The sequence below is a fragment of the Hirundo rustica genome, chromosome 1 (genome assembly GCF_015227805.2).
Source record: "Hirundo rustica isolate bHirRus1 chromosome 1, bHirRus1.pri.v3, whole genome shotgun sequence".
Classification (NCBI taxonomy): Eukaryota; Metazoa; Chordata; class Aves; order Passeriformes; family Hirundinidae; genus Hirundo; species Hirundo rustica.
In genome coordinates, this window is record NC_053450.1 from 83,035,206 (window position 1) to 83,175,576 (window position 140,371).

Here is a 140,371-nt window from a genome sequence, read left to right on the forward strand (position 1 = left end):
TGACAAATCCTTTGGGGCCAGGAAATCTGCAAATGAATGTGTGTATGTGTGCACTACTGAAAAATACACAGTGATTTTGATGTATTAATTATTTTTCATTACTTTTTTAGTGCTTTTTCTCCCATTGTACTAGGTACTGTGAAAGCTGAGGTAGAAAAGACAGTTATTTCTCCAGAGGTTATTAAAATACAAAGTATGTTCATGTCAGACTCACAAGCAAGTTATTACTGCACAGTGAGTAGCCTACATCAGCTGAGGCATAGTACCTGTTCATAGAGGCACTCTTAGCCAGGAACAAATGGAAGATAATTCTTTTTAGCCCAGTCCACAGTGAAAAGGGATTGACAAAATCAAATTACATGGTGTTCTCTGCCATCTGAGAGTACATACAGACAGTCACTGTGGCTCAGGCAGGGAGAAGGAACTGGTTAAACCATGGTAAATTACACAGAAACTCTGAGCCCTTAGAGGAGAGAGAATTGATGGATACAGACAGGGGACTGGTAAGAATGTTAGCTTCATATAAATAAATAATAGGTTTCATAGCCAAAGTGGGGCTTTGTGACAATAAATGCAATCATGTAGAAGAGTTCTGCAGGTTACACAATAAATTAAAGGATATTTTTTACAGAAAATTAAGTATTTATTGAAAAATGTTTATATGTATCTTGTAAAATATTCCCAAAGCATCCAAAACTTTGACCAATATGGGAAAGTGCATTACCTTCTAATTTTGTTACAATAACATTGCATGTGAAAAAAGGTAGCATCTCCAGATTCTGACTAGTGCCTATGACTAGCAACTCCTACAACAGCGACATCAGATTATCAATGATAACCTCTTGTATCAGTTCCAGCGAAGCTACCAAGATTCTGACTGCAGCTGGATGATGTACAGTGAAATTTGGTTATGAACTGATTCCATTGTATAATGATTATTCAGCTAGAGGGATAGAATCTGATTTTTCATTTGCTGCCATCTTATGAGTGCAGATGTGTGCTGGGTCCTCATTTATCCTAACGATGTAAGCTTTCATTTTTAAAGACCACACTGCTTGAGGGTAGTTGATCTCCATGGTGTTGTGCATGGAAGAAGTCTCCATCCTTTCAGGCCTTTTCTATAGCAGGCTGAAACGCTGGCTGCTTGTAGGAATGCTGATTAGTGCAATTATAACTTCATGTACCTGTTGAGGCAATGAAACTCCCCAGGCATTAGCTGCTATTTACCCATCTTATTTGTTACGCTGACATTTTTATGCTCCTGTCAGGAATGATCAATCAGACATATTGGGAATGCAAAAGGTGAAGGATGCTGTTATATTATTTTTAACAGCAGAGTTTCTTGGTTGCTTTCCAGGAGTGAGGGGTGAACCCTGAAATACAAAGGTTTGGTTCAGCTGAACCTATTTAAACTATCTGTGTGTGAAACCTACCTGCCATCCTTCAACTTTCACAACACAATTCTGTAATTACTGACTCTGCAAGCAACATAACAACAGCTGTTCTTGTGATATTTTAATACCACTGGAATTATGAGAGCTAAGAAATTTAGAGGTATATGACAGTTTTGAAAATATCTGTTTCAGTATGAGTTTAATCCAAAATGAAATTGATTTTGCCATCCCCAGGCAAAAATGGCATGGACAAAACACTGAAGGAAAAACTGGTGAGGGCCCATGATAATCAGGTTTATTCAACTCAGAAGTAAAGCTATTACTTAAAGAATATCTGTGTTTCTCTGAAAGAGTTTGGTTTACATGTACCCAGAGAAGCAGAGTAATAGCTACCATGATAACTGACTGGAAAATCAAATTTCCAGAATAGTTTTGAAAATAAATTTTCATCTTCAACCTAGACAAGAAGACCAAAGTTCCAGTTTGCTCAGAGGAACTGTACTATTAATGAATAAATACAACTACTTCAAGGATAAACCAAAAAAGTTATTACTATTTTCTAATTACCAACATTCTTTGACTTCCACCACTGAAATGGGGCAAGAGAGACACTCGAGAAACCATGAAACCGCAAGAATTTGCAGTATATCAGGTTCCCTACTTGGGAAGGAGCTGAGAGGTTCAGACAGCAAACTAAGAAAAACCAGGCAGATTTTATGTTTCTACAAAATCAGCAAGCTCTGATTCCCATTTTGCTTCTTTGTTCTTTTGTATCTCACAGTGCAAATCTTTTTTTGCCCTAAAATATCTATGGAATCGACAGAAATGGAGTACTTCCTCATGTGGCTTATGAAGGAACCAATCAAACCATCTGCAGCATTTCTTCATCCCTTCTAGAAGGGGCTAAACCATAGTAACAAACTCAAATTAGAGCAAGATTCATTGGAATAATCTCCTTCTACAGTTTTGGGGGCCTCACTGGAAGAAGGACATCGAAAAAAAACCAAAACTATTCGGAGACTGAGAACAAATATGGGGCATTGCTGGGCTGCATGCAATCACTGGGATCCATTGGGCAAACCATTACTCTTCCAGTGGCCAAGCAGGCCAGGAGGAATTTACAGAAGATGGGAAAGTGATTCATGCTACCCTGTCTCCTAGGTACTTGCAACAGACTAGGACAAGAAGACACCAGGGCTGTTTCAGTGTTATGAGAAGCACATCTTGATCGAAGAATGGTAAAATGTAACATTATCTTAGCCCTTACAATTGCCTGACTAATCTTTTATCACTGCAAATATGTCTACAGGACTAGACTTAAAGACTTGAAAAATGTGGCATTCAAGCTTGAGAAAGCAAGGCTCCCCACCCCTAGGGAAAAAAAGAAATGCAGAAAAGAGTGAAGAGAAATTCTCTTAGACTGAGGTTTCCCCTTTATAAATTCAGAGAAAGGTCCCTCTTTATTTTTGGAAGAGGCTGGGCAAGCTCTGAAGTGTGGAGTTACAAAGTGAGACATTCAGATTGTTTTACAGATACTGCAGCTTGTAATGAACCAGAAGTGGCTGGCTAGTCTTCACATCCTACATAGACATCTTCTGTTGTTTGGAAATAGTATTTCACCTAAATAGCTTAAATTTCACCTAAATATCACCTTAAATTCCTAGCTCACACTGTATTTCATTTTTGTGCTGGTGACTGAGATTCCTGGACATTTTGGTCACAGTTGGATGGGTTTGGGCATTCCACAGAGACTGCAGAGGCAGACGTTGCCCCTTGAGATCTTGGCTAATTCTTGTCAGTCCACAGGCAGGAATGCTTGCTTAAGAGAAGAACCACAGACAAGACAGGCATTGAGACAGTATGTTTTACTTTAGTACTCATTCTGATTTCCAAAAGCGAGATTGGTTCAAGAGCTGCAAGCAGTGTTTGTGTCCTTTCTGGTCTTGGAGTCTTAGACTCGTGAACATTCAGTTCTTCTTCGAACCTTCTTATATTCTCCACCTCATGGCAGGGAAGTGGTTTTCAGCCAATCTTGATCAATTTTCACAATCCTAGCTGAGCCTTTTACTCAGCTAATGCAGGTATACAGGGCTCTTCGTTGGCTAATGATATGATCTAATCTGCTAATTCTACTATCATTATAGCTGTCAGTAGAAGAGTGCTGAGGAAGAAAAGCACCATCCTGACAGTATCTCTCAAAAATGAAAGAAGTTTTCTTCACACAGTTATAGACTTCAAATCATGAAACACAAATTCATATAACTGATTGGAAGATAAATATCTTACGCACATGTTACGGGGAAGAGTTCCCACACTAACTTTTCCTTTTTAACAAAAATACAGAAGTCCTTCTTGGATATTATTAAATCCACTCTGGCTGAGAAAATAAAAATAAAAATTGAAATAAAATAAAATAAAATAATAAAAAAAAGATAAAAGCAACCTTATTAAAGCTAATCAGAATATGATGCATCTAGGAATGAATAATGCCCAAGGAGACCTCAGGGTTAGAGTGGGCAGTGAATTGACATTGCAATATGGCAGGGAACAAGAAAGCCTGCAAATGTGGTCTGTCATAAAGAGAGATAGACTGTGTCCAGAAAGCTCCCGTGGAAATGCTCTGCAAATATTCACTGAGTTCCTGACCTGTCATTGCTGGAAAAAAAAAAAAAAAAAAAAAAAGAGAAAATAATGAGGGAACTAGGGGAAGTTCAAAGAAGAACAACCAGGATGATCTACAGGCTGGAAAAACTCGGCTGTGGAGGGACTAAAATGGCCAGATAATGGCAGTGGTACCTAAGTGGCTTTTCAGAGAGATTTGCATGATTTCACAAATATATGCAAAGCAGAATCCAGCTTCTTTACCTTGTTTTGCCTTTTGCAGTATCATAGAGGGTCCTTAAAAGAAGTATTTTTGCCAACACAGTGGCTGTGGGAAATAGCTTGAAGGCCTTCTTAAGGAGTCTGTTGTCCAAAAAAATCAGATTCGTTACCTGGTGTGCAACAAGCCAATAATTACACTCTCAAGAGAGACATTGATTATTTATTTCACAGTTGCACAAGCCTGGATGCTTGGTGGTATTCCACAAATCAAGCACATCAGCTATCAAATTTTTACAATTTGTACATTTCAGCAAACAAAGGAATTAGTGTTCATTGGCAGCAGGAACAGAACTGGATGGGATGGGTAGTGGTTTAGCCTCAGTGGCTTATGCAGGAGGCTTCAACCTGAGACCATGGGAGGTAGGATACTGAAAGAATGGAAGTTAGTATGCTAATAGAATCATTCCATAATAGGCCATGTTTCTGGTTCTGTTTCTCAGCTGGTTCGGGACTTGTCACATATAAGGTCATGCTCCTGTTCCACGTTCAGGATTGGACCCCTGCCCTCAATACCCTTATATATTGTTAAGTTTGCCGCATCCCTTCATCTTTGGATGTTGCCCCTCAGATGGTGCGGTTTCCGTGGTTTGTTATTTTACCATCATTAAAGTGCTCTATTTTTTAGGCAACTCCATTGTTCCCACCCATCTGTTTTTGCCACGCTCACCCAGCCGTAAGAGATTCAGGGTTGCAGTGAGCTGGACTGCAACAACTGGCAACAAGTTACATAGTTCACTATTAGTTAGTATCCTGTCTTTTACTGGTTAATGATTCTCTTGCTTCTCATGCTGACTAACCTTTATGCTCCATCTTTCTCTTGAGTTGTTGGGTTCTTGGGTAGATGGTCCGTGAGTCGGCAGTCATGATCTCTCCCTGCCAAAATTACCTTTTTCCCAGTTGGAGTTGATTTCAGCACAATTGCTGAGTTAGTTTCTTCCTTACCTTGGGAGTTCTGCCAGTTGTCCTTGTGGCCTGCAAATTCTGCATTCTTTGCATCCACTATCAATGGAACATCGTTCTTCCCAAGCTCTGGTAACCTCCCCCTAGGTCTGAGATCACTGAAGCATGTCAGGCCCTAACCCTTAACTAGGCAATTCTACCAAAAAGTAATTTGTTTTTCTAACACCTGGACATCACTTAGACGGTACTTTTTAGCTGTGTTTCATGGATGAAATCTCTCTTCTTGTTGACTAGCCTTGAGAGTACACAAAGATCAAACATTAACGAACATCCTTCCTTATGAAATGTTTACATATTCCCCATTTTACAATAAGCCCAGCACCAGCTTCATCTATGCTGTGGACATAGTGCTGCAGCACTGTAGAAATTACAGCACAAAGCAGCAAGATTGCTACCTGAATTCCTAGTGCCCAGGGTATTTAAATTATACTAAAAGCCTTGAAATAGTCCAGAAACAGGACACAAAGATGGCTTAGAGCCAGCACAGACCCATCCTTAAGACATACGGCATGCAGAAATTGTGGAAGATGGGTAGGAATAAGGGAAGAAAAAAGGAAGAGAAAAAGAAAGAAAAACAACATGACTTTAGATTTGCTAGGAGAGAAAAAAAATCATAAAGGTCAAACCTAAGGCTGTGGGGATGCGAGAGGCAAATGGCAGAAAGCTTCACTTCTTGCAACATTTGCTATGAATCTTAAAGGGACGCCATGCAGCTGAATTGGAGTGGACTCTTGTCAGATAATAATAAGCTGGCTGGCAATTTCCATCTTGTAATTTAATATATAGATTAAGAAACTGTAAAGCCTTATTTCAAGCTGTATTTGGGAGGGGGGGGGGGGTAGGGAGAGAGGCTGTACAAAATGCATGTGTGCAGAGGGGCTTCACGAGTCCCACAGCAAAAGCTGAGATTTCAGTCCGTTCTGCATTGAGATTTGTCATAACCTCTTGAGTGGGGAGCCCTCTGGGAAGAGAGGGACCGAGCAAAGGCAGGCACCTGGAAAATCCCTCTCCACTGCTTTCCATTCACCTAGAAACCGCCACATGCGACCACGAAGTGTCATCTCCATTAATAATTCACCGAGATATCTTGATTCACCAAGTCCATGAACTTCCTGGGAAGTGTGGGAAAAGACCAGCGGGGCATCTCAGATGTCGAGAGAAGGACTTAAGACCAGCTCGGAGGATGAGAAGCCGCACAGCACAAACACACAGTTCACAACAGAGGAGCGTGCCTCTGCCTCCTCTTTAACCCGCCTCCCCCGATTTTATTCAGCTTTAGCTATCGCTACCAAACGATTGGGAAGAAACTGGCTGCTCTCCACCTCAAGCACGGAGCTGCGCTCGGGGGGAAAGGGGGGCTCCCTGGCACAACCCTCCCCCTCTGCCCTCCCACCGCATTCAGTTGCAAATCCCTGCCCGCTCGGAGGAATCGGCTCCGCGCCCGCTCCTCGCCCCCCGGCCCCAGTGCGGCAGCTCCGGCGGCCCCGGCAGCCGCAGCGCCGGCGCCAGGGGTGCGGGTGCGCGTATGTGCGGGTGTGTGTGCGCGCCTGCCAGGGAGCCAAGCCGAGAGGGAGGAGTTTGGCTGCTTTTTTTTTTTTTTTTTCCCCTCCCCCTCCCCCCCCCTTTTTTTTTTTTTTATTAATCAGGAGCAGTGAATGGAAACCAATCAGATAGAGAGCCCCCTCGGCTCGGGCTGCCTGCATGCCGGAGTTAAAAAGTGCTGCTGGCCGAGCGGGAGCCCTAGTGCGAGGCGGGGAAGCTGAGCGGCGGGAGAAGGGGCCGGGGAGCTGCGCTGCCGCGCCGCCGACCCGGGCGAGGCTCGGCCGCGTCGTCCCTGCGTGCCGGTAAGGAGATGCGGCTCTGCACCTCTGGAGAGGCAAGTTGTAGCTCTCACCAGCCAGTCGCCTTCTGCTTGCCTTTTTTTTTTTTTTTTTTTTTTTTTTTTCTTCCCCTCTTTTCTTATTCTTTCTGCCTTGCTCATTGGGAATGCTAATTAAGGGGGGGGGGGGTGGGGATGGGGGGGCGGCGGACGGAGGAGAGGGACAGCACTTATTTTGCGAAGTTGGCACCTGTCTTGCGCCGGGGTGACCCCCTCGGGGCTCCGCGCCCTGCCCGACGCTCAGGGGCGTGTGGGGACCACGTTTGCTCGCGTTATAAGAGAGGCGAAGGGATGCGGCGTTTTCCTGGGGATTGCCATCTTCGGGCGAGGAGAGGTGATGAGAGCAGGAGAAGGGTCATGTGTACTGGGAAGAGAATAACAGTAGTATTTAGTAATAAAAACAGCAAAAATATGAATAACTAGAAGATAATAATTTTTAAAGTCTGTCTCGGTTTCTTGGTACTGCCGAGTTGCTGTGAAATGAATACAGGGCAAAACCCTTCGGATCACGAGCGAAATCCGAGGCAAAGTACAGAACTGAATGTAGAGCACAGTTGAAATGAGGCGCTCCCTCAGTGAAAAGAAGGGGGCAGAGCGAGCAGATCTGGGGACGTTACAGGAATTGACAAATGTGAAGTCTTTCATTTGATAAAAGAACGGGTTGGGGAGTGCTGGAGGAGGTGGAAATAAGAGGGTAGGCGTATAGGCATTTTTACAGGAAAGAAGTTAGGTAATTGCAGAAAGCAAGCCCTGAATTTGGTGGTGTAGTAAATGTTTCTTAGGAGCTGGTAACATACTTTCTGTGTCAGCTAGGTTGAACTATTTACGTATTCGTATGTATGTATGTAACACCTACTTACATGCACACACAGGGAAAACAGTTTGCATACTACATCTGTGTATTCTTATGCAAAAGGTTGAGTCAAGAGATAAGCAATAGCTGTAGAGGTCAGTGGCTGTGGAGAGGAGTCCTGTCACTGCTGCAATAAAATCCATATTTTACGGAGAGTTAAATGCAGTACTTTTTAAGTGCAAGCGGATGGTCACCTAAGTAACTCCTGATGACATTCAAGGTTCGAGAAGTTTAACGACTGAAATTACTCCCAGCACGATGGCACAGCTACTACTTTTATACAAATTGAGAAGATAGGGCACCTTTTCCCTTTTACCTGTGTGTGGTGTGGGATTTTAAAGTTCTGTTAGCAGTGCATGAAAGATTGAGTAGCACAAATTACTTACAGAGTGTAAGCTCAGTCCTTTCTCCAAATGTACTGTTCTTCTAGCACAGCTGGAGTAGAGAATAGATTTTTTGTCTATTCAAGAATCTCTGAGGATGGAATGTACATCCTACATGTGTACCTCATGAGTTACATGCATGAACATTTGTGCAAGGAGAACATTACAATCAAGAGCAAGGTTATTTCCATTCCCTTTTGTCACAGGACCGTGTGTAGTAGCGTTCTGGAAATGACATAATTCCAAGGGAATAAAATTGCTTGATCGTGCAGACCTCTTTGGCTTTAATCAAAATAGACATAGCTCTCCCAGTCAAGATAAAGGCTTATCTCCTGTATTTGCTGGGCTGAAGTATCTATTATGCAGACAGTTCTTTACAAAAGTACTTGCATGTTACTTAAAACATTCCATAAAATTGATTAACATCTGTTCCTGAACAATATAATGCTATGGGTAATGGCACATCCCGATTCATTTATTTTTTTCTAATTCCAGTTTAAAGGCAATAAGTTTGCATGTCACAGGAGAGTCGGTAGGGCTTGGAGGCTTGTGATCAAGATCAAGTAGATTCCTTTATCATGGATATATACAGTTTTAAAGGCCTGGCAGCAATGACACAATTGGATAGCTCCTTTAAAGAGCCCAAGCATGCTAATAGAGACTGCAAGGCTGAATCTCTTTTTCCTCTCATCTCAGATGTTATCTGACACAACACCAGTAAATATATAATATCATATGCTTCTGGCTTTTAGTTGCACCATAATATTTCTGGACATATTTCTAGTGGTTTGCAGTTGAATTTTGAGATCGGGGAGGGAAGAAGAAAACAGCCAGTCTTTTTAGAATAATGTAATCAGAGCAGCAATACTTTCCCCCCCCCCACCCACCCAGGGAAAATGGCATTGATTCAGTCCTGTTGTAGCTCTCTGCAATTATCCTTTGCAGCCATTTAAGTAACTGGGGTCCCTGTAGGGACTTATTAGTCCCTCTAGGTATTTTAGTTTTCACACCAGTTCACAGCTCTTTCGTATCTCCATGCCAGCACTCTAAAGATTACATTTATAGGCACGGTTATCATTTTCTAACCAAGTTGTTCAGCTAGAAATGTGCATCTTAACTTATGACTCTTCTCTCCCTCCCTTTCTCCCTCCCTTCTTCCTCTGCACAGCTCTTCCATGCAAACAGTAACCTGCCGCTCAAGGCAGCCTTCCCTTTCATAAAGTTTGCATTTTGCCATCTGCTGTTTCAATAATATTTAGTTGAGAGACTTCCTTCAAAGCAAAACATACACATGTTAAAAAATGTGGGGTTTTTTTTCCCCCCTGCTTTCAGTAGAAGATCTCAAAACTGATCTGAACTTGATAGAAGTTATGAATGTGCCTGTGCTCTCACCAGCTGAGATCCTTCCCTCAATGAGCAACACTCTTCTCAAGGGTACACTGAGTTCCTCTGGGCAGGAGCCTCCCTCCAGACCACTGTCCCCTCAAGTGTGCTACATCCTTTTTGCTCTGACTGAAGAAGTTTTCAGCATGCTGATATGCTGCTTATTAATAGAATCCTGCAATATTTTGGGGTTTGGAAGGAACCACTGTTGGGTTTTCTGGTGGGTGCCTGTGTGCTGGTCAAGCAACATTTATCTGTTGTTAAATTAAATGGTGGTCTCTGTCTCATGCTTAACTGAGCTTTTCAGTGTGTCACCTGCCCTTTGTTGACTACTTTTAAACTGTGTTACCCTTTTAGTGCAATCTTGCAGCATTATGGCTCAAGATGTGCAGGATATTACTTATGTATCTCCTTGGAAATGGTGGCTAATTACTAAACTGAAAGGTAGCTGAAATCTATAAAAAAAGAGTGGATAGAATGTATTTGAAGCAGCAGGCCCCACTGTGATGGTGCCTCATCTTACATAATGGTTACAATTCCTCTAGTGGCTCTGCTGCAATTATACCAGAATGAAGTAGAATTGGTTTTCAGTATCTTTTGATTATCATAAGCATGTGGGAAAGGCTTTGCCTTGGAAGCTGGGTGTTAGGGAGACTTCTTCATTAACCCCTTGAAGACCTAGTTAGCTGCAGTAGCTGTTCCTGTGTCTTCAAAGGCTTTGCATCATTTGGAGTTTACTTATTTTCTCCTTTTACTTTTTCCTATATAATTTCTTAGAAACAGGGCTCAAAAACTAAGCTGTGGTTATCCTGACTGCCCTGGTGGGACCAAATTCAGGATCTTTTCAATGTAAATCTTTAAAGTGAGCCCCCCATCCTGTGCACAAAGTGAAAAGTTCTGTGGCACACAGAGCAAATCTCTTCTGCTGACTCTATGCAGGATTCAGTTTGCAGTATAAACACCATTCACAAGTTTAAATGTGTTCTGGTTGAGATAAAAATCCAGCAGCAGCTGGTTTGCTCATGCTGCATGCTTAGTCATGGCAGACCTTTCCAAGGGGTCTGAAAAAACTATGCTGTGTGAGGAGAAAGGTATGGCTTCTTGCCTTGTTTCATTTGGGATGGGGAGAGACGAGATTGTAGCATGAACATTCAGTATTAAATGCAGCTTTTAGTTGTCTTTGTTGCTTAACAAAAGGTACAGGGCCGATTATTAGTCCTTGTTTTAAAAACACACTTGAACAATGCATAATTAATACAAAACATGAGCAGAAAAAGTCCTCCTTTCTGCGTTGTGCTGTGAGTGATGCCGCAGTGGAATTAGGTGGGGAAGGTGTTGGATAAAAACATTTTTAAAGTTTGAGTGTGAGTACTTATTTTCCAGTTGGGCTTTCTATGCTGTAAATCTCAGCCTAAGGGTCATTTTTTGGTTCTTCCCCAATGACTGGCTGGTATGTGTTGGGAGTCCATCCAGGCGCATGTTCCTAAGCTTCTCTAGGGCACTGCTGTGTGTCCTAATCCTGATCACTCATCAGCTACTTTCGACCCCATTTCAGGCAGGCTTATCCCTCTTTGTACCCAAGACCATCTCCTTATTCCAGGTGCGGCTGGTTGCCACCATTGTCTTCTACCTTATTCATTTTCCTAGTAGTGCATTTGGCACTGAAAGACCCAAACAAAGACTGCAAATATTTGAGTTTATGCTTTTGTTTGTTAGTTGGGAAGAGCATTCCCAGAAGAAAATAGGATAAGTGAATTTCAGGAGTGTTTATAGAGTGGTGTGAATTAATGTTACTTGTTGGTACATCCAGTCTCGTGGAGTTTCCTGCTCCCTTGAGTATTTTTCTCTCTCAAAACAAACCAGAAAGGATAGTTTCCTCCACAGCTGCAACCCTCTGATCAGCAGTGAGGATCAGTGCTGATGGAGAAGGGTGAGGGGAGCCTGTAAGCCCTGTCAGGATGGAAAAGGCTCAACTGGCATGGTGTCCTTCCTGAGTTAGTATGTTGGACCTCCAAAAAGAATCTTTAAGCAAAGTTGTGATTGCTTAACTGTGATGGTGCCAGAGCATTTGATAGCACCATGCTGAAACATCCAAGATAGAGTGATACTGCATAATCTTTCTTCACACCCAGCCACAAGACACCCTCTCCATACCCTCCTCTGCACCAGGCGCATAGACAAAAAGTGCATATACATTTCCATCTGGTCTCATTCAAGAACACTGCCAGCCTTGCAATGTTTTAAGCAACCTGTTCAATAATGGCTTTATTCTGGCACTGTGGGCAAATATTTTATGGGTTAATTAGCCTCTCTTGTCAGGATATGCATATATATTTATATATATATATAAAGTCAGAAAATGCTTAATTCTAGCCGGAATCTGACTATTAGATTTCATTTGTGACATAAATACCCATCGTAACCCCTCAGCTCTTCCCCAGTGACACACCACAATGCACAGAAGGGAGCACTTTATGAATGAGATCCGTCCTGTACTAGCTGAGTACCATAATTCCCCTCAGCCAAACTAATTTCATTATCGTGCTGTAATGTTTACAGCTGCCTCTGAGATAATAGGTAGTGTATCTTTCCTGCATTCCCACTTCTTCATCTAATCGCCAAGCCAGAGCAGGAGGACCTAGGAGAAGGGTCAGCAGGAATTGAAAATTAGCACAAAAATTAAACACTAGTCAAGTTTCCCCGGGTACTGCAGGTGCTTGCCTGTCTGGTGGAAAGCAGAGCTGCCTATTCCCTCATTACAATTGGTACAAAGGCTGCTTAATCAACACGATCATTAACATGTAGCTCTGCTTTGTTGTGAGGGAAACACCAAACTCAAAGAGAATTCTTGCCTCTGATGGTAACTCCACTTAGCACTGAAGGTCATGGTGATCCAGGCTTATATGAGAGGCCATGGAGTGGTGGGAGAACTCCTTGTGCCTGTGGACCCCAGCTGGGGTGCTAACACTGTGACATTGGGGCCAGCCTTCATACTGACCGTCTCACTGCAGGGAAAACCCCCTCTCTTAGAAAGATGTGTCCTCCACCCTCATCCTCTTAGATCCAATACCATAGCAAAAATAATTAAAAATGTGGTTGCTTTTAGTTTTACCCTGAGGACTCAGGTGAAATCTGTTTCCTCACTGAATTGATTCGCTTTGAATGCCTGGTGGTTTGTAACTTTAGGGTGTCTTTAGTCTGGCAATTATTTGACAAAAGTATCTTCACGGACAAAAAGAAAAATATATAGCTCACAGTAGTCTGCAAACCCCCACTCCCCCCAAACCCACAGTTGCTCTGTAGACATTTGGGAGTCTCACTTCAAGTAACGGACAAGGTGTAGCTCATTGACATGAGGCCTTCACTCAAAAGCTGTTCAAGAATTCCACAATTCCACATCTTCACCACATGACCCCACTGTGAGGCTGGCCTGTTTAATTGGCCATGTTTTACAGCAGGGGGAGCGAATCTCACTCACGGAGGTGAGTGACTTGCCCAAGGTCACAGGAGGAGATCATGACACAGCAGGGATGCTGAACCAGGCTTTTACAGCAAGTACAGCTTGCAGTCAACCCTTCTGCCTCTCTCCTGCTTTCTTTAGTTGCTGTAGCTGATCAAAGAATGGATGGGGGGGGGGGGAAAAATCAGATTTGGGTCTCTTTTTTTTATCCAAAAGAAAGCCAATTATTTTTCTCAAGGACTCCTTGCATCTGCTTTGACACTCTCTCCCCAAAGGATTTTCTGGATGTTTTTTGCTTGTTTGTTCAGCCATCTTTTCTGTGAAGGGGAAGGGAGAAGCTGGGTAGCTCCAGAGCTGTCTGAGACAAGACTGAGTATCTTATTCCCAGGAGAAAGTAATCTGAGCTGTCCCCAGGCAAGGTGGCAATGACCTTACTCTCTTCATTGGCTGAGTTCGACTGGCCATGGAGTTTCTTTACCATTCCCTGCCTCATACATTCCCACCTACTTATGCCTGCGGGAGAGAAGGGGATAAAAAAAAAATTCAATAAAAAAGGCTGCCTATTCTGCATGCTGCTCCCTATGGTTTGGGGCAGCCAGAGGTCATACCACACTATCTCTTGTTCATGTCCATGCCTGCATGAATTCATTTCAAAGCCCCCCTGCTTTGTAAACATCTAAGGAGTAGTATTCCTAGCACATAGATATGAAGGTGAGTCAAAGGGAAGTTACTTGAATAAGGACATGGTGTATACCAATACCCCTGACATGGGTATTGATCTTAGTGTAAATAAAGTAGAGGGAGAAGTAGAAAAAGACTTATAAAAAAGACACATTAAATTTACAAGTTATGTGGCCAGTTTAGATTGAAATAGTACCAGGTCCTGAGCTCTGTGCCACCTACTATGACCTAATGCTTTTGGAGGTGGCCTGACAAGCTGATCAAGCTCTACAAGAATTCAAGAGGACCTATTTCCTCACTTTCATAGTGTGAGAAGTGCCCTGGCAGATCACAGAGCAGGTAGAATTTCTTTCAGGGAGCAAATTTCTTTTGTGAAATTGGTGCTCAATTTAGCTGTCAGGGCTGGAAGGGAAAAAGATGCAGAAGCAACTCTTAAGTCCACCAGCCACATCCCTTTAAGCAATTCATACTGTGCCAACCAGTTTTATAAACCCCTCTATTTCATCTAAACTCCATTTAAGTCTAAATAATATGAATGCTCTGCTATGGTATTTCCCTTCTCACTGCTAATAATTACCAAGTTATTTCTGCTACAAACAAAGCATGTTCTTCTCTCTGGCTTACCATACCTAGTCCCAAAGCAGTTTGCTTTTAGAAGTACCAATAAACTGCACTGAAGTCCACAAGACTGTTTGAATACTTAGGTGTCATTCTGGATCAAGGATCAAAGATGTCAGGATTTCTAATGAAGTGTTTACAATTTCAGTTATTTTCACGGTGACCGCCAAATCTGTATCCCTAAATAACAGACTATGCAAAATGGGGATGAAAGAAAACCTGTGTAAGGAATAACCATGATTTCCCATTGATGCCCCTTCAACAGTATAGCCCTGGATCATCTGTACAGCATGGAGAAGGATTCTCTGCTGTCTGTCAGCTCCCATCAGCAGTTGCAGATGGGGTAGAGAGGACTGGACTGAGATTTTCACTTCCTGGCTCTTTCTGCTGACATGTAATAGGAACATCCTTACTTTGTGCAAGTGTCACTGCGTGTTGCATCTCTAAAACCAGTTCTTAGCTCTTCCTCCTGGTGCCTGTGTCTTCAGGTCATCTGCACTTAAGAGGAAGCAGAGCATAAGTATCTGAAGAAAAAATCTGGCCCAGTGTATCATATTTATTAATATTTACAGCCATCAGCACAATTCTGCAGACAATGTAATCGCAAGCAGCTTTGAAATTCGGTGCTTTTCAGAGCAGTGTTTCCCATCAGAAACAGAAGTGTTCACTCTGATTTATATGAAAGATTTCTGTTCCTCTTGGGAAAAAACAAAACAAAACAAAAAAAACCAAAAAAAACCCAAAAAAAAAAAAAAAAAAAAACAAAAAAAAAAACCACAAATACAGGCTCCCACTTTTCTCAGCACATAATTTATATTGATATTAAATGAAATGTATTACCATACTGTAACATGTAAGGGTCTCTCTTGCAGGATTTCTGAAGCAGCTCCTCATTAATCCACTGTAATTCATTTGTCAGATATCTCAAAGCCACTTGATATCGGAGTTACTTTAAAGTATGACAGAGTTTTCCTTAGCAGCAGGTTGTAATTTCAACCAGGCTGGTAAATGTGAGGTCAGAGGCTGGTTGCTGCAAATCTAGAAGGATAAAATAGGCTGCACATCCTTTTTCCCTGTTGCAATAACATCCTGAGTCCTGGATGAGCAAAAGTAAATACTGGAATTATTCAGGAAAAACAAGTTTCATCCTCTTGGAATGGTCAGTTAATATTTTGTGTTTTGTGTTTATTACAGAAGTATTTATATTTGTCAATCTGGAATTAAAACCAGCCTTCATGTGATGCAGACACCTCAGGCTCAGATTTAGTTTCGAGCCCTGACCCGAGCAAGTATCTGTTACATCCTGGAAGCTGTGGGTCACTACAGATAGAGCTGCTGGAGCCCTGGTGGTGCCTGGGGGTGTTACAGTGTTAACAACAGGCATCCTGACATGAGCAGGCAGGCATCCCAGCACTAGGAGCAGCCATAAAACTTACTTCCAAAGGCTGAACTGAGCAAAGCAAGTGCAGAGACTTGCCCATATGAGCAACTGCAGCTTCAGTAAGTATTTGACTGGGGCCAGCTTGGTGCAGTCCAAAACACCAGAAGTTTTGGATTAGAGTCCCAGAGTTAGTGTGCTTTGCTGGTGGTGATAGAAAGTACTGGATTATGGCAGTGGCAGCAGTTTCCAGCTCTGGGAATGGTGGGGTCAGCATAAGCTGGAGATACTCAGCCAGATGGTGTTCAAGTCCTATTCTTCACTTCCTTCAAAGGTGACATGGTGAAATGTTTGGTACTTTTTTTATATGATGGTAGTGCAGGACTTATACTTATCACAGCTTTATTTCCAGGATATGTTGCATAAAGTTTAATGAGGACATGCTTTCAGGTACCACCCAACTTTCCATATTCTCCTTCCCTTACAAATTTCTCTTCTTCCATGGGAATGTTTCATACTCATCTGTTGTTTTATAAGATAATAATTCTTTGCTCAGCTCTGTGCATATCCAAATCATTCAAAGAATGCTTTAGGTTAGAAAAGACTGTTAAGACCACCAAGTCCAAGAGTTAACCCAGCACTGTCAAGTCCATCACTAAAACATGTCTCCAAGTGCCATGTTGCCTCAGGAATGACAAGGCACACCAGGAAGCCAAAGGTTCAGAAGACTTGGGTGTGTTGGAAGTAGGTGTTTGTCCTCACATGGTGGGGAAAAACTATGTCCCTGTAACACAAGGCTGGATGATCTCACTTTTGGAATTGTTGTTTTACCATTGACTCCAAGCTGCCCAAAACAAAGCAGAGAGACTAAGCAGAATTCATCAGCAAACTGGGATAGGATGACTTATCACAGATTATTCTGTGTTGGAAGGGATCCATAAGGATCCTCAAGTCCAGCCCTTTAGTGAATGGCCCATACAGGGATTGAACCCTCAACCTTGGCATTATTAACACCATGCTCCAACCAGATAATTGAACTGAGCCATTAGAAATAAGTTGCTAATGTAAGCAAGATTAACTTGATGTGCTGCCTGAAATGAGATGTTAGAGACGATAGGGAAGAGAGAAAACTTTTCATTTAGATGGAAACAGGACTGATTAATTAAGCAGTAACGAACAGGGAACCTTGCCTTGAATTGATATGAGGCTTGCAGTGGTAATTTAACACAAAATACAGCTCCCAATTTGTTATTAAATTAAAATGGCTTTTAAATTTTGTTTACTTTTTTTTTTTTTTTTTTTACTTTCCTGCTTCTGTGTGGCAAAATGATTATTCTGGCTAGTTAGAGTAGTTAGAGAAACCAATCAGAGCAGCAGAAAATGTAGGTTGAAATAGGAAAGATTGCTCTGTTGTGCAATTAAGAAATATACACTAATATCCATGACATCATGAATAAGCACTTCAAAGTAGTAAGCATGCTCTGTATTGCATATTAAATGAAACAATTAGTATGCTAACAAGCTGCTCTGGACATACACTAAAAAGACATGACACTTCAGGAAATGACTGTTCCTTACTTTTTACTCCAAAGATCTGCTCACCTGACTGATAAATTGTATTAAGAAATTACGAGGAAGAAACAGTCTTCCTTTGCATCATTTCCCCTTTTTTTTTTTTTTTCAATTTTCAAAGCAGTTTTAATTTCAGAGACTTTATAGTTACTCCATACAGAGGAACGTTTTCTACTCCAATCAAATTACACGGTGGAAGTGTGAGATATTGTGTGCGATAGACAAATCCTATGGAAGAAGAGGGAAAACAACCTTGCAGCGACATTGCTTTTTTTAGTCTCAAACAAAATACACTCTTGACAGGAATGATTCCTTGTAATTTATCGTAGGATAGCTCAACAGTAGCAATTTGTCATGCGTAGTTATGTAATTTGATGGGTTCATTTCTTAAATGAATTATGGATTATGGATTACCTCGGTATATCAACAACAGAGCTGTATCTTTTATGTAAATATTCCCTCAACTTTTCCTTCCTCTTCCAATCCATTTTCCGTCATACAGAGATGACTTTTTTCCATCTAATCTTTCAACTAATAAGGTGTTTAATAATTTACCAACCTAAAAAATGAGCATATTTCAAAGGAGTTAGTATCAATGGTAGTGTAAGAGCCTCGGGCTACAAAAAAGTGGATGAGGTTACCAAAGTTTTAGAGTCAGGATCCCAACTGTCTTTCTGCTTCAGGCAGCTATTTTATTAAAGTTGGTATTAAACAACACTGCCTAAGGTCTGATTAACAATTTATGACTTCCTAAGAAGGATGAACAGAAGCCTATCATTTTTATATTTAAATCTTGATTTGCATCTGAGAAAAAACATACCCAGGTTTATATTTTCATTATTTAATGTTTTTATTATTATTATTGCTGCCTCTGAAATGTTACTTATGTGAATATTGCAGGCACCAATTTGTTGTGCTGATCTGTTGGACCTCAACCCCTCACATGTGTCAGAGGAGCAACTTGCTTCTTGCAACCTGTGATGGGCTTGATCCTGCAAAGTGATGGCTTTTGTCTCATGCTGGGATCAGTTGCACTTCACTGTCCCTGAAGTCCATTGGGACAGAGGGTGATCTGCCATTGGCAGTCAGACTGAGATCTACGAGACCAGGAGCTGAATGTTGTCCAGCTGACGTTACTTTGGGGAGGAAAATCCAGATGTACAGGACCTAGGCTCGCCTGACATACCTTCCTAGAGGAGGATTTTCCTGTTTGACATTTACTTTGTACTACCAGTAGTAACTCCGTCCCAGTGTCTCAGTTTTTTATAAGTCTCCCAGTCCTACTTATGCCTCTTACAGAGGCAGCCCAGAAAGAAGTAAGCTACCAGGTGGGAAAGGGATGAGGAGTAGGTACCTAAATCTGCTGGCCAAAATTTGCTCACTCTCTTGTACAAGGAATCAGGCCAAAGACATGCAGCTTAGTGGAACAGAGTGTAATTTATTCTACTTCTGTCTAAGATAACTTTGATCTTTTGTTCGTTTTTTTGTTTTAATGTTCAAATAGAAAATAATAACAATGGCCTGTTCTGTTACCTCTTTTCAAACTGTCTTAATTCACCCATTGACTGTCTTTTCCATCCTCAGATGCTTTAGAAAATTGTGTGGCTTTTTTTTTTTTTTTTTCTTCCCTGTTCCATTTCTGATACTCTTCAGTGAATTTAACACTCATTTCACTAAGGGCTGGATGTGGTGGTCACAACATGTGGGAAAAGATTGTCAGCTAGGGGCTTTGAGTTCTACTGGCTCACAGCAAGGGAGATGTTATTTTGGTTTTCCTGAGCTTCTCTATTCAGTAAGACACTAAAAGGTTCTGCAGAAATGGCGATATTTATGGATCTTCATTACTTTATTTGAACTCTCAGCATGTCTATGGTTTTCTTGGGGGGGGGGGGGGGAGGGTCTTAAGGGCTTTTAAATTTTAAAATACTAGAGCCATAATCTGAAAACTACTGGATCTTCAGAACAAAAACAAGCATTACCACATTCACAGAAAGATTTCTCATTTTCCTGGCTTTTCAGGATGTGCAAAACCGAATTTAAGTTTTAGGACTGCATTCATATTTCAATAATCTGCTGTTAGAAAGACTCCAAGAACTGCAGTCAGAGTATTTTCTTGTGATGCTTGCCTTCAGCCTGTGCTTGTGGGTCATTATTGACAGAGGGATTTAAACAAATGCTCAAAAGATTTTGCTGAATCAGGCAGGGAGCAGTACCTGTGAGGAATAAGCCCCTTAGATGCTGGATTAGCAACACTCAAGGTTTCTAGCTTATTCTTCTGTTCTGACTAAAATTTTATCAAGTCATATTCTCAGTCAAAAGAGGAAGATGAATATTATTCCATGGACTTCCAAGGAGCTGTAATGATAAATATGAGCTGAAAAACCAGACCAAGGAAGCAGAAGAAAATGCATGAATAAATTATCAACAGTGGACATGCCTAAGAACTCAGAGCAGTCAGCTCTCCCCACTTTCTCTTCTCTCTCTCCTATTATAAAATCCTCAGCCACGTAGCCAGGGAGCAGGGGCAATATCATGGGACTTCAGTGGCCAGAGACACAGAAATCAGCAGTGTGAGTGGATAGCTCATACTTAATTTGTGTAGTGAATTAGTTATCAAAATTATTCTACAGCAAAACATATTTATTTGTATGACATTAATCTCCAAGGGTCCTAATTGTGGGAAGCAGTGCTCTAACCTAATAGAGTCCCAGATGACAAATAAGTTCAGAGAAATCAGTCTTAGCTGCAGGATTATTTGACCAAAATATGGCTAACTCCACAGGAAATTATATTAGAAAAGAGTGGTTAAAGGGAGTTCTACCCTATAACAGATGTGTAAGTTAAGCATGTCAGCTACGCTTTTGTCCAATTAAAGCATACGTATTAAAAAAGATAGCTGAATACCTGTGTATTGTGATTCATTCTGTAGCCATTGGAATGGTTTTAAAGTCTTCTGTGCACAGAATTTGCAGGTGAGGTCAGCGTGATATTTCACTCACAAAAATGGCTTCCTGGTTCCCTTCAATGAAACAGAAAGAAAACAGGTCTGACCATAACACACAAGAATGTCTTATGTGTGGGAACATCATGGTATCAGGCCTAACACAGAATATCCCTGTTCTTTAAAGAAAATAACAGAAAGAAATAAGAAATAAAAAGTGAGGTACAAATGATTTGCTGGGAGTCACAAGAGACCCTACTCTGCGATTTCAGTTGTCTTCAGGATAAATTGTGCTCTGAGAACAACACATCTTTCCCCTGTATTTGCGGGTAGGCCTGTTGCCAGGAAAATGACCTCTTCTTTGAGCTTTGATTTTCATTTTATTCCTATTCTGTGACTACCCTGTCGGAACTACATAAGCTGTTCAACCTTGGTCAATAGCTATTTTGTGGTTATTCCAGTTTGCATTCTGCAGCCAGGTTAACAAAGTTTGGAGGGAAAGGTTGTCTGTGTCATCAGAGTTTGTAGATATGGATACGGTGTATCTTGTCAAAAAAACTGCTAGATGAAAACAGTCTGTCAGCACCTGCTTTGCAAACATCTTTCAACATCTGCTTTTCGATGCTCATTACCAGTTGATTTCCACCACACAACGGTGCTATAAAGTGTTCTCATGTGGACATCCTTTCCAGCAGAACACGTGGATATCAGCTTCCAGTGGAGTGTCAGCTAGCCTGACTCCAAACATAAAGCCAAGTACCTTCCTGTTTTGAAAGTTTCGCAAATGGTCTCATCTTGACATAACTGCATGAGGGAAATATATAAAGTTGTGATCTCTTAACATCTGCTCCTGCTTTATTTTCTGAGTCTCTTCAGAAGGAGCAGACACCCAACCCTGCATTCCTACACCCAGCTTTAAATGGGTTACTGGTATTCTGCACTTGAGTCTTTCTGCAGCTTCAACCTAGCTCTGAAATGTGTCCCTCCAGGTTAGCTTGCATAAGCATAAAGCCCCAAATTAGCATTGCAAGTAACCATTGCCCTCAAAACAGAGTAGTTTTTCTGTGCTCAGTGCATATTTGCCATCTGCTAATGCATTTAAAAAAAAAAAAAAAAAAGAAAAAGATAAAAAAAAAAAAAATAATAAAAAAAATATAAAAAAAAAAAAACTCGGCCAAGTCCTTAATTTGGAGTAAATCCATGTCTAACTCTAGTAGCTTTAAGGAACTGTCATTGCCTCTACCAGATAATGAATGCCCTCTGCGACAGCAAAGCAGAGGATGCTTTGGAGCATTTGGGCTATGCATTGTTTCTGCCTGCCTGAAAGGATGCCAAAAAGACGGAATGCGTTTTCACAGAGGCAGCCTTCTGGTTGTTGTCCACTGCGCAGAACGGGGTGTGTTACCTATACACTGCAAGTCTTCTGTACTGCTTGGCTCTAGGCACAGCTCACATACCTATGTGATATAAATACTCAGCTTTGCTTTCTCAGCTCTAACCCTTCCCATGCAAAGTCAGAAGCGTGGACACTGTGCCAAAAATAGGATGCTGAGTCTTAGCTCCTTGCAGAAATGATCTCTTTAAAAGCCACAAACAAAGAGGGAAAACCCTCTGGAACCATCTCTCACCATAAAGGATATTTTGGTTGTCTAGTGGATTTTTTTCTTCTATCAGGACAAAAAATCCCCAAACACAATTAAAATATTAAAATTATAACACCAGTTCTGGTAGACACAGGAATGAGCATTTTACCCAGAGTCCTGCTCGGGACAAGTAGTGAGTGATTGTCTGGCTTGTGCTACACCATTACTATTCAGGCCACCGGCACTGGAAAAAAATGCACAATGTCAACACAAGAAATGTAGAAGGGTAAGAATTTGTAGAGAATATGATTGTATTTTACAAATATCTATCTGATTTTATCTAAAATTCTGTCTATTTTCAAAAAGAAAAGGATAGACTCCTAGAATTTTTTTTTTCCCCCCACAGTATGATGGATTGATATGGGGGAGCAATATTTTTGGACAGAATAAAATACTCTCCAAAAGTTTTTAAATAATGCTACCTGGACAAGGTAGTTCATTAAGAGTGTTTTAAAAGGCCTCATGAGAAATTCTGCATCTTTATTTCGCAGCTCGCCCTCACGTGCCTGTCTCTTTCAATAAAGTATTACTTTGCCATTGAGAGTACCTGGCTTGCTGGCTGGTGTCACGCATCTTTCAGCATGTTGATACCAATGTAGTTGTTATTCTTCAGGGGATTGGCAAGCAAACAGGTATTTGAAAGCCCTCTACCTTCAAGGCCCCTACTCAAACCCCATCTAGAGCAGATGCCAGCAGTCAAAAGCACCATTACTACCACCTAATGGGTCTTCACAGGACTGTGCAAGCAAAACAAGTGTTTTATTCCCTTTCATACAGAAAAAAAAAAAAAAAAAAATAGTGGTGGGTTGTACTAATAGCATCATCTGTTGAGAACTTCAGTGGCACTGGTGCATGAGCCAGAAGGAGAAGTGGTGTGGAGGATGGCACTGCCAAGTGATCTCTACGCTCCTTGGTGAGGTGGACTGAATAAACTCTCATTGCTGCTGCTTGTCTATTGTCTGTTCTGTGGACAAATAAACCTTCAGCCTCTGGAGCTGACAATGTCTATGCTGCAGAAAGATTGTACCAATAAAGAGATTTAACGGGGGGGAAAAAAAAAAAAAAACATTCTAAGGCAGCTGATTTATCATGGGAAAATGTCCTTACTTTTGGGCCCCTGAGTTTCTCAAAGAGCCTGTAGTCTGTGTTTTCTCATATCTGCAGAGAACTACAGGGGAGTCTCTAATCTCAGGGTGGAATTCACTTGTCTCATATTCTAGTCATGCAGTGAAAGACCTGCAGTATATAAATATATACCTGATGCATTTAGGCTACATTTGTAAATTGTAGAGCTTTGACTTGTGGTACCTCCACTGATGGGGGAGGAACAGGAAAGGAGCACAAAAGATACACTTTTGCAACCACCCATTAGAGACCACTTTTTAAAGAAAGAATTTGGATAACTCGAGGTTTGAGTGTCAGTGCCTTTCCTTTCCTGAGTGATCTCAAGCTGAGTTAATTTTTTTTTTTTTTTTTTTTTACTTAAAGTGCATTTTATCACTGCCTTTTAAGGTCTTTTTACCCCAGAGCAGATCACTTGAAAATTTACAATGGAAAATTATTTCATGAAGCTGGTGATGACTCACTGGAATAGGTATTTGCAGACCTGGACACTTGGACACTGGAGTTTGAAGACTGAGTGTGCAAGCTTTTTAGATATGCACCCTAACAAAAGCACAGGCATACTTAAAAAAAAAAAAAAAAAAAAAAAAAAAAAAAAAAAAAAAAAAAAGAGAGAGAGATTATATGGAGTATAATTGTAAGTTGAACTGATTTTTGCCCTCATGCAAATTGATGTATATGCATCTCGAATGCATGTATCTATTCATCCCATACAGACATCTTTTTCTTCCCCTTAAATCCAAGTCAGGTCTAAAACTCAGCCTTAAGTTTCAGTTAATCAGACAAGCACATCAGTATTCTTCCAAGGAAAAAGCAAAGCCAAACCCAATGAAATTTATAACAGGACATGATCCTGTTTTCTGTCATTTAGATTGTCTGGCCAAATGACAGGACCTACAATCACTCTTAGTTAAACTGAATTATTGGTACTCCCTCTCCACTGGAGATCCTGGTGACATTTTCAGTGGACTTCTATGAGTTTGCAAGGTTGAGATTTTGACTCACAGAGTTTGAGGAAATTGTCAGCTTATGTGACTAGAATTAATATATTTTAGGGTTTTGGTGGTATTTGTGTTTTCTGAAAATCTGTTGTGTACGTCACTCCTTGTTGTCTACTCTTAGTATTGATTTCCTTAAAGCTCTGACCTCTTAAGTTAAGGATGTTATTGTATATGGATTTTACTAAAAAAGTTAAATCTGTAGCTCTTGCATGTAAAGAAAGCCTTGAACACATGAAGTCTACCTAAGGAAAAAATATAAAAGAACAATCTCAAGTTATTTTTAAGTCAGGCCAGCTTACAATTAATTTGGAGACTTGGGGTTGGCAATACAGTAAACTTAACTGTAAACATTTATAACTTCCTTGTTATTACATTACCAGCAAACTTATCTCTTAGCTTTCTGGAATAAGGCATATTTCAGGACTCAACTTTTCCATTCCTGCGGTCTCACTAGTTTACCCACGTGCAGCCTGGCCAAAGACACGGGGATGCCTTGGTCACAAGTAGCTAAATAATACAGAAATGTATTAAGTAAGAGTGGATGATAATCACTTAACACTTGCATGTGCCTCTGTGTCCAACTGCTTCACAAGCAGGAACTAATTACAATACATTCAGTAGTAATGGTATGTTCAAAGAGATGTTAAACTGTGCTCTTCTTGAAATAAACTGCTGTGCTGGGAAAGAAAATTGCGAGATTACAAGATAGAAGGCAGCATCTTTAGGGTAATCCCTCCATAACCTCATGCACCCAGGTCTCTCCCGTGAGATGGCACACATCCACATTTGCCCACTAACACCCACTTGGGAGAGGTTTGTACCTTGCCTGCATTGCCTTTTCTTCAGCTTTTATAGTGCAAAGGGGCTGCAGGGCCACAGGAACTTCTGCCTTTGTCTATTTGTGATAGGACACGGAAAAAAGTTGAGAAAACATTTTTAATTACCACGGCTTTAAAGAAAGCTGACTAACAGCTAAAGCATTTGCAGTTACATATTGCAGAGCAAGACAAAAAAAAAAAAAAAAAAATCTCTTTGCTGCTCTGCTGTACTGTTGTAGCAGAGTCATCCTGTGTTTTCTCCTTGAAGTATGTGATGTCACCAAAAATTGATTACTTGGGCAAAAAGAAATAGGATTGCAGGGAAAAAAGAGATTTGTTACATTAGCCTGATTATGGCTTCAGGTAATAGATAACCTTATGCTTTATCTTGTGGGAAAAAAGATAGCTTTTTTAAACAAAAAAATTCCCATTTTCAATGAGGTGTCTTGAAACAAAGTAAGAACATATATATATATATATATATATATATATTTATTATTATTATTATTTTATTTTTTTCCTTTTGCATTTGCTTACTTATAAAAAAACCTTCAAGGGACAATTCACATTTCAATATAATCTTTTTTTACCTTCAGCCAATAACCCTTTCCAGGAATTAAGTCCACTGCTTGGGAGAGGTGGTGACTGATACTTTCTAAGAGGTAACTAAATTGTGCCTGTTGTGCTTTCTCAGAACTGAACTCCAGACTCTGTGCAGCTCACCTGGAGCTGCTCCTTGCAGGTGCCAGGTCATGGTGATGCTATTGCTATGGCCCCCCAGGGACCAAAGTCTTTTTGGGTAAGAGGGACCCTACAAAGTTTTAGGCATTTAATGAACTTTGGGAATGAAGAGGAGTTTCTGTTGTCTTGGCCATGCTCCCAAACAACATGTTTATGGCATTTCTGAGCTTGCCCAAGCACACTTCACTGGAGGCAATTTTGCCTTCCCTTGTAAGCGATGGTGTGGACATGAGGTTCACTGTCCATGGATGCTTCAGGCACAGATGTTCTTAAAAAGTATACAGCCACTAAAGAGCAGCGGGGGATATCTTAGTTACTGGAAATGTTGAGAGTTATGGAAGAACACCCACCCCCAACTTTAGTTTCTTGACATTAAAAATTGATCTTGAAATACCAGCCCAGTAAAATCCATTGATCATTCCTTCTAATGCAAGAGATAAGGCATTCCTGAACCTCCTCAGTGTTTATAATACAGATTTAATGAAGGTGGATGTTGCAAGTTTCATGGGTGGTAACATCTTGGGTTGTATTCTTTCTGCTTCTTGTGATTAAAGCAGCATTAGATGGCAGTTTCCCTGGGCTAAGATGCTGAATGTCTTTTTTCTCCTCTCAGCTTTCTAAAAATTAAGTGTAATTTAACTCCTGTGAATGATAGCCTGCAGATAACAACCTAGCCAAATTTCCAACTGGAGTTCATTTAAAGAGGTCATTATTCCTTTTAATTAAATAAAAAATAGGAAGTTGGTCCTTTCTTATTTGCAAAGAGTATGAATACTTTTCTCATTGATCTGTGTTAGGTAAATCCTATAATTTACGTGAATTCTAAAAGCCATTTTTAAAGGTGTTAATAGCACAATTTTTTTCCCCAAGTAACATACATGCTGAAACCTTACCCTTTTTATTTCTGGTTTGTTTTTTTTTTTAACCTTCCTAAACCAGTATCTACTTGACCTAAGCTTTCATGGTTATCAAAGTACTAAGAACATGGAAGTTATTAGATTATTGACACAGCTAGCATAGCTCATGATCTATTTAACTAGAAGTTAATTTTCTAAAATGATGATTTAAGAAAACAATAGCAAACAGAAGGTGTTTACACTCAGATGAGGGTAATAAATTAAAAAGAAAAAAAAAAACAAAAAAAAAACAGGGTCAAAAGCAAACAAACAAAAAAATCCCCAGCTACCCAAATAGTCTGTGGAAAATGGAAATTAGTAAAAAAAGATCTCTGATCAAAAAAACATCTGCATGCTAATCCTGGTATTTTCAAGTGGAACAACAGAGTAAGAGGAAAAAACGCACACATTTAAAAAGAAATGTGAGAAGCAAACAAAAATATAATGATGAAAGAAAAAATAAGACCAAGTCAGAAAAAAATCAGAGAAAGAAACAGATTGAATCTGCGTGTTCTTTCACAATAGAGCTTCTGCTGGTGTGACTGCATATTCAGCAGTCTGAATATTATAATTAAAGAATGTCAGCTCAAGCAAAATGTTTTAAAACCTTCCTGTTAATAAGCAGATAAACTGCTTAAAAATACTGATTGCATTAGGAAAAAAGGGAAGTGTTTGGGTTTTATGTTTCCATTCCTTTCATCTGCTAGAATACATTTAAATAGCAGATGTCTCTCCCAGGCAGTGTTTGATAGCGGTAGTGTGGATTTTGATGCCGAGGTGATAAGACCATCTTTGTGGAGGGGCTCAGCGCTGCACTGCAGGTCCTGGCGCCGGCTGGTACCTGCGCAAGGGCCGAGTCCGGCGCCAGGCAGAGATCCCAGAGCAGCAGCCCAGCGGCAGGATGGATGAGGCGCTGGTCCGGCGGGGCTGCTGTCAGCGCCGGGGAGGGCGGGGAGCGCTCCAGAGCGCACTTGGCTGCGCAGCGCCGCGGGCTTGCCCTTGCGGGTGCTGCAGACAAAGAGCACGGCTCCTCAGGACGGCAGGCAGAGACCCCGGCTTGGGACCAGAGCGGGGATGCGTGACAGCCAGCTCCTCGGGGCTGGGAAGTGTGCATGCGAGGTCAATGCAAACCTCTCTCATCTCAGGAGTTTGGAATTTTCCTCAACCGCGTTGCAATTCAAGTCTCTGCTTCTTCGTCTACTTTTTGGCAAGGCCTTTAAAGCTATGATGGTACAGGACGAGTGCCAAAAAAAAAAAAAAAAAAAAGCTTGAATGAGAATTAACTCTGGTGCCCGCAAATCAGCCTAGACAAACCCAATCTTGCAGATACTTAACGCACATAGTTAATTTTAGAGACCCAGGTAGTCTGAAGCCCTTACATGTATAGCCAGTTGCTTATCATTCAGAGATTTAGAGACTCTCTGAATGCAATCATCGCATGCAATGATCTCAAGGAAGATCATCATGATAATGTAGTTTAAACCTACACCTTTTAATGTCTCTTTAAGATATTGTTCCAACACAAATGATTTAAAGTTGGATGAACTGTGAAAAAATAGCAGTTGAAAAATAGCTGCTGATGTATATATTCATCCTAGGCTCGAAGGAAAACACTTGTCATTTAGAAAGCCGCTCTGAGCTTGCTTTTTTAGCACCCAAAAGTATCAGACTGTCTTAAGGTTTTTGTCAGGTCCTACATGTGAGGCTGCAATGCACTTTTTCCCCATTGTGGCCAAGCTCTGTGTTGTGAGCAAGAGTTTACCTGAGTTTACAAAGCGTGAGAAAATTGTCATCAGAAATCATCAATGTGAAAATAAAGACAGCCTCTGGGATTGCAGGATTTCTTCCAAAATTTTTTCCTAACTTCCTAATTTTTCCTAATTATGAGAACTGTAAGCTAGCACTAGGTTTCAGTCTTTTTAATTGCTAAAGTGCTGTTCTGCATTTCCAGGTTTCCAGAGAGTCACCATGGCAGTCACACTGCTAACCCAACCTTGAAGAGCAAATAACAGCACCAGCAACAGCCTGGTTATGAGTCTGTAAACATTACCTCATCCATTTCAGAGAAATTTTAACTCTCTTCCCCATTCCAGACAACATACTAACTGCCCACTCCAGTGTCAACTGTTCGGAGAACAAAAACTCTAAATGTTACAAAAAATAATTTTAAAAAATCCAGAGTAATAAAAATGCACATAATTACAGTATGGTGATACCCTGATTAGGCACTTTTTAAGTCAAAGACAAAACGAAAGAAATGTTTCTTACAGTATACTATATTTAACTTTCTTTTGTATAGAGATCCCAGCAAAAAATGACGGAAGTTTGGAATTTGGCAGATGAGTAGAAAGGAATGTATTCCACTACGCATTTGTGTAGCAGAGCTGTGTGGTGCAATATGATGCACATCTACATGAACAAAAGCTTCACATTTAACGGGTAGGTTATGGAGAGAACGGTGTTTGGTAATGTCAGTTCTGAGCGTAATTTTCCCTTCTCATTCTTTTCTCTAGTTGCCTTTCCACGCTGTAGTAGTTTTACGGTTTTGCATCGGAAATTTATGCACCTCATGTTCACAGCCAGTTTCTCTTCTTTCCGCAGTTTGGTCATCGCTGTTTGGCCACTATGTCTTGCTGCAGCTATTATGTTTTAGGCTGCTTAATTAGAAGGGGGTAATCGGCCCCAGTGTCTTTTGTCAGGGAAAATAACAATCTTTTAACTGTATTAAGCTCCCACAAATATTTCACTTCATGCTAATTTCCCTGCTTCCAGCTGAGCTGTTTAAAATGCTAAAAAAACCCACCCTTTTTGTCGCAGTTAAATAGTTTGCTAGGAAACTGTAAGGATTATCTGTTCGTAGATTAAAATGTGTATCAGTAAAGGAGATAGGGGGGTTTAGTTTGTTTGATTTGTTTGGGGTTTTTTTTTAAGCACTGGCTATCCTTTCCCTTTTACTCTTAAATGATTTGCCGATATCCCACCAGAGCGCCGATTTAATTATTTTCTTTCGGAAGTGTCGGCGGGCCGAGCCTGAGGCCCGGTCGGGGCCCGGGCCGCTGCCAGGCCTGGAGCGCCCCCGCGTGGCGGCCGCGGCCGGGCCGGGAGCGGGGCCGGGTCCCGCGCCTCCCGCCTGGGAATGCTGCGCCAGAAGGCTCGACCGGAATTTCAGCCCTGCCGTCAAATGCGAACATGCGTTGCTAAAAGTGCACCGAAGCACCGCGCTTTTTTTTTTTTTTTTTTTTTTTTTTTTTTTCATTTCTTTTCTTTTTTTTCTTTTTTTTAAGTTAAAGAAACAGCCTTCTCTTTTCATTGTTCTGCTGTGCCTCGTTTTGCAAGGTTTTCTCCTAGAGCAGCGAGGAACGGGAATTACTCCAGAGCATGGTGCAGTCACACTTTGGAGGCCTGAGCATCCCCTTGGGCTGTGCCTCATCTCCAGCCCAGCCCCAGAGGTCCTGGATAACACAAGCCCACAGGTGTGATAGGTGTGATCCGGGGGATGTCGGGTGCCACGGCAATTGTAAGGTCACATCCAAGCTGACTGAGCAAACACAGCACAGGCAGGTAGTGGGGGGCTGAAAATTCTCCATCATTCCATTGAGCAGGAACAGGGGAGGCACTCGGCTATGGGAGAAGACAGCACCATGGAAATGGCTTAAAAGGTTTTTGACACCAGCTGGATGTCACCACGCTGCTACCAGCAATTGCAATTGATAGAGCACAGTATTAAGTTTGGTGTCTGGACAAACTCAGACTATTCTCCACTGACATGTATATGAAAGTGTGCTTGTGGCTCAGCAGCACCCATGTGGAACTCTCTGTTAGAGTGTGAGGACAAAGTCTTTTCCATATGAGGTCATGTAACTCTGGTCTCCAGAGATGCCTCCACCATCTGACTACAGCCCTTGCCTGAGTGAGCTCCAGAGCCTATGTGTTGGGTCAGCATGTGTGCACCTTGAGTAGTGAAGAGGGTGGGTTAGGCCCTTCTTCACCACTTATATAAGCAATGTGCAGGCCATGGAAGATGTGGGGTTTTGTTTTGTGTTTTTGGTGGTGTTGGTTTTTGTTGTTGTTGTTGTGGGTTTGGGGGGTTTTTTGTGGTTTTGTTTGTTAGTTTTGTGGGTTTGTTTTTTGGGTTTTTTTTGGTCAAGCATAAAAAAATAAGCAAGTTAACAAGCTCAGGTCAGGTAGTCACAAGAGAGCTGGTACCATCAAACTCTACATCAAGTTTTCCAGCGTTACTTTTTCAATACATATAACAAGGCAGCATACTTTTACCTGGACACTCTGCTGTTTCTCGCAGCTTCAATTTACAGCTGCCTAGCATTGTTACAAAATCCTCACTTTTCAATCACACATAGAGCTCAGAGCTTAGAGATTTTTCCCTCAAACATCCCAGCCTTTCTTCACTTTTTTCTAACCCCAGTGAGAGCACTGAAGGAGCACTGTATCATGCTCAGTACATTATGTCCATGTTCAGAGTCAAAGTGCAGTAATATGGACACAGTTTTGCCTATTCATTTCTATATGATGGTTCCTTTAACAGCATGTTAAAGCACTGATGCAATTGAGTTGCATTAACAGCGACTGAAAATGGGTTAACAGTTTAATGAATGAAAAATCAAATACCAAAACAGAGCCCAGCCTCCAGCCAGCTAGGTCTGAAATATCAATCCTTATCTTTAAATTATTCTTCTATTGTTATTCCCTTTCCATATTCAGACCCTGTTTGAATTACTGTAGATTTGCACCATTCATCTAATATAAATCTGCCCTCACTCAGCCCTGGAAGGCTTATCCCAAAATAGGTGAATTCTCAGACTGAGCAGAGCATTCCTAGCAATTTTTGTATTACCTCCCTGCAGGGAGTGTAAGTCAGGACTTGGTCTAAAATGTCCTTTATCACCCTGTTGAATCCCTGCCGTGTTTAGCAGCTGGCAGAACTTAAAATAGCTCTCAGACTACACTAAATATTGCTGAATATCTAGGGTACTTTCTGGTGCTATGTTCCCATAGCACTAGAAGGAATCATTTGGGACACCGAGTCCAGCTCTTCTGTAAGCACAAGTCTCCACATAATACACATCTAGTTTGTGGGAGCGCACAGTACAGTTCACCCCTCACTACATCCTGTAACCCATGTGAGACCTGAAGTACAAGATGCAGAAACAGGGTAAAAATGGCAGAAACATTGCAGTAAAGGAAAAGAAGCGATCAAGGGTATGGCCTGGCAGAAACTGACAGAGAACTAGTAGTACATAAGGATGTAATAAAGCCACCTTTAACCTTACCTTTGCTTCCCAAGCTGCTCTTAAGCCACAACTTGGCATGAGTCAGGTCCCCTATGCTGCTTTTGTGCAGTGATAACTTTGTAATCTTTTCTAGAAGTCTGAGGCAACGACAAAAATATTTGTGGGACTCCTTTTATAAAGCCAGAGTGCTTTGCAACCATGTTGGACGTTTGTATGGCGTGGTTTCTGCTGAATCATGTAACATCGTACTGGTCAGCTGAAAAATGCCTGATAAAATAGGTTGGCTTGATACTGGCCAAAACCAAGATTTTCCTCACCATGGTGATGTACTGCCCAAGTCTTACATCCCTGTCAAGATACCCACTTCTGAAATACAGGAAATACATTGTTCTAAAGTCTTTGACATGACAATAATGACTTATTAGCGCATTCCCCCAAACTGTACCTGTGTTTTTCCTACTTTCTTGCTACATTTCCACTTAAAAAACAAACAAACAAACAAAAACCAAAAAAAACCCAGGCATAGTTAATATCCGATATCCGATTAATTTTTTGGGCCCACTGAGAAAGACTGTGATCCTTTCAGTCATTCTGGTTTCTTTTAATGAATAATTAAATATGTGAATGTGAAATGGATTCAGAAATTATTTTCAGGAGCTTGAATTTTACTTGCCAGCTTTTCTGTTGCTTATTAGTTCGATTGACAATGACATGTTATTGCTCACCCAATAAACTTCTATGCAATACTGACACAGTGGCAGTGTTTTTTTCATTTTTCATAAGAAAGGAGCAGTGCAAAAGCAATAACAATTTATCTTCTTCAGAAGTCTAGCTGTTTGCAAAAGTCTGGAAAAGTTTATGTCCTCCTTTAGCAGTATGCCTACAGCTTTGTGTTGCAGTGGAGCCAAAACAGGCAAATGGAAAGACATGTCTAAGAGCACTAATAAGAATATGCCCAAGAAAATAGTCTGATCAGGGCACACATAGCTGTTAGAACCAGTGATAACAAGGGAAGGATCTTGAAATTCTCTACTATATGAAATACAGCAACCAGAAGGTCTTAAGACTGAAAAAAAACCCTGTTAGCAGTATCTGTAACATGCAGGAATCCTGCCCCCGCTTCCATTTCCTTCTCTCCCTCATGTGCTTGCAATATGTTGTAAGGGAGCAAGCGTGAAAAAGAACACATACAGAGTTACTTGTAGGCAGTGCAGAGATACTTGTGGTTTTTTTCTTGGTGTGCGTATTTATTTTTGAGGGCCAAACATCATAATTTGGCCATTTTCATGAAGTTAATTGGGCAATAGGGTTTACATATGACAGGATTTTTTTTCCCCCCTGAAATCGTGCAAAATTACTGGAAGTTATGGTCTCACTTGAGGTGGATCAGTGGGACCTAATTTTCCCTGTAATCTCGTATATCCCTGAATATATTTTACACTGAAAGCCCTCCTTATACACATACTAATATACCCATATACTGTCACGATTCCCTCAAACAAAACCTTGTAAAAATCAGTTTTATATAAAAATATGGATAATTTCTGTTTTGTTGTTTTGTTGACTTTCATAATAAAGCAAAAGGCCTTTTACTGCTTGGTTTGCTGGACAGGGAGTGAGTAGTGCAGCAGGGTTTTGTTTGGAGTGTTCTGACAAGTGCATATAGTTTCACATGCATGGGCTCGGCTTGTTTCGCGTGTTTGTGCACCTCTAAGGGATCAGCAGAGACAAGCATGGTTTGTCAGGTATCTGTGTTTCATTGGTTCTCATTCACATTGCTGTTGAAATTCCTGCTGTGTTCTACTCTTACAGCTGCTTTGCAGAACCTTCCACTGCTCTAAGCTTTATGACCCCATCCCGAAATGTATAAATTTGGAGTATAGGAAATGTGGGGTTTTTTTCATCTAACAGGAATATGTACTGCAGGAACCGCTGCTACACATAATCCTGCTAAACCCAACTTTGCTAGTGTCCTAAAAGGTGTGTGTGTGTAGAAAAACAGTAAACTGGGAATGAGAATTCCTCAGGATCCCTGTAACTACTTTTGAAAGTCCATAATACCTCAGATTTTTGGAGCTAAAAGAAGCCTGTAACTCTACCAGATGAGGCTCCCTATGCGGAAAGCAGATTATCCCCATAACAGCCTGTTGCTGGGATCTTTGACCATTCCTCTAAAAGCAGATCATCCACCAGATGCTAGCCACCTTCAGAGAAGAGACACCAGACTCCATCTGCCATGTGCCCATTCTCACACTGCACAACAGCACTAGTCCTACATTCCATGTATTTTTTTCAGTGCTTCAGGAGTTCAAATTCTGACTCAGGTTGAACTCTGCTATAATAAAATAGCCATGGGCTCGAAGTGTTATGATAATCAATCTTTTAACAAACCAGGTAGAAGAGACAGCAGAGCACAGATGTAGCAAATGCCACTGCACAGTGTGCTCTCCCATTACCTGGAGGCGTTAGGCTGTACAGAAGCATAATGTCAGCAAGCACTTGGTTAATTCAGCTCCTCCTCTTCCTCAGTACTACCTTGGTAAGAGGTATAATAGAGCTCTTATTTCTGTTCTTTTCAGCTTTTGTTGTTGTGTGTTTTTGTAAAGTCAAACAAATAGGAAAATTAATGACAGCATGTGAATATACCACAGAATAATGCTACTTAGAGACTGCTGTGCCCTTGCTTCCAATTAACCTTAGTGTTCGTCATAGGTTGCAGCCAGCTGCATCTATCACAGTTAGTTGGGTTGGGGGAAAACATCCATCATTATTACAGCCACACAGAGGCTGTAGGAATACGTTATTTTCCTAAAGCACCATAATCCTCCACTTAACCAAAGAGGGCCTGGGATAGCTGGGAGGAAATGAAATTCAATTTTCCCTCACATCTGCTTCAGCCTTTGGTATAATCAGCACCACATGCACTAGGCAAGGTCACAAACTTTGGCAATGTTCGTCTCAACATGCAATTTCTCCATTCTGGTGCCATTAACTGCTCAGCAACCCCTCTTTCTCCATCCCACTGTTTTTCATCTGCTAGAGCACTTCAGAGAAGGAATGGGAGAGCTCGCCTCACAGACCCGTTTCCAAGATCACCGCCACACACCACACTTTGAGAGAGTGAACAACCAGCTCATTTGTTTTAGTGGAATAGGGAAGAGAACATCACAGTGGGATGCAATTTCAAGTTTGCTGGCCAGCACCTGAACCCAGAAAGAGGTTCTTGTGACACCAGCATAACAGGCATTGTAGTGTCTCCCCGGAGTAACAACCTGATAGTTTGTAGAGACCTGTAGCTAGCATGTAGAGACTATGGGACCAAAAGCATATATTTTCCTTTTTAAAAGGGTAGAGAGTCATTGAGGTTTTTTGCTCTCTGTTACAAAGCTGGTTATTTGTGGGATGGTGTGGTCAATGATGCAGTATTTCTGAAAGCCTCTGCTTAACCTGCATTGTTTTAGCTGAATCATTCTTCAAAGCCTGTAGCTTGTTTGAAGCAGAATTGAAAGCAAAGCATAGATCACTTGAGACAAGGGTAGGAGGTTCTTGTGAATCTTGTCTGATACTATTTCATATGGTGCTTTTTGTGCTGCAGTCGCTTCCTTCATAAAAGCAAACCTTACCCAAGCTGCCTCCCTGTAGAAACAATGGGCTCAATGCACTCCCATCAGCTTTGCTGACTACCTCTCTCCCAGACATTTGTTGTACTCTCCTTCTTCCCCATCTCACAAGGCAGCACCTCCATACCACAATGCCTCACTGCAAGGGTGCCCAAGGGTCAGGGCACGCAAACATCAGCCACTTGCTTTGAAGTTGCCCTTAGCTCAAACAAGGGGATGGAAAAGTGAGTAGAAGCATTATGAAATAGGCAAGGTAGGGCACGGTGCACAGAAGTAAAAAGATAACCAAGCCCCTGTCTTCCAAGCAGCAACATCAGCTCTAAATATCTCTCTCTGTATGTATCCAGCTGATGAGCTGACAGATATCTCACAGCCCTCTGGCTGAGGATTTGGTTCTTATGCAAACCTATGACTTCAGATTGCATTCATGCAAGTGGATCTGGGATTTTTATAGAACCAGATGCATCTTTTGGCAGGAGGTGTATAAGCATGTGTGTGGAGGGGGGCACATTCAAATTCAAATTCTCCTCTTCCTTCTCTTCCTCTGTAAGTGAAATTGTTAACCAGGGAAGACATTTATGTTCCCAGAACATTGTTTGCTTTTCATAGCCTTCAGAAATGCTACTGTACTTAGCAAATGGTGTGCTGCTCTCCAGCACAGAGGATAAACAGTCATCCTGCTCCTGGCTTGCCACCATGTAAAACAAAATGTGTCACTGAAAAAAAACTAAGGCTGCTCTGAACTTGCAGGACAATCAGAAGAGTTCATTCACCTTTGTTCCTTCCTGGCTCAAAAACAAAATGCCTGTTTGGAAAGAATAAGTTAAATAAACTTGCTGGAAACATAAAACCATTTGTTTCAATGAGTGAGAGATAAGATGCAGAAATCCATTCCTCACCTGTAATCCCTACTGTTTTTATGTGCACTGAAAAAGTACTTCTACCAGCATGATGCCAGCCCATCATTTCTTAGATAATGATCAACATTTTCTCTGTTATGCTCTCCTTTTTAGGCCCTGATTCAGCAAAGCATTCAGGTACATCTTTATCTTTAAGGTCCTCTAGCAGCCTTCAGTAAAAGCATACAGTTTGAAAGTAAAGTGCTCTGCTAAATTGGGTCTTTCACAGAACTAAAGAGAAATCTCACACAAGAGCAAAGCAGCTTTGCTTTCCTTCCAGTCACACTTGGTTTATTCAGTTGCTCTTGCTGTGTACAGCTGTGGATTGCTGGCAGTGTGCTTGGATGGAATTTGCAGGATTCACAGCTTCAAAAATGAGATGTGCCAGCCTTTAGAACAAGCTTGTATAAACACAGGAAACCAAAGCCTTCATGTAAACAAAGGGAGGTAATACATATATTCACACCTGAGCAAACAGACACACTCGTACATGCAGCAGCAATGCTCCAGCAGGTTCTACAGCATTCACTGTATCAGCAGACACAGCTCTCATTTCTGCTATTGCTTTTCTCTTGGCTTCATGATCAGAGAAGCACTGGGGCCAAGCCTGCTAGTTTTGCAGCACACTGTAAAATGTATGAAGAGGTCTCAAAAGCTCTGACAGGGTCTCATCTATACTAAGCTAGCTTTATAGTTTTGCTCAGGGAGTGCAATAAGCTACATTGAATTCCTACCCTATTTTTTGTTGTCCATATGCTTTTTGTGTTTTCTGTAATTTTTGCCTGTTAAGTGGGGATTTGCCAGCTGTCTTGCTGAGATCTTGGAGGGAAGGAGATGTTGTTTGATTTCTGAGGAGACAATGAAATTTTAAAGTATATCCTGCAATTTGAAAGACATGGTTTAGAGACTAAACCACTAAGTGATGTATAATCATAGAGACCAGGTAAAGAAAAAAAACTTAGCATCACAAATACTGAACATAGCTGAACTCAGGTACAAAAGAGCAGCCAGGTATCTCAAGACTTCAGAGGAAGCAGGCTCTTTCACTGTAGTCTTTGCTGCCCCAGTGCCTCCCCGCCCTACCTACACCAAGAAGCAGCAGTACCTTTACCGCTGGTGTAAGATGAGCTAGATGGTACTTCCAGCTCCATTACAGAGTGGCACATGCAAATCACCCCGAGGTGACTTAGTCTTTTGCGAGCCACCCAGGGCCACCCTCAGTACCAAGTAAGTATTGGTGTTGAACACCCAGTCAGAACACATGGAGCCTTTCATGTCTGAGCACTCTTGGCCAGCTAGTGTGGGAGGCTTCTGGATTACCCAGGCTCACTATCATCTCCTTAGAGTTACATAGGCTGACCTCTTGTATAGCCAAGTCCCATTTACTACAGTGAAAGGTAGAGACATCCAACCATAATCACCATTGTCTCAGACTTTAAATACTTTTCTGCATGAGATTTACAAAGATTTAATGTTACTTCAAGAGACTTGTAAAAGTCCCTGAGGGAATTCATCCACAGGAGTTAGCTTCCTTCATGGGATGCATTGAAGTCAGATGGGTGCCTAATTCCCATTAAGTTAACTTGCACAAGTATTTTTATAAGTCCCTCTCAGCACTATTCCCTCTTGGCTTCCCTTCCTTCTTCTGCTTCCTCCTTCAATCCTTTAAATAAAGATAGCACTTAACATAAAGATGTGTTGCAAGGCTCTTCTCAGTGCCTATAAAGTGCTTTTAAACTCTGGCAGAAGTGCCTAAGCATACAGTGTTCAGTGAAACTGGAAACAGTGGGAATTTTTATGGAGATGATGCACAAGCTCTGTTCTGTCTGATACATTCATCTCAAATTTCCCAGGTGTCAACGTCAGAAGACTAAAAGATGGTGCTGATTCCCCAGGGCTCTCCCTGGTTTTTGGCACAGCAATTAAATCCCCTAAGTCTGATTCCCATTTCATCCATTTCTGCATGACTGAAGCAGGAGATGTGGTTTTAGCAACAACATAACAGGAGATATTTTTGCTAAAGCTATGTAGCTAAGTCTTACTTATACTTTGTTATCTTCAAAGAAAAGACAGGTAAAATACAACCAGTGCATTACAAAAAACACAGAAAGAAAGTAGGGAAGGATGGAAGCAGACAACTGACAAACCAGTAATTTATTAACAGGGAGATGAAATGCAACAACAGAATTGTTTATCAGACTGTTTGGTTAACCTCTAATACAACATTTCATCATTTATAATTAAGCTTTCCATTTTGTTATTAGACCTTAATAGCTAAATTGACATCTTTCAGACTAGGCCAGGAAATACAAGTAAGCACAGGAGTTCAGGCGCAATTCAGTGCCTTCATCAATTCTCCTCAGAAGCTGCATCAGCCTCCATTTTTGGATGTGGTTGAAGTCTTGTTCCTATATCCTCTTCTGGCTATGATGTGCTGATGGAGACCTTCTTATTCCTCCATCTGCAGGCCACCTTCCAAGAACTGTTCACACAGACCCCTTCCTGGGAGCCCTCCCCACCTCCTTTGTGTCAACTGTATAGGTTTGCTTTGAGATCTGCAAGCTACACTGAGTTCATTTCAACTAAGATTGGTTAAGGCATTGTGCAGCTTAACAACCTTCTCTCCTGGCAGGGTGTACAGATGAGTATTCAGTGACAAAAACACAGCCAACACAGCTGCAGCTGAGAGAGAACATGTGGACAAGACTTTGCTCCTCCATGTGAGCTCATTCAGTTGTGTAAGGTAGAGCTGCAGTGCTCTTTATGCTCCATCCATTTTGTCAGGAGCAGGGAAAAGGAAATCAGACAGGAGACAGAACTTGAGCCAAAACTTTCCCTTTGCTACCATGCCAAAGAAATGCTGGAGAAGGGTCTCAGATGTGGCAGTTCTGCAGTCAGATGGGCAGCCTGGGTGCTATAAATATTAGAGTGTGGTACTTGGCTTTAGCATAACCCAGTTGGAAAGGATTTTGCTCCAAGAGCCCCACCAGATTACAGTGGCTGGAGGTGAGAAATGGCCTTGCATGCCGTTCCAATTTGGTAGACTCAGTTTGATGTCCCAGCTGAGGCTCCTGAGGGGAAAGAGGAAAATGAGGGTCTAACTTATGAATTGTGCCAAGTGTTAGCTACCACGTTGCCTGCCTGCATCAGATTTGCATAATTTTGCCCTTTCTCAGTAGCAGAAGTGCATGCACCTGGAAGGCTTTGATGACAGAAGTACAAGTGCCTGGGGAATTCTGGCACCACCAGGGTCAGCTGAGAAGAGGTTCAAAGGCTCTAAATACTGAACCTCAGGGTCCAAATTCTCTGTCCAGGAATACTGATTACATTGGCTGTTTTATTTCAATGGTTGGACAAATATTACTTCCATAATCTGAAAGTTGCTTTTGAGCTTTGAGGAACTCGCTTTTTTCCTCAAATGTCACTAATCCATTAAAAATCCCACATGATAGCCACTCTTACTCCATTCCTTTATCCCATTCTTCCTGATGTACTCATCCTTTTAAAAGCGGACAAATTAATAAAGCTTGTTCCTAAAACTCTGCCAACTGCATAAGTGGAGACAGTTATCAGCCACATTTGGGAGAAAAAAAGGCATAAAATTATCTAATGCCAGGGCAGATACTCTGTAAAACCAGCATGTTTTAACCAATGTTTCTATCCAACAAACTATGTCACTCCATGACCATCTTCCATGGGTTTGTGACAGGTTTCATGAGGCAGGGAAGGAAGAAAGTACAACTTGCTAATTGGAAATGGATTCCAGCCTACTCATCTTGAAGTCCATGTGAGAAACCCTATGAATTTGAGTAGGCATAAGAAAAAGGCAAAATCCAATGAGTAATAAAATATTTTTTCTGGCCAGTAAGAGGCTTTTACTAAAATATTATTGAGTAGTAAAAAAACAAACATGAAAGCTACAGAACTGCACTTGACATGAATGCCTTTTTAAAAATAAACAGACATGTTTTATTATTTGTAATCCAGTATAATCCACCGTGTAATATTAAATATTTTAGGAGAATTTTTTTTCATTTGTTCTCAGCATGATTGGCCTGAAGCCAAAATCTTGTTCTTTTTAAATGCAACACTCCACTAAGGGTTTTGAATTTCTTTCATGTTGGCTCTTTTTATGGCATTTTGAAATTGGCGTAGCAAATTCATAAGAGAGGGAAAAAAAAAAACACAAACAAACTAAGGCAGTATATTTCTCTTATGTAGGTAAACTCTCAGTCTTATTTCCTAGGTCTCTGCAGGAGAGACTCTACAAAGTAGGTACTAGTAGAAATAAACCTGTAAGTGTGGAAGAATGGTGAAATCCTACTTCCACAAAGCCAAGATATAACTCCCTGTGCCATTACCAGAGAAGGAGAATGAGGTGGGTCCCTTAAAACTCTTCTGAATTGGGAGTGCCAGTGGTGAAATAACTTGCCTGAGCCAGATACAGAGGTCTGGGGAGAATACAGCTTGTCTATGGACTGAAATCAGGGCCTAGTTAATTTTGTACAGTCTTGAATGCACTGTTTGATGGCATTTTGGTGCCAAAAGACTGAGTAAATCAGTCTCTGCAAGAAACTGGAATCTGCAGTAAGACAACAGAGCATTTTTCTCTGATAGCTTTTCACTCCCTAGCAAAAAGTGTGCTTTTGCTCTGTCCTGGATATACACCTAGCTGATCAAGTTTGCTAGGACTGTTCCGTTCCTCCTGGTCACAACAGTTATTTTGCACCCCTAGCACATCCTCCTTCCCACAGCAGCCTCTTCCATCTGCTGTTCTCAATCTCAGCACGATTCAGGTTTTGAATTTAAACATCCGTAATGAACAATGTCACATTTGAAAGTCTGGGGCCCAGCCCCAATGTGCCTTTGTTTGGCTTTCTACTCAAGAGGTGTTTTGTCTCAAACAATGAAAACACATTGTACATTCAAATTAGCTTTCATTGCATTTGAGCCCAGCTAGCAGGCTGGGACACAGGTTATAATTCCAAATACTGCCTGGCAAATACCAGACTAGAAACATGCTTTCTAAAAGAAAATGGAATTTCTCCAACATTAACCTGTCTCCAAGAGCTAGGACTTGAATTAAAATAACAATTACTGCAAGACTTGTAATGAAATTGATAGTCTGATCACCTCGCATTCCTGCCCTACTCAGGCTTTTAAGGTGAACATCCCTTTCTTCATAAAACTTCCTGCACTGTGAAAAATAACCTGCATGAGCAGCCCAACTCTCTTGTAAGATATTTGTCTAGGCCTATAACCTCTTTCTGGGATTTCTTCTTAATTTGTATTCATTCACAACCAGCAGAGAGAATGAAAAGTGCGTCAAGGAGAAATTCATTCCAGCAGTTCTGCAGCACCCTGCAGCTTATCAAAGGTAATTTGTGTAGTTACAGCTCTGCTTTTATTGAACACATCTGCAGCAGTCATCGGATTGGGAGGTTTCCTTTATGCCTCCTTGAGAGCTAGTAGATGTCCTGGGTGGAAGGCTGAATCAGAAAAATGCTATATAGCCTGTGACCACCTATGAGAATACAGAAGTCAGATTACTTTGATCCTATTAAACCACAGAGATACTATAACACACACAAAGAGAAACAATAGAAAGGGAAGGGAGAGGAGAAACTTCCTTACCTTCCATTTCCAAACAAGTCCTTGTATTCAAGGAGAGGAGCAAAATTCTCACTCGCATTTCCAGACTGCACTTCATGCTCAACAAAAGAAAGAGAAGAGGTACAAGTTTCTTACCTCCCACGTCCAGCTACCCTTCTTATTCCATAAGAGGAAGACAGCAGTCAACCCTATCCCCTTTTATCACACTTCTCTTTATTACAGAGCGGTGAGCCATTGAGGGCAAGGCTGTTTCTCATCTTTGGTAATCAGTGCACCTGTGCCTTATCAGGGGCAAGGTCTCCTGTTAAGATAATTAGAGCTCATCCTGTATTTTCTGGGTTTGTTCTTTTAAATAGTTTCCCAGCCAGTTTCCATCAAGAAGTGGCATTTCTGTGGAAAAGTATTTTTTAATTTAGGGAAGGTTTTCTTAGGTATATCTTACCCTTTAGCAAAAGAAAAAAGGGAAGCATCAATGTCTTTTTACACTTGCATAGTAAACATAAACTTGGAATATGTGCTATACAATTGATTTCCCAGTGTGAGACCATCTGATTTATTGGGGTTGACGTCAGACATCAAGGTAGGTTTGACATATTTTGTCACAAGAAATCCAAGATTTTCTGACAAAGATGCTATTTTAAACCAGTGTTCACCTGCAGATCATTGAGGTGCAGCAGAACAGTCTGGTACTACATCAATGTATGTTTATGTCTAGGCATGTGTCAGCAGTGTCCTGGCATACCAGGCTTTGTTAACAAAATTTCAGCCAACTGACAAAGGAAAATGATTACTCACCTTTATCTGATATTCATTAGATCAGATTTTGAATACTCCAATTTTTGTTCCCAGTGCAAGACATTGGTAAACTGGAGTGAGTTCAGTGAAGGCCAACAGAAGGGTCAGAGCTGGCATGTCTGCACTATGAGCAGAAGCTGCAAGAGAGAGGTTGTTCAACCTACAGACGAGATGGCTTTGGGAACTCCTTACAGCAGTCTGTCCATATCCACAGGGAATTTAGCAAGAATGCAAATTCCTCTATGTAAGGGCATGGTAGATGAATGAGGAACAACAGTCCCAGACTAAAAGAGAAGTTCCAACTGGAACAAATTGTCCAAGGATCTTTGTGAGGACAGCAAAGCACTGGGACAGGCTGCCAGGAAGTTGTGGAGTTTTTGCCGTGGGGGTTTTAAACACCTGATTCAACAAAGCCCTGAGCAACCTGGTTTAAATGCTGAATTCACTCTTAAATCTGAGCAGGATGTTAGAGCAGATGCCTATCTGAGATAACTTCCAGCCTGAGAGATCCCATGGAAAGGCATCTTCCAAATTATCTTGTGATTACCTTTGGGTTATGCAAGCCACTGAATATATTCCCATTTTCTTAAGGAAGGTCTAAGTGCAGAAGAAATCCAGAAAAAGTATTACAAATTATAATGTGGGAAAAAAAAATGCAACAATTCTGACTGCAAAATGATAATTGTGAATGGAATTGGTAACAGGATGTCTTGATTGCTAGCAGGAGCATTTAAGACTGTGACTTTTAGAAAATCTCTAGCTCTTTTGACTGTTAGATCCCATTTTCTTTAGAAGACAGTGTTGATTAAGATTCAAACAGGAAGGGTCCAAGTCTTACAGTCTTGGTCTTCAGTTCATGTAGTCCATATTTTCATTTTAAAGGGCCGTATCTGATTAGTCCATTATGTATTTTTCTGTATTCTCATATGTTTAATCATAAATGATGGAGGAAGCTGCAGGTCAGATTAATTAGTATTTCTGACTCTGTGTGTGCCCATTAACATTACTGAATGGTCTGTTAGTGCTTAATTAAGCCCACAACATAATTCTTTGTATTGATTAAGTACCATGCAGGTGCCTCAAGTTCAGCTATTCAAAGTTATGGCAGACATCTAAGTCAGATGTTACTGCTACTGCTCCTACATGTTAGCAAATGCCCCAACTAGAACAGGCCAGGACTTTTCCAATTAAATAGAATAGGCATGAGAAGTTTTGCTGGAAGAGTGCCATACACTCGATGAAATTCATCAGGCTGAATACTGTTTTTTATTTCCCCTGAAACATAGCAGGAAGCCTTTCTGCATAGGGCCTTGGTTGGTACACAACAAACCTGCTGAAGAGACAAAAGTCACGACTGTAGGCAAGGCGATTACGCGGACTCCCTTCCTGGAGGACAGACCTCTACTGGAAGGTTGTGCACCCATAGCTTCCATCGCACCCAGAAGCCAATTCACGCTGATGGATTGTGCACATTTTCCACAAACACTGGAAGCGGGTTTCACGCCAAGTAGCTGTAGACACTTACAACATGTATGGGATATATCAGAGCTGCTCTCTTAGATTCCCTTTATTGTCAGCAGGGAGAAGTAGGCACCAAGAAAAATTATTCTTCTGGCCTGCTTTAGAAATCTACTGAAGGACAAGATGACTCATACTTCAGCAAGCTGTATTACCTTCCACTGGTAGCAAAAGAAGTTCAGACAAGAAGCCTGACTGCAAGTAGATCCCACACAAGAAAACAACACTGATCCATAAACCTGGGTCCAAGAGAAGTCTTGTAGTAAAAGGGACAAACAACCTCAGTCCTACAAAAGAGCTGCATTTTCAGTGTACCTGCTTCAGACATTATTAAAACAAACCCAGATAAAGAAGTATAACAGTGCTATGATCAAAACAACAAGTCATACAAGTTTGAAAATCAAACTTTTTCATATATTGAAGGCTTTTTACATTGATAAAGCCATGGGAGATGAGAATGACAGTTTCTTTTTCAGAATCCTTATCTATCTGAACTATACTACATTAGCTTTATGTATCTGAACCTTTATTTGGCCATCAACCAGTACAGTTTCTTCTGAGTATCATCAAGTATAACTTGCAGCAAGTAGCAAAAAAGAAGAAAAACTTCTTTGGAACTCCCCTTGTTTCTGTCTGGGAGGGGAAAGTTCCTCCAAATCTGAAATCTATAAGGTACCACCCTAACCAACAAAGAGTTCACAATCAGCTCACCGCAAGTCTTTGTGTTCCTATTATTTCATCGTTATAGATAATTATTTCCAAGAGCCTTATTTGAGGAATTACATAATTTGGTGGAAATCTACCTAAATCTACCTCCTTTTGTATTTTTTTTTTTTTCTCCAAATGAAAAAAAACCTACCTCAGTTTTATTCTCCGATGGCTGCAGAAGAAAGTTAAAGAACTTGACTGGGAGAAAGTGCTCAGCCAGAGTCAAAGGAAACAGGGACAGAAGTTCCAGATCTGCCCTGGTGGCATGTAAGGCTGCCAGGCAGTCTCCCAACCCCAGAACTCAGCATCACACTTTGCCTAAGCCCTCTGTCCTTCCCCGGTAGTGCTCAGCTCTGCTGCAATTCCAGCTGCCCAGAGTGGCTCTCTGAGCCATCACAGTTCCAGCTCCACATAATCCTGAAAGGGATGTGAAAAGAGTTGAGGCTGCAGGGGGAAATTCACACACACCAAAAGAAATAGGAAGTAAAAATGGTAGGGACATGGTGAGTGTGGTCACTGGACAAAAACATGACATGGCCAGAAAGTTGAGGAAAGGAAAAATTGCCCTGAGTGCCTCCACAGTAGCAATGCAGAGCCTGTTTTGGGTTGTGTTTTTTTTGTTTGTTTTTGGTTTTTTGTGGGGTTTTTTGTTTGTTTATTCTGGGGGTTTTTTTATTTTGGTTTTTGGGGGGTTTTTTGTTTGTTTTGTTTTCTTTTCTTTTCTTTTTGTCTCACTTCCGATAAGTTCTAACTCTTAAGGAGTATATGCATGAAAAGAAACGGACTTCCTAATAGGTCATGACCTCTCATGAATAATATAAATTCACGTATTATGATTATAGTGTAGCTATAATCATTCAGAAGTACTGCAGAGAGCTATTTGACATTGCTGTATATAGAGTAAGGGCAAAGGGAGTTGAGCTACAAAGAGAACCAACTGTTTTTATTAATGCACAATTTCATAACTAATTGTTTTGTTGGAGCATAACATACATCTTGGGAAGTGATATATCTGTGTTAGACATTTTTAAATTTAACAAAGCATAAACACTTTGCTTTATAGCATTCCTGTGAGGGAATGATCGTATTTTAACATTTCTCCAAAGAAAGCTTGTCTTCTTGTTCAAAATAGTTATAGCTGAGGGAAGAAGTGTAATCTGAGGTATAATCCTTAATATTAGTCTATATGAACATACCTCAGTTTGGCTAGTTAAAATTATGAGATTAAGTAAACACAGTCTAGTGATGAATACTTTGGGGATCTGAATTTTATTATCAAGCATCACTAGAAAACTTGTTTTGCACATAAAACAGGAAAATACCCCAAAGTTCCAGCTTTTGCAGTCTCACTAGATACTGAAATTGACAACAGCAGCTTCAAGACCAAGGTGCATCATCTTGTGCATTGTCCAAGGCCACAGTAAATGATTCATACACATATAACCCATGAGAAAAGGAGAAAGTCATTAGCTTGGATACTTTTTTAGTCATCTCGCACTGAAGGTGACATAATATGTACTCATTTTGGTGAAGCATGTACACTGAGTTAGTATGGCTCAGCTGACAGGCAGAAATGTAATAATCCTCAGATTTACTTGAGGTGCTAAACTGGGCTGTTACATATAGTCCATGTCATGTAGCATTCTTGTCTGGAAGCTAGCCTTACAATCCCATCCATTTCAGTAACCATTTGCTAATAATACTGCTCACCTGCCTTGGAGGATGTGCTGGATGTGTGGAATTACAGGAAGAATGGCATCTCTACCACAGCTGGGCTCAGAAGTTTGACTAAAGCTGTGTTGGTGTGCCCCACTTTTGTAATGAGCCTGATGGGGAGGAAGGATCAAACTTGTGCAGTTGCTTTGCACACTGAGGTGTGCCTCCAGGTTGCTCTGGAATTCACCCTGTTGCATTGGTCTATAGGAATACAGACAAACGCCTTAAAATAGGTTGATTTATGCACTTCTGCTTCAACTTTCTGTATTATGTGATAATCTGGAGATTATCACACAGATGTGTTTCAAAGAAGTGATGAAAGAGAGTTGTGAATACTTGGTAGAAACTGGAGAACAGGAAAGGAGGATAAAGCACTGCAGTTGAGAAATTTAGTGATACTGGAAAGCAGTCAACTACTTTGAAGTGCAAATCAAAGAGCTTTCATTTGAATACATCACCGTGTGGGTAACAAATCCTTTCCAAAGGCAATTGACAGTATCAAGGGTTGTGTGACCCCACCACTCAGAGATGCTTTCTCCATCCTGGTCTTTTTTCAGTTATCTTCTAACCACAGGACTTCTAAAGCTGCTGGTTGAATGTAAGAGCAGGATCTCCAGTTCCCAGTCCATGACAAACCATCATCCATATTTGTAGTATTAATAATATCCAGAAAGTTGATTAAAGGTATTATAATTTCTGGTGTATAAGGCTTAAATGTAAAACATTAAGTATAAAAAATATCCTGTACAATAAGCACAATGTTACTGGAATAAATTAAAACATGGCATTTACAATATGGAGAACAATTGAAACCACACACAGTAGTCTCTGCAGAGGAAACCCTTACTTCAGAGGTATATTCTGCTGAATTTGCAGTGTTCTTGGCAAGCATAGTTATGGTCTGAAAAGAAAAATCTGCTAATTTTTAATTCTAATCTTTTCTCATTCTCGTTATCTTCATCACTGTTGTTCACTGTGACAGATCCAAAGTTTTTATTGCTATCAACTTTAACACAAACCGAAATCCATTTATCCCTACTATTTTCACCTTTATGAGTTGTACTGATTCTACCTTTCAATTACTAACAGACATGCTGTAGGCCAGCAAGTACCAAATACTACTTTCCCATCAGGTTTTACTGGGAAGTGCCAAACACCTTCAGAATTTTTAAAAAAATTTCTCATTATTACAGAATCTCTTCTAAGGCCTACAGGTATTAGAATGCATGCACAAGTTTGATACTGTTCTTATGGTTTATTCATACAAATATCTCAAAAAACGCAGAATTGGCATCAACAAATAAACCTTCATATATTTAATTATTCCTCATTTCAGTGATTACTTTGTCTGGAGAATGAGTCCTTATTGGTCTTTACTGATGTCTGCAGAGAGTCCAACTTTTAATTTCCCCCACTTTCCATTAGCGATTAGGTTCCAATTCTCTTATGAGGAGACTAGCTGTGGTTGGAAATTCATTCCATGAAGGGGATGTGCTGGAAACAGGCCTACTAAGTGAACATTATGGTACAACTTGTGACACATGGTTTCTTTTTCAGAGAGAACATAAACTGAACAAGTAAAAATCTCTCACTGGCAAATGGATAGAGTTCCACCAGTCACTGGATTTTGTAGCTTGAATGAAAGTATGGTCCTCGCTTCACAAACTAAATTAGGAACAACCTGGTTCTATTTTAAAAAAGAGAAGAGTCATGGGATGGTCTTCAGGACTATGATCTCACCCTAAAGATTTTCACGTGAAGTCTTAATGTGGTTTGGAACAGAGATGAGGTGGGGCATGGGGTTGGAGATCAAGCCTATGAATAAGAGTAAGTATAAAAAATAGTTTAAAATTTTGTTCAGATCTTTTTTTCTTTGTCTAAAATAGAATTCATGGATTTTGCCCTTCTACTATTATGATGAAAATAAAGTTGGATAGAACAGCCTTAAAGTGCAATTAGAAGCAATTCAGGATAAAAAGCTAATCATGACCAAACAAGTGCAGCTGCAGGGAAAAGGCAGAAGAGGGATGAGGAATGGGGTTAGGTCCTGGAGTGCTCATGGGGTACTGTTCCCCAGAGTGGGTGAAAGAGATGCAATGGAAGAACATGCTCCCTTTTAAACCTCGAAGGAAATTCTGTTTGACCAAACCAAAGTTGTCTGCCATTCCTTTCTCATCCCTCCCAGGCTCTGAAATGTTCAGAAGCAAGATAGTGACCCATTCTACTTCTGATTTTCTTCCTGCAGTTTTGCATTTTAATATCATTCCTTCTACATCTAGCACAAGTGTTATGTTCACATATACCCGGGGACAGAAAAAGACATTTAAAAAGTGTAGGTTCCACATTATATTACATAGAAGTCTGTCAAAATTTTGCACAATAGACCAACTGACAATCTTCCTTTCACTCCCAGCCACAAGCTGTGCTTACATCCCTCCACGTCAGGAAAAGCGCATTCATGCATTATCTGTCTCTTTCCCATTCCACTCACCAAACAGCTGTAATAAAAAATCCTAGCTTATAAATTACTTCAGAACATAAAGGGAAATCTCTCCATTTTGTAACAGCTTGGCTAATTTAAAATGGAATGAAGATACTTTTTTGCTCATGTTTTATGCTAGCGTATGCTTTCTAGGACATCATATCTTGTTATCAATTTACAGCAAGTATTCATCCAGATTACTACAGGGTCCTCCAGCAAATGCAGAAACAAATTGACATTAAGAAGCCACATATTTTCTGTAGGGAATCACCTTCTGCAAACCTTGCCTGCCCATAAGTATGCATGAAAATGCAGCTTCTGGGAAAAAAAGATTGAATTCTTATCTTGGGGAAATGGACGAGGGAAGTTTTACTACTAATAAATCCAAATGTTAGGCTTTAAAAATTATGCAGAGTTTAAACAGAGATATTTTATACCCCCATTTGAGAAAAAATGGCAAGGCAGGCCAGACATTGCCATTTCTCCCTTGAAGACAACTAATTTTCTTTCATATGCTTATTCAGGACTCATGATTTGAGTGCCTTTTAAGTGGGAGTCCCCACAGGAACTGCATCCTGGCCCTGTCCCCAACATGTCAGTTCAATGGGTATGCAACTCCCCTGAAGTGAAATGCTCTCTTTCCCTGTTTAGCTTTCAAGAGCAGTGAGGAGTGTTATTTTTTCTTTTTTTTATGACTGAGGAAACTAACTTGTCTGTCACACCTTTTGCTACAATTGGATATGAACAGGGATCCAGCCATCGCTCACAGATTCCCTGCATTTACCAGAGGGTCTGTTTAAGAAGCTGATAAAGGAACTTTAGAAGCCCCAGACACCGTCAGGAAGGACACTCAGACTTCATTGCAGAGGAATTGAATTTCAGTAGCTCTGCTCACATACTTTATCAGCCATGGGTGCATGTCTAAGGATAGTCTTGGATTTGGAAAGGTGGAGGCTAAACTGCAAAACCCAGGCTGGTGTGGTGACTACACAGCTCCTCGGGACAGCCTAGGCTTTGTCTGAGGCCACTTCAGGCATGAAGAAGAAAGAGCATAGCAGAAAGCAAAGCTCCTAAAGTCACCCTCATCCACATTTCCCTCAGTCATCCATACAGACTGCACCTCTGAGACGCGGCTCTGAATTTCAGTCAGCCTTGACTAATGAACTGACACTCTGTTTGGGCATGGAGCTTGTCCCTGCAGTGCAAAACTGCTGAGAATAGTGGCTGCTTCACAAGAAAAGCTTATCTTGTGACCAAGAGAGCAATCACAGCCCTCAGGACTGCACATAGTGCTCTTCCTTCAAGGCTGCTCTGAGAGGAGGATGCAGGGGAGGGGCACCCACTCAAATCACTTGCTGGGCTGGAACCCAATCCCTGCATTGATGGTTGGCATGTCAGAGTGCTGCTGGCATGAAGTTAATGTAAATGCATGAAAAGGTACATCTGAGGGGTGTGCCTTGAGTCGTCCTTTTCTGGCTGAATCCCAGGATCACAGCTGGATAACCAGCTGTGTCCCAGCTCTGGAGCACTGCCAAGCTAGAAGCCTCTTTGCTGCCACTCCTCTTTCTCCTTGCTGGTACTTATTTTCCCTTTTTCCACACTTCTGCTGCATAAAAATTGCCCATCTGACAAAGAGTATTACAGTCAAAATCTCATTATGGTCACAGGAGGACACACCTTTTATGCAGAGCTGACAATTAGAATTTATTGTTTGTCTAATTATTATTTCAGTAAAATCAAAATTAATCCAACTGTTATTCCAAGTCCAGCTACAATGATGCTAATATTTATAGTTCATATTATCTAATAATTGCTAATTCCCATTAGTAGTACAACCCAATTTGTTACTCACCAACTTTCTGGTATCTACCTCCTTTTGTTATATCACACTCACCTTTCTTATGAGCAGCAACAGCAAATAATTAGCACCTTAATTTCTTCATTGGAAGAATATCTTTAGGCTGCTTGAATATCTTAGCTGCTTGAGTGTTTTACACAGTCTGTTAATACCACTTTTTTAATTGGTGCCCAACTTTAGTTACCAGTTACTCACTTAAGAGGTGCTGGAACAACATGCATGCTGTAATTTCTTTAGGGTAAAACCATGAAATTTTAAAGAGTGAGTATAACACCAAAAAATAAGTTGAATATTAGTCATCTGTTGGGCAATTGCTGATTCAGCCAAAACACGCTAATGTAAGCCCAGGACCAGAGAAAGCCTGAAGTGGCTTTTGTTAAGGTAAAACAAAATCTGCAATTTTTCGGTAGCAATGGTAACATCTTATTTCTTAAGGTGCAGGGCTATAAAAGCTGTGCTTACACTGGTACTGCTGCTACAGTCTTGTACGTGCCAATTACATCAATGCTTACGTCAGTAAAACTCTTCTTACCTGTTCTTTTCCCAGCTACAGCCAAATAAACTGCAAAGTGTTCTATGTTGTTCCCCCAAATACTTGAGGTTTTCTTTCAAGCTGTTCACATCTGATAGAGTCACACTTCCATTTCAAGGAACTGTGACTTGTGGTTTTAAGCCTCCATCCTATTCTGGATACTAACATCAAGGAATCGCTTGAGCTATTCAGCACTGAAATTAAAGTTCACTTCCTACCAACAACAGTAGGATTACAATAGCTGTTATCAGTTTAGGTAGTAGTGTATAGCACACAGGTACAGGCTTATATATATGTGTGTGTGTATATATATACAAAAATACATATGTTTATGTATTTATGATCCGAAAAACTTCAGGCATTTATAAACAGAAGGGAATTAACATCTAAAACCATAAATCTTAGACTGAAGTAGATTGAATCTTGTTTTTCGATACACGGACTGAATCTTGGGTAATCCCTACTGCTTTAAAAGCGCCCATACTTGGAAAACAATCATATTACTACCTAGAAGCTAAAACAACTTGCAGTAAATCAGAAGAAAGGGGTATTGGTTAGTGATTATGAGAAGAGGCAGATAATTCTGGGGAAGAATTCCCCTCAAATTACCTGTGTGTACCCAATATCTGTGTGGTGGCTAAGTTGGAAGTGTTTTAAATAGGAGAAAGAATCTAATTTCTGGTTTAAAACAGAAAAATTATGGATTTGTTATACAACTGAAGAAACAACATTTTGTCACAAGACAATTCAACAGATAATGTGTAGATAGAGCTAATAAACTGCTGGTGTAACCTCAATTTTGTTTTTAAACTTGTCTTCATCCAGCAGGCAAGAGACATCATAAAACTGTAAATGTCTTGCATCTTCTCTAAGAAAAGACCACTAAAAACAAAGTTTTCAAGACTTACATAGAAAAAACTTTAAATCTTACAGAGTAATGAAAAAGAAACATGTATGTATTTATGAGTTTATCCATGTTCAGTTTATAATAATTTCTCAGGGGTTTTTTTGGTGTCCATATAGTCTTCTGTTCTGCATTAGGTCTAAAATGTCAGGATATAAGATGCTTAAATGCCATTGACTTGACTGCAGTAAGAATTTCTAAATGCCTTTGAAGGCTTAATCTTTACATTCACTTTCTAGAATTTAGGAATGGTAGCTTTACAATTCCCACAGGACTACACTGAGAATAAATACAGTAAAGATTATGAAATGCTCAAATTCCTTAGTAATTGAGAATATGTAGGTACCTTAGTGAATAACACTCACGTTTGCAGGACAATTTGACAATTTTCAGCTTACATCAGTTTGCCCATAACTAGAGGTGAGAAGGAAACAGTAAAGCAGAAACTGGGAGGACTTTAGGATCAAAGCTAAGTGACCTTGACAGGAAGAAGGCTTTTATCTCTCCAGAAGGAAGCAGCCCAAGCTGATGACAGTGAAAATGCACTAGAAGTGCATGTAATATTTAAGATACTGAAGTGGAACATATTATAAGTGCAAGTAAGTCCAATTTTTAGAAATGTTTGAGATTTAATAAATTGCATTTTTTGTTGCAAAAGCATGGATTTCTCTGGATACAGCCAATGAACATTTGGTCACTTCGAGTGGTATTTAAGTTCCAGTCATTTAAGCTCTTGTCATGAAAATCAGGGTAACAGAAATTTTTCCAGTAAGATAACAAAAATTGAAAGAAGCAATAGTAGAACTAAGAAATATTTTTTTAAAAAATTAGGAGTGACTTGCTGGCTCTACTGACATAAAATTCTTAACAGTTTCAACAAGACTGAGGCTGATTGTTTCTGTTCAGTGCTTTCTCTGAGAGTATCAGAGAAGTTTAGATTTGGCTCAAGAAAATACTTAAGATACATGCAGTCTTTCTATTAATGGAATGATGATTTACCCCTCTCTGATGAGAATGGAAGCAGCAGAGATTGTACTGGCACCTCAGATGGTTACATTTCTTTTCTTACTGGAAATCATTTTCTCGAACATTAACTGCTATGGGGAATGCCTGATGAAAAGGATTTTCTGAAACAGAAGTCAGTCTCATCCAGATTAGTATCTCATAGGTTTCTTGGTTTTTTTAAACAGGGACATCTGTTTAAATGCATAAAAGCTCAAATATACAGAAGTTATTTATTTTATCTCTGCTCCTCCCAGACTACTTCTCCAGTGTTTTTGATCTTGGCTATCAACCCTGGCAACTTCATGGAATTAATTCAGAATCAAACCCAAAAACTCCAGTGAGCAAAGGCCAATTTTGCTGTCTTCACTGGCTTGCACAGAGCAATGTTCTACTGAATCCTGGACTGAGAACAACCATTTGAATCATACGTTCTGCGTTTTTATGATTAGCTCCTTCAATTGTCTCAAACATAAAAGCTGAGCTGTCCTAGAAGTTTCTAATCCCCAATTTGCTGCATATGATGAACACATAGTTATTCAGCAATAACAATATAGTTAAGAGTTGCAGGATGGTTCCAGTTCCCTTTCATGGAAAACAATAGAAAAGAGTCTGTCTGGAATGGATTTTAAAAATAAAGCACCATATTCAAGCCTCCATTGCACAAGGGGAAAATTTCAGTAATTCCATTACAGACTCTACTTGCACAAAAACAAAATTCTCTATATCCCAAAGAGATTCCACATATAATTGCAAAGAATTTAGTGATACCAGAAACACCAAGTGTTTTAAGTCAGATTGCAGTCTTTGCTGACTTTTGTTGTTGTTGTTTTCTTTTTTTTTTTTTTTTCTTTTCCTAAGAAGAAACATTTTTGCAGGGATTTGATCCCACACATTTTATTGGTTTCAATGCCCAGAGAAAACTTCTCACCAGAGAATGCTTTAACAATACAAGCAAAGTGGTTAGTCACCTGTATAGTATTTGATTTTCACAATGTATGTATACAGAGCTGTAGGAACCAAGGGGAAAAAAAAAAAAAAAAGCACCATTCAAATTTCCTCAGTATTTATAATTAAGCATCTCATTAGGGTTTTTCAAAGAAATAGTGACATAAGAGGCATTATTAAATACTTCAGAAGCTATTCAGTCACAAGTAACATTATTCTTTTATACATTTTCATATTCTGAGAAACATAAAATTACTAGCAAATACTTATTAAAAGGCCCTTCTCAAAGAAGAAAGCCACCTCTCAGATTAGTGATTTGAAAAGCAAGTACATATGCATGCTTCCTATTCAAGAAACTTCAAGAGTTTCAGAAACATCACTCACTGTTCACAAAACCTCAGTTAAATAATGAGTCATCATGGCTGGAAATATACACTGAAGTGGTAAAATTTATTGCCTCACCTGTAGTTAAAGGTTGAGTGTAGCTGCTTCTGCCATGCACTTGAACTACGAATAAATATCATCCTTCTGGAAACAGAATGTCCTACTTGTCAAATTGCTAGAACATCCCTGCCAGCATGGCATGGTATTTATTTTCACTGAAGGAACCACAAGCATGCCTTATTCCCATTTGTAATGGTTTCACGTTCACCTCTGTTTCTGTTTACCAAATTTAGTGCAGTGGTTTGAGTATCTACTAGAACTCTGCTGTGAGATAGGATCGGGAGAGAAGCAAAGCAGGCTCAAATCTTAAAGACAGATTAACACAGACTAAAAGAAAATGAGATCCAAAATGCAACTTTCAAAACTCTCCTCCTTCCCCCAACTTCTTTCCTGTCTCACAGACAATGTATGAAGACAAAACTCGGAAATCTAGATCAGTACCACTTACAAAACAGTCCCCCATCAGTCCTTTTAGAGAGACAAGTCTCTCCTAATTTGTTCTGGTAACTTTCCACAAGGAAAACAGTCAGTTTGTGGCTTTTAACTTTCACAACAGCAGCCACCCAGGGGAAAAACTGCAGTTGTGGACCTCCCATGTCGCGTAGCCTTTCCTGTGACTACATATGGGCTGTGGACTCATGCATACTGGGGTGTCATTTTAAAAATGAACAGTTCAAATGTAAAGAATTTCTTCATCTCGTGGGACAGAGATCTCTTTTCACTTCTTCACTGATGCAGATGACTTCTTATTTCATCTCTCTCTGTTCAAACTTCTCATGGGATCACAAGATCACAGCTACTAATTCAATATTCACTCAGTCAGTCACAAACACCTTTGATCAAATCCACAAATGCGTACAATCATTTTGCCCAATTCATACTGTCCACGATTTAAAGGAATACTCCAGCATATTCATATTACAGTCTGTTATCACAACTCATAGGAGATTTTCAGCCTAGGACTAAAGCAACTTGTCATCTCTTCCACCTGAGGCATTCACCGACTGATAGCTTCATGCTGTCCCCTTACAGGTCTCCAGTTTGTCCTTTTCTCTCACTTAGAGAAGGGTTAAGGCTCTGGAAGGGGCTTGCAGTGCAGCGGGGCCAGTCCTGCCAAGCCTGGAGCTGTTGTCAGGGGCTTGGCAGACGTCCCCCTCGGGGCTGGTTGGGGGGCGGGGGGAGACTTTAAAGTTAGCTAGATGTTAGGCTGCAGCCTCCCCTCCCCGTCGCTGGCAGCTGGAGGGGGGCCCAGGGTCACGGCCAGGGCCAGGCCCGGCTCTCTCCTAGCAGGGGGTTGCGGCAGGCCCTGCCAAGCCTCTAGGGCCCCGGACTGGCCCTGTTAGCTGTTCCAAGGCAGGGAGGGAAAAGAGCTATTTCCCGACATCCTCTGATATTTAACTCTCTGTGTTCGCAGAGACGTATCACCTTCTAATTGTTAAGTCAAACTGTCCACTTCAAAGCCAGTCACTAATTGGTTTAACTATAACTTCCGGAAAAAAAACCACTTCCTTTCCAAACCACCACACCATTTTAATACTCATTATTCAGTCCTAATAACTCTGAAGTCACTCAGAAATGGTCAATCCCTCTTGCAGCTGCTTCCTCATGCTAGTCCTCCTGAACTATCCTCATGACTATCTGCACCCCCTGCCATCCAGTCTAGCCCTGCTTGAGATCTCCTAGATCCTTAACAAGTAGGATCAGAAGATCTAAGAAGGGAGGCCAGCCCATCTTCATTAGCTCTCCTCTCTTGCTACAGCCTCTTAAGCTGTGTAGTTAATAAGGGTAACATCAAGAAGCTTTTAGAGAATATAGTGTTTTAGTGTAGCCAGTTACTCTTGTGATCAAAGAAATAACCGACCTTTTCACCAAAAAAAGAGACATGACCTCCAATCTACAATTCTTTTAATAGCACATTCATAATGAAATCAGTCTTAATGGGCATCTCTGTATTTTCTAGTTGACTTCTCCCATTGGAGCATATTTGCACAAATGGAATTTGCTTGCCCACAATGAGCTGAGCATTGCAGGCGTTTTTGATTTGGTAGCACTCTGCGCCCATTTCACATTGGTAAATGACCATGAAAGTCTATGAGAGATAAGAAAGCTCCTGACAATCAAATGCAAAGTCAAAGTTTAGCTATTTCTATCGTGCCCAGGTTCCGGTACCTTATGTCCCACCTCATTTGTTTTCGCCTAACTTCAGAGTGAGAAATTAGCATATGTTTCTGTCAAGAAGTCAGGAAAAATGTACTGAGCACTGAGCCTTTAGCAGAGAGGAAGATGCAAGCAGCAGCTGGTGAATAGAAAACTGCTTAAGAAAGATAACTGCTTTGCTCTACCACAGATGAAATGGGGCACACTGGGAGCAGGGGTAGCGAGGAGAATCCCTGTAGCAGGGAACTGTGAAACGTAGGCAAAAAATATTAGGGCCACTAAAAGAAAAGGAAAAAAAAAAAAAAAAGAGAAAGTTGTGGCTATCCTAGAAATGTGAAGTTATGGGCAGTTATAAATAAAGATAGAAAAGAATAATCTGTTTTGTACATAAGAAAAGTGCATAAGTTCTAACATGCCTAAATTAGAATTGTGGGAACTCAGCTTACCTGTTTGCCCTCACTTGCTGAAATGGTTCTGTTGTTAGTGTATCTGGGTTTCTTCTGAAGGAAATAAATCAGGATTTTAGCAATTAATATCATATTTCACAATATACACTCTGCCCAAAGCATATCCAAAACACCCCTGTCAAAGAATTTTCTTTTACTTGTGTCTGTTCCTGACCTGCCTAATTGTTACTGTCAAAAACAGTCAGTCTTTGATGAGAAGATATGCCAGTGCCTATTGAAAAAGATGCCTTACCTCCTCCTTTCTTCTATTCCTGACTGTGCGTGTGGCGGTGTAGCCTCTGCATTCATTATCACACTACAATACTTGAGGGAGTACTGCAATGCTACTAAAACATCTGCAAGCCCAGATTTTTCTCCTGTGTTTGGAGGGTATCGCTGACACTTTGGCTTTGAGTAATTGCTGATCAGCACAGAAAGGATCTGTTGCCTGTGGTTTTGTTTTATTTATGGGAGTTTGTGGATAATTTTCCTCAGATGGCATGAGGGTAGATACCTAATAAATGCTAGGCTGAGTGTGCATGGAATAAAGCAAAACAGGGTATCTCCCCTAGAGTGAGAGAAACAGTTTTAAGGGAGAAGCTGACCAGTTTTTTTTAAATGTATCCTAAGATTTTTAATCATTTCCTTACCAGATATTTTTGAGCGGTGGCATCCCATATCTTTCTCAGACTGGAGTCTTGTTTAAACTAGCTCTATTTTTTTTTTTACAATGAAAAGCCTAAATTGTCACTGATCACTTCTAAGTGTAGGGGACTTCCAAATTCTAGTGTCTAAAGAGAAATACAACAACAGGTATTCAGACAATGTTAGCTTTTCCAGTGAGAGACAAAGCACTTTCAATTAGACACTTGATGGTCAGCTAAGAGTTTTTCTTATTATTATATTTCCTATAATCTGGAGAGGAAGGCTAGGCTCCTTTTCAGACATCAAATTTTGATGACACGCCTATTTTGAAGAGCCTGCTAGTTGTCTGTTCTAATATACCTAAATAAATAAAAAGGGTTAGGGAAAAACCACAACCTTATAATTTGATAGTAGCATATTGCATGTCTGAGAAGAACAGTAACTTGCACAAGATGACAACACTGCAGACATATCAAGTACTGCAACAAGAAATAAGATTTTCCTACAGCATTTTCATGGCTTCACTTTGGGTACTGCTGAAAACTTTGGCTGTAGTTCCAGGCACATCTGCTGTTCTCTGCCATTAAGGTATTCATCAGGAAAAACAAGCATATCAGATATGCATAGCAGAAGGAGCACTGCTGATTTGTTCTTTTACTAAACGTAGTTGATTGTTTGGCTGTTTTAGTCTTCTATCAAGGAACAACTTCATATAATTTACAGTATTAGTCTGTACTACCTGGTAGTCACATACCTGTCCCTAGTTTAGATTAGAACACAGCATTAGCAGGGTGCTTCCTGCTGCAGGGGATCATTTAAATGCTGTGGAGGCCTGTCCCCACATCCCCTGCAAAAGGCAGAGGAAGCTGGAAGTCTTTTGCAAGACCAGCTCCTGCTCCATGTAAGTTCCACCCAGAGGTAGCTCACAAAGAGGACAGGATCAGCTATGGCCATGTCCGTCCTTCCTCTCCCATACCACTCCTTGCAGAGGTGACCAGCCTGTGATACCTACATAATGAGATTGCTGCTCTTGCCTTCATACTTGGGGAATGTCAGATCCTTTTCCAGGTGCCCCAGCTACAGTGTCCATACACCCCCAAGCTCACACCAATGTCCAGCCAGTACGTGCAACAAAGCTGCTTGTGGTGCTTAAAGCACAGGTAGGATGACTTGGACTTGCATCAGAAAGGAAGAACTGTGATTCTTCCTAGTGATTACAATACTGCTGTAAACCTCAAGAATCTAGGTTCAGGTTCCAGCCCTTCCACAGATAATCTTGAATGACCACAGAAATTTCACTTAATGCAGCCATACATTGAAAACAAAATTTCCTTTTCTGTGCCATTCCTCTGTCCTGTGTGTTGAGACTGTTTTTGAGCAGTGGATAAAAGATACACTCCCAGTGTGGCTAACTACAGAGACTGAAAGTGGGCATCTCTAGAACAAGATGACACTAAGGCTCTTTTCAAATGCCAGGTGAAAAAAAAAAAAAAATCAAAATCTCTGAGAACAGACAAACACCATCATCAGTTCACTCACCAGCTATTGAATGAGTTCATACAGTCATCTTTTGCCACGGCCATTCATGAACTTAAGAAGGAGATAAACTTCTCACTTCCTTTCTTTTGTCAGTGTGTGCTTTTGTGATGCCTGGTGTTCTCACTAGGTCCACTAGGATTAAATCAGTTGTATTGTATAAAACCACCATGTTAATAGTTCCCAGTGCAGGATGGAGGTAGTAGTTATCTTAGTATTTCTGCTGCATTTAGTTATTTTTATAGTTCTGCACCTTTTCTTCTTGCTGAGAGAACCGAATAAAAAAATGACTTTGAAAGACACTATAATCAACGGCTGCTGGCTGCAATTACATTGTGTACTTGATGTCTTCATAAAGTACCTCTAGTTTAAACCCACAAATCTTTCACTTTGAATTTTCTCTTGGCTCTATTCTGTTTCGTTATTTCAGTGGTGTATTTACAGAAATGATTGCTAGAGTATATGGGTTTATATAACAAAGATATAAAAAAAAGTTTTCTGAAGATTAAAATTTCATCAGCTAACTTTACACTGGAAAAGTGACATTTTGTTCCATTTATGACTGATATTTACAAAGGGAAGCCTTGTGGACAATAAAGAAAAAAAAGCATTTGGGTTTCAGTGCTGTAAAAGCTTATTCCCAGTTGAGAAAATTATTAGATGAAGACTTTCAGATTTAAATGGTCATAAGAGAGACATAATTGTAAAGTAAGCTCAAACTTAAGAACAGCGTTTTAAGTCCAAGTCAATTATGGACAAGTCTGCAGTGTTACAGCTTCTGAGCACATAAAACTTAGCTATTACTGAAAATATCCAGCAAGAAATTATTTGCTATATTTGAAAATGTATTAATATGATTTATTAATATATACAAATATGACACTGAAAAGAAGTGAATATGATAAATTTGAAAGCTTCTATTTTTTGAAGTTAGCTGGAGTACTTTTTTGTGTGTGTGTGACTAATGTCACTTTAACCTTTCCCCCTCCATGGGTAAGAAAGGTTTTTTTTTTGCAGATTTTCCTTAAAGACTTAATCATTTACTTGCAGTCTTGCCTCCAGGCAAGCACAGTCACATTCTTCATATTAGATAGTATAGCCCCAAGGACACCCTAGGGTCCTGACTTCTCTGACTCATTCAAATTCTCCTAGGGAGTTGGACATTGCTCTTTTGTCTTGGCTTTGCAATAAGGTAAAATCCAAGCACAGATGACCAGATCCTTACCTAGAATGCCTCATTCCATACCCCAGACTCTCACTTCTGACACGCTAAATGCAGAAGTCCCTGTTCAGCCATTTTTCTCCTCCCCCGTTAATGCTGTCCTCACCTCTGGTTCCTCAGACTTTGACTATGAGTTGTTAATGTCTTCCCCTGTCGCAGACCTGACAGATTTAACACTTGCATGTGATGTTTGAGCCAGGGGTGAGCCCTTCCAGTGAGACTACGTGAGTGTAGAGAGTTCCTCTCGCTGCAGGGTCTTGCTGGGGGACTAGGAAGTGACTCTCCTGCATAGAGAAGCTGTGAATCCAGAGCCCGCAGTCCAGGTACTATCACTGCCAGTTGGCTCTGTAGAATTGTTTGCAATTTAAGCAGGCTCAGTTTGTCTGACAGACTTAATTGATGCTGGTTGGGTAAACATCTAGAGAATGATGTCAGAATATTTTTAATGTCTTCCCACATCATCTACAAAATTAAATATAAATTAGAGCTTCCAGAGTAGAACCTTCCATTCCTTCCAAAGATACTGCTGGTAAACACTTCATATGATGATGAAATCAGGAGCTAGTTTGTATCTTTCTAGCAACAGCTTTAAATTATACCTGATTTGGGAGCAGTAAAGGTACATATACTTGTGCATTCACAGTATAATCTGCGAGAATGAGAGAGTAGGCTGTATTCTCTTTCTTTGTGCAACTTTCTCTAAGAACAAATTCCGTAAGAATAGGGGCAATTTGCTGTGTCACAGAAATAAATAAATAAATAAATAAATAAGCAAGTCTCAGGCCATAAAACATGTCCTAAAACGTGTCCCATGCTCAGTTTCCTATATGCTATGCCAAAGTGAGCATTAACTTTCACCTCCTCATTTAGTTTCTGTGCAAGAATGGCAGTACATTATCAGTTCTTCAAAACACAGTTGATGTTCTAATCAAAACAGTGTACTAATGGACTTTAATCCAAATCAGCGAAGCTTTGTGTGCAGTGCTCGAACAATGAAACTGTACCTCAGGGACTAGGGAGTGACCAGGGAATAAAGGATCTATTAAACTGGCACTTCTGTTTGAATAAAGGTTGTATTAGAAACTTTAGAGACACCAATGGTTGATAGCCTATTTAGAAGCTATTTAAAACCTAATTATCAGCAACATCCAGGATTTATAAATTCATACAGAAACATAATTGAAGGCAGGGGTTCAGAAAAGAAATTATCCTAAAGTCCAGACTCTAGTACGCTTTATAAAGCATATTCCTCTGAGAGTCTTGCTGATGGAGTGAGTACTAGGGAGCTGAACAGAAGGGAATGAGGAAAAGCTGTTTTCCGTCTCCTTGCTGATGCCTCTCATGGGAAGGCTCTTTGCTAGTCTGGTTTATTTAACAACCAGCTGGGAAGACCACGGCAACCCACAGTGCTGAGCAGGAGCAGGGGTGGAACTTCTTTGGGGCTCCTCATGTCAGGAATCTGTACCTGATGCCTGTCGCTGTGCCAGAAAGGCATCTCCAGGGCAGGGTTCCCTGATTCATAGGGAATGGATTCATTTCCTCTCTGATTTATAGCTGAAATACTTGGATATTGCTTTGGAAGGATGTAAATTTGCACTGAGTTCTCACATTAAGACATTACATTAATGAGGTATTGGGGAGGGTGAATAGAAAGGCTGACTATGACTACTATCACCTAGGGGAAATAATTTTGAAATTTATATTCATAGTGATTTAAGTAATTGTCTGAGGTTTAAATCTTCCAAAGAGGCACGAACATAAACTTCAGATCTGCAACCTGTCACACTGAAGAAAGTTCTGTGGCTGCAAGTGACATTGCTTTTATCTTAACAATGACCACACCTAAGTTAGAGTAGGATTTTTTTTTTTTTTTTTAAGCTTGGATGTGCACATTTCCTTCTTTTCTCATAAGAAGCCCAGATTTGCAATATATTTGAGCTGGCAGAGCTAAGCCAGTTGTCTGAGTCTGTTGTACACTAAAATTGTTTTTCACTCTTGACAGTTGATTACACAGCAAGTTCCCCAGCCACCTGACCAGCTGATGGTTGAGAGAAATGCCATCTTTAAAGTGCCACTTTTTACCTGTCTTTGTGCAATGTGAAGAAAACAAATTTTAGCCCCTATCCCTGGGTCCCATCAGTTATATATGCACATCTACACTGAAAGAAAATCTCCCTGGTGAATGACTTGTTTTCAAAATAAAGAGAGATTGCACAAGAAAACTATTCCATTGCAGAGACCTCTCCATAGCACAAGACACTGGGACTGGAGCACAAAATGGCATTTAAGAGCCACAAGAGCTCACTCTGCTAAAGGCTCAGCTCAGAATGTAGTGCTCCATCCTTATTATTCACTCTACTGAATTTAGCACTATGACTCATCAAAGAGTCATCAGCACCGATAGGGCAGAAACACCCTGGATCCAGTTGGTACTCACCTGAGTTGCACACTTAAGCCAGGGTCTGTAAAGGTCTGTCTCCTCTCTTTTCACTCTCAGGGAAGCTGCTGGGGCTTAGCTGCTCTGCTGCATCATGAAGGCTATGCAGTCAAGAAGGCCATTACAGGATCATGCCCTTATTTCAGCACTTTGGACACATTTCTGTGGGGAAGAGTAAAAGGCTGCATTTCACAGCTATGATATCATTCTTGTAAGCTATAATTCAGCATGAGGCACTATAAAACCTTTCCCATGACATCAGAGCTGTGAAATATAGCTGACTTCAAGTGCAGAAAATTCCCCCACAGGAATAATTGTTTCCTGGCAATTGGTGTTTGAAGGCCTGATCCTTTAAAAGGCTGGCACAAATCCCATCTAGGTAATGCTGCACCAGGCAGCACTTCTCTGGAAATGTTATGTGCAGGAGCAGAGGTATGGAGCCCCACCACAGGATCTGACTATAGAGGTGGTGGGATGAGCACTAGAGGAGCCTGTCAGGTGATGATTTCACTCGCTTAAGCCTCAAAAAATCCATGCAGACCTCACTAATATCAAAGTAGTAGGTTTGCTCATGTACTTCACTCCCTGCCTCAGACCCTGCCTCCGCAGTAAGGGAAGACACATGTGCACAGCCAAAACCAGTGTCTAATCCATCTTTCCACATCTGCGCTCCAAACACAAATCATCCTGGTGGTATGTCCATCCTGATACATGGCAGCTCGCCAGGCCTGCCTCTGTTTGGGCCAGTACTTAACTCACCTGGGCAGGTCCCAGCCTCCCCCCAAAGCAACCTAGCAAGAAAATGGAAGTCAAAAATGTTGTGTGAGACATAATTTCCTCTTCCATATTACATGAAGGAAGATGTCCACTTGAATACAGTCCAATGAGAGTCAGGGTAATAATCAATGTTGACAGAACCATAAAGGAAAAGACCTTAGAGAAGGGTACAGAAGGAGGAGAAAAGAGGCACGCATAGAGAGGGTTACAGCCACCTCAGCTCTCCTTATCCTGGTGCCTGAATCTGCTGAATCTGATGCCTGTGTTCTGCTCTAGCAACCTGCACACTAATTTGCCACTGCTCCATCAGTTGCTTTGAAAGCGATTGTTGAACACACTGTAAAGCTTAGTCATGCCAGCTTTTCCTGTTCCTCCTTTGGGAAGGTCTTGTTGTGAACGCAGCTCTGTTCTTGCTGTTCTCTCTGTGTGTATGGTTACATGTGTGTGACTACACCCACGGGTTTGTGTCTCTCTCACAAGCTCTCAAAGCTGTGTGTGAACACAGCTCCCATGACCTGCAGGACACAGTTGTCTTTCCCTGGTTAATAATGAGAAAGCTAACTACAACCCTTCCCTCTTCTCCAGAAGAAAGTACACTCTGTCAGAATTTATCTATTTACATTCTTCCTCTTAGTGATCAAAATCTTACTTGTCTCACATAGAAATTACCTCTTAACAGTATTTTACCTTTTGAAACCTAAAATAATATTGTTTGAACAGTCCTGTTCCATTGTCTACTATTCATATAAGAGCTAAGTGGTATTTCTTTATAGAAAATTATTTACTAACAGGAATTCTAAGAGGCTTGAGGTTATTTCATAAAATTTATTACCAAGAACAATGACAGCCAGAAGAGTAGTTAACCCAAAGCATTTAGCATAGCTCAAAGGCTAATTCCTGTCTAATGTAAACCTTTAAACAGACAAACATTATAGGAGAAAAAATGTTCTTTGGAGGTCGAGTGCGATCTAAGCATCATATCCAAAGGAGCCAATATGGTCCTTTGAAGGTAGAATATGATCTAAGTAGTGTTTCATGAAATGCAATGAAACAAACAAAAATTTTCTCATTAATTTCATATAATCTGATTGTCATTCCACAGACTTTATTTACAAATACTGAGAGATGCTGTATTGAATTTTGAGCTGGTTCAGAATGGTTTATTGGGTTTTGATCTGAATACTGAAAAAAATAAAAAGCCCAAACTTTTTTCAAAGAGCCTCAGTGAGAAAGCAAATGAAGATGAATCAAATTATCCTTCTTTGTAATTAAGTGTTTTTGTTGTAAACATATGTTGTGGAATGTTTCTGTCAACTAATTCTGATTTCTTTACATTATAAAATGTTCCAAAGCTGTTCATTAGGCATTTTGTATGACTGGCTACCTGAGACACATAGTATATTTTCTTCCTTTTGAATAGAAGCTTTCAGCTTTTTTAAAAACAGACGAGCTGTCCACAGTACTCTGGGGTACTGTATCTGTGGCTTTTTGCATGCTGAAAATTATGCAGTATTCAGAGATAGAGATAATTGTCATAATAATTTTGTAGGTGCACCGATATTTAGTATTAATAATAGTAGAAAGCAGTATCTAGTAAAAACTCACAGATAGCAATGAACTAGCTGTGGTTTCTTTTCTATTTTTACAAGTTATTAGTGAAGCATTTACTTATATAACTACGTATTTAAAGATTCAAAACTTTGGCAGTAAATAATGAGAAAACCAAAGTGTCCGTTTTCTATCCAATAACAAGCAGGTCTATTATGTGCGAAATACTGACAAATACACACATTTATTTCACTAGCCTGTTAAGCTGGGCCTTTCTAAATGGAGTCAAAGGCAAAATTCCTTAAATGTGAGGGAAAAATCCTGGAGTTAGGTCCAGTCTCTTCAGTCCTAAGTATAGCAATAGAATGCCTCCTGGCAAGACAGTGTGCAGTTTTGCTAGCACTTCTTTAATGTAATATGGTAGCCTGATCAAGATCCCCAATCAGAAAGTAATCAGCTATGTCCCAAAGTTTGGGCAGTAAAGTAAAGACCAAGTTCTGGCTTGCCTTTGTCAATTAAGGGGAGCAAATGGGGTTAAAGGGGATGCACACACGCCCTAAATCCAAACATCATGACTCCTTCCCTAGACTGGTTATGGATTTACTCAGATCATTTGAAGGACCATTCACAACATTTTGAATCAGAAACAGCCCAGGTTTTCAACAATCATTATTACTCTTCTTTGTGGGCTTGCTGCAGTGATGACACTTAAGTACCTTTGGAAATGCTAAAAAAGTTGTTTGGTTTTTTTTCTTTTCAGAGATCCTTTGAGGCTGCAAAGACTATTTAAAGAAGGAAGACGGCATGAGACTGGATTTAGTGCAGTAAAGTAGGTTAATTTGAGGACAAGATAAAAAATCATTATTTAGACCTTCTTGTGTTGCCGTGATGAGAACTTACCATTGCTTCTGGCTGCTGTTTTGGGCTGGTCAGCCCCACCAAAGTTTCTTAACTCCATTATCCAAAAGGACTAGTGGCTTTCCAGAAAAGGAAAAGGTTTTGGTGTTGTCTGGAAACAGCAGGCAAGACCTCCATCGTTCCAAAAGGAGCTGGATGTGGAATCAGTTCTTTTTATTGGAGGAATACACAGGAACTGACTACCAATATGTTGGCAAGGTAAGTTTCATTCGTATGTATCTGTGTTTTGAATTTAGAAGCACTGAAAAGCCAGCAGTAGCAAGCAGGGAAGAACAGTGCTTGCTACAACTTTTAGTTCATGTTCCTGTGTGCCCAGCTTCTGCTGAGGAGTAATTCAGTGGAAAGATTAGTGCTCTTCAGCTTCAGATTGTAATCAACAAGTCTAGCCAGGAAGTCCCATGGCAAATCACTGGCAATTCTATTAAAGATTTTGCATTTTATTTTGTCTGGGAATAATGCAGTTTAATTATAGGTCAGATTTTTAGCTTTAAACTTTTTGGGGATATATGTTTTCCCTTGTGTTCACTAATTTTGCTGCAGTTGAACTATATAGACCAGGAGAGGTTTACATACAAGTTAGGATTCACAGTACCCACATTTTTGGTGAGGATTCTCTCTGCCCAGCAAAAGGTAACTGTTTCCCTTTCTATTACCCACTGCACACAACAACGCTGCAGCCATTTTCTGATGAGGTTTCGTGGTGCCGCTGAGGACTGTGTTGTATAACCTTCACACCACCAGCCATGCTACTACAAAGCATGGTTGAAGCACACTGTGCATATTTACTAAGAAATAAGAGGCAGCTGTAAATTCCTAATCTCAAAGCATGCTGTCAGTTGGGAAAGGGTCAAAAAATTTTTTAAAAAGAAAAGTCACAGCTTAACTCTGAGAATGTCCGCCTCCCTGAGCAGCAGACCCCCATGTAGGTAACAAAATTTGTGTGAGCTGTAGAGCAAATGCGCCTGTGTTAAGAGCCTAAAGAGAGTCTGTATGTGTTGCAGAATGCAGAAATTGTGCTACGGATGATGACATTCAAAGCAGAAACATTACAGCTTGGTTTTCCAAACTAAAATGGGGTTGCATCTGATCTAGTTTGATCTCTCGAGCCTCTTAGCGAAAGCTGAGGATCACAGTGGTTTGACATTTTATCTCCCTCTGCAAGCTTCTGAGCATTCCCATGAGAGATGGTGGCTGCTTTTCTTGCCTGCCAGTCAGCTGTCAATCAAAGTTGGATGCAACACTCCTTTTTTGCTAAGTGGCTGCAAGGCATGATTCAAATGAAGAACTACTCAGCTGGTGTAATACTCATAGAACTCCAGCCAGGATAATCAGCATTCATTAAAGGTACCATAGAGCCCAGCCTACAGGAAAAGGCCAAAGGCAGAGAGTCCTCAGAGAGGAGAAGTAGAGAAGGAAGATAAGAGGGTGAGAAAAGATACCAAAACAGAAGCGAGTAAGAGGAAAGAACTAGAAAGGCTGAAATGGAAAGAATGGAAGCTTTACAAAAAAGAATCAAGATGGAAAGGAGGGAGAAATTTCATTAAATAGGGTTAGGGGATAAGAGTTGGGAGAAAGCTTACCTAAAGAGAGAAAAACAAAAACAGAAGATGAGACAGTGGAAGAAAAAAACCAACAGGTATGAAACATGGAGTCAAAGACAAAAAAAAAGGCAACAAAATGAAAGAGTCCTCCACACACTCTCCTGTTTCAGTCTGCTGAGGGTGGTCAGGGTAATGGGGATCTTTTTGTTCAAAGATAAAGCATATAGTCCTGAGGTGATCCTACAAGTCTCTCATGGTCACTGTGAACTTTGACATTAAACCTGATCAGGCCCTCATTCTTTCCACTGCAGAGTTAGAGTACAAGCTATTGACTTCAGAGGGACTGATGGGGAAGTGAATATTCCTGCAGGACAAGTTTGCTGAGAGACAGTTAGAAAAAAGCTCTAGTTGGACCAGAAAACCCAGCCGGTTTAACGGGAGTAAGAGAGAGAAAAAAAAAAAGTACATTGTTTTAAAAAGTTTTTCTTCCACTTATTTGTACTTTATTACACTTTCTGTTGTAAAGCTTAGAAACAACACATAATGTATAAATGTCATTGATTTTGTGTTCCTAAGCCATTCACAAGTGGCCTTTCACACATCTTTCAAATGCCAGAACTTCTCACACTCTTTTAACTAAACAATTAGCCAAGAGGCATGGAAGAACAGCCTTTTATTATTAAATTTGAGGATTGGTGTGTGGGGAAATGATAGAAACATCTAAATGTCTCCAAATTGAGGTAACTACGCAATTTATCTGAGCAATTAAATTTGACTGATGTGGGCAAATGAGTATTATGAACATTTTTATGAAGCTTTTTCTTTTCTCAGCAGACTAAATGTTAACATTAAATATGGACTTAAAAGTGGTAGGAATATAGAGAAGAAATATGAACAGCAAATTCTTTTAAAACTATATATATATATATATATATATATATATATGGGAATTGTGTTTATGCCTTACTGTATAAACAGGCAGACATGAAACTTCTGGGGTTTTTGTGTTCAGTGGTTAAAGCTGGTGGGCATTAATGTCATAACCATAAAAAGAAAATATTCTATATAAGCTGCAAAAAAAATCTTTTACTCATGCTGGTTTCACTTTTGCCTTTTTTTTTTTTTTTTTTTAAACATCTGTTTAATCCAAACATCTACATCAAAATTTGAGATGTAAGAAGTCTGTTGTGAAAGATTCTAAAAAACAGCATTATTCGTATAAGCTGCCCAAATTACAGTTGTGAAATCCTGTAACAGTTTAAACTACAAAAAACACATTTGCATCATAGTAGTTTTAGAGAGTAAGGAAAGAACAGTGAAAGGAAATGCATTCAGGTTTAGGATAACAGAAGAGAAAGGTTGTCTCTCTGAAGACAAGAGCTCAAGGCTGTACTGAAGAGAGTGCTGTAGCATCTTCTGATTCACAAACCAGAACACTGTTGTTGTCTATACCCTGTATACTGTTTATTCATTGAACCCAGAACTTTCCATCCTTTAGGAGTTAATCGTCCAAGCACATATGAAACCTTTTTTTTGGTAGCTGTGAGTACTGTCAGCTGTTAAATAGTGCTCCCCAGTTTCGTATGCCTCACACTTCATTGTCAGCCCGCACACGCAGCTGTATCTCACTGGACAAGGATGTGCAGCTGCCCACAAGACACTTGCAGTGTTATAAATACAAGATGATGTTTGCTGTGGTGCTGACACCAGATCAATGGCTTTATTATCCATCCTTGTATTCCTGAATTTCATTCCTGTATATTTGTGAAATAAAGCCTTTTTAAAAAGAGATTAAAATCACGCCTCCAGTCACTCTAGTCTCAGACCTAATAATAAGGAACATGAAGAAAAGTTCTAGACTGGAATTATTCATTGCACTGCTGAATAACTTGTGAGCTATAGCTATGCATTGAAGTGTGACTGATGGGCCCAGTGACATTTTAACCTGAAGATATCTTTTCTTCTGGTTCAGAAATTGCAGCACTTGGCAGAGACTCAATCCAAAAATAAAACAGAAGAAGTACATGAGCATCAAAGTAGAAAAGTGTCTAGCACTACTACCTAGCCAAAATTTTCAACATCTGAGTTGGATTTTAAAAGAGATCTAGTTGTGTATGTGGCTGCTTAGTACAATTTGAAAGGGCTGAGGTGAATGCAGCTTTAAATCACAGGTAAACAATGAAGTGCTGGTGCAACTCTATATAAAAATATATGCTATGTTTCCTAGAGATCTTCCAATTTTCCAGGGGTTAAAAAAAAAAAAAATCTGCCCTGTTCCAAGATTATACTCGCAGGTGTAGTTACTATTTGTATGCACTTGACAGCTTTGACATGGTGGTCCCACTTGCTACATAAAATACATGTACTGGCATCCATCACTGAGTTTAGAGCACAAACCTAGAATCATTGTTACATAAAGGAATAGGATTACACATTCTTTAAGAATAAAGAAAGATCTGAACAAGTCTTAGGTCTTATTCATTAACGCAGGAACAGCTTCTGGCAGTCTGCAGTGGAAAGGACCAGCTTGCTTTCCTGGTAACAACAGGCACAACTGTGGAATGGATTTGTCACATTCTGTATGGCTGGCACTAAAAGGAAACTTCCAGACATACTTTTCATTTTTGCTGTGTCTTATTGATGTTCATATAGTTCATGCAGTATGATGCCTGGAAGCTATCTGATGTTACTACCTGTACAGCCCATCATAAACAATCAACCTCTGCTGACAACTCCGTTTTTCAAGGAAGATAAAGTCAAACTCCTGCTGGTATGTGGCTAGGCAAAGCAAAACAGATACTGTGTTACTGTAGACAAACCCAGAATCTTTTTGTTTGGTGTTGAAAGAACCTCTTGGAAAGATGAATTCCCTTCTGTCAAGGCATGATTTAAGGTACTGTTGACCCTGCTTTTGAGGAGGGGATGAACTAAATTTTATCACCATATAGTTTCAGCAGTGTTTTTCTTTCTTTTTTTCTGATTTTACTTCTGGCTACAGCTATTCTGAAGGCAAGCACAGCAGTGTATTTCAGCAGAAGCAAATTAAACAAAAGGCAAAATCTCTCCAAGCTATTGCAAGCAGAGGGACTAAGCAACATAGTGAGGCAAAATTATCTGGCTGTGAGCACACATAAGGGACTGTTTAGGCAAAGAAAATTACTGTCATGTAATACAGTCCATGCCTTTTCAGCATTTTAGGAAGTAATGGGTAACATTACTCCAATGGTTAAAAGGTATCATATCTTAATTGGATGGCATGTTAACTAGCAAGATAAATCTTTACTTTCCCTCAGACTTTTGTGCACTGGTATTCTGTACTTACCTTTAAAAATTTTGTTCCCCAAAAAAGCAAGATGTGAAAGCTCAAACTAAAATGACTCTCCCATCTGCACTTTTAACATCCTTTATGCACCTTTATTGGCAGACACTTGCTCAGTATTTGTTTTCCTTTCATTGTAACTTGCACTATGATGCAGACTCGCTGCCTTCAGTTTCCTGTTCCGAGCACAGTGACTATTTGTTATTTTTGCAATGCCTAAAGTTAAAAGTTACCCTTATAACTTCTGTTTCTTCAGAGAGTATCTCAAAGAAATTTTCCATTCATTTTTGATTGCTGGAATAGCCTCTCTCAGGGTCTAGATTTTGCATTCTGCATCCAGAAGAACTGCAAACATTAGGACCAACCTTTTGCATGTGACAACACTGATATACGGGGAGGTTAAGTGGCCTTCTGTTCAGCTGAAAGTCAGAGATTTCAAAACCGAGATTGGAAAACAAAAAACAAAAAAAAAAAAAAAACAAACAAACAAAAAAAACAAACAAACAAAAAAAACCACACAAACAAACAAACAAAAAAAATCAGAGTTCTTAGTCCTTTCCCCCTAGCCCTCCCTCTTCTCCCCCCACCCCAGTTTATATGATTAGGTCACCTGCCTCCCTCTTCAATAGGCTGAGTACTTGTACATTCTTAAAATGTAGAACAAATGCTGTGGTGCACCTGCGCTTCCAATATTCCTTATCCATCTGTCATTATTTATATTCCACCACTTGACTTTCCCAAGTGCCCTTCATTTCTATATTGAACTGCACACACATACACACATTTGTCTTGTATTCTTCTTTGAAAGATTTACTGGCACTGATAGAAGTTCTGTATACTGTCAGTCTCCGTGGAATAGAGATAATATCCCCTCCATAATGAGGGACAGTTGAAAGGTTAGAGGCCCAGGACGACAATCCAGAAACAGCTTGCAAGTATTAAACCATCGTACAGGGGCTAAGAAAGGAGATAATGAGCAATGGGTGGGATGGGCAAGGATGTTATTCAGAAAATGAAAAGGCAGGAAATGCAGCATGGTTAATGTTTACGATCATCATAATTGTGAATCTACTTGGCATCATCCTTGTATCCAAATATATTACACAATATAAGAGCCTTATAACCATCTGTTTCAAACAAACTGCATTTCCTACATTATAGCACATGATGGTACTTACAGTATAACAATACAGAACCTCCTCCCCTTCTTCCCATTCCACATACAGAAGCAAGCAAATCCTCAAGGCAATATTTCTGTTAATTCTTATTTTTTCGTTTTTGTGTCCCAAACAAAACAATTTTGTTTTCCACATGTTAATTAGCCACTCATACCAGTGCTTACATTTTGGATCACATTTTTGCACAGATTATCCTGTTCAACTCTTGTTGGCAATCTGCATATAGTCCTGAATTGTGTGTCCCTAGACTTCCAGCTATGGAAAAACAGCTGAACATATTGGGAGAGACTACATGTAAAGTTCGTGCTTGGTTTTGGATTATTTAGATGGCTGTTATTTGGAGCTGCAATTACTATTTTCTTATTTGTTTGTTTAGCACAGTAGCATTCTCACTAAGAATCTCTAACATCATGAATATAAATTTTGAAGGCTAGGGCCAGCTAAAAAAATAAAATCCCTCTTTCAGGCCTAAGATAACTATTGTTACTCCACCATTTGTTGTTTACAGTTGGCTTACCAAATATAGTAAGCCATAAAACTTAGAGAAATCTCTTTATTAAATTAAGTATATTGTCTGTGCCTCCCTTTTCTTTTGCTGCCATTTCCCTCACTGGTGAACATCAGTTCACAGTGGGGCAGCAGCAGGTTGAGAGCTGTGGCCAGTCAGTGTAACATTTCAAAACACAAACTGAAAATGTGTTGTGATGTGAATGCCTACTGTTGATCTGTACGTGCTAATGCAGATTGTGGCTTGCTTTCACCATTAATGGGGTGAAAGAAACCTCAGCATGCACTTACAAGTACTTCAGGATGCAGTGAAGCTTGTAGCTGTCATGAAAGTCTGAGGTGGCAGATGAAGGAAAGGAAAGAATTGCCCTCTGGTAGGAAAAGAGAAGGAAGAAACATCAGTCCTTTCTCTCCTGTCTTTTAATTTTGTAAAAAAAACCCACCCCAAAAGAGAAAAACAAAGGTTGTTAACAAATAAAATACTGAGTGAGCTGGGAGTTAAATACCAAGGGGGAAATGTTAGCAAATGTTTATGTTAGAATTCTAATTCCCACTGTTTTCTCAACAGAGCTGTTTATTTTGGAGTCGAATTTTTTGATGAAGACTGCAGTCCTTCTATCCCCAGCTTGCTTATGCCATGTGGTACAGAGCAGGGCTCCTGGAGATCTCAGCTGAAATGGCCTCTCTTTATAGCAGTATTGTCCCTCTGGCATTATTTCATACTTTGTCTCTTTGTGAAACATCAAGTGATGTTTCACATTATATGTCTGCTGGAACAAAGGAGGTTTTAATGTGTTACACAGGATCACATAATTATCATTATTCATCTTTAGCATATTGGTCATCTCTTCCCATTCTATATCTTCATGTTGGAAGACCACATCAAGTTCAGTCAAGTAATTTGTATAATTTTTGTGTTTAGCATCATGTTGTCATTAGTGGAAGGTCATGTTCTCCCCAAAAGACAGAACTAAACAACATGTGTGTACCTTTGGCTCTTTGATGTACTTCCTTGTACCTAATAGCCCTTGCAATCAAGCTGATTGGGGCACTGGCAGAGGATTTAAGGGGCATGGAAACTGAGGTGTCATTCCACTTCGTGTAGTTTTACACATTTCAGGTCAGTTGCTTAAAGGACAGTTAATGATGCTTACAATGGCTAAAACGACTCACAGAATGGGAATAACAATAACCCACATCTCGGGAATAACAGCTGCCAAGGGGGTTACAAGCAAGAGTTAATGCCTGTGTAAGAAAACTCTTGCCTGTTTATTTGTGGTATTTGTAAACTCAGGTGAGCTTGACCCTCATGCTACTTGCAGGTCAATCTTGTCAGGATCTATACCATTCACGTTATAAATATCTGTTATCGTACCAACAGAAATATTTTATTAACAATTTCCTTTAGAATTTTTAGACTGATAGTATCACAGCAATTATATGTGCTTCAGAGAGAATTCTTTCCTTTCATGAATACTAGATATTATATAATTAGGAGAGCGTAGATACAAGTATTCTCACCAAAAGAATTCCAGGTTCTCCAGTCAAAATTAATATGCAATCCTAGACAGGCTATGGTAGATCTTGAACCTGAATTGATGTGACTTTCCCTATTTTCAGAATTTCAGTACCTTCCCCAAAGACTGTGGCTTTTCAGACATTATAGAAAGAAACATTTCATCACTGTCACTGTCCTTAGATGCATCCTTTTTGGGAGTGTTTTTTTGGGTTTTGTTGTTGTTGTTGTTGTTGTTGTTTGGTTTCTGTTTTTGTTTTTGTTTGGTTTGGTTGGGGTTTTTTTGTTGTTGTTGTTTTGTTTTGGGGGTTTTTTTGGGTTTTTTTTTTTTTTTTTAATGGAACTGAGAGTGTCCAATTTACTTAAAAGGCTCCTGATTTATTGGTTTTAGTCTGCTGTGGCTAATGCTTCACTCTACCAGACTTTTCTGCCTGACTCAAGGCTCTTTGGCGCCTGTGGGCAAAGTGCCGTTCCATGTCCCTGAGCACTTCTCCTTTTTTCATGACGAATGGGTCCAGCATAACACACCCTCTGGTCAACTCATCAATCACCTGGGTGAAGAAGTTGTCTTAGGACATTCTGCAGAAACCCGGGTTGCTTGCATACAGACATATTGCCCTTCCAGCAAACATAAGAATGATTAAAGTCCCCCAAGAGTACTACAGCCTGCAATCATAAGGTTTCCTCCATCTGTCTAAGGAAGGCTGCATCTGCTTCATCTCTCGGAGCAGACAGTCTGTGGCAGATACCTAATGTGATGTCTTGTCTTGTTGGCTTGTCCTCTTATCCTCAAGATCTCAATTGATTTGTCACCTGTTCCAAAGCAAAACTCCAGCTACATGTGCTGATGATTTGCTAATCCACATCCTTGCCTTCCTGACCTGGCCCCTGTAAGGATCCACATTCTGCTGTGACATTCAGGTCACCTGAGCTGTTCCTTCACAGCCTCACCAATGGCACTTTGAGGAATACTTATTTGAAAGAAGAATCTACTCAATGCCAGACTTGCCTAACATTTCCCATAAACATTTTTCTGGTTGAAGAGTCTTCCTCAAAAAGTTCCTATTGACCCTTTTATATTGCATCTACTGCCTCACAAACCCTTGATTATCTGGTTATATAACACAAACGTCTGTTTAGAAACAAAGTTGGGGAATGGCAGAATGGAGATATTTCTCCTTTTCCCAGCTTCTGACCTATAGAACTAAATGATGGGCATGAAAACAGATTAAAGACTCAATTAAACTTGTGGATATGAATTAGTATCCTTTTTGTTTAGTCTTCATTTAAATCTGAATGTGGGTTCTCATTTGTTTTAATGTTTGTCTGTATTGTCCCTTTTCCATCCCTCTTCTTCCTCTGACACACACACTTTTATACAGCATATAATATTCAGCCACACATTTCAGAGTTTGATTGTCAGCATCAAGCACTCAGAATATCAAAGGGTCACCTTTGTCAGTAAGCAAAGGATGAGAATTTGCTTTCAAGCGCATGCATCAGGGAGTAGTCAGAAGCTGTTACTTGCTGAAGAAGCCTGATGTTTTATTCAACTATATCCAAGTAAAAACATTTCTGGATATTAGGCCAAGGATTGGGGGTTTTTTTGGTTTTTTGGGGGGGTTGTTTGTTTGTTTGTGGGTTGTTTGTTTGTTTGTTGTGTTTTTGTTGTTGTTCTTGGGTATGGGTTTGTGGGGTTTGTTCTTTCTTTCTTTAATTTTGTTTTGTTTTGCCGTTCATCTTTCAGATAGATTCTCCCCTACCCCCACAGGAGAATAGAAGTTTTAATGTAATTAGAAATGGGTGTGCTCAAATACCTTAATTAAGATTCTGTATTTGCTTACAATTTAATTATGAAGCATTTTTGAAAGTTCATGACTCCAAAGAAAATATTTTGTCAGTGATTAAATAGATAATTCTGACCACTGATAAAGAGTAATCAACTGTACCTGGGTAAATTCCCAGAGAAATCCAAGATAAATAAAGCTGGACATCTAATACAGACCTATTTTACTAGCTATACGCATCACATAATTTAAAGATTAAGGCACATACACTAAAATTATTATTAAAGTGCATGTTTGCTGAACGTACTCTTTAAAAAATATATATTTTCTCTTAATCTCAAGAGAATGCCTGCTGCCATCTTCTACTGTATGAATTCCCTTTTCTAACTGACTAATGCAGTACACAACAGAAGTCCCATTATAGTCAGTGGAAGGATATCAGGATACTGGAATTCATTATCTCTGACTTGGAAAAAACCTGTGAAGAAAGTTGGTGCTCTTTAATTGTAGGCACAGTTCTAATTGAAAAATGGGGCTTAGGCATGCATCTCTTTATGAACTCATTGTACTCCCACTGAATGTCATTACAAGCCAGGCGCTTAATTTTCTTTAACCTCTCATATGAAAAAACACATATTCCTTTCAAGGAATTTTTAAGATACCTCAAAATTCTACTTTAGATAATATAGACAGCCTCAGAATGCAGAAACCCCCCTACCTACCCATCCATACCTTTGGTGACATTAACCTTCAGCTGGGGGCTAATAACAAAAACCTGAAATAGATTTTCTGCCATTGCAGCTGCATTAAGAAAGGCCATCTGCCCCAACCTCTAAATACAGCAAGATGTGGCAAAGACACGGTATTGCTATTCTTGATTCCAGTTAAAGGATACTCAGTCCTTCCATAAACACAGAACAAATTACACCCAAGATTCTCATATCGTGTTATAATCATTACATACAGAACTGGACATTGTTAACATTTTACTGCAGGAGCAATGTAGAAGCATCAAACAGTGATCTAAGATCAGACAGGAAGAATGTGACAAAGGCCATATTAAAACTTGACAGTGTATTTGCAGCTACAAGTGAGGGAGTTCTTTTGAGAGACCCAGACGACCATCGATGGCAAAAAGAAAGAGAGTCTGCTCTTTCCAGGGGAAAATCAAGGCTTTATTTGGATTCCAGCCCCTTGGCAAGTCTGGAGCCAGTAGCTAGCTCCTTCCTTGTCCCGGTTCCCAGGCGAAAAAGACTGCCCCTCGCTCTCACAGGGCTTTTACCTGGGGGGAACGAGCCTAGAAGCAGGGACAAGCCACTGCCCAGTCCGGGATAAGGTGGGAGGGGAACAGAGTTGGGTTACATTCCAGTGTGGGGGATGAGTGTGGCTGGAGCAGGGACAAACCATGTGATACAGTTTCCGAGGGGATACAATAGAAAACATTACAAACACAATATAAAAATGAAACACAATAAAAACCCAATTAACACACTGTAACATACAAGTCTGCCTTTCCTTTACATATCTTGTGTTTTTGTCAAAGACATACTCTTAAAGGTGCTTCACCCCTTCACCCCTTGTTTGCTTTTTTTCTTTTTTTTTTCTTTTTTTTTCTTTTTTTTTTCTTTTTTTTTTTTTTTTTTGTATACCAAGAAAATCATAGGTGATTTCTCAAATTAAGTTTCCCATTTACTTTTTAAGACTCAGCGCTTGAAGCCATTGACTGACTATCCAGTTAAAGTGGTAGACTTGCAGTACTAGCAATGTCTGTCTCCTAAAATGACTCTTAGAGCTCTTTCAAGAATTTGGAGGCTTGAATTTTCATTCCTGATCACTGAATTGTATACACTAGATAAAATATTGGGTTTTAATGTATTCTATTATTCTTCTCAGCTATTGAAGAGAGTACTCCTAGTCAACCTGAATTAGGTTGTGAGAAGTCTGGAGTTGGCTAAGCAATTTATAATTTTTAGTAATGCCAATGTCTCAACTAAAGCAAATCCTTATGTCTACCAGGTCCTTATAATTCTTGTTTTGACAAAGATGTTTAAATAGATGGACCAAAAGCATGAAGCAGGGATTTTAAACTACCTTGGCCTTCCTTGAGAGAACAAGATCTTCACGCTTTTGTGAGGGTAATTGCAGAAGTCTGTATAATGCTCTATTGTTACATCACTACTGTCTAGTTGAAGAGAGCTCTTTGATCTTTCAAAGGCATAATGAAACCCAAATGCTCTAAGTAAAACTGGGAAAATTCAGTATATAACCATGGATTTTTTTTTATTTTATTTATTTTTTTTTATTATTATTTTTTTTAAGTAAGAGGTCAGGTATTGCTCAGAATTGTTTTGAGTTCCTTAGAGTCTAAAAGGAAGACTGCTTCTTTCTAGTGTTATAAAGTAGTTCAAAGAAAAGCAAGAAATTCAATGAAAGGACCTGAAACTCAAGGGACCATATGTATAGAGATCAGATTTGACACCTTGGTCTCTTGTACCTTACAAGTTAAAGACCTATTTGTCTTTGTAAGGGCAAACTTTGTAAATTTCTGCTATAATTTGGCTTAGAGATAATAGGAAGAGGAACAAATAAAGTGTGTTACCACAGAAGTGCTAAGCGGCACTCAGGTCAAGAGAACATGGAGATCCCTTTACCTAGTTTGCAGCTTTGTCAGATATTCATTAAGGTCTGATAATCTGTTGCCCCTAGAGAGAAGGGCCATCAGAATAAGTTTGCTCTTTGGTGTACTGCAGCACAGGAGAAAAGCTCTTGTGCCCCTGTCCCTGCTTAATCACAATGAAGAGCAGAAGCAGCTGGGGAACCCAAGAGGGAGAAGACTTGAGAGGTCCCAGGCAATGTTGAAAGGATTGACATATTCCTGTTGATTTTTTGTAAAGCTGATTAGCTGTGGCTGCATGTTTGCACTTCAGATTAGAAAACTCATTTGTGATTTTGAAGGGTGTGTAATAAAAGTGTGAGTCACCAGGGAATGGATGTTTATTCTTAGCTCCATACATTGAAAACAGAACAACAGGTTCCCAAGTACATTTTGGCTGATATTCCTTAAGTCAAGGATCTCAACATCAGCCAAACGGTAGTCCCTGTCTGTCTTAGGCTATGTGGCCTCCCATACAACCCTCACAGCAGGACTTCCAGCCTGCCTGGACCTTCCAGCATGCCTGAAGGGTGTGAGCCTGAGGTTCCAAAGTGAGAGAACATGTTACGTCTTGTCTCTGATCTAATGACAAATTCTTATTCCATTCCTTTTTTTTTTTTTTTTTTTTTTTTTTTTCCCCCACTCCAGCACCCTCTATTCTTATTATGGTGCCTTTTCTGTGTTCTATTTGTTTTGAAATCAAATGCCACCATCTTTTATACTCATTTTGCCTTTCGAGTACCTGGTTGCTTCTGAATCTTGAAATATGCTTAGTGATTTTTGATCTGTTCATTTTCTGAACTTGTTCATCTCTGTAAAACTGGTTTTAGCCTCTTTTGGTGTCATTCATTTACAGGGAACACATTGTCGCTGCTACTTTTGCGAATGAATGGGAAAGTTCACTGACATTTTGATACTCTTGAGAAACAGAAAGACAGCATCACCGTGATTTTTTTTTCAAATTCTCCTGCAATTCTTAATATCAGGACAATATGTTTTGCAGATGATTGTGCTGTTCCTGAATGCTTAAAGCTTTTTCCCCTGTTTGCAGTGGGTGCAGTTTTACCTTTTTTGTTGTTCTTCCCCTTGAATCTCATGGCTACTTTCTTTTTTTAAAAAAAAGCCAGTACTTAAGTTAAAGGTTACCCGTAGAGGATTTTTTTGTTTTACTCTCTGCACATTATGCATTGAGGTGTTTATCTGAATAAAGCGTTTGATTTATGTTTAATAGTTCAAGTATTGAATTCTCATATCCTTTACCATTTTTTTCTGATTATTATTTCAATATTTACTGAGTTCTTCTGCTAATCTGCCTGTCTGAATGCAACCAGGGTTGATACACTTTTTGTAAACAGACTATCTTGCATGTATTTTCTTTCTATAAAAACACAGCCTGTTATGGATTCCACAGCTGAATGAGCCAGGTTTTGATGTATTCTTGGGTGTGCTATACTAATTCTTATGGATAAAAAATGTAAGCAAAATCAAATAGACGTAGTGTATTTTTAGATAACTCCAAAGAAGCCAACACCCTAAAAAGTAGAAACTTCCTATAATGTCAGTAATTCTTCAGTGCTTTATTTCATTATTTTTTTATAGATTTAGTATTTTGAGTCAGGATTTGGAATACTTGATGATTCTGATAAATCCCTTCCAACTCAACTTATTCAGTGACTCTATGATTTTTGATTTCAATCTTACTCTTTGTCATAACAGTATACTACAGTAGGAAAACAGAGGTATTGAAAATGGAAGGAATAGAAACAGGAAAAAATGTAATGTTCATGAAATAGGAGTTATTAAGAAAAAAAATATAATAGACAATGCATGTTCATAAAATGGAAGGAGAAGGAGCAGAAGAAGGAGAGCAAAACAATGTCTTTGTCTGGAAGAACTAGTTTGATATAGCAGTGAAAATAGCAGATTTTTGTACTCATTTCTAACACAGATAGGAAAATATTAACATTGTTGTTCTGAGACCTATGTCCATTTGTACAGAAGTCAGGCCAATTGAAATGCAGCAATTACAGAAAGCCAGCTAGGAGCATCAGCCCTTCATATCTGGCCTTTTCTTCACTGTCTCTTTTTGGAATCCACTTGACTTGAAAACAAATACTGAGGTTGTAAACAGGTTTTCAGCTGAGTACTCAGAAGTGCCTATTTTGCAAGCAAAATAGGGAGCCTAGCAAAAACAAAAATAAACAAAAACAAAAACAATAAAAAAACAACAACAAAACAAAACAAATCAAAAGAGCATATGGAATTATTATCTGTAAATGCAGAATAAGGAAGAATGTATGTATGTGGGCGGAGGCTCTTAAAAACAGAAACAATGCTGGCACGAGAACAGCGCATCTCGTTTGGGAAACAAGACCATTTCTACTCTCCAGAAGAGCTATTTCTTTGAACAGAAACTGTGAACCCATTGCAGCTTTTTCTTTGCTAGGTATGGTGAGAACCAAGCAAGATAAAACTACATTAATAAACTCAAATACTCAGGAATCACTCTCACTGAACCTTATTCAGATTTACTGTATTAACTATGGTATAGGAACTTTACTTACCATACTAAACCAAGCACTACAAGTAATCAATTCAGTTAATCCATAAAGTGTGACATCTGTAAGGGCAAGAAAGTGATGAAAAATTAAGACTGCTGATGGCTTAGGACAGTAGATCTTAGGTTAGTGAGGAGATACAAAAGAGTGGGAATCTACTTTAAGTACCTATGGTAAGAGTTGAAACAGAGCTCCATGTGAAAGCATTGTTCCTGACATCAGGCATCATGGTCCTGTGATCTGCTAGCACAGGGTCTGTTTGTCTTTCTTTTTAATCTTGTCAATTTTTAAATTATTATTATTGTTTTATTTTCTTTGAAAATGGCAGTGTTTGAATCTTGCTTCGAAGTCTGTCTCTTGATTTTTGAGGCTATAGAGTATAAATCTTACTATAATCTTCAAATTTCTTTATTTAAGAATGGAAAGGAATCATCTCTTCTAGTTTCTGTAAACAACAAGAAGAATTGGAATCACTGTAGCATCTTTCTCCCACTGTCTTAATAATTATTTTTAAGCAAATAGCCGTCTAATTGTCAGGTTCAGAAGTCTAGTGTTGATCTCTGCCCATTGGCCTCCTCTAAATAGTTCTATAGTCCATTAACTTATTTGAGTTTAATTTTAAAGAGGAATAAAGATGTCAAAATCATTAATCTCATGTACAGTTTGAAGAACAGTAGCTACATCAGGCAAACCTACTTTTTGTCTTGACTGATCAGCTGGGTGTTCCATAGATAGACAATATGAACCACCACCAACTGTGGCCCATGGTGGTTCTTCTCCAGGAGGTATGTAGGGAACATGAGAAGTGGCACTATTTTGCAGTTTCTAGAGGATTTAAGGACAAGGGCCAGAGCAGGAAGTATCCAGCACCATGCAGTGAGGTGAGTGATATGAGAGAGACAGGAGGCTTTGGCTTAGGGATGAGTTAGATGGGTTGTGTGGTATATGGAAGGATTCAGAGCTTAGTATGCTTCAGACCAAAAGGACATGGCACGAATATCCATAGGAAATCTGGCATTTCTGGTGAGGTTGGATCTCTTTGTGGACATTCTGGAATATCTTCTGGAAGGCAGGATCTTTTATGTCTTGAAATAAATTATTTGTGTAGGTGTTTGCCCTGATGATACGTGATATATTTTGTGTATATGGAGGTATATGGAACCCATATGTAGTGTTTTGGGGTTATTTTTTGTGTGTTAGAAAGAAGTGTGTACTTAAACCTCACCAAAATTTATATAAATACTTATTCATATAAATACTTATTCATATAAATACTTATTCATATAAATTCTTACTACCTAATGTGACATTTTCCTTTTAAAACAGAGTCACCGAGTAGAGTGAAAAGTTTGTTGCTGATTATTTGATGATACTAAAGGAGTTTGTTATTATAGTAATTGAGGAGTTTTGTTGATGTTGTGGGGGTAAAGAGCAACAGGAGAGCCAAGGAAGAGTGCAAGGTTGTTATTATTTTTATCATTACAGTATTCGCAGTCTCTTTTTGCAAGCTTTGCTTTTTCTAAATGCTTCAGTATTGCACTGTGTAACCTCAACCAATACATGTAGTTGAATTTGTTCATTAATAGACAATATTTTGGTGTTTCAATATAGTAAATTTGGAGCGAAGTCATGTGCTATGAATATTCTCAGGAGTAAAACCATTATTCTCTTTGTTAGTTAACTACTAACTGCCCGCTTACTATTTTAGTAGTTGGTCTCTATTTCATGTGTTAGGAGACAAAAATTGGACCACACCAACCCCAGGATTTCAAGTCACTCTTTAAAACGCAAACAAATAATAAGATGTAACAGGCAGGTTATTTGTGCATAATTGTAAGTTGTGTACATCCCAAGGTCAATTGACTTTGGTCTTTGCAGAGATTCAGTAACTGCTCTGAAATTCAGTGACAAGCATGTAATATTCACAGAAAGGGAAAGGAACTTGGTCTGTAGGGTGAATAGAAAACCATTTTACCCTCTGAATTGCCAGGTATCATAACCAGCAATATGACATTAGTGGGAGCTAAACTGCAATTTACAGCTGTCTTTCATAACCTAAAGCCACTTCATAAATGAGATTAACTATGCTGTTTAAATCAGTGTTACAGAATGAGGTAGAGGAGGGTGTTATTTAACTCTGGAGAATAGTCATGGCCTGTAATTTCAATTTTTTGTAATTTAATTACCACAGATGTAAAACTACATTTTCAGTACAACCTTGTTACAAATATCCATGCTAGAAAGCCGCTTCTCTCTGGTGTATTCCATTTAAACACACAAAAAAGTTAGTGGTTGGTCTTAACCTATTAAAACATATGGGATCTCATTTCAGTTATTCAGTTTTGATCCTGATGTTTCATAAAGTTTCATATCAAGGTGAATTTAGCATGTCGAGAACAGGGCTCCAAGTTCACTGCCCAGGTCTGACTGTCCCTGTCATCCTGCCCAGAACCCTAGACTCCAGGTCAACCACCCGGTCCTGCCCCAGAAACACCACAGCAGGGCCAGTCTCCAGTTCCCAACAGCCCTGGCCAGCAATCACCATTGCCAGGAGGTTCCCGGCACCCAGCACTGGGGCTGTCCCGGTCAGCTGTGGCTGCCCTGCTCCTGTCTGGGTTGGTGGGACAGGCCATGGCTGCCAGGCCTTGCCATCACCCTCCTGGGAGATGCTATTCCTGTGCCACGGCAGTTTATAGTCTTACTGCAAAAGCACTTGGAAGATGCCCTTAAGTTCTTCCCCTATGCTTTGCTGAAGGAACTCCTGAGAGTGTAGAATGGATCTCACTTAATTCTTAAAATGCCAGTAAAATTTTCCTGGAGTATTATTTAAAATGAAGCAATGCTATCTGTTGGAGATGAACACAAATACTGTCAATATATTCAGTCCAGAAACAAATTTAAAACATCAACTGTTAATGTAAAAATACTTTGGGCAGAGGTTTCACTTCCCTTTTCTTTGATGTTGTGCCAAAGCCAGTCTATTGCCACTACCCTTGGAGGTTCTGGAAGGCTCTGCCAGAGATACTGTGGAGAGCAAGGCTACTCTGGATTGTAGCTAATTTAAAACAAAACAAAACAGAACAAAACAAAAAGCAAAAACAAAAACAAAAACAAAAACAAAAAAAAAAAAAAAAAACCACAAAAAAAGCAAGCTCTCACTTTAAAGTAATCATGTATATGACAGCAAGCAGAATGTCCAATACAAAGAGCTATAGCTGCAGTCCTGAGTTCACTTTAAACACTTCTTCCTCCAGGAGAAATGCAACCTTCCCCATGTCCAGGCAGATGTATTTGAAAGGTTTGGGCCAGGACACTTGGGAGGAACAGAAGAAAGATAGAGGCTGGAGAGTTTTTATCTGACTGCAAGTCATTAAAAGCAAACCAGATGGTTCACTTTACAGTGGTATTAAAATAAAATGAGTAAAAGTATGCCTTGGGCATAGTAAAATCTTTAATTTGTCATTCATCCTCAGCCCTAGCCGGTGATTGATGGACAATGTCAGAAGAGTGTCCAGATGAGATTCTGAATGAATCAATTTATTATAATATTAATACAGTGCAATTGCTGATGAATTTACTTTTTATTGCATAGACTTAGTTCTTCACCATTTTGCTTACCTTTGGGGTATTGCTGAGTTCAGCCACCAACTGAAATGAATGCCAGTGAGTAACACTGAGTTCCATCAGAAGTAAAAAATCTGTTCTAAAGTGGAGTACTTAAAGAATTGTCTGTACTAACTTTGTCTTGAGGAATGGTTATATGACACAGGCCAGATTGCATGAGGGCTGTGTCCCAAACGTTTTATTCTATCGCATGACTATCTGCCATGGCCCTTTTATTTGACTAACGCTATACAGAGAATAATGTACATCTTTTTGCAATACAGACAAGTAACCAGAGTGAAGCTATAATATCTTGTACTGGTCAGCAACAGCCCTGCTAACAGCATCTGCAGTGTAATTTATGCACATACTTCATTACAGCAAACTTTCTTTGCAATGAGGTGCCCGGGTAGTGAAAAATAAATTAACTTAAAAGAAAATGGGGCTGTTATTACCATTCATTTCATCCACATAACCTCACAGTGGTGTTAAGCTTTATATACAAAACCCATCAACTGTATTTTTTAAGTACATCTCACCTCCAGACCTTTCTTCAGGACTCATTTTGCACTATTTTTTGTCCTTTAATTATATTTGCAATTTTATTTTTTTAACCTAACAGTAGCAATTTCCCTCTTCATACAGGTCACACAAACAAAATACTACTTCCAAGATAAACTAACAAAAAATAAAAGAGAAAATTTTCTTTGCCTGGGTAGACCTTTTCTACCAAAAAAAACCCAATCAAGGACAGATAAAGTAATCTAAAATAATAATTTATTATTTTTATATTTTCCTCAGTTTTGCAAATTTGTCATTTGTGAGAAACTTTTCCAGAGATTTGCTAGGGGGTTTTTTGTTTGTTTTTGGGTTTTTTTCTGAATAGAGGGGAATGAAATCCAAACTATTTTGGTAATATAGTTACTGTCCCAGCAATTGAGCAGGTGGTGTGATACAGGTCTATCCCACAAAAACCTTATGGCAAGAGCTTTACTGAAATCAAATAGGTTTCAGTCATTCTTTTAGTGACCCTTTGTGAACCAGGTTGATGAGGCCACATGTGATGATATGCTGTACACTCATGCATTCATTGTTGGTTTGCAGGGCAAGTATTCAGCCAGCCTTAGCTCTCTGGAATATACAAGGAGGACATGACCTCCCACAGGTCAGACTCTCACAGTAAATAATCCACATACAGCTTGGGTAGCTGAGCACTTAGTTTGTTCTGTCATGTCTCAGGAAAGTAGTAAAACTACAGATAACAAAGTTGGAATGGATTTTGTCAGAGGATGCTTTTTTTTTTTTTTTTTCCCCAAATATAGTGATTTAGATGGAGGTCTAAAGATTGAACCATGGATGAGGATCACCTCATTCTCAGTGTTGATGACACCGAGATATACTTTGTCTTGGTATCCAGAGTCACAGTGGGTCTTACACTGGTGGGTTAATTTTGGAGAAGTGGAAATTTAATAAACAATTAATAAAATGTTTAATTAATTAATTAATTAACAATTAATTAATAAACAATTAATTAATAAACAATTGACAGGAAAAAATCATACCAGTTTCCCTTTTCAGTTCTTTAAGTAGCCTAGGCTAGTTAAAGAATATTATGGAAAACTATTCCCACTGGTTCCAACACCTTTTCTATCTTGACCTTTTTTTCTACTTTGCTCGTTGAAACCAAGTTTAATTAAAATGATGATAAAAATGAGCTTGAGAGCTCAGTCTTTACTGAGTCTCCAAACAGCACTATTCCATGACTCATACGAATTAATGATAGTCTGCTGCTGAGGGCTGGTTTTGTCCCATTCTGATACAGACAAAGTTAAACAGGCTTTCAAGGCAAGCAGAAGTTGAATTTTTGATGTGAAACAATCATAAAAGTACACCGTTATAAAACAAAATTATTTTCATGCCTTTTGTGTTGCAGGTTGCCTTTGAGGAAAGTTCCATTCAAATAACCTATTGAAATTACTTCCTTCAGCAGACAGGAATAGTCTGACATCTTAACAAGCTGGTCTGATAGATGTTTTTTAGAGTCTGAAGTTATGTCTAGTAAATAATATAATTCCTCTAGGCCCCCTGGCCAAGGAAATTGGCCAGCTGAATAGGACTCAAGAGACCTAAATTCTATTCCAAATTTCAAGACTAACCTTCTGGGAAACTTTGTTATCCAAAAAACAAAGCAAATGCTATCGACTGGTTTTGTGAAGGGATGTGAAATCTGTTTATGACAAATTGTGCACAGAGCCTACTTATTGCTATTCTTATTATCAAGAGAAAGGACTCCGTGCAAAATTACACAGAATGCCCATTTTTCTCCCTGAAGGAGAAAACTAAGAAGAGTGCTTCAGCATGTCTGCTAATGATTAACCATGCCGCAGTTACAATATTTTGTATTATTGGACAGTCTTGGAATGTGTGGTGACAGAGAGTTTTGCCCTTAAAGGCAGACGTTTTGCAAGGAACACACTTTCTCTAGGGATCATTGGCATATGCGCACACAGTGGGGCACTGTGCCACCAAGTGTGTTGTCTGTGGATTTCTGATTTGAGTTGGAGGAAGCCTGAAACACTGACCGTATGGTCATGCTGGCGGCTTCCCTTCCAGCATGGTAGAGGCATAGCCAGGCACAGCTGGAGTCTATGCCAAGGTTCTTTAAATCTACAAATCTTGCTGTCCTCTGCATGCTGTCCAGCAGTGCTAAGTGTTTTGCAAAACACTCAACCAGGGCTCTTTTTCCTAATTCCTAGTCAAGAAAAGATAAGCAAAGACCTGGTTGAGAAATTCAGCTCTCCTTACTCATAAACATGTTTTCTCTATGAAAGAAATTATTTCCAGAAATCTGCTACCTTACAGATTTTTTCCCAATTAACTTCATTACCTATTCTCTCACATTGGAAGCCATTTTAATGTTTAATTTTTAATTTTTTTTTTTGTTTTCTCTAATGTGACAATAAAATAAGTTGTAGTTGAGTAACCTGGATTTTAAGGCCAGGGGAATAAATAAGGCTTTATCAAGGAATGCCCATTAGAGTATCATTTAATCAGTTACACCTCTTGTGTAACTGCTAAAACAGCATTCCAAGAGATGTGGAAATCATCTAGGGAAATAAAAGATGATGGCTCAGGCAGCTCTTTCTTTGTATGCTAAATACCATCATTTTCTTCTTTCCCTTTCCCCCACCATGTTTCAGCTCCATCCGTGCCCCTTTGGACAAGGCAACTGATCACCCCCAGTGCAATAACTGTTTCTTATACCTCCCTGCCTCTGCCCTTAGTTTGCCAGATCTGTGAAAGTATGTATTTATCTGCTGTTTGTGTATGTATTTGCTAGGTTGTTTTATTGTGCACTATGCGATACATTACATAATGTCCATGGGGCATAAGAGCCAAACACACAGAATTTAAACTAAAGAAGCATCTTGACTGGCCACTTTTTAATTCTTTGCTTATTGCAATTCCCAAACCCACTACAGTTTTTCACTGTAGGATATCATTGCCCTATATATTCCTGGGATTCCACCTAAGCCACTTGTGTTTGGATTTGATTGATATATATTTGGCTTGGGAAAGTGGTCTGCAGCTTCAGTTCATAGTTATCCTCAGGCAATTACTTATAATATTGCAGACCATTTCAATTCTGACATCAAGACACAGCTCTATCTATTCACTGTTTCTGCTCATTTCCCAAAAGCAGTCTACAGCCTTCTGGCTGAATATTACTGATAGGAAATCATATGTCATTATATCAGTTAAAGTATCTAGAATTGTGTCCCAAATATTTATTTATTTTCCTTTCTCTTTTTTTTTTTTCTTTTTTTTTTTTAATTCCCATCTCCCCACCAGCTGCATTCAGACCAGGATAAAGGAGATGGATCACTTAAATACATCCTTTCTGGAGATGGAGCAGGAGACCTCTTCATTATCAATGAAAACACTGGTGACATCCAGGCCACAAAGAGACTAGACAGGGAAGAAAAGCCTGTATACATACTCCGTGCCCAGGCTATAAACAGAAGGACTGGAAGACCAGTGGAACCAGAATCTGAGTTCATCATTAAGATCCATGATATCAATGACAATGAGCCAATGTTTACAAAGGACGTTTACAATGCCAGCATTCCCGAAATGTCAGATGTTGGTAGGTGCTAACTAATAACTGATTTCAGTCTCTGGTCTGGCTTTTTTCCATGGAGTTATTGAAAGGCCCAGAGTTTACAGGTGTTGAATAGAGACATCAACTGTTTGAGTCTGGACTAAAAGCATATGAGACATTAAAAAAAAAAAAAAAAAAAAAAAAAAAAAAAAAAAAAAAAAAAAAAAAAAATCCAGGAAAATAGTGGCAACAGTTTGCTGGAATCAGGGGTGTCAGCTGGGTGAAACATGCTCCCTCTGTTTTACCACAAAGAAAATGCAAGTTAATACCATCTGGTTTAATGTCAATGAAAGTGAGTTGAGCTCTGTTACATGATACCTGAGTTTAATATGTGTTAGTGATAGGTATTTCATGGTCATCTGTGTCAATACTATTCCTAGATCTGATGAGCAACCCTTATTTAGTTCAGGAAGGTAAACAAAACGGAAAAGGGCAGGTACAGAAGGGGTTGTACACATTTCTGTCACCCACTGAGATGTGCCATCAACTTCCTATGACTTTCGTTATTCTTTCCATGCAAAAGAAAAGAGCTCAAAAGTCCCTTGAAGTCCACTGAAACCTTTCTATTGATTTAAAACATATTGAGCTATAAAAATCAATCCATACAAGAAAAAAAAGAAAAAAAAAAAAAAGGAGAACATCATTGGACAATGATTTTAAGATGAGATATTTCCCTGAGAAGTTGACATGTTTTGATTCTTTGATTCTTAGGGAGGACATTTTGATTTCTTTGTCAGAGAGCAATGGATGGTTGAATTCTAAGAAGCACATTTCTAATTTGAAATAATGTCCAGGGAGAGAAGCATTAATTAATCATGATTAAGAATGAAATTAAAATAAAGCTCAAGCAATATGAAAATAAAGACTTTGGGGCATACGCTCTCCCCTCATTCATGGGACTTGTCACATGGATGAAAACTCATCTGGTGAAGTGAGAACCTAATATTCACATTTTAATATGTGAACACTTTTTTCACAAATGGTTTTAAATGCCAAAATCTAAGCTAATTTTTTTTATGTTTCTTAACACTTTGCCTAAGATTCAACACCATTTCCTTATCTAGAAGACACATGAAGAACCATATTTACAGTTCTATGTCAAATACCTTATAAGCATTAGTATATTTGCAAAAGTATATTCTTGACCTAGATTCAAAATCTGGGTGCTTACAATATCTGGAGAGTGTTGCATTTCTGTTTTATTCATGAAAAACACAATGAAGGATCCACATACCTGATCAATAACTGTGTTTGAATGTGTTGAGAATAAGATAGGTATCATTTTATGTTCTTCATGAACAGAGAAAATTCTACAAAATAAGAATATTTCTAAGTGCCATAAGTCTGACCTGAGCATGATTTTTTTTTTCTCTCTATATCATAAACTGTCTTGCTTATATATTAAAAAATAATAATAATAAAAATTTTTAAAACCATTAATTTTTGTTTTCTTTAATTTTTTATTTCAGGTACCTTTGTTGTGCAAGTCACTGCAACTGATGCTGATGATCCTACCTATGGGAACAGTGCTAAAGTTGTCTACAGCATTCTCCAGGGACAACCATATTTCTCTGTCGAGTCTGAAACAGGTCAGGGGACCTTATCTGTCATTCTGTGACAATGTCTGTAATTCAAAATGACACGCTAAGCTGAGCTAGGATACATTACTAAAAAAACTTTGAAGTGATTATATCTTACTCAATCCAAAATCTGACAAATTTAATAGACCAATACATCTGTAAACATGACACCTACATTATTTTAATCTTACCAGCAAAGTCTAATAAATACAATTAATACTGGATGTGAATCAGTTTTTAATCATTTTTAACAAGCAGTGGGTACAGAGACTTCAGTGGATGCTTAAATTAAACCGAATAGGTTGGCTTTCAGATGAAAGAGAGAAACAGGTGGGTGTGGGAAAAGTGCTTAATCCTCATAGATCTTCATAATGGCTAAATTAAGACTGAGAGTTTGTTCAGGTGAGTTTTTTTCTCTGTCTACTTCTTCAAAACTTGTTTAAAGTAGTTATAATTTCTGTACATCTGCAACATATCAATTTAATGCTAAGTTTATGAAAGAAATCTTAATTAAGAATAATGATAGAAGGGGTAAAATTGACTGTTGTGCTAAACTAGAAGATCACAAATAGAATCCCAAAGTTCTGAGTTCTGTTTTTGGAAGATATTTAAATTATACACAGTGACTGGAATTTTTAATGATCTGACTAACAGAAAGCTTTGGAACTTGTGCTTGTACAACATACGTGTTGTGTCTGACTGAATCTGGTTTACTATTGATTACCTGACTACACAAATAGTCTCTTCCTGAGCTTTTTGACTAAATTTTCCAAAAAAACACCAAACCATCTCAAGAAACTCCTTCAGTGGAAACATCCGCTGTGTTAGGTTGCTGAAAGCTATAGAAATCAGTTCTCATCATCATCCTTACAGGAAAGAAATAGATTATCCCAGACAGTTCATCAGGTTTTGGATTGTTTCGTACATAAATCTGAGAGACCCAGAAAAGGAAGGGAAAAGGAAAGAGAAACTATATGTCTCAAAGTGAAACCTGAGCTGAAAGGGTGCACACAATTCTGAAAAGAGGGAGAGCCAAGATCAAAGAGAGCTTCACTTCAAGCATAAGGTATTCTATAACAGAAGCCAGGATTTTTGCACTGATGCACTCTTTCTGACATGGATAGTACAATATGTGCTCTTCTAGAGATATAATAAGGATAAAGTAGCTGGGACTTCACCAGTAATAATCTTCTATCGAGAGGTTTGTGGGGGGGATGGGAAACTAAGTAAACCGCAGTCTTGATCTTCCTGCCATGGAAATCCATTGCAGAGCTCCTAGAGTGAAATACGTCTCTTTCAAAACCACTGTGAATTTTGTCATGGATTTCAGTACTTGAATTTCATACTTTTTGCCTACAAAGGAGCCAGTTCTTACCTTGTGAGACCCAGTGAGAATGCAAACATTTTGCTTTGTGGTAAATCTGAATGATTGAATTTCAGTAGTAGTTGGTCTTATAACTGGTATTTGTGCCTTTGAAGAAGGAAGTAACTGTCAAATCATTTCAATCAGTGTATAAATAGAAGTATGTATATTCAGGCAAGTTTGGATGCTCATAATTTTCTTAATTAATTTCTCTTCTTCTATTTAATATTGCTGCAGTCTTTAATGGTATCTTGCTGAAGTTAGCGCTTTCTTTTTTTTTTTTTTTTTTTTTTTTTTTTTTTGCCACATCTGTCAAAATAATGAACAGTCTTTTTCCAGTTCAGTGAGAGATTTTAGCATGGAACTGAAGAAGAGTAAAGAGTTATGTAAAATAACATGGCTCACAAATAAGTAGAACATCTTTCTGTGAGTAACACTTATACTGTGTCTGTCACATGGGGAGGAGCCTGAGATGTGACATGACAAGTCTGTAATTTAATGAACCATCTCATAACAGTAAATATTTGTACTGAGCAAAGTTTACTTGCTACACAGAGATTGTTTTGTTCTTTTAATAAGAATTTCCGTCAAAGTCACTACGTGTGAACTCCCCAGTCTTTCATTTCCATGTTTACAGGGATTATTAGAACTGCTTTACTGAACATGGACCGTGAAAACAGGGAGCAGTACCAAGTGGTCATCCAGGCTAAAGACATGGGAGGCCAGATGGGAGGATTATCAGGAACCACCACCGTGAACATCACACTGACGGATGTCAATGACAATCCACCTCGCTTCCCCCAGAGTATGGAATATTTACATTCTATATTGTAACACTAAAATGGATAAAAATGGTTCTTGTTGGGGTTTTTTTTGTTTGTTTTGTTCACCTTAGATACTGTTTCTTCTGTTGTGAATTTACTAAGTATCAAAACTACCTTTAGGAAAGCAAAAGAGAACACATAACTAAGAAACAGCATCATGCCAAGGTTAATTACAATGACTGGGAAATGAATATTTAATATTTTTACTCCAGTTGCAGTTGACAGTCTGAGAGGTGAATTAATGTGCAGAAGCAGTTTCTATTTTTCTTACCTATTAAATAACTGTTCAACGTAAACTGTCTTTCTTGTTCGCTATTCTTTTTCTCTGACTTCATGATTGATTGCATTTTAAGGTATCTGTTATAATCTAATTTATTGAAGTTTTGAAACAAATTTATTTAAGTATGCTAAAAATATCCCAAGAGCAGTTCTATAGAAATCAGTATTGATAAACAGAAAGCATTTGCTGCAGTAAACTTTCCTATATTCTTTGCATGATGAAACAAAAGAATGTACATAACTATACCAGGTATTTCTGCCTAGTTACTGCTCCTGTCTCAAATAATTAGGTAGATATCTGTGTGATGCTTATGCGTATCAATTGTGCAAGCTCTTTTAGAAGCTAATTTCTATTAATGACCATTCATTGCCATAAGGGATTCAAAGTGATTCAGCTTTCATCCTCTTCTCCTTCCCTCTCTCTTTACTCCCTTCTTTCTATTTTTTTTTTCTTTTTTACTTTGTCTAACCACTGCTCTCTGTATGATTTGTGTGTATCTGAGTGTCAGTGTGTGTCAAAGTCAAGAGCAGTTGTTACAGAAAATAATTGCAGATACTATCAGACAAATCAGTGAGCTTTAGCAGTTAAGTCACTGGGAAAGTTATTGGAAGCAACTTGTCATTTAGGTTCAAAGTCTGTTCTTAGCTGTGGGCAAAGAGTTTCCATTCAAATTAGAGCAGCTTAAGAAGAAATATAACACTTTACACCCAATGAGTTAATTATACATCTCTGGACATAAGCGTCTTCAATGTAAAAACCTAAGATACAGCTTCATAATGCCAACACTCCCTAAGTAGAGGTTTTTTCTGACAAAAATTCAATGTGGTACATTTTTAATTCTGGTTTCAGCTTCAGTGTTACTAAGCTGCATTAGCTTTTGACAATTCTTAATGTTTGTCCTTTGGCCTCAAGATATTTTTCATACACACTTCTGATACAGCCATGAGAACATCCTGAAACAGACATCTGTTGCTAAAGTTACATGTTTGTAGCAAAACAAAGTTCTTATCCTCCTTATGAGAAAACAGATAGAAAAGTAAGTAACTTTTACCGGCATGAAAGCAGGGCAGAAGCTGAAGGCTTTTGCCCCAGGAAGGCCTGTAGACCCAGCAACTCACTAACTCACCTGCACATGCCCAGCGTGGACAGTGGACTGAGAGATGGTGCCCAAAGCACCGTGAGACTGACTAACCAGATTTCCCTCTGTCTGCTGTAGGCACATACCAGTTCAGAGCTCCTGAGTCTACACCGCTGGACTCCCCGGTTGGCAGGATAAAAGCTAATGATGCTGACGTGGATGAAAATGCAGAGATTGAATACAGCATCACTGAGGGGGATGGATATGACATGTTTGGAATTACCACGGACAAGGACACACAGGAAGGAATTATAACTGTGAAAAAGGTACACATCTTAACACACTTAATCCCAGCCTCTGGAACACCAGTCAAACCTTTTTCTAGCATATATTTGTTTTTCATTTTTTTATGGTACATGTACGTTCTGTTAATTTGAATTCTATCTGATGGGAATCTCTACATATGGAAAGTTTCTTTTATGTAAGTAGTTGGTATCCTTCCTCTTATACCTCCTCTACTAAACCAATGTACCAACTTTGGAGGACCTGAGAGTAAATTACCTGAGGAGTGGGGTACAACTGAGAAAAAATTCTACAGCCTGACTCTTTTACTCACAGAAAAACTCATGGAAGCTCCACCATCCAACTGAGATTTTCTCCCTATGATGCTTACAGGTTTTGCTCATTTAGTAGAACATACTGTGCTAAGAACACAGAAATAATGAGTATCACATTGCTTATTTTTCATTATAAGAGGATGTTGATTCTGCAGCTTTCTGTCAAATTTCTTTTGACTCACATTTTGTAAAAATTTGATATATCTATCAGCACGCTTTTGCTTTAGAAAACAAAAAATCAGTGCCTCGCCAGATCACAGTGGACATCATCTACTGTGTTGCACACTGGTTGTCAGAAAAGGTTTGAGAAATACTGTTTACAGTGGGTTATCAGGCAAACTTGATAAGGTTACAGATATCATCCTTCATCAATTCAAGTTCAGTCATCACTAGATAGACATTGTGTAGATTTTCCGAACATGCACTTGCTTGTTGATATCAGTACGACACCTGTCATTGCTTGTTTTTTAGTAGATGCCTCCCAGGGTCTGATTATGGTATCAGTCTAACTCCGTTTGTATTTCTGTCTGTTGCTGACAGAAGCTGTGAATTTTCTACAGTGTAATGGAAAAAATGAAAATGGGGTGACTACTGCTTCCCCACATTTCTCTAGGTAGCAACTCCCTAAATGTTGTTTCTTCGTAGTTTTAACAGCGTGTGCTATAGTCTTAGCCGATCATAAAATCAGGTTTGGCTTTGTGGGTGGTCCTGGATATCCAGACGCTAGATGCCACAGTGTTTCATTTTGGTGATGGAATGCAATCTAAACAAGCAACATGTAGAAAATCTTCCCTTCTTTAGTGTGTGGGGCTTATGGGCAAGAAATAGATAAGAAATCATCAAAATGCCAAAAATGACACAATAACAGACTAGAAGAGTTAAGGCTGTATGAGAAAACTGGTGTTTAGTAGTTGCAGGCATAGAAAAAGTGGTTTTCTTTCTAATGTATTATTTGGGCATAGAGCCCTTTCTCCTTTCTGTTGGCATTTTAATTCCAGTTCAAGCTCCTGTTATCTAGCACAGGCCTCTCCATGACTTCCCACCATTCATCCTTCTCATCTGGCTGAGAATCACAGCAGTCCCCACAGACTTCTTACACTTTTATTTTTCCTTCCCAGGCACTGGATTTCGAAAGTAAAAACTTATATATTCTCAAAGTGGAAGCTACCAATACTCATGTGGACTCTCGATTCCTGTACTTGGGGCCATTCAAGGACTCAGCTACAGTCAGAATTCAAGTGGAGGATGTAGATGAACCCCCCATGTTCAGCAGACCAGCATACATAATGGAAGTGAAAGAAGATGTTCCATTAAACAGTATAATAGGAACAGTAACTGCTCAGGATCCAGATGCTGCCAAGAACCCTGTCAAGTAAGCATATACTACTTCAGCCAGCCTGTAAATTTCTTACAGCCTTGATTTTGCTTTTATCATGTCAGCACACACAAAAGTATCCTCAGTTGTAATAATGTGAATTGTAGGGTATGATTGAATGTGGAATATTGTGCATGGTAAATGTTCTCTCACATATTTGAGCATATTTAGGTATGTGTGACTGTGTTTGCATGGCCTTTGCATCTTGAATTATATCCTAATCTCTTTAGTAACTAATGTATGTGGTTATTTCTATCATGGAAAAAAAAAAAAAAAAAAAAAAAAAAAAAAAACCACCAAAAAAAAACACCTGCAAAAAGGGCACTAATAAAATCTTTTCTAAATCACAAATAGGAATGCCTCAAAATCAGCTCATGTGCACACCCAGGCTCCGATCTCACCTGTATCAGTGCAAGGCTTGTAAGATAAGAGTCACTCTCATGAGCTTCATGAATTAAAATTGTCATAAATCAAAATATACTGTTCTTAGAGAAAGTAGAGGAAATGTTGAGGCTGGAGTAGCTATATCTAAGTCTTCTTTTTTTGTAAATTGTGTATTGTTTCAGTGAATACTGGAGTACGTAAGTCATACTGGATAGAGTATTAAAGAACTTTTAAATGGTTGTGTTCTTTAATTAAAGTTCATTGCTACTGACAAGGTAGCAAGAGGAGGAATTGAAAATTGCAACAATATTAAATTCAGGTCAATTTTCAGCAGGTTTCTGAGTTGGGCTCCTTGGAAATTCAATAGTAGCCTTTGATCAAAATACGACAGTGCAGTTTTAATAAAAATCTAGTCCATCAATACTTTACACTTCTGCTAACAATTATCTTTCATCAAGATTTCTTACAGTAATGAGTAAGTTTTAAGCTCATAGCTCATCTTGTGAGAGCAGTAAATATTATAAATTTAATTTCCTAGACGAATGAGCTAAATACAAAATGTTTCTGGCAGAAACTATCTTCAGTTTGCATAGCATGCCCTACACATGAATTCTTGTTCAAGACTAAGCCTTCTAACTTTAATTAAAGTTTTCTTGAATTTGTATCATGACATGCAGCAATTCTCTGGCATTCTGGGCCAGCAGAGCATACTCACTTAAAGAGCAGCATAATGTTTTGCTGACTTTGGTGAGGCCCCAGGACAGAATGAACATATTTTGTAGCACATTTTCATAGATATGGGCATGCTAACGTGAAGATGAAAAATTGGTTGGGGTGACACCCAGGCCCCTTGCAGTCTTTGTAGGAACCTGCTTTTTTTTATATCTAATGGCACTGGAGAGTAAAGGGAGTGCTTCCCTCCTTCCCTGTGGTGATAACTACAACCCTTTGCATTTCACACCAGCACCAGCTCCTAATTATAAGTGATTTACAGTGGATAGGGACTATGCTTTTCATTGTTGAGTGCTGCCTACTGGCTCTTTGCTATTAATTGAATGTGTGTGCTAAAACTTATCTAACTTTCAAAGGGCAGTTCTTTAATACCATATAAGTACTTTGCATATTTTAGTATCAGATAGTTATTGAGCAAAATTTAGTAGAGGTGTCAAACCTGATGCAGTGCAGCAGAAAGCTTGTCTACTTTTTACCTTAATAGCATGCAACAGCCAAGTGCAAGAAGAAAAATAAAAATCAGAAAGAGATTAGAGCAATGGAAATAAACACAGCAAGAAAAAACATGAAAACCAGTAAGAAAGAAAGGAAATCAGCAGAGAGCAGTAGCCTGAGAGATGCTAACTTGCAATAAATGTAATTTTATGGTGCTAATATCTTGGATATTTGCTAGAATTTAGGGGCATGTGTTGAGTCTGCATCTTTTTGACAGGGTAATTTTTTTTTTTTCTATCATGTAATAGAGATGCTAAATCTGATTTTCACTCTGACATTCAGGGAAGATGCAATTAGGCTGTATATATACGACTTGTCACTTGCTTGTCAATTTTTCTTGATGATTAAAAATAAAATCTTTAGACACTTGATATTGCAATGAAAACCTTCCATTTTCTCCTCTACTTGAGTGAAGGTTTCTCTTCTTAAACAAACTGAGCCCTAACTCTGTTAGATGAAAGACCCTTTGATCTTCCATTAAAGGAAACCTTCACAATATCATTATGAAAATGCATTATGAAAAATTCACACACACATCCCTTCCTGACCCACAAATCTTCCTGACTTGTGGTTACATTAGACAGCAAGCTGCTGAGCATCAGAAAACAATGAAATGATAGCAAAACATGAAGCAGATATCTGTCCTGGTTGTAAGTCTGCATAACCATTTGTGACCTATGTATTTGTAGAGATAAATTGCATCAGTCTAAGTCTTAACAAATAAATTTTGGTCTGATATGACATTGAGAAAATACAAAAATACACCAATACATGGTTGGCTATATTTGAATATGTGTCCAAGTGTAGTAACATTGAGATGCTCCCAAGTAGCACTTTACAGTTCAGAGGTGCTATAAAAAAAAGTTTTGCATTCTACTTGTGTTTGACCTACACAGGAATAATATGAACCTCTGCATACTGATTAAAAAAAAAAAAAAAAAAAAAAAAAAAAAAAGACACTGAAACTGGCACTGCTGTATTGTACATCAGATCTTTTTTAAATTGCTAGCTGAGATTTTTTGCTATAGTAACTCCTCAGAGGCATAATGAAGTCATCAGTCACTGGAATTGTCTTCCTGCTGTGATTTGATTTACTAAAGTACCCCAGATGAAAATGATCTGCAAACAAATGTAAGGCTAAATTTTGTTGGTGTATTTTACTGACAATATATTTGCATGTGTTAGATTCTCTCTTTTACCCTTCCTTTCTTCCTGTTATATACAAGGAGAGACTGAAGTCTACATTTAACTTCCTAGCTTGTCAACTCCTCAAAGCTTGAAAGAGATGAAGTCCTGAAGTCTGACAAATACACACCCATAATTTCATTAAATAAATGTAAAAATTAGTTGATGTTGTCTACTTAATTCTTACTAGGTTGTGATCCAGAAGTCAGAATCAGCACCAATTCAACATAATTAAAAATCCTTGATCAAAAGAGACTGGATTATGCAAACTGAGAAACAGAAGTGACAGACTAGCTTATTAAAATCGTCCTTCTAGACCAGATTTAATGGTATAATTGGAATATATTTTAAATGCACTGACCTTGTATGTATTTTCTTTGGGATATGAAGAAATAAAATTAACATTCCATTAAGAAACTGTCTCTGCTGGTTTTATTTTTATGAGTTTGAGTTTCCACTTTACAAATGACTGAATATACATATGGCTTTACAAATATTTGTACTTTAAAATCCTTAATATCTTGAGGAAGAAGCCCTCAATATTACAGCCCTGGTAATATTAGAAAGAGTCCAGAACCTTTTTTTTTTCTTCTTTTTTTTCTTTTTTTTTCTTTTTTTTCTTTTTTTTCTTTTTTTTCTTTTTTTTATCTTCCAGATACTGTACCGGAGATTGAATTTGGGAAATCTGACTAAGATAGTGATTGCAATAGACACTAAGGCATTAAAATGTGCTAAGACAGTAAGATATTTTAAGTCCATTCAAAATATGAAGCTGGAGTGAAAGTAAAATTGAAGAAAAAAACCCCAATGAACAGGCAGTTCATGCCTAAAGCTAGCTGCTTATTTAAATGTCTTGCTGAATAAGAATCTGAAACATAGTATTACAGTTAGTTGGAACAGCTAATCTATGGAAAATCCTGATATTTCATTTCAAAGAAGAATACAGAATCTAGATTTAACCGCAAAATGGGAATACCAAAGTAATTCAGCTGAAAGATGTGGAAATGAACTACAGAATATCTGAAAATAATTGAATTCACAAGATACCAACATAACATCGTATAAAAGCCAGAATGAATGAAAGTTAAAATGAAATGTTTATCATATCAAATACTTACTTTGTCAAATTATAAAAGAGCCAGACCCGTTTGAATAAACTTATTCCCATTAAGCATTTCAGCCAAGTCAACAATTTCGCATGTGCTGTTTAGATTTGGACAAAGCAGCACTTTTCAAGCTGATGTTAACGTCACAATGCTGCATAAAGGAACTAAGTTAGCGACACCACAGCTGACTTCCTGCAGCCAAAAATGCAGTACTGTAAGTGACGTGACAGCAATGAATGAAAACTAAATCTGAACTCCTGAGAATTAGCAAAGTGTGCCCATGCAAGTCCTATGAAAATATGTTAGCTTTTTGTGCTAGTACCTTTGAATGTCATTTGGGTGCTTCCCTTGGAATTAACCGTGAAAAAAGAATAACAGTGTAGTGCAAATAATTAATACTTGACATTGTTTTGTTTGGAAAGGTAGGCTACATTTAAATTCCTATTTTGGAATAAGACTTAATAAGTAATTTGCTGTAGGTATTACATCCCACTTTTTTATTTGCAAAGAAGAAAAAAAATCAGTTACAAGATAAATAGCAAGTTAATTAATTTAAAATTTTTGACAGAACCGCATTTCAACTAGTTTCTTCTATTGCTTCCTCCTTTCATACAAGGTCTTTCTGAGAATTTAAGAGATGCTGCACAGGCACAAGGAAATCTGTGCACAATAGAGGATGTGTCTTGCAGCTGCTTCTAGCACAGAGCATGGGGGAGAAATGTTTCTTCAGCCTCTACATTTGCCTGGGACCTGTGGTAGCAATAAACTGCCAGTCATTCTCCTGGCCCAGTTTTCATCTGACTGCTTACCAGTTCAGCCTTTATCTTTGCCCTTGTCTGGACACAAGGGACAGCAGCAGCTGTCTTGTCTCCAGCGATGTGGCCTGCAAGGAGACCAAGGGAGCGCACTGGGCTTCCTGAGGATCTGTCCTGCCTTGTACATGAGCACACAGTGGGGCTCGAAATGAGAGCAGAATAATGCAATTGCATTCTTGCTTTGGCAATATCAGAGACATATTTCTGTCAAAAACCTACATAATTTATGCAAGAATTTTTCCTTCAGGAGAGATGAAACCAAGTCACAGCATTTGGATCAAGGTGGTAGCACTCTCTCCCGGGAATTGGAGAATTCTACTCTTAAACTTGGATTTAGTTCAGCTGAAAAAGCAAAAGATCAGATTGAAAATTTGAATCTATATTTAGACTCTGAGCTCATCCAGAGCTTGTTAGCATTCCTATTCACATATAGATACCATCAAGCAGGACTGAGAATGTTAGTTTTAATGAGTTACAACAAACCTTTGTGTGATATGTACTGTGGAATAATGAATCTCTGTTCCATGCTGACTTGGTTTGGGCGGGCAACCTTTTTAAATGCCGGGAAGTGAAAGGTACAAATGCACCCCAGCTGTCAAATTCTGTATCAGAAATTATTTGGAGTGTTTGAGATATCAAACCATAAAAAGAGGGTTTTATAAAGGAAAAGCCAGCTCAGCCTTAAAAAAAACTTCATATCTTTCAGGACACAGACTTCCCATTTTTCACTAAAAAAAAGCTTTGATGATTCTCAGAGGTATGTAAATTCCACAGCAATTCATTTATTCAAAGACAATACTCCACCTTCTAAATCAAACCTCCAATGTGTCATTATCCAGTACCTCAGAACTAGCTCTTTTTGTGAATACATAAAGACTCTGAAGCCTGTGCTGAAAACAAAAGGAAAACCCATTTACTAGCTGTTTGATGTCTCATCTTAGAAAATGGGTTTAGAACATAGAAATTTAAAGGAAAGCATTCCTCTAACCCCTGTCTCTGTATTTGCAGGTACTCTGTAGATCGTCACACTGATATGGACAGAGTATTCAACATCAATTCAGGAAATGGTTCGATATTCACTTCAAAACCCCTTGACCGGGAAACACTGCTGTGGCACAACATTACAGTAATAGCAGCAGAGATCAGTAAGTTAAACCTAAATACGACTCCAGTCCCTGATGTAATGAATTTAGCCTTCTAGCTGAGTGTGTGGAAAGCACAGCTGGGCACATGTCAGGTTTATAGATAGCCCACTCAATACTAATGAAGAAGCAGTAACTCTTGCAAGAGGTCATCTGCAGTTTTGTGTTTATTAGGGACACAGTTCATGGAGAGGTAACTCAGCAGGGAGAAAAGGTGACAGTTCTGTGTTCTCTGATCAGTTATAGCCACTTTAAATTTTGAACATGGCTGTTGAATTCTGAAACTGGCATGCAGCAAAACATACGGTTTAAAGCCAAACTGCATTCCTTGGCTGAATTCAGTATCATTCAGACTGGATGTTTGCAAATAAAGCTAGGGTGTCTGAGCTGAGCTGGGTGCCCAGATCTTAGTCAGTTTTATGCACCTCCATTTTTTACTTTGTGTGCATCCTTTGAAATTACAAGCTGCAGTTACAAATCAGTTTGTCACTTAGTTTAAGATTGTTCCAAAGCAGTAATCTTGTGATAATACTAGATGTGCTGATTTTAGAAGTCAAAATGCAAGAAGTCTAAGATAAGGATGTGTTCAAGTTGGCATTAATAAACAATCTTCTTTATTTTAATGAATTATCTATAAGTACATCACATGCTCAAATATCAGGGAATGCAATTCGATTTGCTTTTGCAGAGTCACAGTGCCTATGTTTATGGTGGAATAGTAGATATGTTTAATATAAACACCAGTTCTGTGATTGTCACAATATCTCTCTGCAACTCAGAGGCTAAAAAGCTTTTGATTTTTCTGAGATTATGTGAGCTCTACTTCCTTTTTTTGTATATATATATGGCTCGATAACCTGCTTAACAGTGAGAAGAGTGTAAAAAGCTCAAGATTGATTCAACTTTCTTTATTGTGTAAGTCTTCTTTAAAGCTGAAAAGCAATGTAAAATAAAGCTACTGAGGCAAGAAAATGGTGCTATGAAGGAGTAGTGGGTATGAGCCTATAGGAATGACAGGACATTAATAGTTTTCTCCCTCTCGTGAAAGTTTGCACCTTTTAATGCCGGCTATGGGATTTCAGCACACCAAATACTGAATGTTAGTCTCACGGCTGTGTTTCTATTAAGTTCTTGAAGTCAGGTTCTAGGGTCAAAAATTGTACACTGTAGGCAGCTCCTGGGTAGAGCAGCAGGAAAAAATAAATGGCTAAAAAGGAGAGAATGGCAAGAACATTTATCATTGATGATAGCAAGAACACTTGCATTGACCCCAGCTGGGCTGAAATAACATGCAGTACAGAAAACTGTCCAAAAACCAGCTTAGCTTCTATAGGAAGATCTCATTTGGTTTCTTGCTTCCTCCCCTAAGCACAGATGTTCTACTGCACCAAACCCCCTCAACCTCTTGTGTTTGACACAGGCTTCTGTCTTAATTACCATTCCTCTTTAGTCTGAATCCTTTCAGGCTGCAACAAAATTCTTCCCAGGGTGTGCTTTACTAAGCCTAGAACAAATTTGATATGACTAGGGTAGAGGTCTTCCAAAGGCAATTTTTTTTGGTTGAAACATTCTATTCTGATCCAGGACACTTCACTAATTTTAGTCTCAAGGGGTTAGACTGGAAAGTACCACTACTTATTGTTCCTGGCAAACCCAGGAATTTCTAGCAAGGCTACCTGAAGTCCCATTCCATTAAATTCCACAGAATCACTTATTACTCTCAGTGACATTAGCTCATCAAACTCCAAGCATATTTCACTAAAGTAATCTAAAAAAATATCCAGTCAGGTTACAGGGAGGATGTGCCTTCAAATGGATGGGTGCTCCCTTTGATATAGGAAAAAAAACAATAACTATAAAGTCATAAAGAGAAACATCTTTCAGTGAGGAGTGCTCTTGATTTTGTTTTACGGCGGGGGGGGGGGGGGGGGGGGGGGGGGGGGGGGAGTTTTTTTGCCTTTGTCTAGAATTGTCAGTAAGCGTAGAATGCTCCAGTTCGAAATGTTCTCCTTTTTCACCACTATGAGCTGAAATTGCTCAGCAGCCCAGAGAATCAATCACACTGTGACTGCTGCACATAAATAGCTGGTGAAACACCAGGTCAGTACATCTGCCACAGTCAGACAGCAAACCGGCATTAAAGCGCGGGACACAGGTCTAGGGAGTCACAGCTGCAGAATTACAGCTGATTTACCAAAGACAATTCCCAGAGTGTTTTTAAATATTTGTTACTTGACACTTATGGGTAAGTCAAACATTGGCAGGACTTTGAGGCTGTATTCTGAAAAAAAAAACAAAACCCACCACTTTAACAGTTTGGTTGCTGGCTCAGCAGAAAACACATCCCTGTACAGAGAAATAGATTTAAGCAGTTTGTTGAGTCTATGGAGATGGAGCCCAGCAGTAATTAAAGGATAATATAAACAAATGAACCTACATTAATTAATTTGCACAAATAATTTGAAAAAGGGTGACACAAAATACTAAAAAAAATAAATTCTTGAAGATGTATATTAATTTTCATTAAATCAGAGAAGAGGCATATGTTCATAGAGCCTAGAGTTTATATGAAGCTTCTGTTTATTACAAAATTGTGAGAACCTTAAGCACCTAGAAGTAAAATGAAAATATGTAGGTTTAGGTTTAAAAAAGCAGGAAAGAAAACAATTCTCCTTTTTCAGAGGAGAAGAAACATGTTTTACAATATATTTGAATGTATTTGTTAGAAAAGTATGCCCTACGAAATAGTCTTGCCAATAGTCCTGTGACTTCAAATGAATGCCTTTGATTTCTGCCTGTTATAAAAATTCAACTCTTTTGTTGATGTATTTTAGCAAAGAATTCAACCTAGTCCATATTATACATAAACTGTTATTTTATACATCAAACGAATTTAGCCCCATGGCTGATATTATAAAGACGTTTATGCCCAATGGAATCATATTAATTTCGATGGGACTGCGGAGCCTTAAAGCACAATATTTTGTCCAAATGACTCAGCTCTGTAATACAAATAAGCAGTGCCAATTTTGGAGGAGGCATTTTCACATTTATAAAAGGATGACAAACACATTAATAGGACTTTTATTAAAGTCAGCAAGCTACTATAATGAATAAATAGCAGCTACTATAATGAATAAATATAATAATAAAACCAACAAGCTACTATAATGAATGCTTGTAGAAGAATATAGAATCATAGATCTGCTATATTTTATTGCATTATTTTTTCACTTGAATGATAGGTTAAAATGCATTGATAAAGCATATTTACGTGGGTAGGAAATCAACACAGGAAAATTCAGTGTGAGCCCTCATGTAGGAGAGGGGAAGGTATTTCTTTTAAATGAAATTTATCTCAATCACACTCTTTCCCTCAGATTTCTCTCTCTCACATTCCCATAGCCACATATTCCTAGGTGGATATTTTGTGATACGGAGCACAGAGACAGATCAATGGCAGTGTCTCTTGGGTTTCTTTCAATTAGTGATGACAAATTTCTTTGGGACCAGATCTTGTACATTTTAAGTGTTAGTGCTTGTTATGGTGTGACTTTTTGCCTCAGGATCTTGCCTAATTCACCATGCATGGCTCTAGGCAAGATTACTGCCACTGCTTTTCTTATTCTGTGTATCATTTTGACTAAAGCCTGCCTCCTCCCAACAAGAAAAGGAATGGCCTATACAGTAGGGTGCATTTCCAGATGTAATTTTTATCCAGAAAGTTGACAGTATTTTCATTAATATTCTATGCTCAGGAATACCTTTGTAAATTTCAATCTCTCGGCACTATGGAGTTCTTATAGGGAAAAAAAGATTGTTTACGCAGGAGAATCTACAGGTTCTATATAGTGCTTATGTTTTTCAGCTGATACTTTTTATATTTACTCTAGAACATCAGACAAAACAATTCACAACAGGTTAGAAAGCATCTGTGATCACAGACGCTATTACTATTACTATTACTGCAGTTACTATTTCTATAAAATAATGATAATCATGGTAGCTTAAGGAACTGTGCCACAAGAATTGTAGGGCACGAGAGCTATATTTAACAAGTGGAGAAGAAAAAACTCACGCAATCTCTCCTCTTGACTCTTTCTGTTAGAGAGTTAAGGAAGGGAATATTTTCTAGATACTTCACTGCCACCAAACGGTATTAGTCAGGTAATAAATAAATTTAATTTAGTTCCAGTATTATATTTACGTATATTACACATACATTCATAATCATACGTGAAATGATCAAAAGAATTTGTAAATCCTGGACTCCTACTCCACCTTAACTCTATAGTTTACACAGAATTAGAGTAATGATACTACATTCATCCCGTAACACATTCACCAGAAATAAACAGAAAGTCAGTGAAGTGCTCTGAGTGAGAAAAATTAAGGCAATGAACCTCCAAGTCTGTCCTTTTCTTCCACTGCACTGAGTCAGTAACTGGGCTAAATAAAATTTCCATTTTGGTTTTGTCATTTCAGACAACCCAAAACAAAGCAGCCGTGTCCCAGTGTTCATTAAGGTTTTGGATGTAAATGACAATGCTCCAGAGTTTGCCATGTTTTACGAGACCTTCGTTTGTGAAAACGCAAAGGCAGAACAGGTGCGTTGTCTGCTTGTACTAAGAAAATAGTCCAAATTAAATAAGTTTTGCTACTACTCTTGCATTACCTCATCAAGCGGTGTACTTTGCATTGCATCAAACTTAATTACAAAATTAAACAGTAGCTGCGCGGTATCTAATTTCACTCAGTATTCTTCCAGCTGACATGACAGTATGTTTTTGAATGTTATTTTCTGTACTGCACCTTGTTACCGCTGATTCATTTTCATTCTTTCATCCTTTGCTTTATTCAGGTACCTCCACTGTCTCCTTCAAAACAATTTCACGTCTGTAAATGTCACAGGTCCTGTCTGTGATACAACTATGTCTTGCTAGATAACTCTCAATCTACCACTCCCATTGTAAAGCAGTTCAAAGTTGCAGATGATTTAGAAGATTCAGCCAAACAATTCCTTTGACATGAGATTTGGATAGATAAATATAAATTCAGTTTGTCTCACCTTTCATCTCTATTCCTTATCACATACAAAAGTTTCCTACCCATCTGCAGTACCATTAACCCAAGCCTTCTGGTGGAATCAACATGATTTTTCTGCCAACTTTGAAATTCATTTTGTCACTCTGTGATGGTATAGGTATAGGATATAGGATATAATACTATGATGCCCCCAAACAGCATCAGCAGCATGTGGATGACTTTTCTTAAGCTCACCATAGCAACATCATTAGCCTTGAAGCAGAGAAAAAAAAAAGAATACAAAAGATTGCTTTTACAGTCTTTTTTAGACTACATAAATAAACATAAAGTTCACTGACTTAGGAGATAATTTTGTTCTTATTGTTTCAGCTGATACAAACATTAAGTGCTGTTGATAAAGATGACTCTTACAATGGACATCAGTTTTCATTCTCCTTGGCTCCCGAGGCAGCCAGCAGCTCAAACTTTACACTACAGGACAACAAAGGTGAATTTCTAGGAGGATTTTTCTTTATTATCTTATCCTTGCTTTCAGTCTTCAGATGAAGATTTAATGCATGCTTTGTGTTTCCAGACAACACAGCAGGGATTTTCACTCGAAAAACCAGATATAACCGACATGAAACAAGTACCTACTTCTTGCCGGTGGTAATATCAGACAATGATTACCCCATCCAGAGCAGCACCGAAACGGTGACTATTCGAGTGTGTGCTTGTGACCATCGAGGAAAGATGCTGTCCTGTAATGCAGAAGCCTTGATTCATCCTACTGGTCTTAGCACTGGGGCTCTTATTGCCATTCTTCTTTGCATCATTATATTACTTGGTAAGTAGCTCAGGACATGATTTTCCTTTCATGATTATTTTGTGTTTCTATAATTATTATTCCAAGACTAGGACAAAGGCAAATTAAAGACATCATAGCCTTATCCTGACTATATATGATTGTATTTCCTCCTCTGCGGGCTGCTGCACATGGTGTGTATAGGGCACAACCAACCTAACCTTAAGTTATCTAAAAGTTAGACATATATGAGGAAGATGACCCAGCTGGGCTCCACACTTTTCAGTGGAAAGAGACATCTGCAGAGAGACATTCATCCCATCCCATCGCATCCCATCCCATCGCATCCCATCCCATCCTATCCCATCCCATCCCATCCCATCCCATCCCATCCCATCCCATCCCATCCCATCCCATCCCATCCCATCCCATCCCATCCTTTACTGGCATCTGAAGGGGACCAGACACATTACTCATAACCCTCTGCAGGTGTCCACCCCTTTCTGTTGACCATAGAAAGAGAGCAGATAGCTTAGTTTTGAAGAATTAGCTTCTCATTTCTAAACTGATGGGAAACAAGTCTCAGTGCTTTTTTTCTCTTGGAAAAGGAAGCTGAGTGATACTGAGGGACTCCCTCAAAGGCTGCAGGGTCCTCCATTTCAGCCACCTGTGATTAGAAAGAGGCTGGCTCCTGAGTGTGGAGGATGCGCAGAGTTCTGGTTCCAGCACTTACAAGTGGTCAACTTTTTTTTAATAATTATATTAAAAAAAAAAAAAGTACAATTTGCAACATCTCTCACATACCTGTCAGGTTCCACCCCTCTTGTATTGCAAACAGAGATAGTTGGTCACTCGGCCATTATTCGTACCTGTTCATCTGGGGGCAACTGTACGATACAACACAGGCTCTTCTCTGGGAGGTGCTATTAGGATGCTAGGAGGAAAGAAGGAAGTCAGACAAATTTTACAGCCGGAGGGTCAGGCAGGGGAGAAAAATGTTTCTTTCATGATTCTACTTCTTTTTACCATACTCCTATCTTCCTTGGCTGTGCTTATCACCATTGCAGAGTCATCCTGATCTTTACTTTTAACAAAATTTCCCTCTCCAGTAATGAATTGAAGATGAGGTTGTGATTCTCAGACTCCAACATTATGGTCATGGCTTGTTCAAGTAAGCTGTATTCCATTTTCAGAAAAGATTCCCACAATAACAATCTGATCTTTAATTCACCATTAAATTCATTTTCCAAAACATGGTATCATTGCCCCCAAGGGCTGAGCTCACTTTGTATTAAGTTCCTTACCAGAAAAAGTAATGTAATGCTGCAGGTCGTCTTGCACTCGTTAGTACAACTGTGCTCATTAATATCAATCTGACATTAAACGATTTCCTGTTTTATGTCAATCGAAAATAATTGATTCTGTGTGCTAAGCAGCACTTTATGTCAATTACTGCTCATGCCACCATGCACCATAAGCAGATTTTCAATTAACTCAGCTATATAATTTTCTATTTTCAGGTTGGTTACAGGGTTTGAATGTGCAACCACTACTGAGTGAAAAACAATACTCTGGGCAGACCTGAACCACAACTCAAAGTATTGCAGCAACAAAAATTGCCTGTAAATTGCTAGGTTTATATGCAGTTTGAGTAAGTTTAGCATCTTATCAGGAGGTTTCGGGTACTGCTGAACACAGATGTGCAAATAAAGATGAAGTACTTCAACATGCAGCTTATGATGGGGTCTTTTTCCTGCAAGTTCAGCACAAAGCAGTAAAATCCATGTATCAGACATGATGTATTTATCAAAGTCTCATCCTTGAATATTCTGTGTAACACTGCTTTTGTGATGAGATACTTCAGCAACTCTTTGATGTAAAATCTATAATTCCAATGCTTTCTCAGGCCGTTCTACCAGTCACTGTTCCAGAACCCATTCCAAATCGACATTGTGTTTTTCAAGTTCTCCAAAATGTTCTCCAGCTATCTCTCTTCTTTCATACACACCTTTCACTAGTCCTTCCACATAGTTTTTTGCTCTTCAGGAAGAAAATTTTCTCTAACTGCATTTTTACACAGCAGCACAAAGAAGCACCACTCAAACTAGGACTCTTCTGTGACACCCTAAGTAAATCCTCATCATTAGGCTGAGATCCTAATGCAATCTGAACCACCTCTCCTAATCCTTCAACTTTACCATCCATTTCTTTTCAGCTCATATTGACAGATGTTCTTCTTTATTCACAGTATTCCTGTGGTGAGATAAAGCATTTTCCTACTTTATCCTGTCTTTTTGGTGACCTTCCATACAAGATGCTTAGGCACACCTACAGACAGTATTTTGCTCCAACCAACCAACCAACCAACCAACCAACCAACAAGCAAAAACACCCCACCACCAAAAGAAAAACCCACCAGAATTTGTCCGTCAAAGGAAACTAACAATAATAAGGTTCAATGGAATAAAGGTTTGGGTTGGAGACACCCTTAGTCCTTGATGTTGACCTTAAAATATTACAACTGAGGAAAGGACTGAAAAAAAAATTCTTCAACAGTTACTGTGCTTGATTCACATGCCATTTTAGAGGCAAACCTGACATGAAGGATCATTGTGATCCACCTTACCATCTCACATCAATGAGTTTAGGCATTTCTGCTTTGCTTTGCTAAGAAAAAACTGTAAAGACAGCAAGATGTGTCCTTCCTTGGAATTTGCACAACAGAGCTGAAATGCTGGGCACTGCAGACTTCAGGCTACCAAAGCAACACTGACAGCAGAAATGTATCCCTGCTCCTTGCTACTGTTCATTTGTCAATATTCAGCCATTTACATCTTCATGTAGAATCCAGCTAAGAAATCTGAAACCACCTTCCATAGGAAAGTGTTGACCATATCCCTTTCCATGCTCTGTGTCCACTTCTCCATCACTACTGAAAATCATTATTGAGTAAAAAATTAAAATTTCCATCAGGGTCATGGAAAGAGTTCCTTCTCCCCAAATAAATAAATAAAAAAAAATATGTGTATGCAAACACACACTTAAAAATGAAGGACATAAAATATATTTTAGAAATCTGCCTTTCTCAGATCAAAAAATACCTTTATCATATCTCATCAGTTCATTATTTAATTTGTGTACTTTTCAAGGTGATGTACATTGTAAAAACATTACAGGGTAGTTAACAAAACTCAGACTTTGTGCTGGCTGAAAATCCAGTCCATATTCCAAGTTTTCTTCCCGGAGGAAGATAGATTTACTTATCTTGAAATTCAGCTTTGCTAAGCTCAGTAGATACCATCCTGGTCCATAGCAGAAGTTGCATATTGTCCAAGGGATTCAACATAAATAAATAACATCTGATGTTACTTATCCTGGAGAAAGTGTTTCTACCTTCCCAGCTCTCATTAAACTAGCTCTGTTCTCAAGGTGACAAAATTGGTCTATGGCTCTGGGTAACAAAGTACCTGCCAGAAAAAAGACGTTCTGCTTGGCCTCCTACAAGCTTGACATCTCCTTCCTTCTGTGCATCCATACCATTTCAGTTCCCAAGGAACTCACAGGCAGAGCAAGTGCAGCCTGAAAATCTGATGTGCACATCTTCAGTTTTTCAAAACATCCTCTCAAACTTCAGACTAAAGCAGAGGCACAGCATTTCTTCTGGGCTTTAATGGAGTTGGGGATTAACCTCCTTTCCCTTTCTCTTTCGCTGTTGTTTTTGCTTGCAGTTACTGTGGTGCTATTTGCAGCACTGAGACGGCAGCGGAAAAAAGAGCCTTTGATAATTTCCAAAGAAGACATCAGAGACAACATTGTCAGTTATAACGATGAAGGTGGTGGAGAGGAAGACACCCAGGCGTTTGATATTGGCACGCTGAGGAATCCCGAAGCCATAGATGACAATAAATTACGCAGAGACATTGTGCCAGAAACACTTTTTATGCCGCGGCGGACTGCAACAGCCCGAGATAACACGGATGTCAGAGATTTCATTAACCAAAGGTTAAAGGAAAATGATACAGATCCAACAGCACCCCCGTATGACTCATTAGCAACCTACGCGTACGAAGGTAATGGTTCTGTGGCCGAGTCCCTCAGCTCCTTGGAGTCAGTGACTACGGACGGAGATCAGGACTACGATTACCTCAGTGACTGGGGACCTCGGTTTAAAAAGCTGGCAGATATGTATGGCTCAATGGACAGTGACAAAGACTCTTAATATGTTGTCTTTTTTTTTTTTTTTTTTTTTTTTTCTCTCCTCATTCCCAGAAACAGCATTGGGATATGTGAAGTGGCTATTTCTTTCTGTTTCTCCACAGCTGTTTGAAAGGGTTCTCTGTTCTACACATTTGAATTGTCTAATGACTGCAGTCTGTGTGGGTTAGCCATCAGAAAACTTTCTCTAGTATCATTTTATGTGCTTCCAAGAGGCAAAATCCTTATTTTTTGAGTGCATCCAGTTTACCAAGCCAATCTTACAGGCACAGCAGTAGTGGAGGGAAAAAAAGGGATCAGATGGGGAGCAATATTTTTACTTGTTCTGCTTATATTGTAAATCAGAGTATATTACTGTTTAAGCTCACTTGCTTTTTACTTGTATTCAGACTATTCAGCTCAGATGACTGCTCTGTCAATTGTGTATTGCACATCCCAATGTAATGAGGTACCCTAGTTTACCCTATGTATTATAGTCAAAAGTAGCGGTGACAGAACGAAGGTTTATTATACAAATAGAGTAAGCTGAGAAAAGAACATCAAACATGCATTTTACTCATGAGGCGGGTAGAGAGGCTTAATGGTCATTTCAACCTGAGTGTTTCTCTAGAACTCACCATAGCCCCATTGCACTGAATCATACTAACACACACATATATATAGTTCATTGACTGCTCTGTATATATTCTTTGGACCTAGCATTGCTGGAGAGATGTGTGTGTGTGCACGTGTGTGTGGTCAGTAGCCCCAATATATAATTCTTAGATGGTTTCCCCATTCTAACCCAGGCTTGCTTTGCGATGCAGGGAAAGTCATCAAATCCAGCTCCAAATTAGGTCATGATTTGGTGGAAGGAGCAGATCATAACTGTGCTTCTGCTGGCACTTTCTCAGTCGGCCTCCACCTGCACATCAGTTCAGTGATGGCCACTGTCCTGGGGACGTTGGAATCAGGATGTTCATATTCAGCTGCTCCTGCCTGTTCTCATGTGCAGGCGGGCAGAAGTGACCTCAAGGTGACTGCCATCCTCTGGGACAAAAGGAGTAACTGCAGAGGAGGAAAGTGATTTTTTGTCCTGACCTTCTTTGCCTGGATGTCCAAGGTGGATTCCTGACTGACTCTCTGCCCAGTTTTACTAATCTGTAAAATGGGGAAATAATGCCTACCTCATCAGGATGTCGCAAGAACTATGTAAGACATTTGGAAAATGCTTTAGAAATGGAAAACACTGTCATTCCACCAGAGGAAATAACTGTTTATGCTTTTGGGTAGTTGTTTCCTTTTTTTTGTTCTAGACTCAAGCCCTGAATGAACAAATAAGTGAGAATTAATGGTCATTCCAGAGGCCTGAAAAGGGGAGTTATAATTATAACTAACTTTTTAAGTAAACTACTTAGCTGGGGTTGTTAAAATCTTCACCAAAAGGTAAAATTTTAACCACAAGTTTCTCTCTGTGTGTTTTTCTGCTTTGCCAAGCTAAGTAATTTTGTCCAGGTGTGGGGTGGGGAAAGTTGCCATAATCTTGGGCCAAAGCAGTTTTCGATATAGCTTGCACAACATGCAGTGTTTCGGTTTTTTTTTCAAACACGTAGTGGCTGCTCTTCAAATCCAGCCATCCAGGAGAGTCTCTCTGGAGAAAACCCTAGGGGGCTGCCATGGGGCATATCCAATTCCAAGAGCTAAACAGCCCTGTGTCCCAAAGTAGGGAAAGAGCCCATGGCGCTGTGCCAAGGAAAGAAGGAATTATTATTTTTATAATACCTCATGTGTAACTATTCTCATTTATTTCATGAAACAGTATTTAATACCAGAATTACAAGAATGGATCTATTTTCCACCTCCCCCAAAATTAAAGTGAATCATTTTGAAAATTAAACAGCTCCAATTTACTCCAGAAATAAAGAGAGATGAGAAAAAAAGTTAATAAACAAGCGCAATTAAAAATTAATCCCTGGAATTCATTACTCCTTCTAAGTCAAAGAGAGCAGTAAGAGTCCCAAGTATTAGACTTTTACAACCACAATGACAGAATTTTAGGTTTTGTGGACCAGCTCAGAGAGAAGAGGAGGAGCCAGCCGTGCTGCAGCCCTGGCTGGGCAGGAAAGGACTCGTTCACAGTGAGAAGTACAGCACGCCTGTAGGTGTAGGGCACAGCAGTAATGGCTTGCAGGTGCCCAGCACTATAGAATGGATGCTTTCAGAGCAGAGGAGCCCAGAGCTTCCAAGGGTCCAGAGCCTTCGGCCTCCCTGGTGGAGGCCTCTCAGAGTGTTTAAGTCCAACAGAGTGTGGTTCCCAACTCCATCGCTTACTGGGAGGCTGAGCTGTTGCACCCGTCATGAAAGCAATGGCATGGTTAGAGCCTTATTATGTCCTTTTCAGGGTCCCTAAGTGATATAAGATGCTAAAAGCCTGGCTCTTCATGGCTTACTTGAAATTGGAACTTCTAAGAAGCAATCTGGCCAAAAGCTGGCTCTGGCAGACAGGAGAGACCATCTGGATTTCAGATATGTGGTGGAGCAGCAGATGCTTAGCACCACCTGCCACACGTCCCTCACTTTGTGCTGCTCCCCTTACACCATCAGTGGGGCCAGCACATCCCTCCAGGGGCTCTCCCCAGTGGTTTCCTAACACATCCCTCTCTCTTCCCTTCACTCCGAGGTTGCCTCCAGCAAATAGACCCAAGTGCAGAATCCAGCTGGATGCCCAAAGAGAGCCAGTGAACTGTCCCTTCCCTTCCTTAAGCCTCAAGGAAACAGATTGGTGTGTGGAGGGGATGGCAGAGGTGGCTGTGAAGCCACACAAGTGTTCAGCCCTGCAAGCCACCTCCAGCCCACTGGGAAGAGGGAGTCGGTGGCACTCGGCTGAAGACAGCCCCGGTGCCCTGAAGGGCTGGGCCACCCTGCGAGTCAGCCTGCATTAGTCACCTCTTGGGTGGGATAATGAGACAGGAGGATCAGTGAACTCCTTGTAGCTCTTTTCCTATGTTTGTACAGTGATTTTGTCTGATTTAGTGATTGTTGGTAGCGGTCCAAGCGCAAGTTTTGAGTTGGTTTGGGGTTTTATTCTTTTTAATTCAAAGCCAGTTCTATCTTGTCCGTTGAGTGACACAGTAAATAATAGAGAGTGGCTACTCGTGCCTGTTATGTAAATATGTTATATATATAAAATTATGTTATGTCACCACAAATATGGTGCCTGGATAGCAAATGAATTCTTCTAAGAAAATTTTAGGCAAACTTGCATCCAAATTATTATTTATGCATCTAGGTTTTATGGTCTATTATTTTTCCTGCAAATTAAACAGATTTAGCATCTCACACACAGGAAGGAGAGTTCAATTCTTTCTTTTCTTCTTGCTTGGCAGTACCACAAAGTGCAATTTATAAAATCAGTACTGCATTCTAAATATTGAAAGTGCCATATTGCAGTGAATACAAACTTTTGCAGTAGTATTTCTTTGCACTTTGTTGCATGGTGGCGTGCTAGATAATAGAAATGAGTATTTAATAATGCTTTCACACAGTGCTGCAATTGTCATTTGTAGATAACCAGTTGTTGGACTATGGGCTATGAAGTAGCTTTCAAGGCTGTTTTAAGCCTGCTCTTCTTACAACTACACCTGTTTCAGAAGAAGAAATATTATTAGGCAGTTGAGCTAATCCAGGTAGAGCGATAAAAATGCAGTTGGCTTTTAATTTGGGAAAGCATCTGACCTAACAACTGGAAACATATTAAAAGATGCCAAGGAATTCAGTGGAGTCAACATGAAACAGGGATCTGGGAGTCTATGCCAGCCATGCTACTGCAGAACAATTCCATCTCTACATCTGATATGGAATAAGGTTTCTACAGTAACTATTTCATCTCAACTCCCAGGAGAGTAACTTTACCCCAGAAAACTGGTGGGAAGTTGTTTTTGTTTTGTGTTTGCTAGGGTGTTTTTTACCCCAGGAGAACCACTTCAGGCTAAAGCCAGTTTTATCCCACAACAGCACCAGCATGGGAAGACTCAGCAGCCCATGCCTCCAGTACAGCTGTGCCAGGACATCTCTCTGTGCAGACAAGTGCTTGGAAGAGAGCTGAGGCAAAGCCTTGCAGAGAGCTCTGCACAAGGCTCTACCAGCAGGATCACAGGACTGAGATGTGTTCCCAAACCTGACATAGATGGAATTGTGTCTAGCCATGAGAAACCAAATTGTCTGTATTTTTCAGTTATTTCTGTCAAAAATGTGCTGGAAAAGATACATAGTATAAAAAAACATGTCACCTGTACCAACAGAAATATTTTCTAAATTTTTCCTAGGAAACATATATTTTTCTGGTCTTACTTCATTCTATGGACAGGTGTTTCTTTATTGCTAAATGTGAATGGAAGAAGCAACTTTCGAATAACCCACTTTAGGAAGTATCAGTCTACATTACAAGTTGCAGCTTTTCTCTGTCACAAAAACAAAAAAAAATCATCCCACAAAACCAAGAAATTAATATCTGCAATATCATAAAAAACCCAGAACAATCATAGAGAAGTATAGCAAAGAGGAATGGCTTTAGAAATGTATTTAGAAACTCTACATATGTACAGTTGTAAAACCAGAATTATCCATGTTGAACAGAACCAGGAGTGGAGTTCTAACATTTTCAGATTTACTGACACACTAGAGAGAGATCTGTATGGATAGGGAGAAAGACATCTTTTTTAGACCATACAACTTAAATCCAGGCCGTTTCCAAGTAGATCTCTCGGAAAGAAAGGCATGTGTTAAATTTCTGCAGCAGACCTATCTTGATGGTCTTCTGCAGGATGAATTCCCGACAGTGGTTCTGAGCAGGTGACTCTGCAACCACCACTGTGTTAGCTCTACCTGCCACCATCTGTCAGAAAGGTCTCTCCATGTTTCCTTTGGCTGTGAGACGTACTGGAGGGTTTCACAAGACCACTGTCCCAAATGGATGCTGCCATCCCCTGCCCGTTTGCATTTCAGTTAACTCTGCAGTCCGAGCTTCCTCATCGAATGAGAGCTGACAAAGTAACAGTCATTATGCTACTTCCAGTGACTATGAACTCTGTCATGAGTTGTGAAAGGCAGGATTTTTCCAACCCATCTACACCTGTGAAATACCAGCCTCGTCCAATAAATGTCAAATCTACAATACTTTTTGCTTTCGGTTCAGTCTTTAGGAAGAGTTCTTTTCTCAGAGATTTCTGTGTTTGTACTTAAAGTGGAACAAAAGTTTATCTGATGTCTACAGACTCATGTGTTGTTCCAGAAAGAGAGAAAAACACAGAACTCCAACACAATGTTTTAATACCAGTCCCTGCCCTCAGCAGTTTTATTTAAGCCAGCTGAAACAATCTTGATCCTGCCCATCATTTTGCAATATTACACTTTTGAGCCCAGACCCGTGTTTGTCATACACTAAAACAGTTTCCTGAACAGTTCATAAAATTCAGTGATAGGTATCCAAAAGCCATGGCTGGGGTTATAGGGGGTACAAGTGTGAGAGAGCTGAGCATTTCAGGAAGAAGAGCAAGGACGTGAATTGTGTGAAGTGTGAGGGGAGGTAGTCAGTCATATGCAAGGCAGGCCCATGGCACTTAAAAGCCACAAAGCTATCACCTTCTGTGTAGAGTTACTGGATTTCAAAGGAGTTTTTACAGAACCTTCCCTTATCCCTTTTTCTTCATGTATCTTTTGCTTTCGTTAAATATAAATTAAAAAAAAAAAAAAAAAAAAAAAAAGGAGCTGCTACATTTAAATTTCTCCTACCACAAAGTCAATTTGACAAATAAGGCATAAGTCCAGCATACAGAGAAATCCTTTCCATTCCCATGGGCTTTTGACTTTTCCTATAAGACTGCACTATTTATGTAAATATACTTGGAGACACTTTCTATAAGCTTTTAGTTTTCTACGATCTATTACTTTAGTGTTTATTAAAGATACAAACTTACAGAACTATTAAGCATTCAGGTGAACACAAAAAAGAAGGAACAGTGTAAACACAAAATGGTTCTGGATTTTGACACAAAAAGCTCTTCAGAATCACTGTACTGTTTTAATTCTGTGATTACTTTCATTGCTTTGAAAAATTAAACTTAAAAGAAAGGCCTTATAATAAATGCTATGTGCATCTTAACTGTGTTACTGAGCTAAATCAATCTGGCAAACTCCTATTGTGATTTGTGATTTTTTAAACCCTTTAAAATAAATGCTTTTTGGTATTGATTTTTTTTTTTTTTTTTTTTTTTTTTTTTTTTTAATTAAAAATGCTTCCAAGCATAAATTGAAGATGTTGCCTCCACATGGGAAGATTTACTTGCTGGCATGCTCCAGCCACTCAGTCTCTCATGACGTCATCCCCTGGTTGTGCCAAGGGAGCTTCAGCATTGGATGGATCTGGTCACTGCTCGGCAGAGAGGGACATTTGCAGGTGACAGTTTTGTCACCCAAGAGGTTTACACCTAGAACTTTCCTGTGTTGCAAAGGGACCCATGCTGGAATGATTATCTCTTCTGCAGTGTGGATGGGCAATTTGTTTTTGTCAGATGGGAAGTGTGCACTCTCTCCCTTATATATTCCTGTTCACTGTACTGGCTTATTTTTGGGGGGTTGGGGGGCAGGGGGAAATAAAATTTAAGTATTTGATGAGAAACCAATTTGAGCAACAATTTCTCACAGACAGAGTGAATTTGCCTTTTTGCAAATTGATTTTTGTAACAAGTTATTTATATGATATTACTTAATAAATTGTTTTTTCTAACTTGTTTTTTTTTTCTAATTCTCTCAATCTATGTTATGTATTTATCACACTATCATAAAGATAAACCTTTGAAAAATTCTCCAATCACTTTAATACAAAGGGCTAAATTGACTCAGTCTTTAAAATTCCATTCTTATGTCTGGCTTGCACCATGTTATAAAAGCTACAGGATCACTCTTCTGTGATGGTTGAGGCCTCCCAAGAGTGGTGTAATTCCAGAAGGCATCATTTAGTGATGCTTACTACAGGGAGGATATAAGTCTATGATCATAAGCCTAATTTTGACTAGCCAAGGTTTGCCAGGAAGGCAGCAGAAGCTTTATCAAAGTAAAGCATGAAGAATGTCTTTATTTAAGCATATAAAGATCACATAATTTATAAAGCACTTTTCAGCTATTTGTCTTTCATCATGTGAGATTAAAAAAAAAGAAATTAGTCTCATTGCACTTATGGAGAATTCAAATGTCATTTGCACTAACTTTTTACATAAGAACAACCTCCAGAGAAAATTTTTCATTTTAATACTCCCTTAATAAAAGAGCTGTCTATATCTCCAGAAATTCCATCCTATTTAAAGGACAAGGACAAAGAAAAGAGTGGGAAAGATCACAGCAAAGTAGTACTTCGTTAAAAGTGTTAGAATAAACCACAAAATCAAACAGTTTAGCACTGAAACCCATATGGGTTTTATGAAAGAACTGAGTAAATTCTGTAACTGATGAGAAATTATCCCAAATATCCACCTTCAATATTTGGTGGAGCTCCAGAAGAAAACCCTGTTATGAATAGCCAAAAAAACCCCCAGCTTTTAAAAACAATAGGAGATCACAAGGGTATAAATACAAAAGTCTACACAGTTTTTATTTACCTCGTTAACTGAACACCAAGCCAGGGGAACCAAGCATGACACTGTACAGGAGGATCCATCTACTGCCCACCCACGTCCTTCGGCAGGGGCACACACACATGCAGGTGCAAACGCAGAGAGGCTGCGGTGACCCCATCTCTCGGCTCTGTTACTTCAAGCATCAGAGCAGCCCTACAGGATTTCACAAAACGTCACATTGAGCTTTTCATCTTCTAAACAATGACAGTAGCAGCAGAAGACATCTCGGTTGTCCACCTGCTGAAAGATGGTCCAGACTCTGCAACCCCCCACATGTGCTGAGGCTTCAAGAGCAGAACTGCTTTTACTTACATGATAGAGGCATCTGTCATACTTCTTGTCTTCTCATTTGGTTTACTATATCAAAGAGTACTTCTGTCACAAAGAAAATTCAACTAAATTCTGGCCTTTCAGCCAGAAAATGTATTTGGTTTTCCAACATTAATTTACCAGGTTTATCTATGTACAATTACTCCCCTCACCATGACAAGCAACTCACCAAACACAACCCCCTGCAAATAATCCTCTTTCATTAATACTACCAAAGTCATCACAGGTGGATCAGCTAGACAAGCCATTAAAGCCAACAGCCATTTTTTTTTTTTTTTTTTAAGTTTTTGTTGAATTTGTCTCCTCCTCTTCTGCCTCTCTGCTCTAGTCTTGTGAGACCCCACGTGGAATGCTGCATTCCACTCTGGGATCCCCAGCACAGGAAGGACATGGGCCTGTTGGAGTGAGTTCAGAGAAGGGACATCAAGATGACCAGAGGAATGGACTTCCTCACCTGGGAGGAGAGGCTGAGAGAATTGGAATTGTTCATCCTGGAGCAGAGATGATGTGACCTAATTGCCTCCTACCAGTACCTGACGGGAGCTGGAGGGAAAAGAAAGATGGAAAATTATTTTTTACAAGAGCAGGTGGTGACAGGACAAAGGGAATGGTTTCAAAGTGAAAGGAAGTAGGTTTAGGGTAGATGTTAGGAAGAAATTCTTTGCTGTGAGGGTGGTGAGGCACAGGCACTGGCACTGGTGTCCTGGAGAAGTTGCAATGCCACATCCCTCAAAGTTGTTAGAGGCCAGGCTGGAGGGATCTCTAAGAACCTGGTCTAGTGGAAGATGTCCCTCCTGCTCATGGCAAGGGGGTTGGAACCAGATGATCTTTAAGGTCCCTTCCATTCCAAGCTATTCAGTGATTCTATTAATTTTAAGGACATCTTGAACAAGAGAACCAGAGAAAGGAGCAAACATTTAAGATGCTTTAATACTTGCTTAAAAATTGCAGGAATGATCACTTAAATGAAAAGACAAGTGAATTCAGTGTTGGTTCTTCCAATCTTACTCTCATACAACATTCCTTTTGATGCTGTAAATGAAATTTGGGGTTGTTGGATAAGATAAAAATTAAAAAAAAAAAAAAAAATCTTATCCAGAATTTTTGAAGGTTTTCCTCTTTCTTGCCAACATTTTCTACATCTTTCCCTGATTGTAGTACAGACAGTTACTAGCAAATACCCACTCTCTGTGTTTTCTTTTCTCCAAACTGACTGCTACAACTAACACTTTTTCAGCAGCTGTCTGTCTCTACATCAGTTCCTCAAGCACCTCTGTCCCTCCAATCAGAAGGGGTGATTCCACTTCCTTTATTCCCCACACAGAGGCAAACCTGAGCATTGTCAGAAGTCCTCAGTCACTCACTGTGTGCTCCAATACTCATTACATAGTTTTTGACCTTGGTAAACCACAGAGTGCACAAAACCATTTATATTTTTACTAGTTGTAGAGACACTCATGGCTTGATATGACATTATCATCATATCCTACTTTATTTAAGTAAAAGAGAAACAAACATGATCAAGAGAACTGTCAGGAAGACTTTATGCAAGGGGACATGCTAATCTGAAAATTCCAAAAACCTTTGGGGATATTCCTTCTTTACAGAAGTAAAAAACAAATAAACAACTCCCCCCCCCCCAAAAAAAAGCCAACACCCCTCCCCCCTCAATCAAACAAAAAAACTAAAACCCCAGGAATCTCCTAAATACAGCTTTCCTTGTACCCCTTGCTGGAATTTTGCCTTTCTTTACTCAGAACTTCAGTTGGCTGGCTGCTCATGCATGCGTCTTAATTAATAACCAAATGTATGAATCCCCTCCTGATTGCTTTTACATGTTTTTCTAAACATCTGCTTCTACCTTCATTGTTAGACAAAACTGCTCTCTTCTACAGCTCAGCTGGGGAACTTATTTCTCTGTCTCTCAGAGCGCAATTGGGTATTTCATGTCAATTATCTTAATTGGAAGGAAGCTTAACCCATTTCCCAATTACAGCTTCAGCTTATTAGAACAAACAAACTCTCAAACCTCCTCTAATAAAATAAACCCAAAAATGCCCCCAAAGAGCAAACCTAAACTTTGGTAACAAGACGTTGAAAAGAGGACTGAATAAAGGAGCTCTGGTAAGTGAAGAGTGAGGAAGCTGGTACAGGAATGTGAGGGGACGGTGTGGGTCTGACTCAGTCTCCGACACAGCATTCCCCGTGCTCTGATCTCTGGGAGCTCACAGAGAGAGCACTCCGCAGCCTGGACCTGGTTTAATGTACTTTTATCCCCCACATACCAAGGTGTAGATGTCAGAATGAAAAATAGAGGCAGGTGCATCTTTTGTTTGCCACTGCTGGGGACTGTGATGGCCTAGCTTTTTTTAACTCTGAGTACAGAGCCAGGTTCTCTCTGCCTCCTCCTTCTCACACTGCTCGCAGACCTTATCACCCGTGTTCAAAGAGACAGCGACGTCATGGCTTTTGCCAAAGACAAAAAGCCTAAAGAGGAAAGTCATCCGGAGACAGGAGGGCCAAGCCACCTGCTCCTGCTACGAGTAATGGTTTGGTTAGCCATGGCTCTTCGCATGGTGTCCTAGGTTACAATGTAAAATGTGCCCAAAGTATGTATTCTATCACCATCTACATGAAATGTTGTTGTGCACCACTGTTTCCCGTGCCCCCTGCCTCCAGACTATCTTCTGTTAATGGCCCATCAATGCCTTCCTGCATGACTCATAGATAACTCTCCCCAGGAGCTATCTCTGTTTAATAGGCAATCAAGGACCCATTGCAAAACTGATAAAATGATATCAGTCCATTGTGAGATGCTCTGCCCAGGGGGAGGAGCCAAGCATTCCCACCTGGATATAATCGGGGCCTTGGGACAGCATAGGCAGCCTTACCCACTGGATTCCCAGAGGACAAGAGCTACCAGACCTTTCTGCAAGAACACTGCTTCAACAAGACCACTTCATCTGGACTGCCACCACCACGGTTTCAGGTTGTATTCTGACTCTGTCAGTGATCTTTTGTACCATTGCATGTGTTTTATTTTATTTTACTTTTTTTTCCTCTCCTATTAAATTGTTTTTTCTGACTTGGAGTCTCTCGCTGGTTTTGCCTTCAAGCCAGCACACGTGGCCTTCGCTCTCCTGCTTTCCCAGGGTGTTCCAGCGTCAAATGCGCACCAGACATATCCTTTATTACACATCTGTGAAGACAACAGATTAAAACCATTCTATTTGGCTTCCCAGGGGTGACATCACCTTTTTGAGGGGCATCCACCTTTTATGCACACACTGGATAAGAAGCTATGTGTAGAAATTATTCCACATGTTATAGTATCCATTTGCACAGAATAAATGAGGCAAACATTTAGGCTATGAAGTTGTAATATTCTTGTCCAGCTGCAGCATCTGCCAAGTACTGATCCAATGACGAGTGTTTCCCCCTTGCCAAGACTGCATGTTCAGGGATATTGATTATGACGCTATTTTGATTTTGTTGTTTTCTGGTATTGACAGCATTTCTCTAAATAATTTCTACAATTGTTTTTGAGAAACAAAGAAAAGTCCAAAATGTACTTTTGAAATTCACCACTCTAATATCTTGTTATTTAATCAACCTGTAATATAATATTGATTACAAATACCATGGAGACGAAACATTGGTGCTTGTCTTTAGAGCAAGTACTTCGTGTAGTTCTTTATTGCAAAAAGAACCTTTCAGATATTTTGCTACCAAATATCCATCTGGCCCATGGGCTCTCTCACTTTCACAGTCAAAATTTTATCATTAATTCTGACAGAAGGAAGATGGGACTCCTGAAAGGCAGTGCAGATTAACTGTTTGATGATCAGCACCAAGTGCAGCAGAGGACAAAAAGGGACTCAGATCATGCATGTTCCTCCTGAGGACTATGAAATAAAAGAAACACTTGTGAACAAAGATCTCTGGCAGGAAGGTCATGACATATAAAACATTGTGCCAAACATTCAGCATTCTGTGTTACTGCCCATTAACCATTATCTTGCAAAACCAAAACTCTCATTGTATATTAGCTGAGACATCATTAAAACCTGTCAGCAGTTTGCTTTCTCCCTCCCAATTCCTCCCCACTGGAAGGTCATGGCTTTCCTGCAGGCAGTGCTTGCTTTGTGCCAGCTCTGGTCACCCCTCCTGCATCCCCAGCCTCTAGACCAACTCGACCAAAGCTGAACTGCAAACTTTTATTTCACTGAGCTCTTGCTCTTGTATCTCCTTTCTTTTATCCTCTGGGTAACCTACATACTTTCATAAACATTTACGCCATATATTAACTATTTTTATCTACATATATATATATATGTAAAGCTGTTATGCTAATGGTTGCACAGCCTTATCTTTCTCTTGTCTTTTGAAATCCTGACAGGTACTTTGACCACACTGATTTATGCTTGCAAGTGTGAATAGATTATTCACATTTCATTGATGTAGATAATTCTGGGCACTCACTAGGTACCTTTTAATAACTGGGAATCTCCCTTTTCTATACATCCAGTACCGTCAGCATGAGTTACTCCTGTCACTGCTGGAGCTAATGTTGTGATGAAGTGAGAAAATGTGAGCTCCAGATGATATTTTGGTTACTCAAGGGAAAACGCTTCCCATTTAGGCTGCCTTCCCACTGCCCAGTCTCTTCGGGACAGCAGTGAGTTAGAGGCCACCAGAACACTTTCTATGCTCCTTAGCAAATAAGGCACATATTTTTGTTTGGTGTAAGGGGCGTTGAGTTTAGGAAAAATAAAAAAAGACACAAATATCATTCCTCCAACACTGAAAGGAAGACCCAAAAAGTAGATTTAGGAAAGCCATTTTCCTATGCACACAGCAGCCAGTCAGTGTTCTCTTCCTCCCCCTCCATTCCCTTACTATTAGCCATGGAAGAGGGAGACAAAAGACTGTTTGCCTCACCTGAGTACAGAGAGGGCTGCCACTGAAGGAAATGTGAAGGAATGTTGAGGGGCAGCCAGAGAAACATTGTTCCCAACAGAGATATAGCATGGACTGCCATAAAGTGTTAGTGTCCATATTTACACCTCTCCAATAAACCTGAACCATAAGTATCATGGGCAGGGGGGATCAAGACAAACTCAGAGATTTAAAGACTGCTCCAAAAAATATGGTGTTGGCTTCTATAACCTGGAGGCTCAGAAATTGACTTCAAATTTTTTTGCATATGATGATTATTTAGTCTGTCTCTTCAGGGAAACTAAAGGCACTAGACCTGGTGCATAAAGTGAGAAATGTGCATCAGTCCGGGCAAGATTTGTGTGCTGTTTTCTTCAAGTCTGGAGCATGGATTCAAACTCTAATCAGTCTGAACTGTCACTTTAAAAAACACTTCCACACTGGTGAAGATATGCTGATATGGCTCAGGTATGAGAGTTGTACTTTTGACTAAATGTAGACTTGTAACAAATGCACTGTTAGGCGCTGCTGGCCTCAGTCCTCAGTAAACCCTGATGCTTTACTGCATCAGACTCCTCATGTCTGCTGTAGCAACTTCAAGTCATTTACTATAAAGTCAGAATAAGAATACTTAGAGCAAGAAGGTTTGGAGAGAGCTCACAAATGTGAATACGCTCTAGGACATAATAGGAAATTAAGCAGAACATAATTTTGTCATTTATTGCAGAGGGGTACACCAGTACTTTTGTATTAAGCCAATTTCAATGAAATTAACACTGTAGCTGTCCCCTCCAATGGACCAAGTTTGTAAATATGGCATTAATCGCTATTATTGTCCTGGATTAATGCAGTACCCTCTTTTCCTGCCAATGGTTCTGCACTTTCAGGAGGATGCTCGTCTAATCAGATGCTGCTTGCCATGTCATGTGACTTTATGAAGTTAACTTTGCTCTGATGTAATTACATTTAAGTTGCACTAGCCTGTACATTTTAAATTAATAAATGACACTTCGGCGCATCCTAGCTGTAACAGGTCTTGGAGTTTGTTTATTTGAAAGAAAAGAAAAGAAGGAAATTAAGTCCTCGTTCTCCTGTTATAGTATGTGCACAGATCACTGCATCTGTGCAGAACGACAGATCAAGCCAAGGAATAATTTACTATGCTATAAAAGAGGAAAAAATGTTGATGTTAACAAGTATTTAGTGTTAATGAAACATTTATAGCCCTTTCATGCAATCTATTCTGTACCTGAACAGCCTAAACCCCACATACATGTAGGTGTTCAGGTTCTTTCTCTGTTACAGATAATTCAAACTCAAGAGTGACTTCTTTAAAAAAAGGTGTTTTTGTCAAGTTAAAAAAAGATCAAACTCCTTGTGTTCTCTCATATTCACTTCTATATATGCTAGAAGAAGAGAGTCTGCCAGGCATAAAGACACACTTTATGTCTCAGACATGTTGATAATTCAGACTTTGTGTGAGTTTGTATTTTGAGCTTCCTTAGCTCTGGCTAAGCTGAAAGAATTGATCCTTAATTTAAAGTGGTTATTTATTTTTAAAATAATTTTAGTCACTCTAAAGAAAACTTCCAAAAGGGAAACATTATCAGTCTTTTTAACCAAAGTGGCACAAATAGTACCTTTTCAATGTGGTGCCTATTTTACTTAAGGCTTGAGCTACAATAAGCACAATGCTCCTTCCAATTCCCCATCTGAAAGAAAGGTGATTTTCTTTATTCAAACCTCTTGATCCAAGAAAGAAAGGGAGAGGAGATTAATACAGCTCTTTATAGTACTGCTTAGAAGTAAAGGTTAATCAGAAAGTGCAGAGTTGTTTTTAGATGTTTTAAAATGTAAAACAGATGAATTCACACCTTAATCATAAACTGACCATTCTAGTTAAAACTTTGAGAAATGAATTTCTGGCTCTGCTTCTTTTTATAGAGAAAAATAACATAGTGGCCTTCTGGGGCAAGATCTTTAAAGATTTTCGATGAGATTTATGTGGCAGAAAGAGCTCTCAGAGACAAATCGATATAACTAAGTACAGCGCTCTCATACCGTCAGGCTGATCAGGAAAACTGGCTGCATCATCACAGGGCTGTCATTTTCTCACTTGCACTGTGTGAGATTGCCTAAGGTTTCTCACAACATTGAAATCAAACCCTCCAGTTGACAGCAACCAGTGACAGCAGGGGGTTCAGGCCAAAGGAGCTGTATCTTCTTGAGCTTGTGCCTTGTTAAACACATTTCTTTTTCTGACAGACTTGAGATTCCCATTCCTTGGCACCATATTACCTGCACAGACACATTCTCAGGTTGCATCTCTCTGTCTATTAGACAATTTTTGTAAACAAATGTGAGGCCAAAGATTTCAAGGAAAAAGTACATTCTTACACTTTTTATACATCTAACACCTTCCTTTATTTGTGGTATTTTTAATCAGTCTGCTTCTGGTCCTCATTTCTTCACTCAGTGCCTCATCATCAGATGAACCAGTTCTGTGGTGTGTTTTTGCTTGGCTCCTTCTAGTTCTTGCTGATTCCCACTGCACGTACCCTGGGCACTGCTCTGGCTTTGTTTTGCTGCTGTCAGACACTGTCGTGTTGGTGCTGCTGAGAACTGGCTACAGCAGGGCTCTGCTGTTCTCAGCACTGCATAGGGAAAATGGCAGTTCCCACCCCAGCAAACTACAGGCAGCAAACATCTGAAGAAATTCAGGTGTAAACCAGTAAAATCAGGAAATGTGGAGCTCAGCCTGCCTAGTCACTTCTGAAAATCCTGTTAAACACCGATATGTAGGTCTTATGTACACTTACATACTCTAAGTATGCAAACATGTAATCCTGCACTGGAATCTCAGCAGCATCTGAAGGAGGACTTGCCCACTGAATGCCATTCCAGTCTGTCCTAGCCGAGCACAGACTCTGCTTGTTCAAATGCACACACCAGTCTCACGTGTGTACACGAGTTACGTGTACAACCTGTGCAGGTCTGGGCAGTTTGAACATAAGATATGCACCAGTGAGGCAGTAAAGAAATGGAAATATAAAGTCCTACTTCAAAAAAAAAAATGAAGATATTTGTTTGTGTATGTGTGTGTGGCTTAGCAATACAAGCTTGCTGCTGATGGACATTAAAGGCACGAAGCAGCATGAAAAAGAGATACTATCCAGTATATTTTATGGAAATGTCCCTCATAGATTTTTAAGGTCAGTTCTGCTACTCAGCTATTAATCTTAAATACATGAGTAAAAAATCACCTGAAAAATTAGTCAAAATGTTAGCAGCACTGGTAATAAGAGGTGGAGAGCATACAAATTAGGGAGAGAGAAGGAAAAAGAAAGGAACTGAAAGGATCAACAGGGGGGAAAGAGAAACCTCAGGAAGAAAATTAACATTCCCTGCAACTATCTTTAAGGTAATGATGTAAATGAAGGAAGGAAATTACACCAAGTCTCAGAATAAAACAGAGAAAGAAGTAATGGCCACAAGCAAAGAAAGAAAAAGTTCAGCCTAAACATGAGCAAAACGAAGAATAATTAGGCTAGTGAAAAATTCAAAGGTAGCTGAGGTGCAATTAATGCACATATTGAAGAAGATTGGACTAAAAATAAGAAGATGAAGAGAACACATCCATTGAAGTTGAGAAGAAACAAATTTAAACAATTAATGTTTTGAGAGGAAACAAAGAAGCTGTTCTCTGGCACACTGTTGGTGATGTTTCTCCATAATGACCTGGTAAACTTCAGATTGGCACAGTGGATTAAATTCTGTTGCTTGCAATATACCTGTTTTCTCATGGAACCTGATGTTCATAATTTTGAATTTTATTTTTGGGGGGCACAGCTGACATCAGTGCTATTCTTTTTTCTTTTCTTTCTTCCTTTCTTTCTTTCTTTCTTTCTTTCCTTCCTTTCTTTCCTTCTTTCTTCCTTTCTTTCCTTCTTTCTTTCTTTCTTTCTTTCTTTCTTCCTTTCCTTTCTTTCTTTCTTTTTCTTTCTTTTTCCTATCTGACTTCTCATCAGTTTTAATTCAGCCACAGCATCTCCTCCTCTCATCATTTTGTTCCCTTTCCACCCAGTTCCTTCAACCATCCTATAGACACAGATGCTGCCTTTGCAGTGAGCACCGATTTGACTGCATGCTCCTTCAGTCACACTTGCCTCAAAGATTTTGAATTCTGCCTTGTTCTGAGAGAGCCTGTAGCTGTTCAGATGCAGGTGACTGTTAAAAGCTGTGCAAATGGATGACCCTAGTTCAGCATGGGTCTGGTTTTCAATAGGCATTCTCCTTCTAGAGACATCGGTGTTTCACTAAGTACATTATGATTTAGTACATAGCATACATGCTGTTTCATCAGCAAAGCACCTTGGTGTTTTGACAAACTGTAAATTCATGCTTTTAAAACCTCAGTTACCTGGATGCCAAGGTTTCATTTCAAGGTTCCACTTTCAGCTCAATGTAGATGCTCATTAAAGTCAAGGGAAGGACCCTACCAACTTGATGAGTTAAGAAAGAGACCTTATACTTCTATTCAAGCTTAAGTAACCCTGAACATAAATTTGCCATTTGGATCCTTTACTGTGCAGTCAGTACAGCAGCTTCCAGTTCTGCTGTCACAGATGGTATTCCAATTCCACAGTCTGTTTTAAGTCCTCGCACAGCTCTCCATACCTTTGTATGAAAGTGCTCAAAAACCCGTAACAGACTTACCCTTCCAGTTCCAAAAGTCAAGAAGTGCTTCTTTCTGCCTTTCCAATGGGTGATAGACTCTCATTTAAAAAAGGAGTTGGACAGCTACATAACTTTTTGATGACCTGTGCCAAAAGAACTTTGTGGTTACCAAGTAGCTCTTGAGGTTTTCCGGGAAAAAGCACTTGAGCCAGAGCTTCTTAGAGTGAGGCTGTAACAAAGAGAAAGGAGAGAGCTGTAGCCCTGCTATGGATGCAAGGGCAGGTTGGCTCAGCAGTAAGGAGCTTGTGCTTGCCCAGGGACACTGACAGGAGACAAAGGGGAGAGAAAGGAAATACAAAGTTCATAGTCCCTTAACATTTTTCTCCTCATTTTGCCATTCTCAAGTTGCCCTTGCTGGGGTTAATTAACAACTATGAATGCCAGTGCTACAGGAACAAAGTAGATTGCTGGTTTTACCCCTCTCCCACATTTTCCATAGCTGTGACTGGACCTCAGGATGTGACCTCTGTAAATGTTCTCTCATTACTTTCCTACTAATTAGTCTCATTTCATTTATGAGTTATATTAGCTGGGGATTTTATATGGTTTAACACATTAAAAAATAAAGCTTCTTGACATTTGAAAACGCTCTCACTTTGGAGAAGCTGTCAGTCCTCTTCACATCTGCACATAAGGGGATGGTTGAAAGAGTCGTCTGGGGATAAAGAAGCGTTCTCCTCACAGCGATGGCTATGCAAAGTGTTAAGGAGGCCATGCCATGCTGGCTTAATGTGAGCACTTGTGTCGTATAGCTATATGCCACAAATGTTTAAAGCCTAGATTCAACTCATATAACTATGGGCGTTAGACTGTTCAGAAAGATAAAAGAGTTGTCACCCTTTGCTTCTCAGACAAGAGGAGGTGATTCATCCTGCCTAAGCCATGAACTAGTCTCTGGAGACGTGGCTGTCTCTCTCCAGTTATCACAGCAGGGGCCTAGGGAGGCCATAGCCATGACTTCAGTGTCTGCTGCTTGGGGATTCAGCCTTGGAGTTTAGTACGATAAAAGAACTTACTAGAAGTTCTTGATTTCAGGGTATTCTGGTTTTTTTAGAGGTGCAACTGACTGCAAGTTCTAACTTCAAACATGGCCTCTGAAAGCTGGTTGTGCTCTCCACCACTCTGTGTGCATAGATGCATGTAAATGGAAGGAAAATGTCACTGAAAATCCATCCTAGAGCAGCAGAGGATAAATCAGCACATTTCCTCCCCTATGTTGGCTAAAGCACTTAAAAAACCAGAGGCCATTCTGCAGAGCCAGGTACACTCACAGCTTGCTGGTATCCACCTTTAGCAGAATAACAGCCTTCCATCTGTTCTCCACTATCACCTCCTTGGAAATGTGACTGGGATTACAAAGGATTAAAATTCTGATATTGCCATGCCAGAAGTCAAAAGAGGAGCTTCCTTATCTCTGTTCACTGGAACCTCTTTCTGAAGGGGTGTCTCCTCCAGACATGCCTTCTCTACACATGCCTCCCTGTACGGAAAAATTGCTGAACAAAAGGAACCGAGTTAAGGTGAACAACTTCAGTTGTATTACAAGTTTTAAGACATAAGGATGTGATCTATTCTGAAAGTCCCTGATGATTTATTTAGTGGGCATATTTTTACATTGTTTCCTTTAACATCAGAGAAAATGTGCCTTTGGAGAGGCACAGCTTTTATCTCATCCCTTTTAAAATCACACCACAGATCTCAAAAGAAAGGCTATGCCATGTCAGAATTTAAAACATTCACCTTATGGCTGTCACCCAAAGCAGATGAAATATATGCTATTGAGTTTTAAATGACTGCTTATGCTGCCAGTCACAGTCAGATCCTGAACTGAATGATTTAAGTTCCCTCTGTTTCCCTGAAAGCAATGAAGCTGAGGCTTTTTATACCAGAAAAGGATCTGGCCCCTAAGTTTCAGTGTCTTCCAAATCCAAAGTAATTTTATCCACTTGAATAATTTATCGTCATAACCTATTTTTCATTAATTTAACTATGCTTTCCTTCCTCTCGGGCTTGGTACTTACAGCGTAGCTCTACTGCAAAAAACAGCGATGTGGAATTAGCACTTTCTTACTCAGCAGGTCCCTTTCCTGTGAGAAGTCAGAAAAAGTGCTGCTTAACTTACCATGAAAAGCACTAAAATCCCTCTTTTGTCCCTTGCCTTCTTTCCAGCTAGAAGGACCAGTGGACCCAGGGGGAAGCAAAGAGGTCAGGATTTTTGGCTCTTGTATGTATGTGACACTCAACCGAGCCCCAGGGCCACCTGGGCAGCCTGTGGGCCTCTGAGTTGTGACCAGCATGACCCTCACTCTGCCAACAGTGAGGCTGTAGCTGCCAGCAGAGCTTGCAGAGCTGCTGCCACCGATGGCAAGTGAAAACAACATGATTTCCCACTTCCAGCTGATGTGCTCGACTCAACAGAGACAGACAGTCATGTGTTTAAAATTAATCTTAGGCACAAGGATTGAAGGATGCTGGCCACTAAAATTCTAGGGACTGGAAAACAGATGAAGCTGTTGGTTGATGTGCTGTAAAGCATCTCAGGTATGAACACTTCTGTGCTAATCCTGAGGATTTTGTTTAGCTAAAATAGATTCTAGAATCAGACCGGGAGTGGGGGTCAAAATCAAGTAAGATTTGGGAACAACTTCTGAAGAAACTGGTTGTTCATACAGAGACCAATAAAGTAACATTGGAGTAAGATCTCTCAAGGAAGACAATACATTTTGAGGCAATACTCCCCCCAGTGTATCCAGGTTTTGGGTTGGTTTTTTTTTCCTACTTTTCCAGATAAGTCCTTTCTAAAACTCACGCTGCAAATTCAAGATTAGTTTTCCCCAAGAAAGCATATGCAACACATTGTAAAAATAAGAACTTTCCAAGGAACTTTGAATTTTTCTTTGTCATAGGACATAATTTATTACAAGGATGATCTTCAAATTCAGAGAGTCTCTAACATATGACTAAGTCTGGAGTCACTTTGTCTGTCAAAAGGTAAAGGGCAAATGAGTTATCAGGGCAGCTGGGTCATCAGAATTCATTCTCTTTGGAGCCAATGTGGTAAAAAAATAACCTCAGTCTTCCAAATAACTGAAGTCCCAAAAGGCCACAAGTCCTCGCCTTGCAACAGGCCAACTTATCCAACACAAAGGTCAGCATCATTAAACAGAATAAACAAACCAATCCCAGAGCCAGAAATGACAGATCTGCCTGGGAGGGGAAGGAGTCTTGCAGCTGTCTCTCTGGGCTTCCTTCATTTCCACACTTGCACAGTCCCAAACTTCTTTGTACACACCCACACCCACACCCTTGCTCTCCTGTGTTCCACTCCATACACACGTGTGCATACATATGCCTGTCCAATGGGTGCATGCACTGTACCAGGCAAAAATCCCCTCAAAACATGTGAATCCATGAGGCAGGCCATTACCAAACAGTATGGAAGCAGCAGCTGATGGAACTAAGCCCTTCTGCTCAGGTACTGTCCTCTGGACCTCTAGCCTTACTCCTCACTGCCCTGCAGGAAATCGTGTTTTGGTCAGGTTAATCGCAACTCGAAGAGCAGAGAACCTGTTTCTACTTCCAGCTCTCACCACTTTCGGCCAGTCAAGGCCATTCTCATTCCTCTGCTGGCCTTCTCACCAGCTGAAAAGGCATAGGATGTGTTCCCTGGTACTGGCACACAACACTCCCAGCCCAGGATCATGCTCTAGCCTTCACCTCCAACTTTCATTACTGCCCTAGAGGCAGCAGGGCAGTGAGACTAAGAATAGGGGATGCTTCTCTCTTTTTGTGATGTCTAGCCACAGCCCCCTCTTCCTATCTACAGCCCAGAAATCTCTCAAACAATTAATTTTCAAGGAACCAAGGAAGTAACAGGCACTTTGAAGCCAAGTACTTTTCACAGATGAGAGCACAGCTGTTTGCATGCTTATTTCCTTCTGTCACCACGCTGGAAATACATCCTGTGCTTAGAGTCATACTAGCCTCTAATGGATTTGGAGAGGATACAGACTTTAAAAAACTACAGGCATTAACACCAGGCTGTGAATTCAGAAGGGAGACCTGCTTTCTCCTGCGTCTGCATAACAGGGCCAGACCTCAGCTCCAACACAACGTGATAATGCCGCTTGCTCCTACCCGAGTGTCACCTATCACACAGTGTCCCAAGGTGCTGAGCAGTGGCCTTGGAGCTAGAGCTCGAGCTGCCAGAGCTCAGCAGCAAATGTGAACATGCTGGCTGTGGAAAGAAAGAAGCTCCCACCATGCAGGGCCAGCTGCTTGAGTTTTCTTTCACTTTTTAAAATTACTTTTATAAGCTTTCAGTATGGAGGAGATTAGGTAAAGCCCCATTCTAGGCTGCTGTGCATGAAATTTAAAATACCCATATTAATGCAGAAATAAAGCAACTACAACATCTAAACCTAAATGCTGTAAATAAGTAGCTATGCAGTAAAAAGACAGGACAAATCTCAGCTGGGACTTGACAGATTCAGGTTTTGTTCTCATTTCTACCCTTGACCTGTTTGGTGACTTTGAGTAAGTCATTGCTTCCTTTCTATTTCTTTCTGGGTCAGGGACTACCTGTCATTTTGTGTTCATAGCAGCAGGCAGGAAAAGCCCCAGTCATAGTGAAGATCTCTGGACACTACTTTAATGAAACCAATATCTAAATAGCTGTTAAAAAAAAAGAACACAGAGAAGGCTTTTTCCATCCTTGGTAAAAAGGTATCATGTTGCAATGAGTGAAAACTTCAGACATTTCATTAAGTAAATAAATACATACCTAAATAACCACATATAGACAAAACACACATATTCAACCAAATTCTTAATTAAAATCCAGAAAACTATCACAGCTTTACTTGATTACTTCCCACTACTGTATCTCTAAGATATTAAAGTTTTATCATCTCACTTCTAATAGATTTGCTATATATTACCATTAAGATTTATTTTCTAGCTTTGCATAAAACTCAACTCTGAACGCATTTTTAAAGCCATCATTATTCCGAGCACAGCACACAGAATTGTATTTATGTTACAATGAAACCTCATATTTTTCAGTCTGTATTTGAAAGTAGTTAACATTTTTCTATCCCAATCAATCTGCTTCTCAGCAGCCAATGCTGAAATAAGCCATTTTCTAGTGTTTTAGGTGTCTGTTCTGCCTTTTCATACCTCTCTCCTCACTTACACATATAAATGTCCATTTATAAGCTGCCAACTGAAATAGATGCCAAATTTAATCCAATTGCATAAATTCACAACATAAGCTGCAAAAAGTACATAACTGCGTGCCGCAAGAATTCACAGCCTCTCTTAAAACGTCTGACAGAATCCCTGAAATTGTACTGGAAAGATTCAGTACTTAATTTCCACGGATGTGCAGCGAGGTTTTTGTTCTTGCTGTGGGCACTTGATTTCTGATTTAAGTGTTGAGGTATGACTTGGAAGAGCAAAGAGTTCAAGATCATTTATTCTGTAGTTTCAGTGAGCAAGGAATTGATGCCCTGTCTGCTAAGCAGAAGGTGAGGGTCAGGGAACCTTGACACAGAAGTGCTACAGATCACATTAAGAACAAACAAACAATGAAAACAGTTAAAACCAGTAATAATTAAAATAAAAGCAATGGGAGCAAAGGGAATGGGAAGCCTTGAAAACCTGTTTTGGGCTAAAGCCATATAATTCTCTGAAAGTTTTGAGGTCTTATAAGTTTGGAAGTGTCACACTACTTTGGATGCCTGGTCAAGCCCTGGTTCAAAAACCTGAAAGCAATAACATATAAATTGATTTTGATTGTTAATGTACAGACATCAACTGAGATGGGACATTGGTTGTAAAATCTGACACATTCTGACAGGTGGAACACACATTTAAAATGTCTGGGTTTAGGAAGAAAAAAGCAGAGAGCAACGTTGAATAACCAAAATTTTAAACATTAAGGATAAGGAAAAAATGGTGGGTTTTTTTTCCTTCAGATTTTTTGATATTTATTTTTTCTCTATTTTTTTCTTAAAGACACATGTATTTAACAATATTTTTCATCACAAGAGCAAAAGGTAAGAGCAGCAAATTTTGGACGACTTATTCAATGAGATTATTAAACATTTTTGTCTGACAGAATTTTAGGGGTTTTTTTAATACAAATAAGACACTTCTAATTTGATACAGAATAGTATTAGCATTTCAAATGCTGCTGGATTGAGAAATGGCTGCTTTTTGTCAGTTCAAGTATCCCTCTGGAAACAGCTGCAATATTTGAATTGTAACTCTGGTTGGCAGCAGAAACTGGTCACCACGTCAGAACACTTCTGACAGAGTAAATGACTGAAGGAGGAAATCTGCAGGGCAGTAACTTTATTTCCTTTAGAAATATGTTGGGGTTTTTTTTTTTTTTTTTTCCAGAAGTGTTGGCTGAGCTTGCATCAGTGGGGTCCCATGGCCTCCCCTGGCCACCATCCCCTTCTTTAAATAAGTAAAATCTACCTCCACTGACAAACACTTACCCATCACAGCTGCATCACTTCTGGACCATTGATGTATGAGCTGCTTCTGCCATCAGTGAAAGTTCACCATTTGTCTATTCAAGAGCCTGTCCTTTGCTAATGGATTACTTTTGAAATGTCTCCTCAAAGGGGAAGGTGTTGTTTTTTGGGGGGTGTTTGTTTGTTTGTGTGTGGTGGGGTTTTTTGGGGGGTTGTTTTGTTGTTGTTGTTGTTGTTGTTTTTTCTACAGAGGTGTACAAACAACACACCATTTGGGCTCTGGTTTCTTATAATAGAGTCCCCAGTTTCTTGATCATTGTTTTCCAAGTCTCCACAGGAAAAGGTGATGAGGGTGTCAGTGCCCAGCCTGCAGGGCCAGTTTCTTTTTTCTCCCTTGAAAACCCTCTCAGGCATGGCAGGAGAACTCTAGCAGGCTAGCAAGGATGATACTAAAGCCACAGCCTAAGGCATCCACTGTATAAGGCATCACTGCCCTCCCACAGACATCCTGAGCCCTGGCCCCCAGTGACAATTTCATCCTTTTCATCTCCTAGTAAAAGAATAAATGGTCCCTCCACAAAGGTGCTGTGAAGAGCAACAAAATGACACGACTGACACGTTCAGGTGGGATTGTGTTGCAAGCCACAGAGAAATCACTTATACCTTTATTCAGGAAAGGCTTTGAAATCCTTTTGCGGAATGCAGTGATGATTGAGCAAAGGGAAATACACTTAGTTAGCAAGACTCTGGGTGCAAGTTGGTGCTCCCTTTGTCACCTGCAGTAGGCAGGTGAAGAAAAGGGCCTCTAAGGTAAGCCTGCTCCCTGATGGATGAGAAATATGCTGGACCATGCAGCTGATTTAATCTCAGGGCCCCAGAAAGAATGTCAACCTGTGACGTTGGGAGTGGGTAGGACGGGGGAGAAGCAGGGTGGATGTACAGGTCGCAGAAATCTCTGTTGCAGTATCTTCCTCATCAAAGACAATGCAGAGTGGTAAATGATGCAGGTGAACAGCTCCCTGAGCTCTTACAGGGCTTTACAAACTTCCACCAGAAAGAAACTTTTTACAAGTGAACCGCTTATTTTATTTAAATATGTAGCCTGTATAATCAGAGTCTTTGAAGTAGGGAGACAGATGATCAGGATTTGCCTTTTGATCTTTCCAAATTATTTTAGCAAGTAACAACTATGCCTGAAGTATTTTCTGGGAAACTTTATTAGCAACAATGTTTACAACAATCTTAGAGACCAAGGTTCTCTTAGTACTGCTGTTAAATAATCCTTCAGAAATCTTACAAAGCAAACCTAGGGTCTACAAATAACATCATGAATTTTATGTAAATTCAATTAAAAACCCCGATCAAATCAGCTACAATTCTATTAAACGCTCTATACATATTCATAGTAAAATTATTCACAGGATCTGTTGGATTCATACAGATCTCAGTCTTGTTCTCTATTCATCTACTTGTACCAAACTCAAGCCAATGCATCTTGCAAGGGAACCTCTGGCTCAAAGAACAGATCAGGCTCCGAAGCAAAAAAAGTCTGACTTTATCGGCAAACCAGAGACCCCCTCACACGGATAAAAGAGCAGCACAAGCTGCCTACTCATATGCTACAGCTGTTCCACTGATTAGCACGAGGGCAATAATCATTTTTACCAAGGCAACCTGAAGAGGCTTCCCCTCCTTGGTGTCTGTTGTAAAGGACTGTGCTCATATTGCGCATTCTACACATCTCTTGAAATTAACAGGAACATCCACAGCCACTGCTTTTAGACAGCCCATACACAGAAAGACACTGCGGTTTGAACAAAGGAAACAGGATTTTTTTTTACCCTTCAGGGGTTTCTTGTTGGTTTGTTTGTCTGTTTTCTGAAGACAAGGAAAACAAAATTACTTCAGGCAATCTTCCTAGCCTACACTTATGCAGCAATCAAGGGGAAAATGGCCCACTTGTAAAAACACAGTTATCATCTACATTTTATTGAGGAAAGTCTAAAATTTATTAACTGCAGTAACTGGAATGCAGGAATTATTTTTAAAGTTTTTTTGGTCTTTTTTTTCCCCAAGCAGTTTCTGGGTCAAAAAGAAAAAAAAAAGAAAAAAGAAAAAAAGAACAGTCCTAGGTTCCATCCCCAAAACAGCCTATCTCATAAATTTAATCAATTTTAATGAAAATATTTATGAATAAGACTGCAGTCTTCTTACAGCTGAAAAGTGAAATTATATACAGGAATAATGAAAGTAATGTTAAACTACGAATTAGCAATTCCATTGGGGTATTTTGGTGATGTCAAATATGCTGAAATTTGCTAAGCAATCATACACCCTGAAAATGAAGTAATTTTCTATTCATTATATATATGAAACTGGTCACAGTTAAGAGGGAAAAAATAAAACAATTGTTTTCACAGTTACACTTGACCGTGTAGCACCGCACCATTTCATCTTACTGCTAGAAGCAGATGGACAAAAGAATTTGAAATACAAAAAGACTTGTGGGCAGCAGACTTGCTGGTGCTTTTCAAGCTTCCTACTCTTGAGAAGCATTTCAGCTTTTTATTTACTGACTGAAGCTATAGGAAGTTACAAACACTTCTCAAAAGGCAAATGGCAGCAACATTCAGCAGAGAGCAGCTCCCTGCCTTTACCTTGCTTTTATTCCCTCCATTGTGTTTTAATGGTTTATCACTCTCTAAATTACAGAATGTGTTTGTTTTTTTTTTCTTTTCTCTCATCCTCTGAAATGGATTTTAAGCATCAATCCATTAGGAAAAGGCAAATCATAGAGGCTGGAAGAAGTGAGGTAGTGTTGTGGGCTCAAGTGTAAAAAACCCTCCCTTGTTTAAGTGCATCTCACATTGCAAGAGTAGAAAAGTATGCTTCTGAAAATACACGTATTGATTAGCTCAGAAGTGAAACTTTGGGAAGACATTTGTGTAGTCTGAATTCTTCAGCTTCATTTGGTGTCTACTTTGGCACCTGCAACAAAGTGCTTTTCCTGATATCCATCCCACACCTCCAGAAAGGTGCTTCAGACAATCGCTGAAGAAGCTGCTCAGGGCACCGTGGCTGTCTGGCAGAAGTTTTCTTCCATCAGTTGCCAGGAATTCCTTGGGCCACCCTTGTGCATCCATGCTCACAAAGCTGCCCCACACTTTAACACTTACAGCCGTGGGACATCAGAAAGTGCATTAATGACTGGCCAAAAAGCATCTTTTCTCTTTCAGGAGGAAAACACGCAGCTAAGGAAAATAAGAGTTCAATTTGTTTCGCTTATCAGAAAAGAAAGATAAAAACTAGTACACAATACCTACCAAGGGACTGTGTTAACCAAGAACCAGCTTAATGGAAATGAAGGGCTTGAAGCACCAAAATTAAAAGAACAAACAACGCTGGTAATCAGCAGAAAAAAATAACAACAGACACAGTGGATTTTCCATTTCTGGTGCTGTTCAGAGCTTTTATGGAAGAAACATCTGTCTGTCTAATACAAGCCACAGATACCAAAAAAATCAAGGAAACTGGATGACTTTAAAACTGCACATCATCTTTGAACCACACTCTGGGGACAAATTCTGCCCTTTTTTGACAAAAAATGTTCTCAGAGAACCTCTCTGGAACAGCACCCATATAGAGTTTCTAATACACCATTTCACAGTAATGGCCACACTGGTATCTTCTTGTCAAAGAAATCCACTAAAGCAGGCACCAGCCTGATAGAACAAGACGCTAAGAAAGAAACTAAACTTGTTAATGGAAACTACATGTACATTCTCTACAAAAAATGCCATACTCTCG

At 39.5% G+C, this 140,371-nt stretch overlaps 1 protein-coding gene and 1 long non-coding RNA gene across 2 annotated transcripts; one reads left to right on the forward strand and one right to left on the reverse strand.

Annotated features, from left to right (window-relative positions):
• Nucleotides 1–6,994: 6,994 nt before the first annotated feature.
• CDH6 (cadherin 6) lies at nucleotides 6,995–118,618 on the forward strand. The gene is made up of 12 exons (XM_040060806.2): nucleotides 6,995–7,081; nucleotides 66,423–66,778; nucleotides 89,095–89,389; nucleotides 90,874–90,993; nucleotides 92,985–93,152; nucleotides 94,668–94,855; nucleotides 96,265–96,518; nucleotides 102,247–102,383; nucleotides 106,866–106,987; nucleotides 107,796–107,913; nucleotides 108,001–108,252; nucleotides 111,939–118,618. Exons 2-12 carry the CDS (start codon nucleotides 66,551–66,553, stop codon nucleotides 112,427–112,429), a joined length of 2,373 nt encoding a protein of 790 aa, XP_039916740.1. The 5' UTR covers nucleotides 6,995–7,081; nucleotides 66,423–66,550; the 3' UTR covers nucleotides 112,430–118,618.
• On the reverse strand, nucleotides 38,502–42,192 carry LOC120751261 (uncharacterized). The gene is made up of 2 exons (XR_005700341.2): nucleotides 42,009–42,192; nucleotides 38,502–39,445 (listed from the first exon to the last, which is right to left on the reverse strand). It is a non-coding gene; the product is annotated as an uncharacterized LOC120751261 (long non-coding RNA).
• Nucleotides 118,619–140,371: the final 21,753 nt, after the last annotated feature.

Coding starts and splice junctions, on each gene's coding strand:
- CDH6 (XM_040060806.2), top strand. CDS start 66,551: ATGAGAACTTACCATTGCTTCTGGCTGCTGTTTTGGGCTGGTCAGCCC. Junction 93,153..94,667: donor TCCACCTCGCTTCCCCCAGA/GTATGGAATATT, acceptor TGTCTGCTGTAG/GCACATACCAGTTCAGAGCT. Junction 106,988..107,795: donor AAAACGCAAAGGCAGAACAG/GTGCGTTGTCTG, acceptor TTATTGTTTCAG/CTGATACAAACATTAAGTGC.